This window comes from Mustelus asterias, chromosome 25 (genome assembly GCF_964213995.1).
Source record: "Mustelus asterias chromosome 25, sMusAst1.hap1.1, whole genome shotgun sequence".
Classification (NCBI taxonomy): domain Eukaryota; kingdom Metazoa; phylum Chordata; class Chondrichthyes; order Carcharhiniformes; family Triakidae; genus Mustelus; species Mustelus asterias.
The window spans coordinates 15791202-15935380 of NC_135825.1; the positions used below are offsets into that span (position 1 = coordinate 15791202).

At 43.3% G+C, this 144179-nt stretch overlaps 3 protein-coding genes across 11 annotated transcripts in view; 2 read left to right on the forward strand and 1 right to left on the reverse strand.

Annotated features, from left to right (window-relative positions):
- Positions 1-53102: 53102 nt before the first annotated feature.
- taf8 (TAF8 RNA polymerase II, TATA box binding protein (TBP)-associated factor) lies at positions 53103-73190 on the forward strand. Its single transcript, XM_078242192.1, has 9 exons — positions 53103-53258; positions 57924-58021; positions 59508-59667; positions 62456-62554; positions 64065-64127; positions 66254-66378; positions 68459-68606; positions 70271-70413; positions 72031-73190. Exons 2-9 carry the CDS (start codon positions 57944-57946, stop codon positions 72169-72171), a joined length of 957 nt encoding a protein of 318 aa, XP_078098318.1. The 5' UTR covers positions 53103-53258; positions 57924-57943; the 3' UTR covers positions 72172-73190.
- A 9018-nt stretch (positions 73191-82208) lies between these two features.
- mdm4 (MDM4 regulator of p53) lies at positions 82209-115373 on the forward strand. The gene is made up of 11 exons (XM_078242179.1): positions 82209-82375; positions 94356-94454; positions 96063-96137; positions 97627-97760; positions 99342-99391; positions 104908-104975; positions 106136-106226; positions 107522-107676; positions 109641-109811; positions 111128-111232; positions 113115-115373. Exons 2-11 carry the CDS (start codon positions 94356-94358, stop codon positions 113682-113684), a joined length of 1518 nt encoding a protein of 505 aa, XP_078098305.1. The 5' UTR covers positions 82209-82375; the 3' UTR covers positions 113685-115373.
- Positions 115374-138507: 23134 nt separating this feature from the next.
- The window catches only part of LOC144511825 (plasma membrane calcium-transporting ATPase 1-like), a 269405-nt gene continuing 263733 nt past the window's right edge, over positions 138508-144179 (reverse strand). For 4 of the 9 annotated variants that reach the window (XM_078242182.1, XM_078242180.1, XM_078242181.1 and 1 more), the window contains 2 exons: positions 142351-142440; positions 140604-141054 (listed from right to left, as the gene is read on the reverse strand). In XM_078242182.1, coding sequence (XP_078098308.1) covers positions 140749-141054; positions 142351-142440 — 396 coding nt within the window. In that variant the 3' untranslated portion in view covers positions 140604-140748. Of the gene's footprint in view, positions 141055-142350; positions 142441-144179 lie in introns of all 9 variants that reach the window. The other 5 variants (XM_078242189.1, XM_078242188.1, XM_078242187.1 and 2 more) reach the window with 3 other exon arrangements.

Sequence of the window (144179 nt, forward strand, 5' to 3'; positions counted from 1 at the left end):
TGCAGAAGGAGGCCATTCGGCCCATCGAGTCTGCACCGACCACAATCCCACCCAGGTCCTACCCCCACATATTTACCCGCTAATCCCTCTAACCTACGTATCTCAGGACTCTAAGGGGCAATTTTTAACCTGGCCAATCAACCTAACCCGCACATCTTTGGACCCTCTGAAAGTGCATCTAACCCAGGCCTTATTCCCGTAATCCCACGTATTTACCCCACTAATCCCCCTAACCTACACATCTTAAGAAGTCTCACACACCGGGTCTGCACTGTCGGGTTTTATGATTCTAAAGTCCAACAGGTTTATTTGGAATCACGAGCTTTCGGAGCGCTGCTCCTTCATCAGGTGAGTGGAGCAGCGCTCCAAAAGCTTGTGATTCCAAATAAACCCCTGTTGGACTTTAACCTGGTGTTGTGAGACTTCTTACTGTGCCTACCCCTGTCCAACGCCGGCATCTCCACATCATGGCTACACATCTTGGGACGCTAAAAGGCAATTTAGCATGGCCAATCCACCTAACCTGCACATCTTTGGACTGTGGGAGGAAACCGGAGCACCCGGAGGAAACCCATGCAGACACGGTGGGAATGTGCAAACTCCACACAGACAGTGACCCAAGGCTGGAATCGAACCCGGGTCCCTGGCGCTGTGAGGCAGTAGATCCTTGCCACAAGGAAAACTAAATATTAGTCAGTATCACATTTAGAACATGATTGCCACCAGTCAGAGTCCAACGCACTACTTTTAGCGACACACATATAGTAGACTCACTGCTGTCATGTCCACAAATTGTAAATGAATAAAACTTGTTTAATTTTCATAACAAATTTGTTAGGGATTGCAAAGACCTAATGGAACATGGGCTCCATCTGCTGGCCAGCCTAGTGCACTCCAAGCTGGGTCATCATGATTAGAATTTCTGCACACACCGTTGAAGTGAGATGTATTGGTTTTCCTTAAGCTGTAGATGTGTTTTACTTGCAATTAACTAACTGCTGGACCACAGCAATCGAAAAAGAAATAAAACAAAACATAAGCATGTAGAAAAGTCTAAGAAAAGCTTGTTACTGACTCAGGCAAAACATCCAGCTGCATTTTCAACTGTTGTTCCACTCAAACATTTTATCAGCTATATTATTCTAAACAATCTATCATGATTTTATGCAAGATGGGTTTTATGCATTTATTTTTCATTCATTTGGGTGGCATAGTGGCACAGTGGTTAGCCCTACTGCCTCACAGCACCCAGGACCCAGGTTTGATTCCAACCCTGGGTGACTGTCTGTGCGGAGTTTACACGTTCTCCCCGTGTCTGTGGGGATTTCCTCCGGGTGCTCTGGTTTCCTCCCACACTCCAGGTGGATTGGCCATGATAAATTGCTCCTTAGTGTCCTAAGATGCGTAGGTTAGGGGGATTAGTGGGATAAATGTGTGGGGTTACAGGGAGAGGGCGGGAGAGTGAGTCTGGGTAAGATACTCTGTCAGAGAATCAGTGCAGACCCAATGGACCGAATGGCATCTTCTGCACTGCAGGGATTCTATGATTCTATGATTCTAAATCTATGACTTGTGAGAGTGGCTTGACTTTTCCTGACCTTTTCTAAAGCAAGCCTTGTATTTATTTACACGACACTTTTCATGACCACAGTATGTCCCAAAGCTCTCTGCAGCCAATGAAGTACTTTTAAAATATAATTGCTGTTGAAGGAAATACAGTAACAATTTGCACAGAGTCAGGTCCCACACGCACTGATGGCCAAGTACACTGGGGTTGACTCTCTTGCTCTTCTTCTCTAATACTGCTCTGTAAACCTGAGTGGGCAGATAGGGGGAAGAATGAACATCAGTTGCTCTTCCAGTGTGCTCTTGCAGGAAGTCTGGAAATTAGATTGGATCACGGATACCCCAGGGCTTTCAATCACCCCACCAATTTCCACAGTGCCACATTGCAAATGACCAGGGAAGGGACCCCCTGACCAGGAATTTACTCTCCATTGGCCTGTTGTATTTGGATCAGTGAGCTGGTACATTGAGTCAGAGCGGGCATCTTGCCTGGCATCTGGTAGGAGTTTATTTATTACTCACAAGTAGGCTCCCATTAACACTGCAATGAAGTTACGGTGAAAATCCTCTCGTCGCCACAGTCTGGCGCTTGTACACTGAGGGAGAATTTAGCCTGGCCAATCCACCTAACCAGCCCACCTTTTGGACTGTGGGAGGAAACTGGAGCACCCGGAGGAAACCCACGCAGACACGGGGAGAACGTGCAAACTCCACACAGACAGTCACGCAAGGCTGAAATCGAACCCGGGTCCCTGGCACTGTGAGGCAGCAGTGCTAACCATTGTGCCACCGTGCCCCCCCCATAAGCATATGTGGAGTTCCAGGCCTGCGTTGTGACCTGTAGTCAAAAGAAATTTTGGATATTTTCCGTCCCCACCCCTTCCTTTACAAAGTGACCTGTTTCCACCTTTTCCCAAGGTGCTGGTAAACTCTGCTACACTACTGCTGTCTTCCTCTGTCATGTACTCCGGATGCTCCAGTTTCTTCTCGCAGTCCAAAGATGTGCAGGTTAGGTGGATTGGCCATGCTAAATTGCCCCTTAGTGTCGAAAGATGTGTAGGTTAGGAGGATTAGCAGGATAAATGTACGGGGTTAAGAATATAGTGTAAGATGCTCTGTCGGACTGTCGATGTAGACTGGATGGGCTGAATGGCCTGCTTCTGCACTGTAGGGATTCTATGATGTCAAACTAATCGAATCTCTGACTTTGCAGCTGAATGCCATAGGGTTCAGTGTTTTAAGTCTTGGACGTCTCGCAGAATATATGTGTCTCAAAGCCAGTGCCACTGTTTGAGACACATGATAAATAAAGGGACTTCATAGGAGCTTTAACATTGAATTGCATGAGGAAATATTAGGATGGATCAAAGAGGAAGGTTTTAAGGAGCATCTTAAAGTCCAAAAAAAACTAAAAGAAACCATGTAAAATATCATTATCGTCATTGTGAGTTATTGGGTGGGATTTTATGGCCTCACTTGTCCTGAAACTGTTAAATCCTGCCTGAGGTCAATGGACCTTTCCATCGCCCGGTCCAATTCCCGTGGCAGGCGGAAGAGCAAAATTATGTATGCACCTATCAACATACTGTGTCTGAAGAACTAGGAGGTAGGCTTGGTAACTTGAACAGTGGGAGCTCTTTATTATAGGTGTGCACTGTTCTACACTCAGATCTCAGACTGTACAATCAGGTCCCACACTAGGAGGAGCTAATCCACCAGGGATCACCTGACCCACACTCTTAAAGGGGCGGTATGCACCCCAAAACCCCAACATACATTGTATACATATATCACAGCCCAACATATAATATGTACATACATCACACCAACCCTTAAAAGGACTTTTGTCAATCACATCTGTTTACTGGAAGGTCTTAAAGGAAATGTGTGGGACTATTTTATTCTAAGACATGGGATATTATGTTTATTGTGCAAATACTCCTAATATATATTTACAAAGGGAGTGGGAGAATCTTACTCTGGCTGGTATTTTACACAGTAAGAAGTCTCACAACACCAGGTTAAAGTCCAACAGGTTTATTTGGCAGCACTAGCTTTCGGAGCCCCAAGCTCTTTCTCCGAGTGGAAACCTGCACTCCCTTCCAGATCAGATCAACAGATTTGTGGGGACAGATGGCAGAGGAAAGTTTATGCTTGCTAAGGCAGAGGAATCTAACAAAGTCTCAGTACAAGTGGAGATAGTTAGAGGCAATGGATAGGGTGAAAATTAAGAGGGAGGAGGTACTGGAAAAGTCGGGTCTGCTTCAAGTAGATATAAGTCATTCCGTTTGGATCGTTTGCATCCCAGATTGCTAATGGGAGTGGGGGGGTGGAAATATTGGAAAGGCTTGCCATAATCTTCCAATTTTTTTTAGTTTATTTGTTAGCGTCACAAGTAGGCTTACACTAACACTGCAATGAAGCTACTGTGAAAATCCCCTAGTCGCCCCACACCCCAGCGCCTGAGGGAGAATTTAGCATGGCCAATGCACCTAACCAGCACGTCTTTCAGACTGTGGGAGGAAACCAGAGCACCCGGAGGAAACCCACGCAGACACGGGGAGAACGCGCAGACTCTGCACAGATGGTGACCCAAGCCGGGAATCGAACCCGGGTCCCTGGCGCAGTGAGGCATCAGTGCTAACCATTGTGCCACCCTCGATCTTCCATTGATATGGGAAAACGGGAATATACTAAGATGAAGCGAGAGATTTTGGTGTACAAATGCACAGGTCCCTAAAGGCAGCAGTTCAAGTAGACAAAGTTATAAAGAAGGCATATGGAATGCTCTCCTTCATTGGCAGAGGTATGGAATATAAAAATAAGGATCTAATGTTGGAATTGTATAAAACACTGGTGAGGCAACAAGTGGAGTATTGTGTGCAGTTCTGGTCACCATATTACAGGAAGGACATATATGTTGTGGAAAGAGTGCAGAGGAGGTTTGCAAGAATGTTTCCAGGGCTAGAAAAGTGTGACTATGAGGAGAGATCGGATTATTTTGGGATTATTTTCCTTGGAACGAATAAGGCTGAGTGTGACTTGATAAAGGTGTGCAAAATTATGAGAGGAAGAGATAGAGTAGACAGGATAAAAATGTTTCCCTTGTTGGAGAATTCTAGAACCAGGGGACATAGATTTAAGACAACTGACAGTAGGTGTAGTGGGGACATGAAAAAGAATCTTTTTACACAGAGGGTGGTGGGTGTCCGTAATTCGCTGCCCGAGTTGGTGATGGAGGCAGAGACCTTAAATTCTTTTAAAATGTACCTGGATCTTAAGTGCTGTAAGCTACAGGCCAGGGGTGCAGGAAGCTGGGATTAGGAGGAGCACCTGGGTGTCCTCGGGCAGGCATGGACAAAATGGGCTAAACAGCTTCTTTCTGTGCTGTAACTTTCCTATGGTTCTATATGGGGGAAAGTGCCAGAGGACTTGAGGGTTGTAAATCTGACACTTGTATTGAAGAAAGAGTGTACCGACAGTCTTAGCAACCATAAGCCAGTTAGTTTAACATCCACAACGGATAAGGTTTTAGAAATACGAACTGGGGGGAAAAAAAATCAACAAGCACTTGCAGAGGGTTGTGGTAATTAAGGACATGATGTGGAGATGCCGGTGTTGGACTGGGGTAAATACAGTAAGAAGTCTAACAACACCAGGTTAAAGTCCAACAGGTTTATTTGGTAGCAAAGGTCACTAGCTTTCGGAACAGGCTGTTCCTTCGTCACCCCCACCCACTCCCACCCACCTGACGAAGGAACAGCCTGTTCCGAAAGCTAGTGGCTTTTGCTACCAAATAAATCTGTTGGACTTTAACCTGGTGTTGTTAGACTTCTTACTGTAATTAAGGACAGCTAGCATGGATTTGTCAAAAGCAGATCAAGCTTTACCAATCTAACTGAATTGGTTTGATGAAGTTGCAGAGAAATTTGATGAAGGGAATGGAGTGGCTGTTGTCTCTATGTATTTTAAGAAAATGGTTGACAAGGTACCACATAGAAGCTTGGTTAACAAAACTGAAGCTCAAGTAATAGGAGGGTCAATGTCCAGTTGAATAAAGCATGTTTATTATTTCCATTAAATTTAAGGTTATTTCTTTCTCACTGTCTCTCAGAGGCATGCACCTCCTCCACCTGTAAAGCATTGCAGATGATTTGCTGAGGGTTACCTGAGAATGGGTATCTCTGAGATAGGTTGATGTTTCTTCCCTTTGATGGTGTAAATACATGTTCCACCCCCACAACCTAAAGTGTATTTATTAGTCACAAGTGCTAACCACTGGGGAGCTCTGAGGCGTGAGGAGTTTAACTTAAATTCTATCTCTGGTGTTACAGTGCAATATCTACATTACTTCCTTCCCCACCTACACCCCACCGAATTTCATCCTCTGCTCACCCATTAGCCTGGATTCCACCGCTCCCACGCCGCCCCCCCCCCCCCCCCCCCCCCGCCTCCCCACGCCCGCCCGCCCACCCGCCCCCCAAGGATGACACAGTGGTTAGCACTGCTGCCTCACAACACCAGGGACCCGGGTTCCATTCCCCCTTGAGTCACTGTCTGTGCGGAGTCTGCGCATTCTTCCCATGTCTACGTGGGTTTTCTCCGGGTGCTCCAGTTTCCTCCTACAGTCCGAAAGACATGCTGGTTAGATGCATTGGCCATTCATCAATGTACCCGTACAGGCGCCGGAGTGCGGTGACGAAGGGATTTTCACAGTAAATTCATTGCAGTGTCAATGTAAGCCTATTTGTGATATTAATAAATAAACTTAAATAAACTTAACATTGGCTTCAGAACAGATATCAGTGAGTCATGGCAGGTGGTTATCTTTTGGACTGAAAGAAGGTAGACAGTGATGTTCCCCAGGAGTCAGTACCAGGACCACTGCTTTTTCTACTATGTTTAAATGATTTAGATCTTAATGTCCAAAGTAAAATTTCAAAATTTGCCAATGCGACCAAACTTGGAGGTGGATGCGGTTCAATCTTTGACGGTGGCAGGATATATTGAGAGAGTGGTTAGAAAAGCGTATGGACTTCATAAATAGAGGCATTGGACACAAACAGAGGGAAGGCAATGGGTGGGATTTTCCAGTCCCTCCCACCCCAGAATTGAAAACTCTCTCCCAGGTCAGCAAGCACTTCAATTGTCCATCAAATTGTCCATCCGCCCATGACGAGCGGCGGACAGAACCAGAAAATTTATCCCTATAACTCCATACATTCCAAAATAACTTCCCATTTCACAACAGAGATTGAATAGCAATTTTTATCTTTTTGTTTAATTCACTCATGGGATAGCCATTGCTGGCAAAGCATTTGTTGCCTATTCCTAATTAGCATAGAATCATAGAATCCTACAGTGCATAAGGAGACCATTCGGCCCATTGAGTCTGCACCGACCACAATCCCACCCAGGCCCAATCCCATGTATTTACCCTAGCTAGTCCCCTTTACACTAAGGGGCAATTTAACATGGCCAATCCATCTAACCCGCACATCTTTGGAGCGTGGGAGGAAACCTGAGCACCCGGAGGAAACCCATGCAGATATGGGGAGAACGTGCAGACTCCACACAGACAGTGACCCAAGCCGGGAATCGAACCTGGATCCTCGGCGCTGTGAGGCAGCAGGGCTAACCACTGTGCCACCATGCTGCCCAAAGAAAGGTGGTAGGGAGCCACCTTCTTGAACCACTGTAATCTTTGTGGTGTAATTACACCCACAGTGCCATTGGAGAGGGCGTTCAAAGGTTTTAACCCAACGATGATGAAGGTGTGCGACTTGAAGGGGAACTTGGAATAGGTAGAATCATAGAAACCCGACAGTGCAGAAAGAGGCCATTCGGCCCATCGAGTCTGCACCGACCGCAATCCCACCCAGGCCCTACTCCCATATCCCTATACATTTATACACTAATCCCTCTAACCTACGCATCTCAGGACACTAAGGGGCAATTTTAGCATGGCCAATCAACCTTTGAGCCTGCTGTCCTTGTCCTTCTAGGCAGCAAATGGTATGGGTTTGAGTAGCGGTGGCAGAGTGGTTAGCACTGCTGCCTCACAGTGCCAGGGACCCAGGTTCAATTCCAACCTCGGGTCACTGTCTGTGTGGAGTTTGCATGTTCTCCCTGTGTCTGCATGGGTTTCCTCTAGGTGCTCCGGTTTCCTCTCACAGTCCAAAGATGTAATGGTTAGGTTGGTTGGCCATGCTAAATTGCCCCTTAGTGTCAGGGGGATTAGCAGGATAAATATGTGGGGTTACGGGGATAAGACCTGGGTGGGATTGTGGTCGGTGCAGACTCAATAGGCCGAATGGCCTCCTTCTGCACTGTAGGGATTTTATGATTCTATTAGTGAAACTACCATAAGAGCCTTGGCGAGTTGCTGAAGTCCATCTTCTGGATTGTATACACTGTTGCCACTATACACCAATGGTGTAGGGCGTGAATGTTTAAGGTGGTGGATGGGCTGCTATGTCTTGGATGGTGTCAAGCTTCTTGGCTGTTCTTGGACCCACACTCATCCTGGCAAGTGGAAAGAATTCAATCATACTCCTGACTTGTGCCTTGCAGATGATACAAAAGTTCTGGGGAGACAGGAGGTGAGTCACTCGCAACAGAATAGCCAGTCCCTGACCTGATCCTGTAGCCACAGTTTTTATGCTGCTGGTCCAGTTAAGTTTCTGGTCAATGGTGACCTGCAGAATGTTGATGATGGGGAATTTAGGGAGATGGTTAGGTTCTCTCTTGTTGAGATAGTCATTGCCTGTGTGATGCAAATATTAGTTATGAATGTGGCACCAGAAATTAAACGGAGCAATGTTACAGCCATGCTGGTCTATCTACTAAAACTCCTCTATTTGACCACCCTATCTTATTTCCAATTGTAACTCTACAACCAGTTCACAGAAACCTGGTGAGCTCCTGCTGGCCAAGGTATCTAAGTGGAAGATTATTATATTGCTACAATAACACTGCTCCAAGTTAGATCCAGTGGAAAAGTTGAGCACAATGAGTGGGGTGAGCTGGGAAGATGGCGTGAGTGGCCAAAAATCCAGTTTGCACCAGGCCTGAATCGGATTGCCATCTTCCTGGCCCCTTTCTATTGTTGAGAACAGCTTCACGCCAATACGGGACATGATGCCTATTAAAATAGGATTGCCAACCTTACCATCCACTTACCCGGTTTGGCAATCCTATTTTAATCCACTATTATGGATGCTTCTTCCCTCACCGGTGTGACATCACACCGGCGAGAATCACTACTGCTCTGCAGTAGCGACAGAGACCAGGTGCCATGGCCACGCTGGGAGGATTGGAGGCCATTATAGCCCCTGGGTGGTCGGGGGCATGGCTGGGCAGTGCCCGTTAGACAGTGCCAGCCTGTCAGTGCCCACCTGGCACCTTAAGTGTGCCAGGAGCATTGTCAAGGGGTGGAGCCTAAGTGAGGGTGGGGCCATGTTGTGGGGGACTAGGTGCAACGATAAGGAGATATGCAGCCTACTGGGGCCTATGTAAGGACTGGTAATGCAAGGGGGGATCTGTGCAAAGCTGGGGGGGGGGGGGGGGGGGGGGAGTTTTGCAAAGGGGGGGTGGTCATACAAGAGAGGGTGCTCTGTAAGGAGGGGTAATGGTCGTACAAGTTAGGGTGGGCATTAAAAGGGGGGGCTGTGCAGGGGTGGGTCGCGGAGGGGGTCCTGATGGGGAGGTATGTCAGTGCTCTGCCCTGATGTCGGCGACCCGTGTTGGTGTGGGGGGGGGGGGGGGAGGAGGTCATTCGGTTCGCTGTCAGATTGGGGCATACTCTGTCTTAGTGCTCTGCAGCCGGCTTCACTGGTGTACCTAGACTCCGCTCCCCTCCCCACTCCCCACCCCCAGACCGGCGCAAAAGCTCCCCGCTGTAAAAGAAATTGACAGTGCAGTGCTGAGCTCACCTAAAAGACGGTGCGGAAGACTCCTGTTTTTACGCTGTTATGACACTCGGAAACCTTTCGGGAAAATTCCACCTGTAACATTTCATTTCTCAGAATTTCCTTTTTCATAGGAAGATTAATATTTTAATATAAGTAAACAAGCCTTTTGATTGCAAGAACCATTTGTGAAATGCATGATATGGGCTATTATCCTCCGACCTCATCCGCTCCCGAGGATTCTCCAGTCCCGCTGCTGTGAATGGAGATTTGGCTGAGCGGTACAACATCGGAGAATTCTGGCCCTGATCTTTCAGTATTGGTAAAGACTTGGAGTGAATATGCAGGGTTAGTTTGCCATTTAAGCTTTTTATTTAGCTTAAGTGGTGTCGGGCTTCTTGACTGTTGTTGGAGCCACTTGGAGAGAGTCTGACAGGTGAAGCTGAGATCAGAATTTTAAGAATGCAGTGTACAAACCATAATGGCAGCATTTATTACCCATGTTGCTTAGCCCAAAGGTAACTACTCAATGAGTAAGTAACATAGGTATTGGCAGATGCTCAAAACCTGAAGGCTATCTTCCTTCCCAAATCTAAAGGAGAAGAAATGGATGTAACTTCACCGTAATCACTCGATCATTAAGGACTGGCGGCACGTTAGCATAGTGGTTAGCACTGCTGCCTCACAGCACCAGGGATCCAGGTTTGATTGCCGGCTTGGGTCGCTGTCTGTGTGGAGTTTGCACGCTCTCCCTGTGTCTGCGTGGGTTTCCTCAAGGTGCTCTGGTTTCCTCCCACAGTCCAAAGATGTGCTGGTTAGATGCATTGGCCATGCTAAATTCTCCCTCAGTGTACCCAAACAAGCGCCAGAGTGTGGCGACGAGGGGATTTTCACAGTAACTTCATTGCAGTGTGAATGTAAGCCTACTTGTGACTAATAAATAAACTTTAACTTTTAACTCTAGACTTATCATCACCAATGGAAACACACACAAGCATATACACTATGGCCTGAATTTTCAGGATGGCAAGCACTTGGAAGAGTCGGTGGGGAACCCATCCCAGCTGACCCCAATAGGTCCATTGCCATTTTAAGCTCAGTTAAGCATTGATTGGCAGCAGGCGGGACTTCAGTCCACCATTGGATGGAAATCCTGCCTTGACAAGTTGCCAACCAATCAGACTGGCAGAGCTGTCCAGCCCCTCCAGGCAGAGGGTTGCAATGGCCACGAGAGTTCCAGGACCACAGTTAAGGTAAACACTGGAGGTCTGGGGACAGATGGGTAGGAGATGCCCATGGATGGGATGGTAGGAGGGGAGGCAATCTCAGTGTCAGGGGGTGTGGCTGGTCCCAGAGACGGTGCCCCAAATCTGAAGGAGACTTTAGTGGCCTTTAGAGGCCATTAAATGGCTACTTAAGGATCTTAATAGGGGCAGGGGTGGGCTTTCTGCCCAAGGCCATGCCCGCCCACTGTGGAATGGCATCTGGGTCAGGCAGATGGGATGCAAATCCCATCCATGCAATTTTACACTAACCCATCCCACTTCAGATCCCGTTGCGGGGAGGGTAAAATTCTCACCTATATATACCTTGCTTCCCACTCAGCTACTTTTGACCCAATTTGTGCATATTCGGCAAGAGGCACAATCTCCCACAGGAAAAAGATTATTTATTATGTTAAGTTTCTGATTTGGATCTTCTATTGCTAGAACATAAGAAATGAGAGCAGGGGTAGCAGGGATAGACTAACTGAACACACGAACCTGCTCCACAAGTTAATATCATGGCTGAACTTCTCCATCAATTCTGCTTTCCTGCCTGGTCCCCATTTCCCCACATTCCTGGATTTTCTTAATGCCAATAAACCCAATCCACAGCCTTCCAGACGTAGAGAATTCCAAAAATTCGCAACCCACTGAGTGAAGAAGTTTCTCATCATTTCAGTTCCATATATCCATAATCTTGAGATCATGACCCCGGTTCAAGACTCTTCAGCCGGGGGAAATAGTCTCTCAGCATCTACTTGACCAAGACTCCATGAGGTCACCTCTCATTAATCCTAAAACCATAAAATATAGGATTAGAAATAGGCCATTCAGCCCATTGAGTCTGCTCCATCATTCAGTGAGATCATGACCGATCTGATGTGATAATCCTCCTCAATTCCACTTTCCTGCTTTATCCTTATAAGTCTTGATTTCCTTACTGATTATAAATCAGGCGGCACGGTAGCACAGTGGTTAGCACTGCTGCTTCACAGCTCCAGGGACCAGGGTTCGATTCCCGGCTTGGGTCACTGTCTGTGTGGAGTTTGCACATTCTCCTCGTGTCTGCGTGGGTTTCCTCCGGGTGCTCCGGTTTCCTCCCACAGTCCAAAGATGTGTGGGTTAGGTTGATTGGCCATGCTAAAAATTACCCTTAGTGTCCTGAGATGTGTAGGTTAGAGGCATTAGTGGGTAAAATGTGTAGGGATATGGGGCTAGGGCCTGGGTGGGATTGTGGTCGGTGCAGACTCGATGGGCCGAATGGCCTCTTTCTGTACTGTAGGTTTCTATGTTTCTAAATGGCCTATTTTAACCTTGAACTTACGTAATGACCCGGCCTCTACTGCCCTCTACGGTAAAGAATTCCACAGTTTCACTACCCTCTGAGAGAAGAAATTCCTCCTCATCTCTGTCTGAAATAGTCGACCCCTTGCTCTGAGATTATGCCCCCTGGTCTTAGACACTCCCACAAGAGGAAACATCCTCTCAGCATCTAGCCTGTCAAGGCCCCTGAGAATCCTTTATGTCTCAATAAGGTCACCTCTCATCTTCTAAACTTCAATGAGTACAGGCCCAACCTACTCAACCTCTCCTAAGGAAATTTCCCCATACCCGGGATCAGCCTATGAAACTTTGCTGGACTGCCGCCAATGCCATTATATCTTTCAGTATATCTCTCATTCTTCTAAACTCCACAGAATAGAGGCCCACGCCAGTCACTCTGTCCTCATACGATAGCCCTCTCTTCCCAGGAATCAATCTACTGCACATTTGCTGCACCACTTAAAACCTTTCCTTCAGTAAGGAGACCAAATCGGCACAGGGTAATCCTGATTTGATCACACCAAGACCCTACAATTGCAGCAAGATTTCCTGCATTTTACACTCCTAACCCCTTGCAATAAAACCTCGGCTAATGTTTGTAATATAGGAGGGTTAATGCAGGTCACGGACAGTTGAGATCAGTCATGGCTAGCCACTTTGGCAATTTACATCACAATCTAGCATGTAAAAAGTGTCACTTTAGATGCTCATTCCTAGGAAGCACGTAATGACGCTTTGAATCTTGTGTGGGTTTCTATTCACTTTGCTCATTGTGCCACTTCAGTTATCGTCAGGCACTGAGATAGCAACAAACTTTATTGGAAGTGGCAGTTGTAAAGGGTGGACAAACATCCAAAGCATTGGATCACTTGTGAATAGCTGTTGATCTAATGACAAACAATATTGCCTATTGTCTTTCTGTTCTTGTATATCTTCGACGGGTGTTAAGTGATAAATCAGGGCTGCCGTTATGGCAGTAAGCATTCCGTTTCAGTTTCCCAGCCACCGTTCTGTATTTAAGGTTGGGCTAGTTAAAAGGCGACTGGACTTGTTTGAAACTGCAGCATATTTCAGAGCCTAAGCACTGGAGGGGGTGCAGAGGAGATTCACTAGGTTGGCTTATGAGGAGAAACTGAGTAGATTGGGACTATACTCATTGGAATTCAGAAGAATGAGGGGAGATCTTATAGAAACATGTAAGATTATGAAGGGAATAGATAAGATAGAAGCAGGGAGGTTGGTGAAACTAGAACTAGGGGGATTGGGGGAGCAGATTTAGGACTGAGTTGAGGAGGAACTTCTTCACCCAAAGGATTGTGAATCTGTGAAATTCCCTGCCCAGTGAAGCAGTTGAGGCTACCTCATTGAATGTTTTTAAGGCAAGGATAGATACATTTTTGAACAGTAAAGGAATTAAGGGTTATGGTGAGTGGGTGGATAAGTGGAGCTGAGTCCACGAAAAGATCAGCCATGATCTTATTGAATGGCGGAGCAGGCTCGAGGGGCCAGATGGCCTACTCCTGCTCCTAGTTCTTATGTTCTTATGTTTCTTATGTTTTCCGTTACAGACTCTTTTAGGTCCATTCCTGCAATGCCGATAAACCTTTCTGCTCTGTGGTAGCAATTTTCTCAATTTTAGCTATTACCTGAGAAAATCAGAATCTTGAATGACCTTGTTGAGATAGAATTTGAGACATTTTGAGTGGGAATGGGAGAGTAGCAGCAACTGTTGGACTTGGCTCTGAAAGAGAGTAGGGCAAATTGAAATTGAAGTGTCTGAGCAGGGCAAATCAAGCACTGTCAATGGTCCAGATCTTTTGGTCTCTGGATCATTAGAGATTGGATCTACCCCACAAGATGCACTTTGGGACAATGAGGATGTATCGACTCAAGAAACACCATGGGAATTGTCCAGAAAGTTTGAATTTCTGATGGACTGTTTTTCCCTGGCCCCTTTGAAAAAATGTCTGACTCTTGAGTTAGAGTATGAAACTTTGGACAATTTTGATTTACATATCTGGATAGTTACCCAGGAACTGTTAGACAGAAAAATTGTAATCTAACTCTTGGGTAACTATACAGCCGACACCCCCAACTCCCCATTTGATTTCCCCCGTCTACCCCATCTGACCCACCCCGAGCCCCTCCATTCCCCCCCAACCTGACCTGTTTAGCCCCCACCACTCGACACTCCCCTTTGACCCTCCTGACTTGACTAGCCTCTACAATCTGATTTCCCTCCCCCAACTTCCCCCCGAACCGATCTGACTGGGTCTAACCTGACAACCTCTCCTGATCCAACCCAATGACTTCCTGACCCACTCACCCACCCTACCCACCTCACTCGACACTCAGCTGCTGCCCCTGCCCACCTGCCACCCTACTCACCGAACACACTACCCACCTGCCATTGTACCCACCTGCCACCTTATCCATCTATCACCCTACCCAGTTGCCACCCTACCCACTTACCACAATACCCAGCTGCCACTCTACTCACAGAACCTTACCCAAATGCCACCTTACCCATTTGCTACCCTAACCACCTACCACACCACCCAGTAGGCACCCTACCTCCTAACCCAGTCACCAGCCTACCCACTTATCCGATTATCTCACCCACTTTTCCACTTACACACTTAGACACTCTTCCACTCAAATAAGTAAGACAAAATGAGTGGATCAAATGCAGCAAAATGGGATGGGCAAAGGCAAAAAGGTCTCAATCAGTGTTTTTACAACGTAAATTACTTACCAGCCAGTCCTCCAAAAGCTGTAGTTACCAATATTTCGTGAGGTTTTTCACAAAAATTAAGTTACCCCAAAAGCACAAATTCAAACTGAAGTCAGGGTCAATTTCACAATAATCTCAAAGGCCAATCACCATTCAAGCTGGAGCCAGTTCATTTTGATCACTCCAAATATTAAACCTCAGATGTAAAAAGCAAGAGATTTGGAATCTGTCTGAAAAAAGCTGTTGACATTCTATTTGACCCTGAGATACGACTGCCTCCTTTTTCTATAAAGTGGCCCATTTAAACCCAGGCAGTGTGTTACCATCGAAAGCCTGAAAGTCTAAATAAACCGCATCCACTGGTTCTCCTCGGTCAACTCTACTGACTACATCCTCAAAGTATTCCAATAGATTCGTCAATGATTTATCTTTTGTAAATCCATGCTGACTTTGTCTGATTATACCACTGCCTTCCAAATACTGAGTTATGAAATCCTTGATAATGGACTCTAGCAACGTCCCCAGTACCGACGTTCGGCTCATGGTCTATAGTTCCCTGGTTTCTCTCTACCTCCCTTTTTCAATAGCGGGCTTATATTAGCTACCCTCCAATCTGTAGGAACCCGTCCAGAGTTCAAAGAATTTTGGAGAATAACCACCAATGGATCTATTATTTTCCAGGGCCACTTCCTTAAGTACTCTGGGATGAAGATTACCAGGACCTGGAGATTTATCCACCTTCAATCCTATCAATTTCCCCAAAATCATTTCTCTACTAATGCTGATTTCCTTCAGCTCCTCACTAAAACTTGTTCCTCTCAGAACTTCTGGCACATTATTCATAACTTCCTTATGAAGACTGAAGCAAAGTACAAATTTAATTCCTCGGCCATTTCTTTATTCCCCGTTGTGAATTCTCCCGTTTCTGATTGTAAGGGGCCTACATTCATTTTTGTCAATTTTTTTCTCTTTACATACTTATTGAAACTTTTACAGTCAGTTTTTATGTTCCCCACTAGCTTCCTTTCATAATTCATTTTCCCTTCTTAATCAATCCCTTTGTCCTCCTTTGCTGAATTTTAAACTGCTCCCAATCCTCAGGCCTATTGCTTTTTCTTGTCAATTTGTATGCTTCTTCTTTGAATCTGATACTATCTCTAATTTCCCTTGTCAGCCATGGTTTGACCACAGCTCCCTTACTACTCTTGCGCCAAATAAAAATAAACAACTTCTGGAGTTCACCTATTCATTCTTTAAATGCCTGCCATTGCCTGTCCACTGTCTTTCCTTTCAGTAACTTCTCCCAGTCCATCATGGCCAGTTCGTGCCTCATACCATCATCGTTACCTTCATTGAGATTCAGGACCCTGGTCTCAGAATGAACTACATCATTATCCACCTTGACAAAGAATTCTACCATATTATGGTCACTCATCCCCAAGGGTTCTCTCACAACTAGATTGCCAACTAATCATTTCTCATTGAACACCCAATCCAAGATGGCCTGTTCCCTTGTTGGTTCTCAACGTATTGCTCCAGAAAACTATCCCGCATGCACTCCAGAAATTCCTCCTCTATTGTACTGTGACTAATTTGACTCTCCCAATCTATATGAAGATTAAATTCACCCATAATCACAGATGTTCCTTTAACACACTATGAAGGGTATGCTTTGTCTCTACAGCGCACAAGAAACAATACTTTTCACCGTATCCCAACACATGCAACAAAATAAAATCCAATCAAATCAAAAAATGCCTTCAATCGGGGTGGCACAGTGGCACAGTGATTAGCACTGCTGCCTCACAGCGCCAGGGATCCGGGTTCGATTCCCGGCTTGGGTCACTGTCTGTGTGGAGTTTGCACATTCTCCCTGTGTCTGCGTGGGTTTCCTCCGGGTGCTCCGGTTTCCTCCCACAGTCCAAAGATGTGCGGGTTAGGTGGATTGGCCATGCTAAATTGCCCCTTAGCATCGGAGGACTAACGGAAGTGTGGGGTTATAGGGATCGGGCCTGGCTGGGATTGTAGTTGGTGCAGACTCGATGGGACGAATGGCCTTCTTCTGCACTGTAGGATTCTATGATCTGTGATCTAACTGCATAAGCTGCAGAATCCCCTTCCTAAACTGCTCCACCTCTCTATCTCTCCTCCTTGTAGACCCTGTGTAATTCCTATCTCTTTGACCAAATTTTTGGTCACCTGTCCTAAATCTTTATTTTTATGATCATAGAATCCCTGCAGAAGGAGGCCATTTGGTCCATCGAGTCTGCACCGACCACAATCCCACCCAGGCCCTATCCCCATAACCCCATGCATTTACCCTAGCCAGTCCCCCTGACACTAAGGGGCAATTTAGCATGGCCAATCCACCTAACCCGCACATCTTTGGACTGTGGGAGGAAACTGGAGCACCCGGAGGAAACACACACGCAGACACGAGGAGAATGTGCGAACTGCACACAGACAGTGACCCAAGCCGGGAATCAAACCCGGGTCCCTGGCGCTGTGAGGCAGCAGTTGCTAACCACAACAGCCACCGTGCCACCCAGATACTGCAATTTACATACTGCAATTTCTCCTTGTGTGGCTTGGTGTCAAACTTTGTGCAATGCTGCTCTTGTGAGCACACGTTGGGGAGGGGGTGATAGACGCTGGGCCAGCCAGCAACGCTCACATCCCGTCAGTGAATTTTAAAATGAACTTTACTTTGTTCCATGAGGATAAAAGTGCAAGATGTTGTCGTACAGTGTGAAGGAACATATGCACAGCCGGCGAACACAGTGACCAAGGCCTGCCAGGTCAACTTGATACCACACGGAGCGAGTTGTAATTGGCGCTCTCAGCCTTGCTTCTTCAGAAAACCATTTTGAAATATCGACAGCGTTTGTGTTGTTCAGCATATTTGTTTTACACCCGCCTACGTGATTTAAATGCCTTCCTGTGTACAGCTGAAATGCCAGCCTGACACATGCATCCTGTTTTCACAGGTACAGTGCGACACACTTTACAACAAACATCTGACAATGTGTGGTTTTTTTTTTGGTTGCAATAAATGACTCAAATCTGCAAATGATATTTCACAAGGGAGATGCAATTTGATGATCAGATAAAGCAGACTTGGCGTGTTTCTAATTCTTGAAGTTAGCTCTTTATAAAAACGCTCCTTTTAAAAAGAAATTGCGTTTCAATCTTCACCGGTGCAAGTTGAAACCTACCCGGATTCCCTACCCGATGCAAGGTGTCAAATCGGGAATTCAGATTAAACATCTGTACCCAGGGAGTGGTGAGAATGCGGAACGTGCTGCCAAAGGGAGTGGCTGAGTTGAATGGTGCAGATACATCTAAGGGGAGGCTAGGTAAACTAGAGGGCAACACGGTGGCACAGTGGTTAGCACTGCTGCCTCACAGTACCAGGGACCCCTGGTTTAATTCCAACCTTGGAAACTGTCTGCGTGGAGTTTGCATGTTTTCCCCGTGGGGTTTCCTCCGGGTGCTCTGGTTTCCTCCCACATTCCAAAGATGTGTGGGTTAGGTTGATTGGCCGTGCTAAGTTGTCCCTTAATGTCAGGGGGATTGGCAGGGTAAATACATGGGGTTACAGGGATAGGGGCCTGAGTGGGATTATTGTCGGTGCAAGCTTGATGGGCCAATGGCCTCCTTCTGCACTGTAGCAATTTGATGATTCTACAAACATAGAAGGGGGTTATGATGGCAAAGTTATGGAAGGAAAGACAGGAATGGAGCATAAAAAGTATGGGTTGAATGGCCTCTTCCTGTGCTATATATTCTAAGAAGTCTCACAACACCAGGTTAAAGTCCAACAGGTTTATTTGGTAGCAAATACCATAAGCTTTCGGAGCACTGCTCCTTCGTCAGATGGAGTGGAAATCTCCACTCCATCTGACGAAGGAGCAGTGCTCCGAAAGCTTATGGTATTTGCTACCAAATAAACCTGTTGGACTTTAACCTGGTATTGTGAGACTTCTTACTGTGTTCACCCCAGTCCAACGCCGGCATCTCCACATCATTATATATTCTACATAGTCCGATGTAACTCTATGAAGAGAGTGGCCCTAAACCCATGTTGCGATTTAGAGGCTAAAGCATCAGGATAGATCAAACATTAGGTTGAATTTTGCCAGTTCAAAAAGTAGGAGTGACCCGGCTTCAGCACACAGCAGAACAATGGGCAGCATTTTGTTGGCTGCAGCTAATGAAAAGGCCACCACTGGGGACTTTGTCCAATTAAGGACAGCAGCCCACTCCCAAGAACTGCTGCTCCAATCAGAAGACCGACAGCCCGGCAGCCTCAACAGCGCCACCAGTAGCAGTGGCCAGTGCTGAGGTTGCAGCCCCAGGGACAGGAGTCTCAGTGGCAAGGTGCCCTTGAGAGGCAAGCAAAGTTGGGGTAAGATTGGCAGCCACGGTGTGGCGATTAGAGGGTGGGAGGTGGAGGGGGCAGAGGAGGGGTCATGGACTACCAGCTGTGCCATTAAGGGTGGGCATTGTCACTCACTCTTCTGTGAGTGACAGAGCATCGACTGAGGAGCCCTAACCCCGAAGTGGGTCCTCTTACTGTAAAAAGCCCATGGAGGTGGGAGGCAGCCCTTAATTAGCCACTTTAGTGGCTCAATCAGTCGTCCAGTGGGCAATAAAACTACCAAGTTTCCCGTGGCTGGCAGTGGTAAGATGTCAGGCTTCACACCCACTGACCATCCCCCTTCACCCCCATCCCCTGCACACCCCAACAACCTGCCATTTTGGCAGCCCTCCTGTCTCCTAGTCCATCGCCAATAGACCAGAAAAATTCAGCCGATTGTGATAGATCTCATTCTATGTCATTGTAACAGCACACAAAGCCATGAAATAAGGATTGCTTTAATTTGATGGGCACTGTTCGGCACAAAAATAGAAGTGTGACAGTTTCTGCATATCCTGCATCATGCTTATAGTATAGTATTGCCAGTACAAAAGCAAAGCTGAGGAGGGTCTAGTAAATGCAGAATGGAAATTGCAGCCACCGAGACTTATGTTACATTGTCAGCCTACATTGAATCCATAGAATCCCCACATTGCAGAAGGAGGCCATTCGGCCCATCAAGTCTGCACCGACCACAATCCCACCCAGTCCCTATTCCCGTAGCCCCACATATTTACCCTGTTAATCCCCCTGACATTAGGGTCAATTTAGAATGGCCAATCAACAATGGACTGTGGGAGGAAACCGGAGCACCCGAAGGAAACTCACGCAGACACGGGGAGAATGTGCAAACTCCACACAAACAGTGACCCGAGACCAGAATTGAACCCAGGTCCCTGGTGCTGTGAGGCAGCAGTGCTAACCACTATGCCACTGTGCGGCCAGTTTGAACATCGCACTGTGGCTGACAGCTGAGCACTCTGCATCACTCTTGCAATCACTATTTTTGAGCACTTAAAAATGGTGAGGCTTAGAATTAATTAGGAGCATGCTTGTTTTATGCCTGTAAGTGTCCAGTGAGTGACAAACACATTCCCCGCTGCTTGCAATATTATTAAAGGTTTAATTAAAGGCATTCAGGGCCCATGTCTGAAACAAGTGTTTTCCCCTTTACACATGCAAATCGGGCTCCCAACATCTGTTTCAGCACTGTGCAGCCCTGACACAGACAACTCTGTTCTGTGGTTCATCTCCATGATGAATTGCAGCAACTCACCAAGGCTCCTTCAATAGCACCTTCCAAACCCACGACCTCTACCACCTAAAAGGAAAAAGGCAGCAGATACGTGGCAACACCACCACCTGCAAGTTCCCCTCCAAGCCACTCACCATCCTGACTTGGAAATATATCGTTGTTCCTTCAAGGTTGCTAGTTCAAAATCCTGGAACTCCCTTCCCAACAGCACCCTGGATGTACCTGCACCACATGGTCTCCAGTGGTTCCAGAAGGTAGGTCACCAAGGGAAATTCTCAAGGGCAATTAGGGATGGGGGAATATGTTGGCCTAACCAGCGACGCCCATACCCCATGAAAGAATGGAAAGAAAATTCTCTAATGTTCCATTATAGCCTGCAGAAAGATTGTTGTGAACCAGACAACACTGTTGAGGCCAATGAATCTGTCCCTTATAGTTTGATAGATTTTTGGATAGTCAATGAGTTAAAGAATATTAGGATTGTGCGGAAAGACGAAGTTGGTAGAAGATAAGCCATGATTGTACCTTTTGGCAGAGCAGGTTCAAAGGCCCATGTGGTTTACTCCTGCTCCTATTTCTTGCATTCTTAACTCTAACTTGTCCCCTTTCTCACCACCTCTCTTGATTCCTTTTTCCTCCAGATATATATCCGCTCCACCAGAACCTACTTATGTTATTTGCCTCAATGGTCATCCCTGGCTAAACTGTTAAATAATCCCACCTGAATAAACATTTGGATCTCCACATTATTTTTATAGTTAAATGCATGGAGCACATAGCCAAGCATTAAAGACTCAACCCTCTGTTATTATACTGCACGGTGTTTAACAAACCACTTCTAAAACTGTCCGTTGTCAGAGAAACATAGAAACTTTAAGGCACAGAAGGAGGCCATTCAGTCCATCAGGGAGGATTTTACAGCTCTCCTTTGGGTGTATTTGACCATGGGGCACGTAAAATAGGATGGGTGCCTCGCCAACTACCTACTCGCCCATCCCTGAACTGCCCCCCATAATAGAGTGAGTGGGTAAGATAACCTGCCCTTAGGCCTGTTGAGGCCCTTAACTGGCCAATTAATGGTGACAGTGGAAGGTGAAAGGAAAGTGGTTCGCCATCTGAGGTGGAAATATAGGAAGTAAGAGGAATTGGGGGGGGGGGTGCCTCCTTTGGAGGGTAGGTATCCTGTGTACATTCGGGCCACCACACCAAAGGTGGAGCCCCCATTGTGCATCCCCTCAACCTCCAAAACCCAAATCCCAACCCCCCCCCCGTCCAAAGTTCCTGGGCCTCATCTTTGAGATTGGTCACCACGTTCTCCCTCTTGGGACTGTGTATAGTCCCAGCAATGTCTACGACTGAGTTCTGGTGTTGCTGGGAGGTGTGGCTTCCCTGTGCCTGACGGATAGAAGTCCCACTATCAGAGGGTAGGCAATGGCTAAGTGGTATTATCGCTAAACTATTAATCCAGGAAACTCAGCTAATGTCCTGGCGATCCAGGTTCGAAACCCACCACGGCAGATGGTGGAATTTGAATTCAACCAAACAAAATATTTGGGATTGAATATCTACTGATGACCATGAAAGCATTGTCAATTGTCAGGAAAAAAACAATGGTCACTAATGTCCTTTAGGGAAGGAAATCTGCTGTCCTTACCTGGTCTGGCCTCCAGAGCCATAGCACTGCCCTCAGCAAGTAGGGATGGGCAATAAATGCTGGCCAGCCAGTGGTATCTATGCCCCATGAATGAATATTAAAAACCTCATTAAGGCCGCCCCCCAGTGTAGTATCACAGCGGTGCAGCCTTTTTAAGAGTCTGTCAGGATATGACCGACATTTTTACTGGGGGACATGAACAATACGACTCCCTGTAAAATCCCATCCCTCGAGCCTGTGTCAGTCTAAAGAGCTGTGCAGTCTAATGTGTGTTAGCTTTTATTAACAGGGGGTTGGAGTTTAAGAGCCGTGGGGTTATGCTGCAACTGTACAGGACCTTGGTGAGACCACATTTGGAATATTGTGTGCAGTTCTGGTCACCTCACTATAAGAAGGATGTGGAAGCGCTGGAAAGAGTGCAGAGGAGATTTACCAGGATGCTGCCTGGTTTGGAGGGTAGGTCTTATGAGGAAAGGTTGAGGGAGCTAGGGCTGTTCTCTCTGGAGCGGAGGAGGCTGAGGGGAGATTTAATAGAGGTTTATAAAATGATGAAGGGGATAGATAGAGTGAACGTTCAAAGACTATTTCCTTGGGTGGATGGAGCTATTACAAGGGGGCATAACTAAAGGGTTCATGGTGGGAGATATAGGAAGGATATCAGAGGTAGGTTCTTTACGCAGAGAGTGGTTGGGGTGTGGGATGGACTGCCTGCAGTGATAGTGGAGTCAGACACTTTAGGAACATTTAAGCGGTTATTGGATAGGCACATGGCGCACACCAGGATGATAGGGAATGGGATAGCTTGATCTTGGGTTCAGATAAAGCTCGGCACAACATTGTGGGCCGAAGGGCCTGTTCTGTGCTGTACTGTTCTATGTTCTATGTTCTAATCCCACCTGCCACGTCTGTAGCTGTCTAGGTTACGCCAATACAAATGCACACCCAAGTGTTTGTTTCAAACATAATGAGGATTTCCGTCTCTGCTGCCCTTTCAGACAGAGAGTTCCAGATCTTTAAATTTATGGTCCCTGATTATTGACCTCTCTGCTGGAAGAAATGGATCCAAGCCCCTCACAATTCAGCACATCTCAATTAAGGGCAGGATTCTCCGATCTTGTTCGCCCCATCACTGCTGCCAGGGAGAACGGAGAATTTGGCGTGATTTTATAGAGGTCTATAAAATAATGAGGGGCATAGATCAATATTTTATCTTTTCCCAAAGGTAGGGGAGTGTAAAACTAGAGGGCATAGGTTTAAGGTGAGAGGGGAGAGATACAAAAGGGTCCAGAGAGGCAATTTTTTCACACAGAAGGTGCTGAGTGTCTGGAACGAGCTGCCAGAGGTAGTAATAGAGGCGGGTACAATTTTGTCTTTTAAAAAGCATTTAGACAGTTACATGGGTAAGATGGGTATAGAGGGATGTGGGCCAAATGCGGGCAATTGGGACTAGCTCAGTGGTTAAAAAAAAGGTGGGCAGCATGCCCTGTTTCCATGCTGTAAAACCCTATGACTCTGTGACATTGATAACGGAGAATGAGGTCAGAGAATTCCAGCATAAATCCCCCACCCTTACCCTCTGTTCCAAGGAAATTATCGATTATATTATTTATTTTTATTTATTATTATTAGTCACAAGTAAGGCTTACATTAACACTGCAATGAAGTTACTGTGAAATTCCCCCAGTCGCCACAGCCCGGTGCCTGTTCGGGTCAATGCACCTAACCAGCACGTCTTTCAGAATGTGGGAGGACACCGGAGCACCCAGAGGAAACCCACGCAGACACGGGGCGAACGTGCAGACTCCACACAGACAGTGACCCAAGCCGGGAAACGAACCCGGGTCCCTGTCGCTGTGAAGCAGCAGTGCTAACCACTGTGCTACCGTGCTGCCCCCAATCCAGCCTACCAATCTATCCACATAGATTGTTTTATAAAATCTCCTTTCCTGGGGATAGGGGTTATATCAAAATAAACTGAATTTTAAAAACTGAAAGCAGAAGGGTGCAATACATCCCACAGTTATGGACAAAGTTTTGTATTATGCTGCTGCTGATGGCTCTAACACTATAGTAAAATAAATCAATGTGTGGTCAGATTGATAGTGAATTCACTCAGTTTGTTTGAAGGCTCTGAAGAAGAACCATACAGATTTGAAATCTTAACTCTGTTTTCCTCTCTCCCCAGACGCAGCCAGAACCAGTCTTTTCCAGCATTTTCTGTTTTTATTTCAGTTTATTTGTTGCACTGTTGGCCTTTGAAAACATTTCACTTCTGTTGAGCAGAATTGTCCTGGACATCAATACTCAAAAGGACCAGTCCACTAGCAGGGTTTAAAATAAGTTTATTTTATTTATTAATGTCACAAGTAGGCTGACATTAATACTGCAATGAAGTTACTGTGAAAATCCCCTTGTCGCTACACTCTGGTCCCTGTTTGGGTACACTGAGGGAGAATTTAGCAAGGCCAATGTACCTAACCAGCATGTCTTTCTGACTGTGGGAAGAAACCGGTGCACCCGGAGGAAGCCCACGCAGACACGGGGAGAACGTGCAGACTCCGCACAGACAGTGACCCAAGCCAGGAATGGAACCCGGGTCCCTGGCGCTATGAAGCAGCAGTGCTAACCACTGTGCCACCGTGCCGCCCCACCGCTGTGGCTCTGGAGTCACATGTAGGCCAGACCAGGTAAGGATGGCAGATTTCCTTCCCCAGAGGACATTAGCGAACCAGATGGGTTTTTCCGACAATCGACAATGATTTCATGGTCATCAGTAGATTCTTAATTCCAGATTCTTTATTGAATTCAAATTCCACCATCTGCCGTAGCGGGATTCGAACCCAGGTCCCCAGAACATTAACTGAGTTTTTGATTAATAGACTCGTGATAATACGACTAGGCCATCTGGGAAAAAGTTAAGCCACGTGACAGTGGTATCAGGGTGAATGGTGACATTGTGCGATAATGTAAAACGAATGTTCATGAATCAGGATTCTCCTCTCATGATTCCATTTCCAACGACTCGGGAGCGATGTAATAGGGAATTCTCGTTCACTATCGCCCACATGTTTCACATTAGTGTGTAATGTCAACATGTACCTCAGTGAGCAAAAATAAGGTTTTTCCACATGGCAGAGAAGAAGTTCCACCATCTACTTCAAGGTCAAAGAGCCTCCGGCTCTGCCCAAGACCGCAGGAAACTACAAAAGGTTGTGAATGTAGCCCAGTCCATCACTCAAAACAGCCTCCCATCCATTGACTCTGTCGACACTTCCCGCTGCCTCGGAAAAGCAGCCAGCATAATTAAGGACCCCATGCACCCCGGACATACTCTCTTCCACCTTCTTACATCGAGAAAAAAATACACAAGTCTGAGATCATGCTCCAACTGACTCAAGGACAGCTTCTTCCCTGCTGCTATCAGATTTTTGAATGGACCTACCTCGCACTAAGTTGATCTTTCTCGACCCTAGTTATGACTGTATCACTATATTCTGCACTCTCTTCTTTCCATCTCTATGAACGGTATGCTTTGTCTGTATAACATGCAAGAAACAATACTTCTCATGTGACAATAATAAATCAATTCAAATCAAAAATCAAAGTGGGAATCATTGTTTGGTGACTCATACACACCTCCCTATTTAGCATTGGTGGATGGGGGATATACGTGGCTTGCAGGTTTTCAAAGGGAGCTTCATAGAAAGACGGAAATATTTACATTAAGCCTTTTTTAGGACATTTTATTAGTTCATAGGCATCATATAAATGCAAATTGCTATTGTTATTTATATAGTCCTATATCTTGTTTAAGCCTCTAAACTTCTAAAAGCCATTCACCCAATAAATTGCATTGGAAGTGCAGTGTTTTCTAGTTATGTGCGCTAAGTATGGAATAATATCAAAAAATGCAAGCAAATGATAAACTACTTCTAGGGTAGAAAATGGTCACAATCACAGCGCTGTTCCTTCCAAAGTATTGGGACAACATTTGACCTTGAAGCATTACAGAATCACAGAATTATAGAATTCCTACAGTGCAGAGCGAGGCCATTAGTCCCATCAAGTCTGCACCAACTCTCCAACAGAGCATCTTACACAGGCCCATTCTCCCATCCTATCCCCATAGCCCCATGCTTTCACCCCGCTAATCCCTTCTTGCACTTCTTGGGACACTTCTGGCCAATTCAGCTAACCTGCACACATTTGGATTGTGGGAGGAAACCGGAGCACCCAGAGGAAACCCACGCAGACATGGGAACAATGGGCAAACTCCGCATAAACAGTCACCCAAAGCTGGAATCGAACCCGGGTCTCTGATGCTGCGAGGCAGCAGTGTTAACCATTGTGCCACCGTACCACCCAAACAAGGAAAGTTTGTAATTTTGTATGTGGAATCTATAATTCTTTTAAGGAAGTTTGTAAAGTACTTTTCAGAACTTTCATCAATTGTAAAGGGATCATTGTAATTTTCTGGGAGAATAAGAAATACTGGTCCATGTGACCTGCTGACCTCCGACCTTGAAGCACTACCGACAGGAATTTAATATAGAAGCCATGTGGACAAACACAAGAGAGAACTGGAGACAAAAGGCTCACAGCACACAGATAGATGCAGGAGTTCTTGGAGGCATTATGCAAGTGGGTTAAAAAATGTCTAAAACCTGGAACTGTGAGAATAGCTCAGAGAGTCGAGTGTTTTGCCAGAAGTGGCCAAACAGTAAACTTGGGTGTTATTTGGTTGGTTTAAAAGGAATTCTGGAGAACTACACCATCAGTACTGTCATGACCTGAGGGAGAGAGGGTTCAAAAAGTGCACCTTGTTGATGACAATCGTAGCTGTGAAACTTGGGGGTGAAAACTGTTATTGGAAAGGACGCCTAATCTATCCTGCATGAATAAAGGACAGCATTTTATGGAACTATGTAGTTACATAATGTCATACATGCTGAAGGAGGATGCTTGTAGTTGTGTAAGACATAGTTACGATGACCCAAAAACAGCTTATTCCCTGCTGCCATCAGACTTTTGAATGGACCTACCTCGCATTAAGTTGATCTTTCTCTACATCCAAGCTATGACTGTAACACAACACTCTGCACTCTCTTTTCCTTCCCTATGTATGGTATGGTTTGTCTGTACAGCACTGCTGCCTCACAGCACGAGGGACCCGGATTCGAGTGACTGGGTGACTGCCTGTGTGACATTTGCCCGTTCTCCCCATATCTGCGTGGGTTTCCTCCGGGTGCTCCGGTTTCCTCCCACGGTCCAAATATGTGCAGGTTAGGTGAATTGGCCATGCTAAATTGCCCCTTAAGAGGTGCAAGTTAGGGGGATTAGCGGGGTGAATGCATAGGGCTACAGGGATAGGATAGGTGGATGGGCCTGAACAAGATATTCTGTCGGGGAGTTGGTGCAGACTTGATGGGCCGAATGGCCTCCCTCTGCACTGTAGGAATTCTATGATTCTGTAATGCTTCAAGGTCAAATGTTGTCACATTACGTTGAGAGGAACAGCATGCGACCATTTTCTATTCACTGTATACTAATACATGTGACAATAATAAATCAAATATTTTGCTGCATTGACAATTTAAAATTAAATTTATCTTGTCATTTGAAGTATTATTTGAACTTTTGTTTTCTTTATCTTTTCATCGGATTTGGGTGTTGGTGGCAATTAGAAATGTTGCCCATTTCTAATTGGCCTTGAATTGAGTGGCTTGCTTAGCCATTTCAGAGGGCAGTTAAGAGTCAAACATGTTGTTGTGAGTCTGGAGTCACATGCAGGCCAGACCTGGTAAGGACGGCAGATTTCCTTCCCTCAAGGGCATTATTTAGGATCACCAATGTTAGTTTCATGGGCACCCTTACTGAGACTAGATTTCAATTCCAGATTTTATTAATTGATATTGAAATTTCACCAGCTGCTGTGGAGAGATTTAAACCCATGTCCCTTGGGCATTAGTCTGGGCTGCTGGATTACTAGTCCAGTGACATTACTACTGTGCACCATCTTCCCCTAGCTTGTCAAATAGCGAAACAAAAATTGGTACTGTGAGGAATGACGTGCCATGAGACATGATGGTTTGGTGCCCATGCCAATACATTATCTTATTGAAACTTGTTTTTTGTTTTTGTGGGAGATGTACAGAGCTCAATGGTGTCCTAGGGACTTCATAAAATGTCATACTGAACCATCAGTGATCAACATTCAACTACAATAATGGGGGTGGGAACAACACACATTTCTGAGAATCTTGTTAAAATGCTGAGTAATATATTTCCGGTTAAAATGCAGCACTGTGTCAGTATTAGATCATTTGACCATTATAAACAGCACAGTAAGAATATTGCGTCATCATGTAGATTAAGATCAATGATTTGTTTTTGGCTCACAACTCACCTTACAAACGTGATACAAAATACTGCTTGGGAAGGAATTCATGATAGCCTAAAGTAATGGTTCCCAACCTTTTATATGTCATGGCAAACCTCTATATTATAAAACAAATTTGAGGCACCCCTCCCATTTTCTCTGTCCTCTTCTCTTACTGGGAATTTCATTTTTAGCTTCTGTTTTGTTTAAGCTCTCCCTCTCTCTCGCTTCTCCCAGGGTATTTGCGTCCTTTTTGAGTTTTCACTTTTTGTGTGGGCGCATGGGACTTCATGGGGTCTTCACCCCCAGAGTCCCATTGGTCATACGCATGGGCCTGACTAACATAAAATATCTAAACTGCGCAAGTGTGGCTCTTTCCCATCCGGCACACACAAGGGAGGCCCAAGATTCCTTGGGTCTTGAAGATGTCAACCACAGAGCTAAAGACAAAGGTTAGTTTTAGTTTAATTACATGAATTTTGAATCAATTTGAATCTTTTTTCATGGCACATTTGGGAGGTCTTCACGGCAGACCAGTGTGCCATGGTGCACCAGTTGGAACCACTGGCCCAAAGATTTCCTTTGTTGTTGTGATAGAAACTTGGTCAGACCCCATCTGGATTCAGTTCTGAGCGCGACACTTCAGGAGGGATCTATTGGCCTTGTAGGAGTGCAGTGCAGTGTAGGTTCACTAGAATGACACTTTAAATCAAAGGACTAAATTAGGAGGACAGGTTGCATAAATTTAGCTTGATATTCCCTTGAGTATATAGAGTGAGGCATGATTCAATTGAGTGTTTGAATTGATTAAAAGGATTAGACAGCATAGATCAAGCGAAACTATTTCCTCTGACGAGGAAATCTAGAACAAAGGGATGTTAATTTAGAATTAAAGTCAGGCTATTCAGGTGCAAAAAGAGGAAAGGCCTCTTCACACAAAGGGTAGTAAAAATATGCAATTCACTCCCTGCCCCCACCCCTCTCCCCACCACCCCCGGCTACTGCCCCCAAATGGTGGCGAATTTTTGATCTATTAAAATTTTCAAGATTGAGGTCAACAGATTTTTGTTAGGTAACGATATCATGAGGGTTGTGGGTCAAAGATGTGTTAACCGGGTTGAAGCACATTGATCCAGTTGAATCACCTAAGTTCCGACTTCAGCAGGCTGCAAATTGCAACTATTGTCTTACTGTGTGCTATTGGCATGTTACATTCTGTGCAACCAATATCTTGATGCAGATGTTGATCTGCTTAATGTAAGTGAGTTAATTTTTATTTATGAGTTATGCTGAGTGCTTCCATGCTAATGTCACACAATGCCTCAATAACCTCACACCTTTTCATTTTTAAATGATATAATGGAAGTGAATGTTGTATCTGATTGGGAAATATAAGTTTGAATCCACAGTGCTAAGGCTTACTAATGTCTACAACCAGGCATCTGCTCCTGGGCTAGCTAATTGGTGCTGCTAGTTATTTTCCCTTTCTGGGCATGGAACAAAAGGACTTGTGCTTAGTCCCTTGTTTCCCTTTCAGCAGGAAGATGTTTAAGGAAAGCAGTGACTGTGTCCATGGCGAGCTTTTCGATCTGCATGATGCCAACAGCAGCCCGAATGTAGGAAGATAATATGGATGTAGGAGCTCTGAGAATAACATAAAACCAGCATGGATTCAACAGGCCGAATTACCTCTTTCATAATGACGATGTTACACAGGAGGCCATCAGCATAAGACGGAGATCAGATAAGGGCAGAAAGTTAACTTGATCGTGAGACTTGAAGGATAACATGGAGGTAGGAGAGGTGAAGGGTAATAAAGTCATAGAAGATTTGAAGGATAACATAGATGTACAAAGTGGAGGCAAAATTCTGTGGATTCTGGAATCCGAAACAAAAACAGAAAGTGCTGGAAAATCTCAGCAGGTCTGACAGCATCTGTGGAGAGAGAATAGAGCCAACATTTCCAGTCAGGAAGATCCTTCGTCAAAGGGTTATCCTGACTCGAAACATTGGCTCTATTCTCTCTCCACAGATCTGACAGACCTGCTGAGATTTTCCCGCATTTTCTATAGATGTACAAGGGTTAATTTGTGGACAGGATTTAAAAAAAAATTAATTTGTATTTTTTAAGGAGTTATAAATGTAATGGTCAGTGTTATGTCGACCTAAAAATTGAAGATTCAGTTCCTGACCTGCGCTGAATTAGCTGATCCCGGGAGGGGCAGCAGTTTGGCAGGAGTTGACCTTGATTAGCATTCTCTGGGCTGGGAGAGAGGGATGGGTCAGAGTACCATGGATTGACTTATCCAGTGTATTATGCCAGAAACTGCATGTAAATGGGCACCCGGTGAGGTTAGGATCTGCCTCACCCGTGATGCTTGCCAAGGTGAGATTAAGGGGGTAATTTCATCCAAACTTGGGGCGAATGGGATCAAAGGTTATGGGGAGAAAGCAGGATTAGACAGGATTAGACGATCAGCCATGATCGTGATGAATGGCGGAGCAGGCTCAAAGGGCCAAATGGCCTACTCCTGCTCCAATCTTCTAAGTTTCTATGTAAACTCAGCGGGCAGGAGACACATAGAATTGGGCAGAGCGGCAGTTCTGAACTCACCATGTATTACCTCGTCATAAGTTCACCAATGAAAAATGACCACTGAGGCAAGAGTCTCAAAAACAGAAAATGCTGGAAAAACCCAGCAGGTCTGACAGCATCTGTGGAGAAGGTCATCCAGACTCAAAACGTTAGCTCTATTCTCTCTTCACAGATGTTGTCAGACCTGCTGAGTTTCTCCAGCATTTTCTGTTTTTGTTTCAGATTTCAGCATCCACAATATTTTGCCTTTAACCGAGGCAACAGTGTTGGAAGTGATTAGCACTGCTGTCTCACAATGCCACAGGGACCTGGTTTCAATTCCAGCCTCAGGTAACTGTCTGTGTGGAGCTTGCACGTTGTTCCCGCGTCTGCGTGGGTTTCCTCCGGGTGCTCCGGTTTCGTCGCACAGTCCTAAAATGTGCAAGTTTGGTGGATTGGCCATGCTAAATTGTCCCTTAGTGACATGATGATTCGTAGGGTAACTTCTTGGGATTAAGGGGATAGGCCTGGGTGGGATTGTCATCGGTGCAGGTTCGATGGGCTGAATGGCTTCCTTCTGCACTGTAGGGATTCTATTCTATTCTAAGATGCCAAAAGCCTGGGAATCTGAAGACTCCGCACCTTCAAGAGAACAGGTGAGAAAACTGGGAGGAAAAGAGTTGAGATTAAATTGTGAAAAAAATTGGATACCGGGATGTTAATCACTGTCAGCTCCTGCTATTGAGCATGAATACAAACATGCACTTGGAGTCACTGCACATTTGACTTAATAAGTCCAGGTCAGTTAGAGTGAGTCGGCACAGAGTAGTTACGAGATACCTCTACCCCAAAAGAAGGGAAAATAGAAGAGATAATGATTCCTAACACAAACAGAAAAATGCTGGAAAATCTCAGCAGGTCTGACAGCATCTTTGGAGAGAGAGCAGAGCCAACGTGAGTCTAGATGACTCTTCGTCAGAGCCGTAATAATGATAATGATTAATGATATATAACGATAATGATTCCTAAGCTTGTTTCACATAGTTTCTCTGATTGGTTTCAGAGGAGAATTGCCAACGGCCACCTGGGTGATTTGAGAGTTGCAGGGAGGTTGAATTGAGTGACAGTAAACAAGAGGGAAAGCATGTTCAGCACGCAAGAAAAAAAAACCACAGCAAAAATGCGTTTCAAGAAAATGTAAGCAATTTCACCTCGATTTCACATGTTGGGACAGGCTGAAAAATCATAAACTTTAATCACAACAGTTCATTGTATGTGTGGCAATTGTAGGTTTTTCAGTGCCTATGTTGTGCCTGATTCTGAGTTAGAGAATTTAACGTTTTTTTTAATCATACAGTCAGCATTATTTTGACGTTGTTCCATAATTATGTCACTCAGAAAGGTGGGGCTCCTATGAGAGAGAATCAAAAAACTAAACTGCTTAATTGCGTTTCTGTGCACATCAAAGCACCTACCCAACTTTTAACGCCGAGTCGATTAGAACAGGAAAAGTGCACACCAGAGTGGGAAGTTGATGTTAAACTTTTCAAGCTCTCCTGTGACTAGTGTGGGAGCACAATTTATAGGAGCATAAACTTTTTTTAAAAAACCCTGTGTGTTAATTTTCGCACAAACAGCAGATCACACAGGCTATATTTTGTTTTAAATAGCTACAACTGTAAAAACTTACCTTGCTTTGTTTCCCAGTAGAGCAACTTCCGTTCTTCCAAAGATGTTTTTTTTGTTTCCACAAAAAGATTTTCTGTAGACTTCACCCATTGTAGATTTATGGCAGGAACAGGCAGGCATGGCAGCACAATGTTTCCCCTTTGCTGAGCAAAATGAGGACCTTTCTACTGAATAAATCATTTTCTTTCCAATTTTGGCGAATAGTTACATCAAGTCTGCCCTGCACAACAGTTGTGCCTTTTTTTTTAATTCCTTGAACTTCATCTGCACCGAAACCTTTAAAACGTCAACGTGCTGATTGTTTACCCTTTTCGCCCTCTATTCTGATTTGTAGTTCTTGAGCCCGGAAGGGGGGGATTTCCTTTCACGCCTTCTGGCAGTTTTGTGTCGGAACATGGCAGAGTAAACTGACAGAAGTGGCTTTGACAGCTCATCGTGGTTGTAACTGAACGGCTCAGCTGTCCACCCAGTTACCCTGACTGTATGCAGAGGAAGTCATTAATTTTCCCTATAAATCATTATACCAGAGTTTGCAAACTTTCTTTCATTTCCTCCCTCCCAAAGCAAAGTTTGCTTTTTAATGACAATAGTCCCTTATCCATGGATAATTTTGAAAAAAAAGTGAACGCTGACATGTTTTCTTCTTTCTCTTGTAGTTCATGCTAAAAGTTCACAAGATCATACTTCGAGAAGGAAAGCTACTCAGTCTTACCTAATTTGTTCATCCATAGCAACACCAACTCGTCCATTGCTCACAACACCAGGTTAGAGTCCAACAGGTTTATTTGGAATCACGAGTTTTCGGAGAGCTGCTCCTTCGTCATTCACTGCATCCATTTGCTTCTTAAATGATTTCAAGACATTTTCCTTTACATTTTAGCTAGAAAGATTTTTGCAATGCAAGTTGTTGGGAGTGTGAGGAAAAACCTTTTTACCCAGAGGGTGGTGATGGTCTGGAATGCGCTGCCTGGGAGGGTGGTAGAGGCGGGTTGCCTCGCATCCTTTAAAAAGTACCTGGATGAGCACTTGGCACATCATAACATTCAAGGTCAAGAGCTGGTAGATGGGATTCAGTGGGAGTTCAGGTATTTCTCACGCGTCGGTGCAGGTTCAATGGGCTGAAGGGCCTCTTCTACACTCTATGATTCTATAATGATGTAGTGAGAGCAATGGGACATCAGAGACCAATAGTCTATCTCCTTAACCAAAGGGATTTAAGAATTGAGCAAGAAACCAAGGAACAATAAATTGGGTAAATTAGAGTCAAATCAGGGAAAGGAAAGGAATTAAAGAGGGGAAAACAAAGATTGAATTCAGAGAGAAAAGAGAGGATAACAAAACCCTTATACTCAAAAGTAATAAAATACCACCAGATGGTTCACTGAAACATTAAAAACAATTTTGGCACTTGACCATGTATGGTGCAATAACCTTAGATCACCAAAAGTTTGGTTAAGTACATAAGAACATAAGAACATAAGAAATAGGAGCAGGAGTAGGCCATCTAGCCCCTCGAGCCTGCCCCGCCATTCAATAAGATCATGGCTGATCTGACGTGGATCAGTACCACTTACCCGCCTGATCCCCATAACCCTTAATTCCCTTACCGATCAGGAATCCATCCATCCGCGCTTTAAACATATTCAGCGAGGTAGCCTCCACCACCTCAGTGGGCAGAGAATTCCAGAGATTCACCACCCTCTGGGAGAAGAAGTTCCTCCTCAACTCTGTCTTAAACCGACCCCCCTTTATTTTGAGGCTGTGTCCTCTAGTTTTAACTTCCTTACTAAGTGGAAAGAATCTCTCCGCCTCCACCCTATCCAGCCCCCGCATTATCTTATAAGTCTCCATAAGATCCCCCCTCATCCTTCTAAACTCCAACGAGTACAAACCCAATCTCCTCAGCCTCTCCTCATAATCCAAACCCCTCATCTCCGGTATCAACCTGGTGAACCTTCTCTGCACTCCCTCCAATGCCAATATATCCTTCCTCATATAAGGGGACCAATACTGCACACAGTATTCCAGCTGCGGCCTCACCAATGCCCTGTACAGGTGCATCAAGACATCCCTGCTTTTATATTCTATCCCCCTCGCGATATAGGCCAACATCCCATTTGCCTTCTTGATCACCTGTTGTACCTGCAGACTGGGCTTTTGCGTCTCATGCACAAGGACCCCCAGGCCCCTTTGCACGGTAGCATGTTTTAATTTGTTTCCATTGAGATAGTAATCCCATTTGTTATTATTTCCTCCAAAGTGTATAACCTCACATTTATCAACGTTATACTCCATTTGCCATATCCTCGCCCACTCACTCAGCCTGTCCAAATCTCTCTGCAGATCTTCTCCGTCCTCCACACGATTCACTTTTCCACTTATCTTTGTGTCGTCTGCAAACTTCGTTACCCTACACTCCGTCCCCTCCTCCAGATCATCTATATAAATGGTAAATAGTTGCGGCCCGAGTACCGAGTAGGTTTGAAATAGTGTCTTATTGGAAGAAAGAGTGGTGTGGAGTGGTTTAGTGAGGGGATTCCAGAGCTTAAGGGCTGGATTTTATGTGCCCCCACCAGGCATTTTATTATGGGGGGAGAGAAACATGTAAAATAGGGCAGATGCCCACCTCACCACTTTCCTACCCACCCTCAGCTCATGAGATCAGCGGCCCACCACCCTATTTAAATAGGTAATCAAGGGTCAATTGTTAACAAATCAGTTGACCCCGATAATATGCTGCCCACGCCATAGTACAGTTGGCATGGGCAGTCGGATGGGAGTGGGCAGGCTGTTTTTTGAAAAGAATCTTTAAAAGGTGGGAAGGACGTGGAGAGTACTTTCTGCGGGAGAGCCCTATGTGAATTGGAGAGCAGTCGCCTAAGATAGTATCCCGCTTTCTTTTTACATGGCTGCTCTGTAAAAACCGCCACGCCACCCCCTCCCTAGATTGCTCAAACTCTCCCTGCCCAATACCCCAGATTTACTTTGTTCTGGAATCCATGGGCCTTTTCTTTGGATCTGCTGGCAGTCCTGGCAAGACCCATTGATGAGCTCTTGGTGCTGCCGGGACTGTTGACCAATCTGATTGGCCAACACCCCCCAAGGATGTGACTTCTTTCCCAGTCAGGGCTGGAAGTCAAGCCCTGCACAAACCTAGCTCGCCCACAGCATGTTATGGCAGCAGGGCAGGCTGACGTGGAGAGTACTGGCTCCATATTGCCTTTATTTCCAGGAGGGGTTGTTTTTGATGGGGGGGAGGGGTGGTGGGTGCAAGCTGTCCACCTCCTCATAAAATGTAGCCCAAAATCCTGGGTAGTGGAAGACCTGGCCACCAATGGTGGAGCAATTAAAATGGGGCTGCCCAAGAGGCTAGATAACCACAGAACATCGTGGGGCTGGAGAAGATTAGAGACAGGGAGGCGTGAGGCCATGGAAGGATTTAAAGACAGACTTGAACATTTTAAAATTGAAGAGTTGATTGACTGGGAGAGATGTAGCTCAGCAATTACAGGAGTGATGGGTGAATGGGACTTGATGTGAGTAAGGATGTTGGCAGTAGAGGTTTGGATGACCTCAGGTTAAAAGAGAGTGGGAAGCCCACCGTGCGTGTGTTGGAATATTCAAATCTGGAGGTAACTAAAGCTGAATGAGAGCTGAAACAGCAGAGGGCAGAAGTAGATGTGAAGTTGAGTGATGCTATGAAGTTGGATATAGGTGGACTTAGTGGTGTGTAAATATATGATTGAAAGCTAAACTTGGAGTATAATATGACGTTACGATTGTGAACCTTCTGGTTTAGTTTGCTTTGGTTCGGCCTGTCAACATTGCAAGAGATGGAGTCAATTGCTAGGGTACAGAGTTTGCAGTGGAGATTGAAGACAATGACTTCAGTCTTCCCAACACTTAAATAAAAACAATTTCTGCTCACTCAGTATTGAGTGTCAGACAAATAGTCCGATTGATTCGCAACAGTTGGGGAGCCACGAAAGGAAAAGTGAGAATTTGTAAAAGATCTTACAATAAAAAAACTCACAGCAACTTACTACCTCCAGTAATGAGACTCAAAGGGCAGGATTTTCTGGGTCCCCATGGCATGTTTTCCAGTACTGGAGGTGACTCACCATTGGCTGCCAGCTCGATCTTCCAGTCCTGTCATGTCTATGGGCATTTTGCATTGCTTGCCTGTCCTATGGCCGTGGCATTTGCTGCAGGGGATCACCTTCAACAGGAATGGAAGATCCTACTGGCGAGAAGTGATGGAAAATCCTGCCCAAAGTTTCAATTGTTTCTCTTTCTGGGCCAAAGAAATTAAGTGGCCGTGCAGAAACATTGCTGCTTTGTTGTTTCTCTTCCCACGCCTAGTGGTGCGCAAGGCACACTTTCATTTCCCTAGCTAGTTATTCCTGGAACAGGTTACTAGTCTGTCACCAGGGGCTTATAGCTTGAGGTGCGCTGCTCCACATCAAGCATGGTGACCAGGAGTCTCTCCCACTCTTAACCACCAACCATTGGCATGTTGGAAGGATTTTGTAGGTTGATACTCACACTGTTGGCCCTGTAACGAACACAACTTCCTGAGCCATCAAGCCCTGGGATGGGACTCAAAAAGAAGTTTAACAACACCAGGTTAAAGTCCAACAGGTTTATTTGGTAGCAAAAGCCACACAAGCTTTCGAGGCTCTAAGCCCCTTCTTCAGGTGAGTGGGAATTCTGTTCACAAACAGAACTTATAAAGACACAGACTCAATTTACATGAATAATGGTTGGAATGCGAATACTTACAACTAATCCAGTCTTTAAGAAACAAAACAATGGGAGTGGAGAGAGCATCAAGACAGGCTAAAAAGATGTGTATTGTCTCCAGACAAGACAGCCAGTGAAACTCTGCAGGTCACGGGCATTCGGCCTCTGATATTCGGGTAAGCGTTCTCCAAGGCGGCCTTCGCGACACACGACAGCGCAGAGTCGCTGAGCAGAAACTGATAGCCAAGTTCCGCACACACAAGGACGGCCTCAACCGGGATATTGGGTTTATGTCACACTATTTGTAACTCCCACAGTTGCGTGGACCTGCAGAGTTTCACTGGCTGTCTTGTCTGGAGACAATACACATCTTTTTAGCCTGTCTTGATGCTCTCTCCACTCCCATTGTTTTGTTTCTTAAAGACTGGATTAGTTGTAAGTATTCGCATTCCAACCATTATTCATGTAAATTGAGTCTGTGTCTTTATAAGTTCTGTTTGTGAACAGAATTCCCACTCACCTGAAGAAGGGGCTTAGAGCCTCGAAAGCTTGTGTGGCTTTTGCTACCAAATAAACCTGTTGGACTTTAACCTGGTGTTGTTAAACTTCTTACTGTGTTTACCCCAGTCCAACGCCGGCATCTCCACATCATGGGACTCAAACCCACTGGCTCAGGGGCAGGGATGTTACCCACTACACCGCAAGACGTCCACTGCAGAAACATAAATCTCATCATTAAAAAGGTACTAAGTAGCAGCCCTGGCTTTCTGTGCGAGTTTAATTGGGTAAATGCAGTAAATTCTTGAAATGCACAGGGAGATTTAGGATATCAGAATTTTTAAATTTTGAAAGTTTATTTATTAATGTCACAAGCAGGCTTACATTAACGCTGCAATGAAGTTACTGTGAAAATCCCCTGGTCGCCACACTCCGGCACCTGTTCGGGTACACTGAGGGAGAATCTAGCATGGCCAATGCACCTAACCAGCATGTCTTTCAGACTGTGGGAGGAAACCGGAGCACCCGGAGGAAACTCACACAGACACGGGGAGAACATGCAAACTCCGCACAGAGAGAGTGACCCAAGCAGGGAATGGAACCCAAGTCCCTGGCACTGTGAGGCATCAGTGCTAACCACTGTGCCACCGTGCCGCCCAAATCAAATCAAATATATATTTTTCTGGTTTATGCCCCTGCAGTAAAATGGGGTATCAGCATGAATTAACCCTTTAAACCCTTATTCTCTAGTTCCAAAATGATTCAGCGATAACCCTTATTGTTGACAGTGGTTATCTTTTATTCAGTAGATGCAAGACTTGACACACGCTAATGGCCGAGCAGTAATATCAAAGCATGGTAGCATTATCATTCGGCATTGGGTTGAAGCATTTTCTCCCTGGTCTTGTCAGTCAATGTGGCATGTCCACATGTGGTCCCTCTGCCAGCCTCATTCTCCTGTGAGGGCTATCTGCAAGATGATCACTAAACAAATATATCTCTGAGGGTTCTTTTCACAGCAAACCTATGGAGATCAATTTAACCCAATTGTAACTGAACCAATTCAGGTCAAACTCTCAAAGTTTGGCTTCCCATGTTCCAACACCCATCTCTTTGTAAACATTCCAATGCCCACTAATGTTGGGTTAAAGCAAGGTAAACATTAGAAATATAGAATTCCTACAGTGCAAAAGGAGGCTCTTCAGCCCATTGAGTCTACACCGACTCCCTGACTGAGTATCTTACCCAGGTCGTTTCTCCCGCCCTATCCCCGTAACCTCACCCTTACCCTGTGAATCCTCCTAACCAACATAACTTGGAGCACCGAGGGGCAACTTAGCATGGCCAATCCACCTAACCTGCACATCTTTGGTCTGTGGGAGGAAACCTGAGTACCCCGGAGGAAACCCATTCACCATTAGACTCATCATTATTTTGACAGCAAAATCTGGGCCACAGTGAAAATTTACAACATATTCAAGTTACCCACAATTAATATGCTTCATTATCACTTAACATGCTCTCTCATTTCACCAAAGAGGAAAGGATCTCCACGTTGCACTGCACTGTGTAACACCATTTCCTCTCTGAAGCACTCTATAACTTAAACACATAAGCTCACCAGAAATAGATTGTAATCGTAGCAAACAGTTGGTGAAGTGTTCTTGTCTGATAAAGTTACCCATAGTTACAAAATAGATCATGATGAATATTTATTATTTAGAATATTTTGAACTTTGGACCACAGAAAGCTACAAATTTGTGCTGGGTGGTAACTCCCCTGAGACAGTTAGGCAGCCAACACAGCACTGCTTATTCGTGCATGCCTGTTTGGGAAGGAGGGATGTGGAAAATGAGGCATCACTGGCATTCCTACCATGGAAATGGGTGGGGGGTGGGGGGGGGGGGGGGGGGGATGGGTGGGGGGTGGATGGGGGGGGTGGGTGGGGGGGTAGGGATGGGTGGGGGGGTGGATGGGGGGGTGGGTGGGGGGGTAGGGATGGGTGGGGGGATGGGGTGGTTAAAAGACAGCAGAAGAGCCAGCACCAAAGGCTGGCACAAGTATAATTATCAATTCTCCAAGTTGGTCGTTTCAAATTGTGAAGTGAGTTCTTGAAGTAAACCTTTATTTCTGATAATGGTGTTAATATATGTCATCAAGTGAGGGTGGCACCTATCAGGCTGGACTGAAAGAAGACAAACAGATGTTCTGAGGACAGGGGTGATAAAGATGGTAGGACTTTTGGTGTGTTAGGAAGTGGAGAGATGGTTCAGCTGAAGTGATCTGTGAGCTGTTCTCTGAGAATTATGTAGGCGAGGGGGCCTCTCAGGTGAATGAAGGGGCAGTGCTCCGAAAGCTCGCGCTACCAAATAAACCTGTTGGACTTTAACCTGGTGTTGTGAGACTTCTTACTGTGCCTACCCCAGTCCAACGCTGGCATCTCCACATCATGGTTCCCAGCTGGTGACAAGGGCCGTACTCTGTAATGGTGGGGGAGTCCAGAACTAGGGGTCATAGTTTGAGGATAAGGGGTAAACCTTTTAGAACTGAGGTGAGGAGAAATTTCTTCACCCAGAGGGTGGTGAATGTGTGGAATTCACTGCCACAGAGTGTAATTGAGGTCAAAACGTTGTGTGATTTCAAGAAGAAATTAGATATAGCTCTAGGGACTAAAGGGATCAAGGGATATGGGAGAAAGGGGAATCAGGATATTGAATTTGATGATCAAAATGAATGGCGGAGCAGGTTTGAAGGGCCGATTGGCCTGATCCTGATTCTAATTTCTATGTCGTCACTCGTGATATCAGGTCCATAATACTGATGCATGCAGCAAGTGACAAGGGTGGATAGCTCTGGCTGCATGACCATTTAGAACAGCAGGTAGCACAAATTTATCATGCTGCCTGCAACATAATGAACGGCTGTGGGTTAATCACACACTGCAATCCTCATGCCTATTTTCGGGAGTCAGCCAATTTAATCCCCATTGAGTTTAGTGCCTTTTCGCAGAGCAAATAGAGTCGATTGTAAATTAAACAACAATGATTGCACATCTAAGCATGGTACACAATGTGAATATTTGCTATTTTATCTTGTGACCAGTGCATTTTATAAAGTGATTGAGATAAAATATTGAGTTGGAACTATGAAGGCTAATAGTCTGAATCTTCCTTTTTTAATTATGTAAGGATTTTTCTTTGTATGTTTCCAGCTGTGGTATTGCCGTTGTTGCAGAGAAAAATTACTTGGGTCCAGAAACTTAGAAAATAAAATAAGGAGAGGCAGTAGATATGTTTTGGGCACATCTCATTGATAGTTTATTAATAGGCGGTAATGATTCTAAGTATATGTTGTGCAAAACAGGGCATAAGATATGTGAAAGACTGATGCACATATAACCAGTATCACCAAACTAGAATCATAGAATCCCTACAGTCCAGAAGGAGGCCATTCGGCCCATCGAGTCTGCATCAACCACAATCCCACCCAGGCCCTATTCCCGTAACCCTCATTTACCCTGCGAAACCCTTCTGACACTAGGGTCTATTTAGCATGTCTAATCAACCTTACCCGCACCTCTTTGGACTGTGGGAGGAAACTGGAGCATCTGGAGGAAACCCACGCAGACACAGGGAGAAAGAGCAAACTCCACACAAACAGTGACCTGAGGATGGAATTGAGCCCGGGTCCCTGGCGCTGTGAGTCAGCAGTGTGAACCACTGTGCCACTAGTAATGTTCTATGCAGAGGCTCATAATGAAAGGGTTAATATCATATAATAGTCCCTGTCACTTGTGTATTTTACTTCTTACGTCAGGAAACCATCATGCGTGTTATTTCTACCTTTATCTTTGTGCAAACGGAGGGCTGTGTGTACTAACCCTATTCAGGAAATACAGAAACTGTATATTCACAGGAAGCATCTGAACATCTCAGAGTACTAGCCCACAGTTTATTGTCACCGTGTTAATGCATTTTTTTTTGTACATTCTGGTTTCAGTATCAATTTCTTCTTCTGCTTCTTGCATTTATGTTGTTATAGCTCTTGAGGCATTTGTGGTCTTGATGCTTCTGGTTATCTCTGCCGCTCTTAGGTTGTACCTCCTGTAACATTGCTGAAATTACAAGCAGGCAGAATTTTCAGCAGTTTAAGGTTTTCAAGTAGCTAAAGGTGAACTCTGTGTTTCGCTTTGCTTAACATTCTTCAGTACTTGGACCTGAACTGTAGCTCTTATATTTTTGGCTTTCTGTCTTATGGCAAGGTAGTTGTTGCTTGGTTTCTATTTGCAGTACCCTTTGCAGTATTTCTTTGTAAAGCCCTCTTCCAGTTAAATAGATGGTTCCAGTGGGTTTTTGTGATGTCATTTCTGTTCGTATGATTTCTTAGTGATAGCGTTTTGTAGAATGTGGTTGCATTGTGGTCCATTGGTTGCATGTGTGAATTTTGCAACAAAATTTCCATGAGTTTAATGACACGCTACAGACCTAAGTCAGTTAAGAATATGGTGTGACTGCAAAAAAGGTCACCTGGGATATAGGCATGCAGAGTCCCAGTTCAGCCTGACAAAGTCCCGCATAAAAGATTATCACGCAAGATTAAAGCGCATGGGATTGGGGGAAGTGTATTGAGATGGATAGAAAACTGGTTGGCAGAGAGGAGACACAGAGTAGGAATCAATGGGTGCTTTTCAAATTCAGTAAGGAGTCTAACAACACCAGGTTAAAGTCCAACAGGTTTATTTGGTAGCAAACGCCACTAGCTTTCGGAGCGCTGCTCCTTCGTCAGGTGAGTGGGAGATCTGCTCATAAACAGCAATCAGGGCATATAAAGACACAAACTCAATTTACAGAATAATGAATAATGATTGGAATGCGAGTCTTTACAGCTAATCAAGTCTTAAAGGTACAGACAATGTGAGTGGAGAGAGCATTAGCACAGGTTAAAGAGATGTGTATTGTCTCCAGACAGGAGACATTTGCTTTTCAAATTGGCAGGCAGTAACTTAGTGCAGTGCCACAGGGATCGGGACCCCAGCTAGTCACAATATATCTTAATGATTTGGATGAGGGAACAAAATGTAACATCTCAAAGTTTGCAGATGATACCAAGTTGGATGGGATGGTGAACTGTGACGAGGATGCAGAGATCCTTCAGAATGATCTGGATAGGTTGGGTGAGTGGGCAAATCAATGGCAGATGCAGTATAATTTGGATAAATGTGAGGTTATTCACTTTGGAAGCAAAAACAAGAAGGCAGATTACTATCTGAATGGCTGTAAATTGGGAGCTGGGAGTGTGCAGCAGGACCTGGGAGTACTTGTGCACCAGTCACTGAAGGTAAGCATGCAGGTGCAGCAGGTGACAAAGAAGGCAAATGGTATGTTGGCCTTCATTGCGAGAGGCTTTGAGTACAGGAGCAGGGATGTGTTGTTGCAATTATACAGGGCCTTGGGGAGGCCATACCTAGAGTATTGTGTGCAGTTTTGTTCTGCATTTCTCAGGAAGGATGTTCTTGCTCTCGAGGGAGTGGAGCGAGGGTTTACCAGATTGATTCCGGGGATGGTATGAGGAGAGATTGACTAGGTTAGGATTGTTTTTGCTGGAGTTCAGGCAAATGAGGGGGGATCTCATAGAGACTTATAAAATTCTAACAGGACTAGATAGGGTGGATGCAGGGAGGATGTTCCCGATGGTGGGGGAGTCCAGAACCAGGGGCCACAGTCTGAGGATTCAAGGTAGACTATTTAGGACAGAGGTGAGCAGACATTTCTTCACCCAAAGAGTGGTGAGCCTGTGTAATTCATTACCTCAGGAAGTAGTTGATGCCAAAACATTGAATAAATTCAAGAGGTGGCTCGATATAGCACTTGGGACGAATGGGATCAAATGTCATGGGGAGAAAGCAGGATTAGACTATTGAGTTGGATGATCAGCCATGATCGTAATGAATGGCGGAGCAGACTCAAACAGCCAAATGGCCTCCTCCTGCTCCTATCCTCTATGTTTCCATGTTTCTATGTTTTCATTGTGCCTGGTTCAAAATTGACCCTCCATCCATCATGGCCCACGAAGCTTAGGTAGAGAGGAAGGAAGAGAATTCTAAGTGAGGAATTTCATTGATTGCATTAATGTCTGGACTGAGTCAGGGGTTGTTTTAACTCTGTTAGCTGGACAACTGGTTACTGACAGCCAACAGTGTGGGTTCAATTCTTCTTAAACATGCCCCTTGCCTGAGGTGTGGTGATCCTCAGGTTAAGTCACCACCAGTCACAGCCTATGGTCATCTGTGACTGTGGAGACTTTACCTTTACCTGTATCGTATTTCTGTCAGTATACTAGGGAAGTTTGTGGTGGGGAAGTTACTGGAGTCAGTCATTAAGGAGGACATTTGGAAAGACAAAGCTCAATCCACCATTGTCAGCATGGTTTTGTGAAGGGTAAAGTCATGCTTGATAACTTGCTTGAGTTCTTTGAGGACATAACCAGCGAGTTGGATAATGGGGAACCTATGGATGCGGTATATCTCGACTTCCAGAAGCCATTTGACAAGGTTCCGCATAAAAGACTGATCATGAAGGTGAGTTGGCAGGGGATTGGGGACAGAGAACTTGATTGGACTGAGGATTGGCTGACTGACAAAAAGCAGAGTGTCAGGATAAATGGGTCCTTCTCTGGCTGGCGAAATGTAACTAGTGGGGTGCCGCAGGGGTCAGTCCTTGGACCTCAATTGTTTACAACGTATATAAATGATCTACAAGCAGGAACAGATTGTAACATAGCGGATGATACTAAAATAGGTGGGAAAGCAGGCAGTGAAGAGGACATAAAGATTTTACAGATGGACATGGATAGGCTCGGAGAATGGGCCAAAATTTGGCAGATAGAGTTTAATGTGGATAAGAGTGGGGTTATCCATTTTGGCCGATAAAATAGAAAGGCAAATTATTATCTAAATGGAAAGCAGATTCAAAATGCATCCAGGCAGAGGGATTTGGGTGTCAATGTTCATGAATCGCAGAAAGTCGGTATGCAGGTACAGCATGTAATAAAAAAGACAAATAGAATGTTAGTATTTATTGCAAAAGGGCTGGAGTATAAAAGGTAGAGAAGTGTTGTTGCAATTGTATAGGGTGTTGGTGAGACCACATCTGGAGTTTTGTGTCCAGTTTTGGTCTCCTTATTTGACAAAAAATGTGGTGGCATTGGAGGCACTTAAGAGGAAGTTCACCAGATTGATTCCAGGGATGAAAGAGTTGACGTATGAGGAGAGATTAAACAGTTTGGGCTTATGCACACTGGAGTTCAGAAGGATGAGAGGGGATCTGATTGAGGTACATAAAATATTATAAGGGATTGATAAAATAAATGTAGACCAAATGTTTCCCCTTGTGGGGCAAACTGGAACAAGAGGTCACAGGTATAGGTTGAGAGGCAATAGATTTAAAACTGAGATGAGAAGGAACTACTTCTCGCAGAGGATGGTGAATTTGTGGAACTCGCTGCCCCATAGCACGGTGGAGTCTGAATCATTAAATGGTTTCAAGAAGGTGATAGAATTATTTCTGATTTTAAAAAAGGGCTAAAGAGATTTGGGGAACAGGTAAGGAGACAGGTTTGAGAGCAGGGAGGGATCAGCCATGACCTGACTGAATGGCAGAGCAGGCTCGAAGAGCTGACTTGTCTACTTCTGCTCCTAATTCCTATGTTCCTATAAATAGTTTATAGCTTCTACTAATGCCAGTGCTTCAGCAGCTAAGGTGCTTTTCACTACCCTTTGCATTTTCTTGGCTTCTCAAGCCAATGGACAACATTTATCACTCATTCACACCAAGAATATCATAAAGCCTGCTGTGCTCGAGAATCCATTCATTGATAATAATTAATTAAGGGCGGCAAGGTGGCACAGTGGTTAGCACTGCTGCCTCACAGCGCCAGGGACCCGGGTTTGATTCTCGGCTTGGGTCACTGTGTGGAATTTGCACGTTCTCCCCATGTCCGCGTGAATTTCCTCCAGGTGCTCTGGTTTCCTCCGACAGTCCAAAAGACGTGCTGGTTAGGTGGATTGGCCATCCTAAATTCTCCCTCAGTGTACCCAAACAGGCGCTGGAGTGTGGCGACTAGGGGATTTTCACAGTAACTTCATTACAGTGTTAATGTAAGCCTACTTGTGACTAATAAATAAACTTTAATTTTTAAAAATTCCTGCTAGTTTCTCCAATCGAGCATCGCAGGGTCTGCCTTTAACGGGAAGCAACTTGTGTTCAACAGGACCAATCCCACAAAAAATACCATATTCTGGGGGGAGGTTTTCCCAAAAAGAAACTAAGTGCCCAATGGGCAGGAAAACAGGAGATTTTCCCACCTTTTTTGGGGATTTCCAGCACTCTGTGCTTCACAGAGTCCACTGGGTGATTCATGTCAGTAGAGATGGGGGTGGGGGGAGGAATCCCACCCGAGTGGCTGGCATCAGCACAATGGGTGGGCCACTGCGCATATGCTGATCTGTCAGTAGGCAGACCTGCCCATGCAGACTGCCCGCCCCCCCCTCCCCCCCCGCCCCCCCCTCCTATCGCCGGCCTTTCAATCGCTGGCCACCCAATGTCTTCCCCACCCTGCCACCACCACCTCCCCCCGCCCCCCCCTCAACGATCGCCGGCCCTGACACCCCCCATTTCCAGCCCGACCCGACCTTCCACCATGATTGTCGGCCTGCCAATGTTTTCGCTAACTCCTCCCCCCGATCGCCGTGCTCCCCAACATCCCCCTCATGCACTGCGCCAACCCCCTCCCCAAGGCCAGCCCTGATCACCCCTTTCCTTCCTCCCCCACTGATCCCTAATATAGAGTGCACAGCCGTTCCCTGCCCCACACCACCACCACCAATCGGCCTGCCCTCTCAGGCTCCATCTTGACACTGCACAGTGCCCGGTGGGAAGTGCCAGGGTGCCAGGCTGGCACTGCCAGGCTGGCACTGCTTCAGGGACATTGCCCCTGCCCCTGACCTCCCAGGGAGGCCTCAATGGCTTCTGCCCAGCAAAGTCATCACGCCTGATCCCCATTGATGGCTTTAATCCAGCTTTAATCCTCATTGGTGGGATCTCTCCATTTTAATATTTTAATAATAATAACCTCCATACTAATGATTTTAAAATTGATCCCAGTGCATCGCCGATTACGCCATAAACATTGAGAGGATGTTTCCCCTCATGGGGGAGTATAGGACCAGAGGGCATAATCTCAGAATAAAAGAACACCAATTTAATGCTGAGATTAGGAGGGCTATAAATCTTTGGAACTCCTTGTCGCAGAGAGCTGTGGGGGCAGAGTCCTTGTGTATATTTAAGGCTGAGATAGATAGATTTTTGATCAGTAAGGGAATGAAGGGTTATGGGGAAAGGGCAGGAAAGTGGACGTGAGGAATGTTGGATCAGCCATAATCCTATTAAATGGTGGAGCGGGCTCAAGGGGCTGAATGTCCTACTCCTGTTCCTATTTTTTATGGTCTTAAATGTGAGAGTCGCTGGGCATGAACTAGATGGGGGCAGCACGATGACACAGTGGTTAACACTGCTGCCTCACAGCGCCAGGGATCTAGGTTTGATTCCTGATTTGGATCACTATTTGTGTGGAGTTTGCATGTTCTCCCCTATCTGCGCAGGACTCCTCCGGGTACTCTGGTTTTCTCCCACAGCCTGAAAGACATGCTGGTTCAGTGTATTGATCTAAACGGGTGCTGGAGTGTGGCAACTCAGGGAATTACACAGTAACTTCATTGCAGTGTTAATGTCAGCCTTACTTGTGACAAATAAATAAACTTTTACTTTAGATGCCAGGAGAACAGATATCGTCAGATATGTAGAGATCGGGCAGGTGAACCTGGGAGATGAATGGCAATTGGAATCATAGCTAACACTTTCTCAAGATTAGAGAGTAAGGAGGGGCAGCTATACAGTTGCCAATCTAATAGAAGTAGCAGTTAGGGAGGTTCCTGAATAGAACTGGAACAATATCTTTCAAAGAGATAGGCCTACTTCGGACCAATGTGGATCGCACAGTGACATATTTTCTCCAGATAAAATTAACAGAGAAATGAGTCAAGATGAGAAAAAAGCTTAGTGAAGTGAAGGAGGGTGGTGGTGGATGGGTCTTCTCTCTGTTCAAGGAATAAAGCCTTCGCAGCATCCAGACGAGGAATGTAAGATTGATGGCATACAATCTGAAATAGTTAATGCAGCAGAGAGCATCAGAGGAGTGGATTGGGTGGCTAAAGAGTGGCAAAGGAGATAAGCGAGGCATCAGGATCAGAGGGACTATCGTGTACTGAACCGATCAAAGAACAAAGAACAAAGAACAGTACAGCACAGGAAACAGGCCCTTCGGCCCTCCAAGCCTGTGCCACTCATTGGTCCAACTAGACCATTCGTTTGTATCCCTCCATTCCCAGACTGCTCATGTGACTATCCAGGTAAGTCTTAAATGATGCCAGCGTGTCTGCCTCCACCACCCTACTTGGCAGCGCATTTCAGGCCCCCACCACTCTCTGTGTAAAAAATGTCCCCCTGATATCCAAGTTATACCTCGCCCCTCTCACCTTGAGCCCATGACCCCTCGTGATCGTCACCTCCGACCTGGGAAAAAGCTTCCCACTGTTCACCCTACTATACCCTTCATAATTTTGTACACCTCTATTAGGTCTCCCCTCATTCTCCGTCTTTCCAGGGAGAACAAGCCCAGTTTACCCAATCTCTCCTCATAGCTAAGACCCTCCATACCAGGCAACATCCTGGTAAACCTTCACTGCACTCTCTCTAAAGCCTCCACGTCCTTCTGGTAGTGCGGCGACCAGAACTGGACGCAGTACTCCAAATGCGGCCTAACCAGCATTCAATACAGCTGCAACATCAGACTCCAGCTTTTATACTCTATACCCTGTCCTATAAAGGCAAGCATACCATATGCCTTCTTCACAACCTTCTCCACCTGTGCTGCCACCTTCAAGGATTTGTGGACTTGCACACCTAGGTCCCTCTGTGTTTCTATACTCTTGCTGGCTCTGCCATTTATTGTATAACTCCCCCCTACATTAGTTCTTCCAAAATGCATCACTTCGCATTTATCTGGATTAAATTCCATCTGCCATTTCTCCGCCCAATTTCCCAGCCTATCTATATCCTGCTGTATTGTCCGACAATGTTCATCTCTATCCGCAAGTCCAGCTATCTTCGTGTCATCCGCAAACTTGCAGATAACACCAGTTACACCTTCTTCCAAATCATTTATATATATATCACAAATAGCAGAGGTCCCAGTACAGAGCCCTGCGGAACACCACTGGTCACAGACCTCCAGCCGGAAAAAGACCCTTCGAGTGTTACCCTCTGTCTCCTGTGGCCAAGCCAGTTTTCTACCCATCTAGCCACCTCTCCTTGTATCCCATGAGCCTTAACCTTCTTAACCAACCTGCCATGAGGGACTTTGTCAAATGCCTTACTGAAATCCATATAGACGACATCCACGGCCCTTCCTTCGTCAACCGTTTTTGTCACTTCCTCAAAAAACTCCACCAAATTCGTACGGCACGACCTCCCTCTTACAAAGCCATGCTGTCTGTCACTAATGAGATTGTTCCATTCTAAATGTGCATACATCCTGTCTCTAAGAATCCTCTCCAACAACTTCCCTACCACGGACGTCAAGCTCACTGGCCTACAATTACCTGGGTTATCCCTGCTACCCTTCTTAAATAACGGTACCACATTCGCTATCCTCCAATCCTCAGGGACCTCACCTGTGTCCAACGATGAGACAAAGATTTCCGTCAGAGGCCCAGCAATTACATCTCTTGTCTCCCTGAGCAGTCTAGGATAGACTCAGAGTCTGTTTTAAAATCTATTCAAAAACACAAACAGACTTGCACCAAGCTTTCTCAGCTACAATTTCAGAAACAGAAAGGGATATATATGCTGCACTTCTCTCATTTTATGACTATTTTCCTAAACAGTATAGAACTGCATCCCCTCCACTCTACATTCTCCAATCACCAATGCAGGTATATTGATTCTGAGCAGGATATTTGCCCACGTGGTTTCATGGTCATCATTAGACTTTTAATTACAGATTTTTAAAAGTTGAATTCAAATGTCACCATCTGCCGTTGTGGGATTCAAACCTGGGCCCCCAGAGTATTACCAGGTCCCTGAATTACAAGCCCAGTGACAATACCACTATGCCATTGCCTCCCCACAGTTTCCTGTGGGACTCTGTTGCGTGAAAATTGCCTGCTATTTTTTCCCACATTAAAGTAGCGAAAGCATTGCAAACGTACTCCGCTGGCTGTAGATTGCTTTGATATGTGTGAGGACAGAAGAGGCACTGTACAAATTCCTAATGTAGAATCATAGAATGATAGAATCCCTACAGTACAGAAGGAGGCCATTCAGCCCATCAAGTCTGCACTAACAACATTTCCACCCAATCCCTATCCCTGTAACCCCATGTATTTACCCTGCTGGTTCCCCTGACACTAAGGGGCAATTTGGCATGGCCAATTAAGCTAACCTAATCTGTACATCTTTTGTGTTGAGGGAATAAGAGCTTCTTTTCTTCTAAGTGGCAGATTGTTCACAAAAAAAGTTGAAATATTTGCAATTGCCATATTAAGCTGCAATGATATTTTAAAACGGGCGGCATGATGGCACAGTGGTTAGCACTGCTGCCTCAGAGCGCCAGGGACTCAGATTCAATCCCAGCCTTAAGTGACTGTCTGTGTGGAGTTTTTCTTTACATTTGTGTGAGTTTCCTCCGGGTGTTCCAGTTTCCTCCCACAGTCCAAAGACGTGCAGGTTAGGTTGATTGGTCATGCTAAATTGTCCCTTAGTGTCCCAAGACTTTTGGGCTAGGGGAATTAACGGGGCAAATATGTGGGATTACAGGGACAGGGCCTGGGTAAGATGCTCTGTCGGAGAGTCAGTGCAGACTCAATGGGCTGAATATCCTCCCTCTGCACTGTAGGGATTCAGTGATTCTAAAGTAGAGTAATGGGAATAAATTATGTTCAAACAAAATTGCCAGCTTTTTTCCTGAGAATTATTTTAGCATCCTCCCTTTTAAAAGATTGGGATTCCTGAATTCACAGCTATTGGGGTGGCAGAATTACTAAAATTATAGGAACGAAATTCAAATTTAGTGATATACCCTGGCCAAATCAGACAGGGTGTACAATGGACAGCAGATCTGCTTTTGCCAGTTTTGTCCCCCCGCTGAAACTGAATTTAACCTCTATTATGATTTTTAACCACCAACAATTGCCAAATGACACAGAATTGTGTTGATTCTATAAAACTCAGTGGAATTGCAAGATTTTCTCTCTTTCTGCACAGATACATCCTTAAGCAGTTGTGTGCCGGAGTTTTACTGCCTCGCCCGCCCGAGGCTCATAAGATCCTGTCTGAGGCTAACAGAGAATGCCGTTCTGCGAGCCTCGCTCACCCTGATTTCGGAGCGGGCATGGCGATAAAATTCCAGCAGTGAAGTCTGAAAATTCTTTGCCCTGGATTTAAAACCATAAACTTTGGCAGATATTACCATTGGAATTCTACCGCCCCACCAACTGCGGGAATTGAAGGGGACAAGGGGCAGACAAACGGGAAGGTCCATTGATCTCGGGTAGGATTTTCTGGTCTCGGGTCGAACGAAGCTGTAACATCCCACCCTATGTGTCAGCTGTGACTCAGTTGGTAGAACTCTCACCGGTCAAGTCCCACTCCTGGACTTGAGCACAAGAAAATCAAGGCCAACAGTGAGTGCTGCACTGTTGGCTTGTGGGTGAAATGTTACACAGTTGATGGCTGTAGAATTTCATGTCCTGTCTTTGAAACCTTAAACTTTCTGCCCTCTCAGATGGGTATAAAAGATCCCATGGTGCTTTTTCAAGGAAGGACATTGCCCCCCTCCAGTGCTGGGCCAATAATCATCCCCCCAGCAACATCACAAAATACAAATGATCAGGTCTTGTTTATGTGTTGTTTGTGGGAGCTTGCCTTGTGCAAATTGGCTGCCGTGTTTCCTATATTACAACTGTGAGGACAAAAAGAAAGACTTGCACTTCTACAATAGCTTCATAACCCCCAGATGTCTCAAAACACTTTAAAGCCAATGCGAGTTGTGTGTCAACCTTGGCTCAGTCAGTAGCACTTTTGCTTTGGCTCTCAGTCAGAAGGTTATGAGTTCAAGTCCTGTTCCAGAACTTAGGAACAAAAATTTAGGTTGACACTCCAGCATTGCACTGAGGGGGCACTGCATTTGTTGAAGGTGCCTCTTTCAGATGAGGTATATGCTCTCTCAAATTTGTTCCCTACATTAAGACGGTGACTACACTTCACTGGTTGTAAAGTGCTTGGTACGACCTGTGATTGTGAAAAGCATTCTATAAACATAAGCGTTAAAGCAAAATATTGCCAATGCTGGAAGCCCGAAATAAAAACAGGAAGTCCTGGAAAAAGTCAGCAGGTCTGACAGCATCTGTGGAGAGAGAATAGAGCCAACGTTTCGAGTCTGGATGACCCTTCTAAAGTAAAGTTTACTTATTAGTCACATTAATACTGCAATGAAGTTCCTGTGAAGTTCCCCAAGTCACCACATTCTGGCGCCTGTTCGGGTCAATGCGCCTAACCAGCACACCTTTCAGACTGTGGGAAGAAACCAGAGCACCCAGAGGAAATCCATGCGGACAACGTGCAAACTCCACACAGTGACCCAAGCCAGGAATTGAACCCAGATCCCTAGCGCTGTGAAGCAGCAGTGCTAACCACTGTGCCACCTAGAGAGTAAGGAGTCTCACAACACCAGGTTAAAGTCCCAACAAGTTTATTTGGTAGCTAGTGGCTTTTGCTACCAAATAAACCTGTTGGACTTTAACCCGGTGTTGTGAGACTTATTGCTGCGTTTACCCCAGTCCAGCGCCGGCTTCTCCACATCACCACCTAATGAGGCCTTAGGCGCCCAGGTAAATGCAACAACTTCCCCTCAGGCAAGCCTTTGGTGTGCGAGTGTGGGAGGACTGGGCTGCGTGCAGTTCCGGCTGGGCGGCTCAGCCAGCGCAGGGGGCAGCAGAGGGTGAGAGAGAGAGAGAGGCAGCGACAGAGAGAGGAAGCTGAGCTGAGGATTTGGGGCTGTTGAATTCTGCCTTTCAATTCATCCTTTTCGCATCAGGAGCCGGCTCCCACCTACCACCGCCCTGAAATAAGTGTAAGTGTGAGGCCTGCTGGCGTTTGAAGGCCGGAGGGGTTCTGAATTGTCGGTTTTATTCACTTTAAACGTGTGCGAGGCTGCCCTGAGTCAGGAGTTCCAGGAGTCCACAGGCCTCAGTCAAGTCATCCTGACCCCCCCCCCCCCCCCCCGTGATAAATGTCCCAGCTTCACAAAGTTACACACAGCTTAATTGCTCAAATGTTACTGCTACATTGTGGCTGCCTCCTTTTTAAAGCAGCAAAGCCATTAGAAAAAAAAATCTTCCAGGCAATCTTAATTTACAAATTAAATGGTTTTTTTTTGTGTTAAAAACAGGTATGTTTTTTAAATGCCAGAAGCAGACCTGCTGTATATATGGAGCAGGTAGTTGGGGGACCAGATGCAGTAGATTTCCATAAGGCTGTTTGGATATTTCTAATACTTCATTTTTTTTTGCATGATAATTTTACTGCAGAACATTTAGCAGTTTTGAAATTGTTAATATGTTGCTATACTGTGTCAGTGGCCCTGTAATTAACTAATTAATTAATTAGAGTGATTAGTCCCCCTTGAAAACATTGTGTCTTGTATAAACGTGGGGTTGTGGTCCTCCAGGCCGGAGACGTAAAAAGGTTAGTGGTCTTTGGCCTTAGGTTTCACCCGCCTGCCCCTGTAAATTGTGGCGCAGACAATGGCTGCCTCAAGAGTCAGAAGCAGCGGGTTTGAGGCCCCACCTCGGGACTTGGGATGGACAGGGAAGGTGCGTTCGTAACCTGACCACGCTCATTGAGGATCACCCTGCAAATTTGCACAACACACGCAAAGCTGCCCAGAGTCAAGAGTTCCTGGAGTCCACAGGCCTCAGTCAAGTCATCCTGACTCCCAGTGATAAATGTCCCAGCTTCACAAAGTTACACACAATGTTTACAGCTACGTTCAACACACGTTTGCACATTCCCTTCGTGTCTGCGTGTACAGGTTAGGTGCATTAGCCATGCCAAGTTGCCCCTTAGTGTCCCAAGATGTGTAGGTTATAGGTGGATTCGCCATCGTAAATGTGTAGGGTTATGGGGATAGGGCGGGGGAGAGGGCCTGGGTAAGATGCTCTGTCAGAGAACCAGTGCAGACTTGATGGGCCCAATGGACTTCTGCATTCCAGGGATTCTATGATAAAGGTTGGAGTCTCTCCCATCGCTATCTATAGATCTGGACTACAATGTGCACGTTTGCCACGCTAACTCTAATCCCCAAATGATCTGTTACAGATCTGGTAAAAAGCGATTGACTTTAATTATTTGTTCTTTGTTGCGTGTTTGACTCCTATGTTTAGTAATAATCCCGTCGACTATTTGTAAACAAAATGGTGTTTGAGAGATTGTCCAATAAAACACGACAAGGCATTGAAGGTGAAAAGGCAATCAGTAGATAATGTGACTGTCAGTGTGGTAAGTTTTGACCAGTATTACAAAAATATGTTTTTTTCCACTTTAATTGGAGTAAGAGGTTACATGAACTATGTTTGGAAAAGTGAAAACTTGCATCAGTGTTTGTAGAGAATGATAATGAGTTATTGAGAATTCTCAAAGAAGATACTTGAAGAGTTTACCGAAGCTCTCAGCTGGTACTAAACTTCATTGTACTTATGTCAGCAGCTCAAAATAGGATCTTGACAGATGTGGATGCACTGCTCAGGCCATTAGCACCTGGCCAGAGACAGACCTACTATATATATGGAGCAAGTAGTTGGGTGACTAGATACGGTAGACTTCCATAAAGCTGTTTGGATATTTCTACTATTTCAAATATTTCAACATTTTTTTGAATGATAATTTTACTGCATGACATTTAGCAGTTTTGAAATTGTTGGTATATTTTTGTGTTGTGTCAGTGGCCCTGTAATTAATTTGAGTGATTAGTTCTCTTGAAAACAGTGTCTTGGCTGGGATAGAGTGCCAGTCAGTTTCCAGTCAGTTGCCCTCTTTGGGAGTTGGGTTGTGCGGAGGGAGAGGGAGGGAGAAATGAATGAACATTTAATTCTTCATGTCAATATTGTTAGAAATTCTCTGCCCTTTGAATACTGCCAAGGACTGTCTTGTCTGCACTAGAACAGGAGTCCTAATTTAATAGGTCCTAATTTCTGGCTGGCAAGATGGCAACTCTGATAGTTGAGCACTCTGTCTTCACTGCACTCAAAATGTCATCCTAGATTATGTCTTATTATGCTGAGGTTCTGCAGTGGGGCTTTGAACAGCAGTCTGCCTCACCTATAAGTGTGTAACCACTGAGTAAAGAAATCAAAAGGACAATTAGGGATGGGTAAGAAAAGCTGGCCTCACCAGCGATGTTCACATTCTCAAAAGAATTTTTAAAATGGGATAGAACCAAAGGGGAAAAGAAATTACAGCTTTTCTTCTTTGGCTTCCTGTCACATTGCTAATAGACAATTAATAATTGTTTAAATTTATTGAACAAAAGGAGAGCTAAGAGGCAACATTAAGCCTGTATTGTAGGTTTTTGGACTGCATTTAGGACTATGTAGCACATCCATACATTCACATAATAATTGGTCAATTAATTGTGTTAATTCTTTCAAGAGATGTAGATGTCAAGGCTAGACCAGCATTTATTGCTGATCCCTTATTTCCCTTTAGAAGGTGGTGGTGAGCAGCCTTCATGACTGCTGTAGTCCACATGGTGTAGGTGCACCCACCGTGCTGTAAGGGAGTTCCAAGATTTTGACCCAGCAATAATGAAAGAATGGCAATATAGTTCCAAGTCAAGAAGGTATGTGGTTTGGAGGGGAATTTGCAGTTGATGGTGTTCTCATGTATCTGCTGCCCTTGTCCTTCTAGATGGTGGAGGTTGCGTGTTTGAAAGGTTCTGTTGAAGAAGCCTTGCTGAGTTGCTGCAGTCCATCTTGTAGTCATTCCACACTGCTGTCACTCTGCAGGGGGGAAGGGGATCAGGATATTGAATTTGACGATCAGCCATGATCATAATGGATGGTGGAGCAGGATCAAATGGCCGGCTCCTGCTTCTCTTTTCTAAGTTTCTTCATCGGTGGTGGTGGATAGGGTGCCAATCAGATAGGCTGCTTTGTTATGGATGTTGTCAAGCTTCTTAAGTGTTGGAGCTCCACTCAGCTAGGTAAGTGGAGAGTGTTCCTTCACACTCCTGACTTGCGCCATGTGAATAGCGGACTAGCTTTGGGGAGTCAGGAGGTGAATTATTCTCCACAGAATTCCCAGCCTCTGACCTGCTGCTGCTGGTTCAGTTCAGTTTCTGGTCAATGATAACCCCCAGGATGTTGATCGAGGTGGTAGATGGTAATACCATTGAATGCCAAAGGGAGGTGGTTAGATTCTCTTTTGTTGGAGATGGCCATTGCCAAGTATTTGTGTAACATGATTATTAGTTGCTATTTATCAACCCAAACCTAAGTGAAGTCCAGGTGTAGCTGCATTAGAACGCGGACTGCAGGGATTCAGGTAGCGCTCTCTACATCTACCAGCTCCTGATGATATGTGCTGCTTCAGCAGAGTTATAATAGCTAGGGACTACTTCTTCAACATTCAATTCCAATCAAACACTGGAGAATGGTGCCAGGCAAGAGGAAATCCCTTTTGGTATTTTGGTGGCTCCGTAGAAAGATTAATTTTCTTTTGTGTCATTTGTTTTGCTTATTTTATTTGAATTTCAATGTTTAATCGTGTATCTTTTAGAAGAAATATTTTCCTGTGGTGTTTATGTGTTATAAGTGTCTGATGACAGTTAGACCTGTCCTCAGCTCTCTCTGCTTTTGGTTTTGGTTGGGTGTGTGATCCTGGGAGAATTCCACTGCTTTTTCATCCCCGAGTCCCTGTTTGTAAAAGTTTCTTCCACTCCCCGAGCTGTCACTGGATAAAGTCCTGATGCTATACGCTGGATGGCATGGTGGCACAGTGGTTAGCATTGCTGTCTCACAGTGCCAGGGACCCGGGTCCAATTCCAGCCTTGGGTGACTGTGTGGAGTTTGCACATTCTTCCCCCTCTGTCTGCATGGGATTCCTCCGGGTGCTCCGGTTTCCTCCCACAGTCTAAAGATGTGCAGGTTAGGTGGATTGATCATGCAAAATTGCCCCTTAGTGTCCAAAGATGTGTAGGTTAGCGGGATTACCCGAGTAAATATGTGGGGTTACAGGGATAGGGCCTGGGTATGATTTTTGTCGGTGAGTTGGTGCAGACTTGATAGGCCGAATAGGCTCCTTCTGTAGAGATTTTATGATAATGGCCATGTTTTCCTTTAGCCTTTGCACCACCATGTGCATATATGGGGTGACACGTGGTTAGCATTGCTGCCTCACAGCGCCAGGGACCCAGGTTTAATTCCCAGCTTGGGTCACTGTCTGTGCGGAGTTTGCACATTCTCCCCGTGTCTGCGTGGGTTTCCTCCGGATGCTCCGGTTTCCTCCCACAGATCGAAAGACGTGCAGGTTAGGTGCATTGGCCATGCTAAATTCTCCCTCAGTGTATCCAAACAGGCACCAGAGTGTGGCGACTAGGGGATTTTCACAGTAACTTCATTGTAAGCGTACTTGTGACTAATAAATAAACTTTATGTGAAGTAAATCACTTAAGCTAATGCTATGGTTTATTCAAATATTAGCTTGTTGATTGTTTACGTTAGCTTGTCTTTTATTTCAGATAACCAGTTAATTGTCAAAATGACTACAGCTTCTGTCTCCGACACGTATACACCAGCTGATGCGACGTGCAAAGTCTCAGTGGAGAATGTTGCCCAGGTAATGTGCTAGATGAGAAACTTCTTTGAGCATCAAACACTGCTGCAGATCCAAAAACATTGATCATTTATACATTGTTGAAGTTAACATTGCAAGGCAAATGTCCATGTTTTGCTCCACCTAGTGGCTGGCTGAAGCTGCTTGGGAAAGACATGTCTTGTGCACCCTGACTGTTTGCCCCTCCAAGGGAATAAAGCAGCTCTAGGGCAGGGAAAAATAGGTCGAATAAAGGAATCCTGACTTTTTTACAATTTCAACTATAAATTATATATTCAGTTTTATATCAATTTACCTCTGCAGATTTCACAATCTTGTGATTATGATTTATTATTGTCACATGTATTAGTATACAGTGAAAAGTATTTTTTCTTTCATGCTATACAGACAAAACATACCGTACATAGGGAAGGGAAGGAGAGAGTGCCGAATGTAGTGTTACAGTCATAGCTAGGGTGAGAAAAAGATCAACTTAATGCGAGGTAGGTCCATTCAAAAGTCTGACGGCAGCAGGGGAGAAGCTGTTCTTGAGTCGGTTGGTACGTGTCCTCAGACTTTTGTTTCTTTTTCCTGATGGAAGAAGGTGGAAGAGAGAATGTCCGGAGTGTGTGGGGTCCTTAATTATGCTGGCTGCTTTTCCGAGGCAGTGGGAAGCGTAGACATTGTCAATGGATGGGAGGCTGGTTTGAGTGATGGACTTGGCTTCGTTCACGACCCTTTGTAGTTTCTTGCGGTCTTGGACAGAGCAGGAGCCACACCAAGCTGTGATACAACCAGAAAGAATGCTTTCTATGGTGTATCTGTAGAAGTTGGTGAGAGTTGTAGTGGACATGCCAAATTTCCTTAGTCTCCTGAGGAAGTAGAGGCGTAGGTGGGCTTTCTTAACTATAGCATCCTCGTGGGGGGGGGGGGACCAGGACAGGTTGTTGGTGATTTGGACACCTAAAAACCTGAAGCTCTCGACCATTTGTACTTCGTCCCCATTGATGTAGACAGGGGCATGCCCTCCACAACACTTTCTGAAGTCGATGACTATTTCCTTCGTTTTGTTGACATTGAGGGGGAGATTATTGTCACACCAATTCACCAGATTCTCTATCTCTTTCCTGTACAATCTATTCAATGATGGAAATATATTTCAGAAACCTGTCGAGGTGTGTGATTTGTTTATATATTTAAATGTAGATGCTCTTTAATTTTTTAAATATTGAATACATTTGCGTCTCGTTGAATTCATGTAATGAACCTGCAACTAAATATTTTGGTACCTACTGCTTGCCTCAAAGGTTTATATAATTGCATTCATGCAATCAAAAGTGAAAACTGTAAGAGAAACTGTCGAGAAATGTAACTATGTAAGTCTTTGAGTGAATTGAATAAGCCCTTTGGCTGCATTAAATGGGGGGGGGGGGGGTGCGGGGGTAATAGGTTCTGAATTTGGGGTCTACCTCTGTATTGTCTGTTCAGCTTTGTGGATTTTATTTATTAGAAATCATCGAGTTCGAAAGCATCAACGTCCCCTTCAGACAACTATTACTTGGCGCGAAGGCGAACACTGCAGGTGGTGGTTAGCTCCCTATTAACTGAAGCAGGTTTTGACGCGGCAGAAAAGGCGGCTGTTGAAACATTGACTGAAATGCTGCAGAGCTGTGAGTAGAAAATAGTTGGCTTTGTTTAGTATTGTTCAGTTTTTTTTCTGGAAAGATACAGATCGTTCCATCAGTGCAAAGGTTACAGGATCACTCAGCGGATTTGATTTAAAATGCAAGAATAGAACATAGAACAGTACAGCACAGAGAACAGGCCCTTCGGCCCAGGATGTTGTGCCGAGCTTTATCTGAAACCAAGATCAAGCTATCCCACTCCCTATCATCCTGTGTGCTCCATGTGCCTATCCAATAACCGCTTAAATGTTCCTAAAGTGTCTGACTCCACTATCACTGCAGGCAGTCCATTCCACACCCCAACCACTCTCTGCGTAAAGAACCTACCTCTGATATCCTTCCTATATCTCCCACCATGAACCCTATAGTTATGCCCCCTTGTAATAGCTCCATCCACCCGAGGAAATAGTCTTTGATCGTTCACTCTATCTATCCCCTTCATCATTTTATAAACCTCTATTAAGTCTCCCCTCAGCCTCCTCCGCTCCAGAGAGAACAGCCCTAGCTCCCTCAACCTTTCCTCATAAGACCTACCCTCCAAACCAGGCAGCATCCTGGTAAATCTCCTCTTCACTCTTTCCAGCGCTTCCACATTCTTCTTATACTGAGGTGACCTCACTATAAGCATCAAGAATGCTTGATTCTTTCCCCAGCTGAGGGAATCCAGCTGAGAGACTTTATCATATAGGCACCAACCGATATTTTTGGGATGCATTTTTATGCTTTTAGCCTTTTCGTAAGTTGCTTCCGTTTTTTTTTTGCCAGCTTGGTTGGCGAGAATTGTGACAGAAAACTTATCTTTTCCTGCAGAGCGCAATGCATTGTTAAGTTTTCAAAATGCTCTTTTATTAAAAAAAGTCGTTTTTTTCCAACCTGAGGCTAACATTAGTAATTAAAGTAAAATATTTGACTGAGAATTATTTTCCAAATGTCTTTTATTCAGTTATCCTTTCGTCCGTGCCCTTCCCTGATACTCATGCTGGTACTATTCAAAATTCCTTTAAATAAAAATAGAATCTCTATGGTACAGTCCATCGAGCCTGCACCAACAAAGATCCCATCTAGGCCCTATCCCCCTGACACTAAGGGACAATTTGGCATGACCAATCCACCTAATCCGCACATCTTTGGAGTATGGGCAGAAGCCGGAACACCCGGAGGAAACCCATGCAGACACGGGGAGAATGTGCAAACTCCACACACAGTTACCCAAGGCCTGAATTGAGCCTGCGTCCCTGGCGCTGTGAGCCAGCAGTGCTAACCACTGTGCCACGCACTTACTTTGAAGTAGATTGGTACAAATTCAGGGTTGCTTTAAATATCTTCAGTCACGTTTCTAAGCAACTTTCGTGCATGCATTTGTGAGATATGACTCACACTGTCTTATCTAGTGGCCTGATGACATAAGCTGAGCGTGTAGCAGCTGGACCATTTTGTGACCCAAATCAGATATTCGTATCTCTGTTACGCGTATATCTGCAACCTCTTCTATTGGGTGGCACGGTAGCACAGTGGTTAGCACTGCTGTCTCACAGCGCCAGGGACCTGGGTTTGATTCCCGGCTCGGGTCACTGTCTGTGTGAAAACTGCACGTTCTCCCTGTGTCTGCGCAGGTTTGCTCCAGGTGCTCCAGTTTCCACCCACAGTCTGAAAGACGTGCTGGTTAGGTGCATTGGCCGTGCTAAATCCTCCCTCGGTGTACCTGAACAGGCGCTGGAGTGTGGCGACTCGGGGATTTTCACAATAAGTTCATTGCAGTGTTAATGTAAGCCAACTTGTGACACCAATAAGTAAAAAAGGTTACCCAGATAAGGTAGAAGCATTAAAACCACTTCTAGTTTCTGGGTAACTGTTGTACAATCTACACACCCCTACCCCCCCGCCCCATTTTAAAAGGTGGCCAGAGTTAACCAGGAACCTCCCCAGTACATGTATCCGACCCCCCCCCCCCCCCTTAAGGCCTGACTGCCAACACCCTCCCTTGGCCCTCCCTCCAGCAGGCATTACTGCAAAATCCTACCCACTTACCTTCTCTCTGGCTTGTGCGAGACCTTTAAATTGACGTGGTTTACAGCAGCTACTGCTGTTAGAAAAGGGGGGCCTGGCTTAACTGTTGGCCCCAGCAGCAAGCTGCATGCTCAGATCTTGCCTGGCCAATTGAATGACCAACTCAATTTAAAGCTTAAAGTTTATTTGTTAGTCGCAAGTAAGGCTTACATTAACGCTGCAATGAAGTTACTGTGAAATTTCCCTTTGCCGCTCCACCGGAAGCCAGAGCCGGCACAGTGGTTACCACTGCTGCCTCTCAGTGCCAGGGACCCGGGTTCTATTCTGGCATCGGATAACTGTGTGGACTTTGCATGTCCTCCCCTTGTCTGCGTGGGTTTCCTCCGGGTGCTCTGGTTTCCTCCCACACTCCAAAGATGTGCGGGTTAGGTTGATTGGTCATGCTCAATTGCCCCTTAGTGTTAGGGAGATTAGCAGGGTAAATATGTGGAGTTACGTAGAAAGGGCTGGTTGGGATTGTTGTCGGTGCAGGCTCAATGGGCTGAATGGCCTCTTTCTGCACTGTAGGGATTTTGTTGGAACATTGCATAATAGAGGATTAGTTTCCATTTCAACAAAAGTTTTTTTGGGCAGTGCTTTCTGCACAATTTGGTACTTATCATAGAATTCCTACAGTGCAGAATGTTGCGCAATAGAGGATGTGCAGTGTATCTTAATCTGTAAGAGTCACTTCATTCAAATAGGAACTATTTTTCTCCCCACCTAGATCTTTCTGAAATAGGGCGAAGTGCGAAAGTATATTGTGAACATTCAGCACGAACTCAACCAACCCTGTCAGATGTTGTGGTTACTTTAGCAGAAATGGGTATGTGCTGAATTATTGATCTACTTTGTTAAATTTACTGCTTTCATGCAGCTATCTACAACCACTAATACGCAAAGCAGCAGGATCAGAAGCTGACAAGTTCCCAATCTACAGTTTTTGTTTAAATAAAGTAATTTATGCGCACTTTTAAAAAAATGCTTAGCAAGAGAAAGATGCTTTGTGTGATAGCTTGGTGCAGTAAATGTATATCGAGGTTGCATCATCGTGGTTATTTGATTATTTTTTTAAAAACGGAATAGCCAAAATGCAACTGTTTCCTCTGGAATGATTCTACAGCCACTGTGCTCCCTGGTCTCAGTTTAATGAACCAGTGGTAACATTTGTACACAAAACTAGAAAGTGGGGTGGCGGGGCTTGTCTTGTGTGTGGCGCAATGGTGGTGTCCCTACCTCTGGGCCAGAAGCTCCAGGTTCAAGTCCCACTTTAGAACTTGATGGCCATTCGTAATGTAGTAAGAAGTCTCACAACACCAGGTTAAACTTTAACCTGGTGTTGTGAGACTTCTCACTGTGTTTACCCCAGTCCAACGCCGGCATCTCCACATCATTCGTAATGTGGCCAGTTAGGCTGCCTATTACTCTATAAATCCTTCCAATATGCCCGATGGCAGGCGGTAAGAGCGGGAGAGTTTTGGGGTGAGCCAGACCATGGTTGCCAACACCCTCTTAGGGCCTTGGTCCTGAAGGAGGAAGAAACTGGAAAGAGAGCTGCATTTATATAGCAACATTTTGTATTTCTTCAGGATGTTGCGGAATGCTTCATAGCCAATGGACGACTTATTGTTGCCTGGCAAACTCTCACCTGCAGCAGAACATGAGGCAAATGAACAATTAAACAGTTTTGTGCACTGTCCTTTAATTGCTTCCTACTTGAGACATTCTAAAACTGATCTCGATGTACTCAAGGATAATAATCGATTGGAAACAGATTTATTGCGTTCATGGTGCTGGAGTAGCAATCAGGAAGAAATTAGTTCAAATCCCATCATGGGAAATGGAGAAATTGAATTCAATAAATCTGTTCAAGCACTGGAAAATGAATGATCAAATGTGCTGAATTGTAAAAACCCAATTAGTTTACTGATGTGCTCCGGGGCCATCTGTACTTGGTTTGACCTACATATGTGACATGAATAATTCATAATGCCCTCAGAGATAGGTGACAAATACCGCCATGCCCACATCCCAGGAACACCTTTTTAACAATTTTTCAGTGCTTAGTTCTAGATCGCAGTCCTAGCTTTTGTCACCAAGGGTTAGATTACAGCCAGATGCGGAGTAAAGTTTGTACTCTTTCACCCTAGAAATTTGTTGCAACTCCAAATTCAGTATGAAACCTCTGCTATGATCGTGTGGCAGTTTCAATTGTGGTCTATCAGCGAAACTGGTGAATAGTGTTGAATTGCAGCTCTGCGCCTGCTGGTTTGAGTTAGTGAAGAATTTCTGTGAGTACAACCAAATGTTTTACCTTGTGTCCTCTTATTCTTCAGGTTTTAATGTAGATAATATTCAGGCTTACGCCAAACGTTCCCAAAGGATGGTCATTACTGCTCGTAAGTATGCTTTCGCCAAATGTTAATTGCGGAATATTTATGGTCTAGTTTCTGCACTAGGGTTTCGCTTGGTTTTGCTCAGACTAAAAGCTAAGTGTATGGAAGTGGAGAAGAAATGCAGCTCGAGTGTAGTGGAACATGATGCCTTGTTAGTGCCGGGTGGTACATGTTGCTGTTGTGAAGAGAGAGTGAGACCCACCAGATTAGGTGCTTTAACCCTAACAATGCCAGCTTGTCACTGAGAAGGTTCAACTGCAGAAAGACTCAGTTCTGAGTAAAAGAACCTGTAATAAGAACAGCTGATTTACAAAAGAAAATTATCCACGTTAGGAGCAGAAATTCATATTTCCTTTTTTTGTTTGTTCTGCTGGCATTTGTTATTTTGCATTTTGTTCCTATTAATCAGAACCCATCTCACTTTATTTCTTCGGTTACTTTTTACCCGGTCCTCCACACGCCTTGAGCTGATTGTATGTTTTTGTTGTTTTTATGTGTGATTCCATTCGTTTTCTGATTTTCTTAGAAAGTGAGGGCGGCACGGTGGCACAGTGGTTGGCACTGCTGCCTCACAACGCCAGGAACCCAGGTTCAACTCCGGTCTCGGGTCACTGTCTGTGTGAAGTTTGCACATTCTCCCTGTGTCTGCACCTGTGGGTTTCCTCCGGGTGCTTCAGTTTCCTCCCATATTCCAAAGTTGTGCGGGTTACGCTGATTGGCCATGCTAAATTAACCCTAGTGTCAGGGCGATTAGCAGGGCAAATATGAGGATCTACGGGAATAGGGCCTGTGTGGAATTGTGGTCGGTGCAGACTCGATGGGCCGAATGGCCTCCTTCTGCACTGTAGGGATTCTATGGTAAGTACCAAAGGTTTATTCAGCCTGTTAATTGTGGTGACCTCTGGTTTTCTCTCACTGTCACCACCATTATCTTTGGTCCCCTTCCGCTGTTTCTGTACCTGTTGCCCTTCTGCAGCATCTTCTGCAAACAAGGGATCACTTTCAGCATCTGTAAGGATGATAACGAATTTCACTTCGTCGCAATTTCAACTGACGTCACGGCTGGTGTTGTACTATCTGCCAATCTAACATTAAGCCCATGATAAAGTTTTAAAATTCTACAGCCCAGTTAACATTTTATGTTCTATCCACTTTTGTCTGGGTACACTCAGTAATATAATTATAATTTTTTTTCTGACACTCTTGAGTTATACCTGCAGAAAGCATTTTAAAATAACTATAATACTGTTAGTTACAATCTGGCGTTGGTGCAGGTAGCAATTTGAGGGGACTAAGAATATTGTACAAAAAGCATGATTCCATAAATGCATTTTTCTTGAAGTTTAAAAGGTTAAAGTTTATTTTACTAGCTTCACAAGTAGGCTTACATTAACACTGCAGTGAAGTCACTGTGAAAACCCCCTAGTTGCCACACTCCGGCACCTGTTCGGGTGCACTGAGGGAGAATTTAGCATGGCCAATTCACCTAACCAGTCTTTTGGACTGTGGGAGGAAACTGAAGCACCCGGAGAGTACCCCCACGGACACAGGGAGAACGTGCAAACTCCCCACAGACAGTCACTAAGGCTGGAATTGAACCCAGGTCCCTTGGCGCTATTAGGCAGCAGTGCTAACCACTGTGCCACCGTGCTGCAAAACAAATCCATTTACTTTAAGTGTTGATCTGCTGGGAACCTTGAGCAGCCGTTGAATATGGCAAACTGGTGTTCCTCACTCCACAAGTTTGTGCCCCCCTTTTCCTAAAAGGAGATTACATTATCAATCTGATTACTTCCCTCAATAAGTCAGTAGGGTAATATTTCTTTGTAGGTAAGTATGGGGGATATTTGACTCCAAGAGGATATCACAATGATCCCGATCCACGTCTTACCAAGTTTCTGTGCATGGATACTGGTTTGTGATACGCTACAGGACCCTGGCTGCTGATTTTCTTCTTGGTTTGTATTGTCACTTTACTCCTGGGACCTGATACTAAATGTACTTTTCAAATGGGTGGGGAAGTGAAGAGGATTAAAGAATTTGGGAATGCTAAGGTCAATTGGAATGGCCTAGCTTCTACCCTTGCTGATGCGTTGATAAATTTCTGATAGTTTTATTTTTCCTTCTAGCTCCTGTTACTAATACCCCAGCAACCCCCAGAGCACTTTCTACTGGACAGAAGAGAACACACCCCTCATATATACCAGGGCATTTTCCAGAGTTCCCTGATCCTCACACCTATATAAAGACACCTGTAAGTGTGAAAACTATATGTTTGGCCTCATTGTGTCTTATCTCACACTTGGAACTTAATTTAGTGAGCGATGATACAAATCACAAATTTGTGAATTAATTTGACCTCTTTCAAAGTTGTGAGTTGGTCTGTGAAAGGTTTGTGTGCGCCATTGTGTTAATGTAGGCACACTATCCAGAATGCAGCAAATAAATGAATTGAAAAAGGGGCAACTCAAATCTCATTTTGACTGAACGAAAAAGTAATGAAATTTAATGTAATGAGAGCACAGTTAATGAAGGTGGTTTAAGAAAAATGCTGTCGTATGCTCGAAAACTAAAATTAAAAAAAATTCTGATTATGCTGCAATGGTGGAACAAGGAACCAAACTAATGGACTAGATTTTGTAGTAGCAAGTAGTTAGTTTTACGTTTAGATTTTTGAAAAAGTTGCCGACAGTGTGTGCATAGCAAGGGCATCTGGGACCCGCGTGAACGGGGTAAACAACTGTGTAACTCTTCACCTAATCAAATTAAAGGATTTAGAAACTAAAGTATAAGGACTCAGAAAGAAGAGTGAATGAAAGTGGGTGAATGCAATGTTACAGAAAGGGAAGGAAAGTTAGATTATAAGGGAGAGGGAAAAAAAGAGACAAAGGAAAAGTTTTCCTCGACAAAATAATTTAAATTTGACATTGTTAAAAGCTCTCTTACCTGGCAGGGGTGAAACCATGACCAGGCAGGGGATGAGGCTAGCCCATTGCACTTGGGGTGTGCTGACGCCTGCGACCATGGTTTGCCTAAACTAGGGTAGAGTAAAGGATTAGGATGGTCAATGAGGTAAAACCGAGGCTTTGCCTGATGCAATTTTTAAAAAGCCATCTCGGCCTTTTGGCTAAGATGAAATATTAGATCAAGCCCGCGAGGGGGTGCAATGCCTTATCCTGTCAGCTTGGATCTTGTTTGTCCGAGCCCAAGATGGGATGCAATGTCTTGTCTTGTTAGTTTGGATCTGGATTCTCCCTCAGAACCATGATTGGACCTAATTTGAATAGGCTTTTTTGATTAGAAATAAAGTACCAAAAATTAATTAATACCTGAAGGAATGAGGCTCCACACTTGCAATAGTTAATGTGAAGTGACAGAGAGATTGATTGGCAGTAATTAAGACTTATTATGTCCTTAAAAGGATCAATACATTTGAAATGATCAGACTTGACTTTATGTGAGTTAATTTGTATCTATCACTCAAATGCAGCAACTTCACACTATTTAATACGTTTCGACGGTGAGACAGACCACAGAATACCATTTTTGTGAAGCTAATGTTGGTGTGGTGCAAACTGGCCATCAGCATTTGGATATTCACGTTTAACCTTGCAGCTTTTAAAAATATTCTTGGGGTCTGGTCGTCGATACCTAAGGTAGCATTTATTGCCCATCTCTGTCCCTTGCCTAAAGTTGCTGTACCATTTACATAGAATTTATCGAAACAGGCCATTCGGTACAACTGATCTTGCGTGTGTTTATGATCCACACAAGACTTCCCCCAACTCTACTTTATCCAGCCCCATCATCTTGTCCTCCTTTTCTCACTCATCCACTTATCTAACTTTCCCTTAAATCCATCTATACTAATCACACCAACTACTCCATTTGGTTGTACCACTGTTAACTACACAAGTGAGAAATAATTAATGGTGAGCACCATTTTTCGACTGTTGCTTTGACAACAAAATCTAGCCCACTGCTTCAGATCAATTACTTTTCATCAAAACATTGTTAAGATAGTGTTTTAATTAATTGGATAAACAATTCAGTGTTACCCCAATGTTACCAGGTATTTGCTAGGGCCAGGTGGATGAATAGAGGGGTAATGTAAAGGAATTCCAGATAAATTAATCAAACTCTGAGAAGTGTAATAGTTAAATATGCTGATGGGGAGAAGATTAGATAAGGAGATTGCTCTTTAAGTTTTTAACCTTTGACAGTATTCTGAGAGAGATTATTTGCCAATGATACCAACTGACTTTAGCTTGAACATAATTTGCTTCACAACATCTTGTGTGGATATTCAAGTACATTTTATTCCCCACTGTTAGACAATCAGAGAGCCAGTTTCTGATTACCAAGTGCTGAGGGAGAAAGCAGCATCCCAGAGGAGAGATGTGGAGCGAGCTCTGACCAGATTTATGGCCAAGACAGGAGAGACAGAGAGTCTGTTTAAAGATGATGTCTCAACATTCCCATGTAAGCATGTAGTTTTTCTTTTGTACAAAAATAGCTTGGCAGAAGAGGGCAAGTTTGTGTGAAGCTTTTTTTTTAGTGGGTGCAGGGAGTAGGCAGAAGTGAATGGACGGAGTTTGCACTGTTGTGACCTCGGAGTGCAGAAAGCCAATCCAGCGATTGGCTCACACTAAATTGATTGTTATATTTCCACAACTGATGCAAAACTGATTTTAATTTTTCAAAGGTGGGTAATTATTGAGTGCTGAAGCTGCTTCAATATGCTCAATATCCTGAGACTAGCTCTCCATTTTAAAAAAGTTTTAAAATTTGAAGTTTATTTATTAGTCACAAGTAAGGCTTACTGCAATGAAGTTATTGTGAAATTCCCCTAGTCGCCACACTCCGGCACCTGTTCGGGTGCATGCACCTAACCAGCAGGTCTTTCAGAATGTGGGTGGAAACCCAGGAGAACATGCAAACTCCACACAGACATGCCGGGAATCGAACCCAGGTCCCTGGCACTGTGAAGCAGTGGTGCTAACCACTATGCTACCGTGCCGCCCCAAGATTTCCATATTAAACCTCTACTAACCCTAGAAATCAATTGTGTAGGAACAGTAACATAGTGGTTATGTATTTGCATTAGTAATCCAGAGAATAAGAACAAATTCAACTATGACGGCTTAAGAATTGAAATTCGATTTGCAAAATCTGGAAATTAAAAAAAAATGGTTATCAGTAAGGGTGATCATGAAGCTGATTCACTTGAGGGACCTTAGTTCTGCTGTATATCAAAGTCGGGTTCCACACCGTTTTTAACTGGCCTGGTAAGCCATTCAGTTGTGTCAAACTGGTACAAGCATGGACTGCATAGAATCCTTACAGTGCAGAAGGAGGCCATTCGGCCCATCGAATCTGCACCAACCACAATTCCACCCAGGCCCTATCCCCATGCATTTACCCTAGCTAGTCCCCCTAACACTAAGGGGCAATTTAGCATGGCCAATCCACCGAACCCGCACATCTTTGGACTGTGGGAGAAAACCGGAGCACCCAGGGGGAAACCCATGCAGACACGGGGAGAACGTGCAGATTCCGCACGGGCAGTGACCCAAGCTGGGAATCGAACCTGGAGCTGTGAGGCAGCAGTGCTAATCAGTGGTTTAGCAGTAATTTAAGAAGATGCAACACTAGGGCAATTAGGGATGGGAATTAAACATCAGCTTCCCAGTGCCCACATCCTAAAAAATAATGTTTAAAAGAAAGATTCTATCATGGGACTCCAACTGCAGATGATAGAAGTGAATTATGGACTCCTAATGCAAGGCAAAATAATGCATTTGTTGGTATAACCGTTGATGGTTGAAAGAGATGTCTTGTTGATTCATTTTTGGGAATATGGTGTTACTGCGAACACAACATTAACTCATGCAGTAGAAAGTCCTCACTGTGATGTTATGACAGTGACACATTTAGCATGTTATTTTTATTCAATTATTCAAATATCTATTATGTTAGAAAGTAATTGAAATGCTACTTGCCAAGTTTAAATTCAGTTCTTTAGAATTCAGCTAATGTACCAATGTTTTATTAAGAAATGTAATTGTGATCATTGGAAATCAAAGTGAGGTACATAACATCTACTAAGCTTTTATTAAAACATTCTTTTAAAAATTATTTTAAAGTGATCGCTGCACGAACTACCACAATTCCTTACCTAAATGCCTTGCTACCATCCGAGCTTGAGCTGCAGCAGATGGAGGAGACAGATTCCTCAGAACAAGATGATCAGACTGATACAGAGAATGCTGCACTAAATATGAACGCCGTATGTTTCCAGTACCCTTTCATTGCAAAATGTTGTCGTCTTTAATGTTGGCAAGTTTAATGGGTGGCACAGTGGTTAGCACTGCTGCCTCACAGCGCCAGGGACCCAGGTTCAATTCCAGCCTCGGGTGACTGTGTGGAATTTGCACATTCTCCCCGTGTCTGCATGGATTTCCTCTGGGTGGTCCGGTTTCTTCCCACAGTCTAAAGATGTGCAGGTTAGCTGGATTGACCATGCTAAATTGCCCCTTAGTGTCTCAAGATGTGTAGGTTAGGGGGATTAGCGGGGTAAATATTTGGGGTTACGGGGAATAGATCTGGGGTTGCAAGGATAGGGCCTCAGTGGGGTTGTTGTTGGTGTAGACTCGATGGGCCAAATGGACTCCTTCTGCACTGTAAGGATTCTGCGATTCTAAGTGACAGTATATTGTAATAGAGTCCCAGTGTTTACCTCCTACGAGAAAACATTTTTGACTTGCTGTCTTCCCGTTTTGCTGGGAAAATAGGTTATCCCTAAGACCTGCACAAAAAATGCTTTTTTTGTTGCCTCCAGTACTTCCTGTTTGCCAAATTGCAGCAAGCAGTGCTTTGCAGTGCGAGTTCAGTGATTCCTGGGCTTTTGAGGTATGTTGTATTGCATAGAATCATTTGAAGTTAATTGCATATCTTTGGACAACCTTAATAGATACCTTTAAGATACTCCTTAAAGCCTATCTATTCAGCCAAACTTTTAGTCACTTGTCCTGATCCTAATGTGGCTTGGTATCAAATTTTGTTTGGTAACACTCCAAGTGTTGTGGGACATGTTATTACATTAAAGGCACGATGTAAATGCAAAGTGAACATCTGAAGTTCCTATTGAATACCAAGTCAGTGTATATGAAAATTGTGAAGAGCAGATGGCTACTGGACAATAAAATTAGCCAAAATGCAAAATAATCCTACTAACAGATATGTTGGTATTAGGGATGAGTAACTTTGCCTCTTAGTCCGGGTTGAGGACATTTGAAGCATCAGTAATTGTGGGCTCAATCGGTGCAGGATCAGAATTGATTATTTTTTATGGCTGTGCTTTTTTTTTTCAAAACGACCCCCACCCCAATATTTGGTGAATTTGCTTCCTGATAACAGCCATTTTCTGGTTTGAAGTCATTTTAGGCTCCAATACTGTCTGCCGCAGTTACTGGGGGAGAGTGATACATTTGGCCTGTTCCTTTACCGTAAGATGAAACAGAATTGTCTCTTTGGACAACCTTACATGAGTAAATTTGAAATGTCAATAATATTTTTGTATGCAAGTCTGTCTTTATTTGATCAAGGATTGTTTTGAGTAATAGCAAAATAATTAAGTTGAAGGCTCGAATGATGTTGTCCTATCTGTTTGTCCTTGAAATAGAATTATTGCATTGTAATCTTTCCTAGGTAGCATTTTTGCCTTTTGTGGCTCTCTTAGTTCAAATGACATCCAAAACTACTAAACTCCAGCTTTGTTTTATAGAGACAGGGAAGGGGAAATGTTCTTAACAATGCAGACTGTATTGTAAATATTGAGATGTTTTTTTCTTAGTGTTGGCAGTGTTGCAGATGTCATGTAACCAAGCAAATGTCTCTCTTCTAGGACGAAATGTCCGCTGAAAAGGAAAACAACATGTTACAACAGAACTCGGGTTTATCTAACAGTAAGAGTAACGAAGAGTCAATGATTGACAATCCATATCTAAGACCAGTCAAAAAGCCCAAGATCCGTAGGAAGAAATGAACCCCGGAGGAAATACAAGGATGATTTCAGTAAAATACCATTCATTGTAATAACACAACTGTTTGAACTGAAATTGTTATTTTAATTGAGAACTGTCTTCATTCTTGGAAATTGTGAAAAAGGGATCACGGGCCTATTGGAGTCAGAGGGTTTTGCTCCCAGGAAATAAGTTAAGAGAGACTACAGTGTAAAACCTGGGTAACCAATATGTGAAGCCAGAATCTTTTGCCCCTCTGTTCTGATGGAGCAAACATATTTTGTTGTAAGTTTAAAAACTTCTTGAAGTACATTGCAGTGCAGCTCACGGACATCTTCTGGTCTTTGTCTTTACGAGAAGGTCATATGGACTAAAACACATTCCAGTGAGGTAAAAATGACTTATCTGTTCAATATCACCTCTTGCAATGACAGTTATGTATTGGTGTCCTTTCCTGTTCATTCACCACTTTGCAATTCAGCTTTGATCTTTTGATAGTACTTTCCACACAGCTTGACTTGGCAGCTGGTCACAGAATGTTTAGACATGACTGCTGCCCAGCAAACATGTATAGTGCAGCAGTTGTATGGTTTAATGTAAATAAATATTTCTTCTGGTTTGAAAAAAAACAAATCTTGCTGTTGAACTGAACAAACTGCTCTGCGCTACAGGAAGATGCATTGTGTCCCTTCACTGGTGGCTCTCACCAGTGGAAAACTTTATTTGCTTACAGCAACAGATGCAGCCACTGGAGCAGAGATCATACATGCTTCATTTTGAACCATGGGCTTTTAACAAATTAAACCAGTTGACAGCATGTAACTGATAGAAATGGTCATGTGCCTAGTTGCATGAACTTGAGTAAGTCCACCAGTAACATGTTCCTTGGTTGGTAGGAGAGAGGGTGACATTGAAAAACAGCAGCAAACGGTAATGGTAGACCACTCGGAGAAAACAAAAGCTTACATTTGAAGAGATGTCATTAAGAATTGAAATTAAGTTATTTGAAACAAAATAAAACAAAGTCATTCAAACGAACCTCAAGAATTGATTTCTTCCAACATAATGAAAATCTAAAAATAGAAGTTGTTTTTCAGTCATAAAATTAGTACAACAACGAGTAACTTTGTAATCGAAGACACAACGTACAACATATAAAATAGCGGCAGAGATAAGCCATTCATCCATCCAGCCTGCTCCACCATTCAATGTGATCCTGACTGATCGGTTTGTATTTTGAATTCCACATTCCCATCTACCCCCAATAACCTTAGATTCAAATGTGTAGAAGGGTCATATGGACTCAAAATGATGTGGAAGTGCCGGCGTTGGACTGGGGTAGGCACAGTAAGTAGTCGCACAACACCAGGTTAAAGTCCAACAGGTTTATTTGGTAGCACGAGCCTTCGGAGCGCTGCTCCTGATGAAGGCACTCACCTGATGAAGGAGCAGCGCTCCGAAAGCTCGTGCTACCAAAGAAACAGGCCCAGGACAGGGTGGTTTGGTCGCTCGCCCTGTCTTGTCAGCCTGGATCTGAAATGTCTCAACTTGTTGAGACTCTGAATTGGATCTGATTTGATTGAATTGGAAAAGTATAAAAAAAAAGAAACCTGTTGGACTTTAACCTGGTGTTGTGAGACTACTTACTGTGCCGACCCCAGTCCAACGCCGGCATCTCCACATCATTAACCTCACAGATGCTGCCAAACCTGCTGAGTTTTTCCAGCATTTTCTGTTCTTATAACCTTAGATTCTTGTTAGGCAAGCAAATCAATCTACCTCCAGCAACAGGACTAAGTTCTGCACTGATAGCCACACAAGTAGTGAAGCATCACACAGCTACCCAAGCTTGTCATTGCCATTTTCCCAAAGGTACAGTTCCACATGGGGGTGGTTGTCTTTGGTGCCTGCCTGAAATGGCCATTTCTAATGTACAAGTTTAGACCTATCAAGTGAATTAATTTCTCATGGAATGGATCAGTGACGCACCTAATCGTGATGACAGCTCAGATCCAACTGAAATCTTAAGATAAATGCGCAATAAGATGAACATTCTTAATTCCTCCCAACAGTAAGATTCTGAAGTCCTTCCACAACAGCATCTGATTTCTTAAATACTGTCAAGAGTTTTGCCTCTATTTGAAATATATCCCCTGCATTGATTACTTTTTTCTGAAGTAGAATTATCAGTCCTAAAATTGCCATTCGGTGGTTTGAACCCTTATTATTTATTAGTGTCACAAGTAAGTAGGCTTATATTAACACTGCAATGAAGTTACTGTGAAAATCCCCTAGTCGCCACGCTCTGGTGCCTGATCGAGTGCACTGAGGGAGAATTTAGCATAGCCAATGCACCTAACCAGCACATCTTTTGGACTGTGGGAGGAAACCGGAGCACCCGGAGGAAACCCACGCAGACACGGGGAGAACGTGCAGACTCAGCACAGACAGCGATCCAAGCCAGGAATTGAACCCAGTTCCCTGGCGCTGTGAGGCATTAATGCTAATCACTGTGCCACCGTGCTGCCCCTGCATCCTGGTCCTACTCTGGCAATTTAATTTGAAGTAATTTGATTTTCCACTTCCTTACCTCCAAAGGGTAACTTCTCAGATGCCACTTCTCCATTCTGAAAAGTCCCAAGTTCATTTTGAAAAAAAGACCGGTAACACATTTCAGAACCAAAGAGAGAAGCAGCTATTTTAAGATTGTTGCCTACAGCTTGTTCAGCTCCTTTGTCCTTAAGCTGCATCAGGTCATTTTAATTGGTAATGTTTCCATGTCTGAATCAAAAGATTGCACGTTCAAATCCCAGATCAAGAGTTGGATGCTGTTGCAGGCTTTGATGTCAGCCTTTACATTGATCATAACTTTACCCTTCAAGTAACTAAACCAAGTCACGGACTTGGCTTAAACAGTGTTTTAATGCAAGCTGTGTAGCAAGGTCCCTGGAAACGGGATGTCACAGTGGTTAGCGTTGCTGCCTCACGGTGTCAGGGACCCAGGTTTGATTCCCGGTTTGGGTCACAGTGTGGAGTTTGCACATTCTCTCCGTGTCTGCGTGGGTTTCTTCCCACAGTCCAAAGATGTGCGGGTTAGGTGGATTGGCTATGCTAAAAATTGCCCCTTAGTGTCGGGGGACTAGCTAGGGTAAATGCATGGGATTTTGGGGAGAGGGCCTCAGTGGGATTGTGATCATTGCAGACTCAATGGCCAGAATGGCCTCCCTCTGCATTGTAGGGATTCTATGAAAGTCATAGGTCAGTGCTGGTAACCAGTCAGAGCCCAGAATTCAGGAATACACAAGCAGTTATAGTTTCAAATTTGATCACGAGTAATTAGCATATACCAGTCAAGATATAGGGGGGTTATCTCTATCCACTCACAGCTGTTGATTAAGGTTACATCATTCATAAGGTACAGATATTAAAACCAATGACAATCACCTCACGCTTGATAATTATTCAGCGTGAAGACTTATTCACGTTGGCTGACCTAATCCATCATTGTTACAAGTTATCAGTGATGTACCAGTTTGTGCCTGTGGATATCAATCCCCTCTTCCAGTTCTAGATGTCTGATTGAATGAATTCTCTCAGACAAAAGGCCTTGGTGCTTATCTGTGAAGATTTTTTATTTTCTCATTGTGATTTTTAAACTTGTGTAATTATTAACCCTTTCAGATGCCATGCTTTGGGATACCAGAAACAGTTCAGTAATTTAGAATCTGGACTTTAGAGATCAATGGCACAATTTAAAGAACTGTTCTTATACCCTGGTCAACATTGATTCCTCAACCACCACAATTAAAAATCAACCAACTGGTCTTTCATCTCATTACAACCACAGCTGATGTTACTGCTGAGTAAACCAAAAGTCTAGTTCGCTGATCATAAATCCTTTTTATTGTGGAAATGATGAAGAAGGGGTACTGACCTCAAGGAGTACATAACTCCAGTGACACTTTTAGAATGTTTAAAATGTCAAAAATTACTAAAAAAAAACTTAAGCACACATTAGGGCGGCGCGTTAGCACTGCTGCTTCACAGCTCCAGGGTCCCGGGTTCGATTCCCGGCTCGGGTCACTGTCTGTGTGGAGTTTGCACATTCTCCTCGTGTCTGCGTGGGTTTCCTCCGGGTGCTCCGGTTTCGTCCCACAGTCCAAAGATGTGTGGGTTAGGTTGATTGGCCAGGTTAAAAATTGCCCCTTAGAGTCCTGGGATGCGTAGGTTAGAGGGATTAGCGGATAAATATGGGGGGGTAGGGCCTGGGTGGGATTGTGGTCGGTGCAGACTCGATGGGCCGAATGGCCTCCTTCTGCACTGTAGGGTTTCTATGATGATTTCTATGATTAAAAATTGCACAGTTATATCAGTCTTACAGAACAATCCCCAAAAAAACAAGTTTGGTCAAAAGTGCACTATTAAGCTACCTTTTTAGTAACAACCCCTTTATAGATTGCTAATCTTGAAAATCCAGTTAATATTATCCAAGTCAAGGCATTGTTGTCACTTTAATAAAGGTGCCCCTCATGATTTATTAGGCACTTCCACTCTGATGTGAAATTCCAAAAGAAGGTTCAGTCACAACCTGCTTCCTAAAAAGAAGATTCCCATGGCTTAACACTGGGCCTCCCATTCAAAACTTTCACAAGCGACCATTTCAACACACCACCCTGCTCTCCCATCCACATGTCCGTCCTTGGCCTTTTGCAATGTGCCAGTGCATCCCAACGTAAGCTGGAGAAGCAGCACCTCATCTTGCGATTGGGCATTTTACAGCCTTCCAGACTGAACGTTGGGCTCAATAACTTCAGAACATGAACGCTCTCTTCCACCTCCGCTCCATTTCCATTTATTTTATTTCATTATTTCTCTTCATCTTATCAATCCATTTTTATTACTTTATATTATTTTTTTCCACTTCTAAAATCGTGCTTTCCATCTTGTTTCACGCCCCTCTCCACTCCACCCCCCCACCCCCACTTCCCCAGTCCACTTGGGCCATCTACCATACTCCTACACTCAGCACTCTGTTCTGCAATTTACACATTCCAATCTCTTAATAGATGCTATCAGCACCATTGCTAACCTTTATCGTCACTGTTAACATTCCCTTTGTTTTTCTGTCTATGCCATTCCTGTCCAACGCCGGCATCTCCACATCATCCCTATCAACTACAGCTCCCACCTCTTTCCCCCCTCCCCCCCGCTCCTCCCCTCCCACCCTCACAGTATAAATCTTGTCTTTTTTTCCCCCTTGAATTCAACTCTGATGATATCATATCATAGAAATCATCATATCATAGAAACCCTACAGCACAGAAAGAGGCCATTCGGCCCATCGAGTCTGCACCGACCACAATCCCACCCATGCCCTACCCCCATATCCCTACATATTTTACCCACTAATCCCTCTAATCTATGCATCCCAGGACACTAAGGGTTATCCTGTCCTGAAACATTGGCTCTATTCTCTCTCCGTAGATTATGTCAGACCTGCTGAGATTTTCTAGCATTTTTTGTTTTTGTTTCAGATTCCAGCATCCACAGTCTTTTGCCTTTATCATTTTAATATCCCTTTCCTTAAATATCCTTTTCACCTTTCATGCCCGGCTCCATTGTCATTAAACATCTCTTTGAACCGGACATCTCCAAATATAAAGATCTTTCATGTTTTCTAATTTGCTTCTACCTTTGGGTCAGTAAAATGTAATGCACCATCCGCTGTTTACTCATTGCACACCTGAAAGTAAGATGCAAATTTTTCTTGCCACATCTGAACTCCCTTTTGAAATTCAACAGCTGAAAAACAAATTTCCCCACTTAAGTCACAATGCAAATTTCTGATCCTACTTATTTACTGGTAACTCAAACCCATAACCTCCTATTACAAATGAACAAACCTAAAATGTTTAACCTTTTATCCCTTAGACCTCACAGACAACCTACCTCTAGTAAGCTCCCCATGTTCAATTAAACTTGGTTTCGCTTTCTCTCTCTCTCTGACATACACACACATTCAGTTTTATTTAACTACGCAGAAAACATAATCACAAAATAAACATCTCTCATCACAGTGTGAACATGCAAAACAGCTTCAGTATTTGCATTGATAACAGTTGCTGTACTTCAAAAAGTATTAAATATTGAAATAGAAGCAAAATACTGCAAAAACCAGCCTCCCATGCATTGACTCTGTCTACGCTTCCCGCTGCCTCGGCAAAGCAACCAGCATAATTAAGGGCTCCCACGTACCCTGGACATTCTCTCTTCCACCTTCTTCCTTCGGGAAAAAGACACAAAAGCCTGAGGTCACGTACCAACCGACTCAAGAACAGCTTCTTCCCTGCTGCTGTCAGACGTTTGATTGGATTTACCTTGTATTAAGTTGATCTTTCTCTACACCCTAGCTATGACTGTAATACTACATTCTGCACTCTATGAACGGTATGTTTTGTCTGTATAGCGCGCAAGAAACAATACTTTCCACGTGACAATAGTAAATTAAATCAAATCAGGTGCTGGAAATCTGAAATAAAAACAAAATGCTGAAAAAGAATCAGCAGGTTTGGCAGTGCTTATGCAAGAACATGATGCATTACTTTGCCATGTCCTGGACAAAGTCAGGGATTTCCAATTGAAGCTTAACCCTGCCAAATGCAAATTCAGGGTAAATCAGGTGGCATATGTAGGCCATCTACTCATGGCTGATGGCATCAAGCAAGGTGGTGTAATATTGTGTGGTCAACGCTTTTATCATCCTGTCTGTCCTCAAGCTGTACTATACCCAACAGCAACCTTGGTTAAAAGCAAATTACTGCGGATGCTGGAATCTGAAACCAAAAGAGACAAAGGGTCGTCTGGACTTGAAAAATCAGCTCTTTTCTCTCCTTACAGGTGCTGCCAGACCTGCTGAGATTTTCCAGCATTTTCTCTTTTGGTTTCAGCAACCTAGGTTGGAAGTGTAAGAGGGAATAAACGAGGAGTCTTTAGAGTCCGTGTCAGGCTTTAGTAAAACAGTTTTATTTCCACATGCATGAGGGAGAATCAGCCCGGACCCAGTGAAATCCAGTCTGTATCTAGGCTGATTCTGAAGATATAAAGGCTGTACACATTACTTATACTGTTCTGTGGGGTTGAGAGTATTGTAATACAGGATATCATTGATACGAATAGCTTCAATTGATTATAGTTGATTACATTAGTCAGGTCTATTGTTCTGGGTACTTCACGTCAGTCGGTTGTGTCCGGCTATCCTTGTCTATCTGTTTTGTGATACAAAAGCAATGTGTGTGATAAATAGGTTTCGATGGTGTGATAACCGTCTCATCTCCCCAATTTCTAGGCTTCTCTAGACTCAGTGGAGCCTTGCTAATCAGTATCGACCCTGCATTGTTTGCCAAAGCCTTGAAATGATCTCACCTGTAAAGTAACTATGTTGGCAGTCTGAGATGTTAATTGGGTATCTCTGCCTACAGTTATGGTGGACCCTGTTTTTTTAACCCTTCCTTAGACATTCCTTTTCCTGCTGTTACATGCACACCCTGGATTCGCCCCAATACTGGATTCTGCCCGACTACAAAAGCCAGGGCCAAGCAATCACTGTAAGGGCTGTCTATGTCCGCTGAAAGGAGTCTAACAACACCAGGTTAACGTCCAACAGGTTTATTTGGTAGCAAACGCCACTAGCTTTCGGAACGCTGCTCCTTCGTCAGATGGAGTGGAAATGGAGTGGAGTGGAATGTCCGCTGATATACAGGGAAGTATCAAGGTGTGCACCTTGTAATGCACTAAAGCTGCGCCAATCACCATCACTTCTTGCAAGTGGCAGAGCTGACACCTGCAGCTGATGCTGCAACTTAACCGTCTTGCCATGACCACAGGCCCTCCATTTTCACGCAGACTTCACTGGAGTCTCATGAGCCCAGTGACATGGACACGGGCCATAGAACAGTTTCCCCTCCACCTGTTGGTTATACTATACGTTCTGGGTGTCTGAGCAGGCCCAACACATGATATCAGAGTTTTGTCACCACATCGACTGGACTGGTGAACGTTGTTTTCTTTGGTTTTGTCTTTGTGTTGTTCCCTCATACCACGTGCTAAAGAAGGGGGAGATGTACACATAATGGACCATGCACCAAGTTGTAAGAGCACAATCTGTGTTTCATTGTTTACACAAACCATTGTACACTGTTGGACAGCTAATTGCTTCTGTACGCACATATTTGTATATATTTTGCATTGCATACACCGTTACACCACACTGAGCAGGGGAGGATGTAGACTGGGTCGTCACTTGACTACATACTGATGTGGTCATGTTGGGCATAACGTGGTCACATGATGGGAGTGTGTCCGAATTCCCCAGGACCTCGGGCAGTAGTATTTCTTACAACTGCAAAGTTAGTTAAATGAACTTACTGTTACCACAGTCCTTGCAGTCAGCGTTTCAGTGAACCACAGAAAACCACAGTTCCTGCTACTTCAACTTATATGATCAACATTAAACTTTTAAAACATGTTGGCAGGTATGAAAATTATAACAGGGTGTTTTGTTACCATTTAGTTATGTTATTCAGTCACTATGGAAATAGTTAACCAACAGAGAACATGCTGGAAAATCTCAGCAGGTTTGACAGCAGAGAACTGCTGAGATTTTCCCAGTATTTAGCATGTCAGCTACGACTCTACGACTCTCACCAACTTTTACAAATGCGCCTAGGAAAGCATTCTTTCTGGTTGTATCACAGCCTGGTAAGGCTCCTGCTCTGCCCAAGACCGCAAGGAACTACAAAAGGTCGTGAATGTAGCTCAATCCATCATGCAAACCAGCCTCCTATCCATTGACTCTGTCTACACTTCCCGCTGCCTCAGCAAAGCAGTCAGCATAATTAAGGACCCCACACACCGCGGACATTCTCTCTTCCACCTTCTCCCTTCAGGAAAAAGATACAAAAGTCTGAGGTCATGTACCAACTGACTCAAGAACAGCTGCTGTCAGACTTTTGAATGGACTTACCTTGCATTAAGCTGATCTTTCTCTACACCCTAGCAATGACTGTAACACTACATTTTGCACTCTCTCATTTTTTTCTTTATGAACGGTATGCTTTGTCTGCATAGCGCGCAAGAAACAATACTTTTCACTGTATGTTAATATGTGACAAAAATAAATCAACTCAAATCAAAAGATTCTCGCAGCTGCAGTATTTTACCTTGACTACAGTGGGAGCACTTATGTATACATGACACAAACTTCGCATGGTGGCACAGTGGTTAGCACTGCTGCCTCACAGGGACCCGGGTTCAATTCCCGGCTTGGGTCACTGTCTGTGTGGAGTTTGCACGTTCTCCCCCGTGTCGGCACGGGTTTCCTCCGGCTGCTCCGATTTCCTCCCACAGTCCAAAAGATGTGCTAGGGAAATTTCACGATAACTTTATTGCAGTGTTAATGTAAGCCTTACTTGTGACTAATAAATATACTTTACTGGTTAGGTGCATTGGCCATGCTAAATTTTCCCTCAGCGTACCCGAACAGGCGCCGGAGTGTGGCGACTAGGGGATTTTCACAGTAACTTCATTGAAGTGTTAATGTAAGCCTTACTTGTGACTAAAAATTAAATAAATGTTTTTTTCAGATTTTCTCCCTGCGCTCTCAAATATATAATTTGCCTTTTACATGCTGAGAAAGTTCCAATTCTCCACTGTATGAAACCACCAAAAGGAGAGATTTTTTAAAAAATCCTCAAATATATGTTCCTTTTTTATTAAATGCTTTTGGAGTTTTGGAATTTAGAAACTTCCAAAGTTGCAAGTGTGGGGAGGAGGCGGGATCTCAGGCTGGCACTGGGATTGGTTGGAGAGTCTGGCGGTGCTGATTGGCTACCGCCCACGTCAATCAGGAGGAAGGCGGAGGGTCGCTCACGTCACTCAGGAGCAAGGGGCGGGACCGCTCACGTCAATCAGGAGGAGGGGGTGGGGCCTCAGACGTCAATCAGGAGGAGGGGGCGGGGCGGGGGCGTCCCTGTCAATCAAGCCGCGTGGCCGGAAGTAGTTCGCCGGCGGAGGGATCTGCGGGCTGCGCGAGCGGCGGGGGGCGGGTGAGAAGGTGCCCGGATTGTCCTTTCACTCCCTCAGGCCGTGGTCCTCCCGGGTGTCCTCTCCCGGTCAGCCAGCCAGCCAGTCCGGGGGACACAGGCTTCGACGACATGGACAGACACTAGTGTAAGTGTGGGGGCCGCCGCGGTTCCAGTCAAAGCTAGGAGAGAGGGAGGGAGTTCAAACCGTGTCCCCGGGCCACGTCAGGCTCGGTGGGGTGAGTGGAGCCTGTAGGCCTCCCTGCAAAAAAAAACATGGGAGGCATTTTGCTGCAGCAAATCTTCCCCATCTTGTAAATAAACTGCTGAAAATAAGCTGCTGATAGGGAACATGAAGGGGTGCAATCTTCAAATTTGTTCTCGAGTGGTTAGAGTCTGAAATGCAAATGTACCGGGGACAGCTTCAATCAAGGCTTTCAATAGGACATTGGGTGCTTATTTGAATAGAAAGATCTGGAATACTGCCAGCAGTTTTGGCCCCCTTATCCAAGGACAGATATACTGGTAGCCCAGCTAAGGTTCATTTTTAAAGTTTAAAGTTTATTTATTAGTGTTACAAGTAGGCTTACATTAACACTGCAATGAAGTTACTGTGAAAAATCCCCCAGTTGCCACACTCCGGCGCCTGTTCGGGTACACAGGGAGAATTTAGCATAGCCAATGCATCTAACCAGCACGTCTTTTGGACTGTGGGAGGAAACCCGGAGCACCCGGAGGAAACCCACACAGACACTGGGAGAACGTGCAAATTCCACACAGACAGTGATCCGTGAAGGGAATCGAACCCTGGTCCCTGGCGGTGAGGCCGCAGTGCTAATCTCGGTGGGGAATTTTTTCTGAGGGTAGTGAATCTGTGGGATTCTTTACTGCTGAGTGCAGTAGAGGCTGGGTCATTCAAGGTTGAGATGGACAGATTTTTAATCTGTAAGGAAATCAAGGGATAAGGTGGGAAAGTGGAGTTGAGGATTTATCATATGGGATCAGTCATGCTCTCATTAAATGATGGAGCAGACTCGATGGGCCAAATTGTCTACTTTTGCTTCTATGTTTTATGGTCTAATGTGCAGCAGCATGGGGGAATGGCACTAAGTCAGATTGCTTGTTTGGAGCTCTGGTGCAGACATGGGGCAAATGGCTGCCTTCTGTGCTGTAGCAATGTTTGATTTGACTTATTGTCACATGTATTAGCATACAGTGAAAAGTATTGTTTCTTGCATGCTATACAGACAAAGCACACCATTCATAAAAAAGGAAAGGATAGACTGCAGAAGGTAGTGTTACAGTCATAGCTAAGGTTTAGAGAAAGATCAATTTAATGTAAGGTAGGTCCCTTCAAAAGTCTGATGGCAGCAGAGAAGAAGCCGTTCTTGAGTTGGTTGGTACATGTCCTAAGACTTTTGTATCTTTTTCCTGATGGAAGGAGGTGGAAGAGAGTGTGATCGGGTGCGGTCCTTGATTATGCTGGCTACTTTTCCAAGGCAACGGGAAATGTGGACGGAGTCAGTGCATGGGAGGCTGGTTTGAGAGATGGACTGGGCTTCGTTCATGCAGTCTTTTGCATTTTCTTTCAGATTTTCCACTCATCAAATCTGCACCGTGTCCTCCATTTGAATTTTATCCTAATTCATAAAGATCATTCAGTGACTATTGGACTTGTAACTTGCTGCCTATAGGAACATGGGAATTATGCACAGAAGTAGGCAAGTTCAGCCCTTCGAGCCTGCTCCGCCATTCAATCAGATCATGGCTGATCTCTCCCTGGTCTCAAATCCACCTCCCCACCTGTTCCCCATAACCCTCTTTCCCTTTTTTTTAGAAATATGCCTATCTCCTCTTGAAACCATTCAACGATTCTGACTCCACCATGCTATGGAGCAGAGTTCCACAAATTCATCACCCTCTGTGAGTAGTTCCTCCTCATCTCAGTTTTAATCTATCGCCTTGCAACCTAAGACCTCTTGTTCTAGATTGCCCCATAAGCGGAAACAATTGGTCTACATTTATTTCATCAATCCCTTTTAAAATTTTATATACCTCAATCAGATCCCCCCTCATCCTTCTAAACTCCAGCGAGTACAAGCCCAAACTGTTTAATCTCTCCTCATACGTCAACCCCTTCATCCCTGGAATCAACCTGTGAGGGTGATGTTGGTGGAGAGGGTGACTAATTTCCAAAGGAGTGAAAGCAAAATAGTGTGGATGCTGGAAATTTGAAATTAAAACCAGAAAATGCTGGAAAATCTCAAGCCTAACAGCACGTGTGGAGAGAGAAACGGGGTTAGTGTTTTGCGTCCATATGACCTCTTCAGAACTGCCAAACCTGCTGAGGTTTTCCAGCATTTTCTGATTTCAAAAATAAATTGGCTTGAGCAAAATAATCTTGCAGGGCTACACAGTGATAGAGCGTTGGAGTGGGACTAATTGGGTTCCTCTACAGAGAAATGGTATGAAGTTGATGGGCTGAATTGACTCATTCAGTGTTGTAATGTGGTGGAGAAGTTTGTGGTCACTGTTAAAATAACCATTTCATTCGACCTTATTAGGAATAGGAAGTGAGAGTCTTTAGTGCCAGCTCCATGGATTGTAAATCCTGCAGTATTCTCATTGTACATTTGCAAAATGTTGGTTTGATTTCATAATTACAGTAAGATATCTCTAACCCTGCAGATTTTGATCCTATTGTAGAAGTCACAATTATGCAGCTACTCAACGAAATTGGTAAACAGAAAAGTTAGGATTGAGTCTTGGCATCTGAAATGACACTCCCTGTAAAAGCAATTTAATACAATGAGCTATGCTGTTTGCTGAAGCGAGTGCCAAAATAGATTATGTTTTTAAGGCAAAAAAGTTAAAATGGTGGATGCAATCCTCATGCTTGTTTTATGCTGAGTTAGCAGGTCTCAACTGGGGTAATAGCAAAATACTGCGGATGCTGGAATCTGATGCAAAGATGGGGAATTCTGGAAAGTCTCAGCGGGTCTGACAGCATCTGTGGAGAGAGAATGGAGCCCACATTGAGAGTCTGGATGACCTGGGCAGCACGGTGGCTCAGTGGTTAGCACTGCTGCCTCACAGCGCCAGGGACCCGGCCTCGGATGACTGTGTGGAGTTTGCGCATTTTCCCTGTGTCTGCGTGGGTTTCCTCCGGGTGCTCCAACTTCCTCCCACAGTCCAAAGATGTGCGGGTTAGGTTGATTGGCCATGCTAAATTGCCTCTTAGTGTCAGGTGGATGAGGAGGGTAAATATATATGGGGTTGCGGGGATGGCATCTGGGTGGGATTGTTGTCGGTGCAGGCTCGATGGGCCAAATGGCCTCCTTCCGCACTGTAGATTCTATGACCCTTTGTCAGAGCTCTGACGAAGGGTCATCCAGATTCTAAATGTTGGCTCTACTCTCTCTCCACAAATGCTGTCCGATATGCTGAGATTTTCCAGCATTTTCTGTTTTTATTTGTTTCAATTGGGGTAATGTTGAGAATGGCAAGAATGGCCTTAGTCCTCCTGGGCTAGGAAGGAGGTGGCTGGAGAAGAGGAGCGGGTGGGATCAGCTGATTACTGATCACCGGTCTGTGCCTCCTACAGCAAAGGTTGTGTGACTTGTTGAGGAACACTGCAATGAAGTTACTGTGAAACAGGTATTGTTTCTTGCGCGCTATACCAAACCAAGCATACCGTTCATTGAGAAGGAGAGAGTGCAGAATGTAGTGTTACAGTCATAGCTGGGGTGTCGAGAAAGATCAGCTTAATGCGTGGTAGGCAGCATTGTTAGAGAGTTTCAAAGAGTTAGAATAAAGATTTAGAAGCATAGAACGAGAGTAAAAAATAGAATTAGAAGGTATGTTGGGCACAGCTTGCAAGAAGTCACGTTGCTCCGGTGCCATCTTGGTCATGCAGGGTGCTTAATCTAAAATGAACTTGCTAACTTATTTACATTTATACTGCACTGTATTAGTAGTTAAAACCTAATTGATTTGAGAACTTGCCCTGTTCAAAAGTCTAAGTAGCTGAAGAGAGAATTTATAGGGCTACATAGAAAGGGTGAGGGGATGTGTTGAGACCAGCTTGGTTGCTCTTATTTAAATCCTGCATGACCACAAACGGGTCACCTGTGCTGTCACCATTCTGTGATTCTATGCACATGAAAAATACTGTTCCACAATGGAAGGTAATAAAATGCAACATCTCTCTCTGGCTGATGTAGATGTGGAGCAATAACTATAATTTTACACTGAGAGATGGTTAACCTGATAATTGTCAGGGATAACACAGTGTATCCGCGATGTCTTCATGTTTGTCAGTTTTAAAGTTAAAGTTTATCAGTTGCAAGTAAGGCTTGCATTAACACTGCAAAGAAGTTACTGTGAAATTCCCCTAGTCGCCACAGTTCGGCACCTGTTCGGGTCAATGCCCCTTAGCAGCACGTCTTTCAGACTGTGGGAGGAAAGCGGAGCCCCCGGGAGAAAACCCACGCAGACACGGGGAAACTCCACACAGACATTGACCCAAGCCGAGAATTGAACTCTGGTCCCTGGCCCTGTGAGGCAGCAGTGCTAACCACTGTGCCACCCCTGTAGGGCATCCTGCCATCATAGATTCTCCATGACGTGTTCTGGGTGACCACCATCTTGTTATGTATTTGCATCTGCCATGGTTTGTGCTGCTGTGGTTTAGGGTTTTGCTTCCCCAAAGATCAATAGCAGGGTTCTTCCACAAGATATTTGTTTGTAACCCCTTGTGAGCTGACGTAGGTTTGATGCTTTGTTATCATTGTTGAGCATGTGGGTCCAAATGAGCTTGCGTGACTCTGTATGTGTGTTCAGTCATGTTCAGATGTGGAAATGCCCAGGAAGAACTAGGCTCTATTCCTGAAGTTTACTTTGAACTTAGTTGGATCTGTGGACTTTCAGAGGAAATCGGAGGGATGGGCGAAATCACTTAGGATGCATGGAAGGAAATGGTTATAGTGGAATAATGGACAGTGGTATCTGCCCATCTCATCATCTGTCATGGCTGTCAGGGCCATTTTTAAGTGGTAGTCCGTTCCACAGCTGGCATTTTTCTTTCCGTGCTCTTTCTCCCGCCATATTGTCATTTATTTTGTCCTCTGCTTTTTCACACCCTTCCTTGTATCCAGGTACTCCAATCATTAGTGAGGACTTCCATGCATTGCTTCTGATCCTAGTCAACTTGAAGTTTAACTTGCAGATCCTTGTATCACAGATATAGATGACCAGGCTCGCCATTGAGCATGTCTTTGGGGATATGGCCATCATCCATTTGGCTCATGTGACCCAGCAAGTGGTATATAGCGAGAGTAATGACTGCAGTATACCTAGTTAGGTGAGTTAAATGTCTTAGGAAAACTTCCCCCCCCCAAGAAAAATTTTAATGTAAAATTGACTGAAACCCATTGCTTAATGATTTAAGAAACTTCTGTTGTACTTTTAATAGTGACTTTTGAACGTATTTTGAGGTAGGTAGCTCAGATTAAGTTTATATATAAGTTTACAGAACTGTGCCAACCGTTTCCTCAGCTGTGGTTAGTTTTACGGAAGTAAATACACCTGTCATGAAGCTCCGTAAAAACAACATGACCATGGTACATCTTGCAGTTCTTTGTAAACACAGAGGGTGGTGAGTATCTGGAGCAAGCTGCCAGAGGTAGTAGTAGAGGTGGGTAGAATTTTGTCTTTTGAAAAGCGTTTAGACAGTTACATGGCTAAGATGGCTATAGAGGGATATGGGCCAAATGCAGGCAATTGGGACTAGCTTAGCAGTTTAAAAAAAAAAGGGGTGACATGACAAGTTGGGCCGAAGGGCCTGTTTCCATGCTGTAAACCTCTATGACCCATAGCACGTTTTCTGTGCTCTAAAACGTAGACTGGCTCATAAGTGATTTGCATCCATGTTTTTTGAATCATAGAATCCTTACAGTGCAGAAGGAGATCATTCATGGGTGGCACAGTGGTTAGCACTGCTGTCTCTCAGCGCTAGGGACTCGGGTTCGATTCCTGGCTTGGGTCACTGTGGAGTTTGCACGTTCTCCCCATGTCTGTGTGAGTTTCCTCCGTGTGCTCCGGTTTCCTCCCACAGTCCAAAAATGTGCGGTTTAAGTGGATTGGCAATGCTAAAATTGCCCCTTAGTATCAGGGAGAGTAGCTCGGGTAAATGCATGGGTTTATGGGGATAGGGCCTGGATGGGATTGAGGTCGGTGCAGACTTGATGGGCCGAATGGCCTCCCCCTGCACTGTAGGATTGTTGGTACATGTTCGATGGGCTGAATCATAGAATCCTACAGTGTAGAAGGAGGCCATTCGGTTCATCAAGTCTGCTCCGACCACAGTCCCACCCAGTCCCTATCCCCGTAACCCTATGTAATTATCCTGTTAATCCCCCTGTCACTAAGGGGAAATTTACCATAGCCAATTAACCTAACCCGCACAATATGGAGCAATATTGACTATACAAATGAACTTTGATTAAAATTGATTTGGCAAGTATTATTTTGTTCAACTGATCAATCCTGTAATAGCTGATCAATGGACAGCATTGTGCAATGTTACTGTGCATTCAGCTGCATTCTTGATGCATTAGATTTCTGGTTAAAATGTTCTAGTTTTGTATCTCTGTGCACTGAGAGCACATTTCCACTCCATCTGACGAAGGAGCAGCGCTCTGAAAGCTTATGGTATTTGCAACCAAATAAACCTGTTGGACTTTAACCTGGTGTTGTGAGACTTCTTACTGTGTTCACCCCAGTCCAACGCCGGCATCTCCACATCAGAAAATGTTCTAAGCACTGATGAATAAAGTATCTGTTGAACATCCAGCAGTGTTGAATTCAACATATTTTATTGACACTAGCCAGATTAAAGTGACTGAGGAGGGTAGGGTGCATTGTTGAATTTACCAGCTGGTTGTTGCATATTGTAAAGTCTGCACACTTGCTGCATAACTTGCAATCTTTCAGCACTTCCTCCACAGACAAAGTGGGAGAGTCTGAATAATTCAGAGCTTCAGAGTTTGTCTCAAAGGAACAGAGAACGGGCTGTGAAATTCTTTCTTGTTGCTGAAACAATAGATTGAATACTAACTAATCTAATCAATATGCCTGAATCTCATTCATTAAAAGGCAAATTCAGCCACATAATTTGTAGATTTTGAGGAGGGTATTCACAAGTAGTATTTGCTTAAACTGAATTCCATCGTAATTGGATTCCATTTTGCTGACAGTGTTTACTTTTAAATCACCTGTGAAGTATGGTATTGAAATGGGAGTTCAGTGTCAGATGTGTGCAGATTTAACTTGGGGAGTTCTCATTGAGGCCTGTTTGTGCAGTCCATTCTTGCATCCTCAGGTTTCTGGTATGTTGCAACTACCACCAGACCTGAAGTTCCAAAAGCTTGTTACTGTTAATAACTAGTTCATTCTGATTAACTTGCTCTACAAAATCTCGATTTAAAAAAAATAGACTGGATGGATTAAGGGATGATGTGGAGATGCCGGTGTTGGACTGGGGTAAACACAGTAAGAAGTCTCACAACACCAGGTTAAAGTCCAACAGGTTTATTTGGTAGCACAAGCCACTAGCTTTCGGAGCGCTACCCCTTCATCCGCTCCGAAAGTTAATGGCTTGTGCTACCAAATAAACCTGTTGGACTTTAACCTGGTGTTGTGAGACTTCTTACTGGATAGAGGGAACAGGCTCTAAGGGTACGTAAAGTACTTTGCACCCAATTAATTGTTTTTTTAACATGTTGTCACTGTTGCCCTGTACCTTTTTTATTTGGTTGTAGTGCAGGGAAGCAGAAGGGTTGTTGACCACAGTAAGATCCCACAAGTAACACCACATAATCTGCTTTAGTAATGTTGCTTTAATACTATGGGATCTTTTGCAGCCAGCTCATATTTGATTTGATTTTTTGATTTGACTTATTATTGACGCATGTATTAGTATACAGTGAAAAGTATTGTTTCTTGCGTGCTATACAGACAGAGCATACTGTTCATAGAGAAGGAAACGAGAGAGTGCAGAATGTAGTGTTGCAGTCATAGCTAAGGTGTAGAAAAAGATCAACTTAATGCGAGGTAGGTCCATTCAAAAGTCTGATGGCAGCAGGGAAGAAACTGTTCTTGAGTCGGTTGGTACGTGACCGCAGACTTTTGTATTTTTTTCCTGACGGAAGAAGGTGGAAGAGAGAATGTCCGGGGTGCATGGGATCCTTAATTATGCTGGCTGCTTTGTCGAGGCAGCGGGGAGTGTAGACAGTCAATGGATGGGAGGTCTAAGGGTATGTAAAGTACTTTGCACCCAATTAATTGCCACTGTTGTACTGTACCTTTTTAAATTTTGTTGTAGTGGAGGAAAGCACAGCAGAAGTGTTGTTGACCACTAAGATCCAGCAAGTATCACCACATAATTTTCATTAGTAATTTGCTTTAATACTGTGGAATCTTTTGCAGCCAGCTCATAGGGTCTCTGTTTAATGTCTCATCTGAAAGACAGCACCTTTGCACTCCCTCGGCCCTGCACTAGGGTCAATCTCATACTTGACTCTGGCCTGGAGCTTACACCCGTGAACTTCCAGCTCCGGGAGGAGTGCCAACAGCAAGCTGAACACTGACTCCTAATTAAGTTTTGAAATGCAAGTGGGCTCTTCATTGCCATATCTGGGTGGCACGGTGGCAGAATGGTTAGCACTGCTGCCGCTCAGTGCACGGGACAGGATTCTATTCCAGTATTGGGTGACTGTGTGGAGTTTGCACATTCTCCTCATGTCTGCGTGTGTTTCCTCTGGGTGCTCTGGTTTCCTTCTACACTTGAAAGACGGTGCAGATTAGGTGGATTTGCCATGCTAAATTGCCCTTTTGTGTCCAAAGATGTGTAGGTTAGGGCAATTAGCAGAGTAAATGGAGGCATGGTGGGCCTGGCTAAGATGCTCTCTCGGAGAGTTGGTGCAGATTTCATGGGCTGACTGGCCTCCTGCACTGTAGGGATTCTATGATTTCTCTGATTTGGAGCTAGTAAGACCTAGTAGGTCCCACATGGAAGACCTGTGGAAGGTAAATTCACATGGGATACAGGGTAATTTGATAAAAGTGGATTCCAAATTGGCTCAGTTGTAGGAGACAGAGGTAATAACAAAAGGCTGCTTTAGTGACTGGAAGCCAGTGTCCAGTGGCGTACCACCGTGATCTGGTCTCCCTATTATTCCTATCTGTTCCTATCTTCTATATAACCCCATATATTTACCCTGCTGTTCCTCCTGACACTGATGGCCAATCCATCTAATTTGCATATTATTGGACTGTGGGAGGAAACCAGAGCACCTGGAGGAAACTCAGACAGACACGGAGAACGTGCAGATTCCACACAGTGACGCAAGCTGGGAATCAAACCCCGGTCCCTGGCATTGTGAGGCAGCAGTGCTAAGCACTGTGCCACCGTGCCACCCCAATGACATTGGTGACTGGGGGCTAAGCTTAGTAATTTTGCGGATGACACTAAGATTAGACGGGTGGTTAACAGTGAGACAGAGTGTCTTGGGTTACAGAGCTCTGACAAAGAGTCATCCAGATTCGAAACGTTGGCCCTATTCTCTCCCCACAGATGCTGTCAGACCTGACTTTTTTCCAGTACTTTCTCTTTTATGAAAGAAAACTGTGTTCATTACTGGGGTGTGACCATTCGGAATGGTTTTGGTGAGGTTTTGATGCCTGAAGAGGATTGAGAATATTGGGCTGCAGCGTATCTTTAAGAATGGTTACCTACAGTTACTACAGGTGATTCAGCAAAACTGGCTGATCAAGATGAGTGAGACATCAGTTTGTAGGGACATAGAACATAGAACAGTACAGCACAGTACAGGCCCTTCGGCCCATGATGTTGTGCCGAGCTTTGTCCGAAACCAAGATCAAGCTATCCCACTCCCTATCATCCTGGTGTGCTCCATGTGCCTATCCAATAACTGCTTGAAAGTTCAACGTACTATATTATTGAATAATTTTGGTGCATAGTAGAGAGAGAGCGCACGTGTGAGCATGAATCAGCAAAGGACATTGCCACATTGTCTCCCCGTGTCTGTGTGTGTTTCCTCTGGGTGCTCTGGTTTCCTCCTACACTTGAAAGGTGGTGCAGATGAGGTGGATTCGCCATGCTAAATTGCCCCTTAGTGCCCAAAGATGTGTAGCTTAGGGCGATTAGCGGAGTAAATGTGTGTGGTGGAGGGTGGGCTTGGCTAAGATGCTCTTTCATTGCGGCAATGTAGGTACTAAGTTAATTTAAAATGCTTTTGGTCGAGGACAGAATAGATCTGCCTGTGACAATCTAATGCTGTGAATACCTGATTAAAATTTACTGTAAAAACTGATGAAAAGCTGTTTAGTTAAAACTCTGATCACTTTCTGGTCATTATTAATGCGCAAGATTTTAAGATTGTGCTCAAATTCCTCCTGTTGGGAGTTAAAGTGCAATACAGCTAGATTTATTAGACTAGTCCTATTACAGATTTTGCGCTGACGTAAAGAACCTTTAACTCTTAACGGGCACAAAACGTATGGGTCAGTTCCACTGAAGTTGCCCGACTTGAATGTTGACAGTAATAACCTTTCTTCTTTTGCCTTGTCATTTCAACGTGAAAATGGAATTGCCATTCTGAATCATAGAGTAAAGTAGGAGCAAATGCATAACTGACTCAAGTTATAAATGCAGTCAAATGTGGTAGTCTGCAATATTCTTTGCACACGAGTCATCTACATTTTGCTTAAAAACCGATTATTGCAAGTCATTTAGTTGTACTAATGCCCCCTTTTGCTCTGAAATAGTTAATGTTGGTTCAAGGATCACTCAATACAGAGATGAGGTGGAATTTCTTCTCCTGACGGTAGTGAATCTGTGGAATTCTTTGCCGTGGAGGCAGGGTCGTTAAGTTCAAGGCTGAGCCAGATGGACTTTTAATCAGTAAGGGAATCCAGGGTTCTGGGATAAGGTGGGAAACTGGAGTTGAGGATTATATCAGATCAGTCACGATCTTATTGAATGGCAGAGCAAATTCGATAAACCAGATAATCTACTCCCCCTCCTATAGGTCTAATGTGCAGCGGTGTGGGGTAAAGGCAGGGGGATGGCACTATGTCACAATGCTTGTTTGGAGAGCTGGTTGGTGCAGACATGATGGGCCAAATGGCTTCCTTCTGTACTATAACAGTCTCGTAGTTATGCAGCTTACTTCTGTTCCTACGTCTTAAGAATTTTGCACTGAAGCTGCCGGTGCAGTTATCATGTGATACACAAGCCAATAATGCCAGCTATGACACTCTGAGATTTTAAAGATATAGAAATCTACCCTTGTTAGCCATTCCTGATGTTGGATCTACCTGTCTAAATTGTGAAAACACTGGTGAATTACTGGATATGTTGTATAATTAAATCTCTGATCGGGCAAACCTTCTGGTTGTTTGGAATGCAGAACTGCACTCATATTCTTGAATTACAAGGAATCTTTCAAGCTCTTTCACTGGTGCCAATTATTCCATTTGCTGAAGCAACAGAGGGCAGATGTCATTTTGTCTAAATTGTAACTCCAGGTTTTTATACACTCCGTTGACTCAATGAAAAATGTGTGCTGTTACGTTAGATATATTATATGTGGGGGAGTCCAGAACTAGGGGTCATCGTTTGAGGATAAGGGGTAAACTTTTAGAAGTGAGATGAGGAGAAATTTCTTCACCCAGAGGGTGGTGAATGTGTGGAATTCGCTACCGAATGTAGTTGAGGCCAAAACGTTGCCTGATTTCAAGAAAACATTAAATATATCTCTCGGGGCTAAAGAGATCAAGGGATATGGGAGGAAGGGGGGACCAGGATATTGAATTCGATGGTCAGCCATGATCAAGATGAATGGCGGAGCCGGCTCGAAGGGCCGAATGGCCTACTCCTGCTTCTAGTTTCTATATATTGCTCGTTAACTTTGTGGATCTGGCAGGAAGATTTTGCCACCAGTACAACTCTTACTGTTGTCCCTTTTGTGTACTCTAGCCCTTGTTGTACCGGATGTTCCTTGACAGCCAATATTATAAATTGTCTTTCTATTCCCCTCCTCCAGATGCACAGACTCCCTGTCAACATGACAACGGCTTCCACGTCTAAACCCTATACGTCATCTGAAAACCCATGCGGGGTCTCAGCAGAAAAGGTTGGCCAGGTAACTATCTGAGTTTCAGTGCAAAGAATCTGTTTTTTAATAAGAAATCCATCATAGAGTAAGTGAAGGCTTCAAACTGTAATACACCTGTTATTTGATTGCTGTTTCAAAATGTTAAGAACTGTTGGGGCAAGTGGTTGTCTGAAGTGGATATCCCCCTTTTGCCAAGCTGGGATGGGCTTGGAGGAATAATGAGTTCATCTCTGCTGCTGCTCAGAAGATTTGCGCCAATGTCTGTAGCTTCTCAGATTGGATAGTTTGGATTTGAGTGGCCCCAGATCAATTTATTGCCCTGAAAACCAAGCTATGACCATTAGATATAGGAGCAGAATTAGACCTCTCGGCCCATCGAGTCTACTCCTCCATTCAATCATGGCTGATATTTGTCTCATCCCCATTCTCCTGCCTTTTCCCCTGACCCCTGATCCCCTTATTAATCAAGAACCTATCTATCCCTGTCTTAAAGACAGTTTGTTCACTAAGCTATGCTAAAAGCTCTTTTTAAGAATCGGGGCCAATCGTTAGCACTGTTGCATCCAGTCAATTCCAGCCTTGGGTTACTGTCTGTGTATGGTACGGTACAGTAGCACAGTGGTTAGCACTGCTGATTCACAGCTCCAGGGACATGGGTTCGATTCCTGGCTTGGGGCACTGTCTGTGTGGAGTTTGCACATTCTCCACGTGTCTGCGTGGGTTTCCTCCGGGTGCTCCGGTTTCCTCCCACAGTCCAAAGATGTGCGGGTTAGGTGGATTGGCCATGCTAAAATTGCCTCTTAGTGTCCTGAGATGCGTAGGTTAGAGGAATTAGCGGGTAAATGTGTAGGGATATGGGGGTAGGGCCTGGGTGGGATTGTGGTTGGTGCAGACTCGATGGGCCAAATGGCCTCTTTCTGCACTGTAGGGTTTCTATGGTTATAGTTTGCATGTGCTCCCTGTGTCTGCTTGGCTTTCTTCCAGGTGCTCTGATTTCCTCTCTCAGTCTAAAGATGTGCAGGTTAGGTGGATCGACCATGCTAAATTGCCCCTTAATGTCCCAAGAATGTGTAGGTGAGATGGATTAGCCATGGTAAATGTGTGTGGTTACAACGATAGGGCAGGGGAGAGGGGCTGGGTAAGATTCTTGTCAGAGAGTTGGTGCAGACTCAATGGGCGAAATGGCCTCTTCTGCACTGTAGGGATTATATGATTCTAATTTTGGAAAAAAATGAAACTAATAAACATATGTAAAGGTGTTAGTGATGGAATCAGATCAGTTGTGACTTACAAAAGGGACTTGGATGATAGAAAGGAAATTGCAGGTTTGTGGGGAAAAGGCAGCAGGTTGGGACGAGCTGTATAGCTCTTGCAGAGAATAGCATTGACACGATAGACCGAATAGCCTCTTGCTCCAACAATTCTCATGATCTCTCTTCAAGTGAATTATTCACAACCTTGGATTTTCATTGTACTTTGCATTAAAGCCAGAAAGGCCTCTAAATCTGCTGGTGTGTTTTCAACAAAAAAAAAATGACAAATGGGAATAAATGTATAAGTGCCTAACAAATGTGAATTAAAATTTTTGATATGGTTTTTAAAATTGCTGCCTGCTTCTGTTTGGTTTTTCTCTAGATAAGGCCGAAGACACCTCTGCTGAACATCCTGCATGAAGCGGGTGCATCAGGAGAACACTTCACATTGAAGGAGGTAAATAAAGCAATGGGAGTTCCTGTAATACAAATTTCTGCATCCAAACAACAAAAACGTTGTAGCCGGTTACAACCCTTTTGAATATTGGTTAGTTATGGATTCACCCACATGATCTTTTTGGGGAAAAAAAGATGTAACTCTCAGTTGGTTAAGGAAATTTGGGTGAAAATTCCTGTAGTCTAGTGCATTTTTCAGTGACTTTAGTTGAGTTAGGATGGAAGAGTCAATTACTAGGGGGCATAGGTTTAAGGTGCAAGGTTTAAAGGAGATGTACGAGGCAGGTTTTTTACACAGAGGGTGGTGGGTGCCTGGAACTCGTAGTGGAAGCGGATACAATAGTGACTTTTAAGGGGCGTCTTGACAAATACATGAATAGAATGGAAATGGGGGATACGGTCCCCGGAAGGGTAGGGGGTTTTAATTAAGTCGGGCAGCATGGTCGGTGCAGGCTTGGAGGGCCGAAGGGCCTGTTCCTGTGCTGTAATTTTCTTTGTTCTTTGGATATCAAACCTATCTTTTTAACATTTGACCACACCTAAAGGACTGTAGTGCTGTGATGGGTCCTCAACACACCACGCCTTTACGAATGGTCTACTGACTTAAGGGATAGGAGCATAGATTTATCAGAAGGAATCCTGGAATCGTTGAATCCCTACAGTGCAGAAGGAGGGCATTCGGCCCATCAAGCCTGCATTGACATATTTGCAAGTGCGACTGGTTATTAAACTGTGGGCTGGACATTGCTACAATGCTGCAGTACCCAGTTTACGACACTAGAGGTACTCAGTAAACAATGTAAATAGCCATTTAGTGACAGAGTTTTATTTGAATGATAGCGCTGCATTACATTATATAAGTTAGTCTAGTTAATATGTGACAAAAATAGTGCAATTTAATAATTTGTCAATAGTCAAATGGAAGTTGTTTGTTTTCGGGTGAAACCCAAATTGCCCATTGCAATTACCTGAGGGAGGATTCAAAAGTTTCAGCACTTTGACCCAAAGTGAGTGCTGATGACGGCAGACTTAAAGTTCAACGATCAGTCGCACTTGCAAATATGACGGTGGCACTGTCTGGCATTTCGATAAGATCATTAAAAAAAATGGGAGAAGACCTTTTGGCACATTTTGCCTGCTACCCCATTCAGTAAGATCATGGCTGACCTGACCGTGGCTGTTATTCCACTTCACTGCCGTGCAGCCTCCAGTCCCACCCCCCCTCCCAGTATCCCTTTACTTCCTCGTAGAATAATAAATTCAGTGACCAAACCTCCATTGCTCTCTGTTTAAGAGCATTCTAAAGACTTGCAACCCTCTGACAGAAGAAATTTCCCTGCATCTCTCTCTTAAATGAGAGACCATTTTTGATGTTAATGCTTGCCCATGTGACCCTTAAGTTTTGAGCACATGTGACTTCTGGTATTTTAAGAAAAAAACTTTAGTTAGTGTGTGTGTTTTTTTTTGATGAGAGCTGTTTTCTCTTGTAGGTAATGCATTATCTTGGTCAGTATATAATGTTGAAACAACTCTATGACCAACAACAACAACATATTGTACATTGTGGAAATGATGCTCTGGGTAAAGTGTTTGGAGTCCAGAGCTTCTCCGTTAAAGATCCAAGGTAAAACTCTTTGGGTTTTAAAGCCTTTTCATTATTGTTCTCTGGAAATTGGCTATTTTTGAAAGATAATCCAGTGCAACATTTTAGCCTGTCCGTACAACTACAAACCTTACTGTGATGTGGAGATGCCCGGTGTTGGACTGGGGTGAGCAAGATGAGAGGTCACACGACACCAGGGTTATAGTCCAACAGGTTTATTTGAAATCACAAAGCGTTTGGAGAGCTGCTCCTTTGTCAGGTGAAAAGACAAAGGAGCAGCGCTCCAAAAGCTTGTGATTTCACAATAAACCTGTTGGACTGTAACCTGGTGCCGTGTGACGTTAAACCTTACTGTAGTATTTGTACTAGCAATGGTGCCAACTGGTGACTTGCTTCTGAAGTGTGGCCCTTTTTAAATCCAGTCCAATTCTTTAGGTAGCCTGAGTCTGCATTGATTGGCATATGTATTCTGTTGTATTACGATTAGAAAATCTATTTGCTTATGCTGTTGACTCTCCATTTAGAAATTCTCGTGTCCCTAGAAGCTGTTTTTATGAACTGCTCGCTCTGTAATTATGGTCTGGCAAGCTTGCTAATGCAGTCTCCGTCATAAATAGGGACTGAATTAAATTTATCCACCTTCTAAACTTTCCTCATCAAAGGCCACTCTTGGCTTTCACTCCCTATACCTAAAAGTGCAATATAAATGTGGCTGTTGGTAAACAACTAATGCTGTGTATGAACGAATTGAAAGTGCTGGAAATGTTCAACCGGTTAGGTAACAACATAAATAGCAGGAGTAGGCCATTCAGTCCTTGAAGCTTGTGCTGCCTTTCATTTAAGTTCATGGCTGATCGTCTACCCTCCATTCCACTTTTCGATCACATCTTTACATCTCTCCATTCCTTTAGCATTCAAAAATCTATTAATCTCTGTTGTATAAACTCAGCTACTGAGCATCCGCAGCACTCTGAGATTCCAAAAATTCACAACCTTTTTGAGTGAAGAAATTCCTCTTCATTCCAGTACTAAATGACCATGCCCTTATTTTGAGAGTCTGACTGACAAATTTTCTTGGGACGTGAGTTTGGTTGGACTTGGTTTTTGCCCGAGTGGTCCGGGTTGTGTTGTGAATTCAAGTCAAAATGAAAATAAGCTTTTATTTTTGTTCCAAGTGAAATACACACTGTGGCAAGTCATTGCATTTTAGTTTTTTGGAAACCTCTTTTTAAAATGCTATCCAAGACTGAATAAGATAACATAACTCATGAGTAATCCCCATATATTGTTAGCAGTCTGGTAGATTGTTGATTTGCGAGGTGATCCTGTAAGCTCAACGTAAAGGAGCTGCATTTAAGGGAGATGAGGTCAAATGAAGAAGTGTCCATGGCACAAGTTGCAAACCATTTTGTAACACTGAATTGATAAACTCAAATGTACACAATGGTTCTTTACCTAAAGCAATAACCAAACATTTTGTTCGGACATGAATGACCAGGGGCTGCCTATCATGGAGGTTTGTCCTAATGTCGTCATAATGCATTGCATGCTGTATGAAGTAATATGTCTTGTAGCATTTAAACATACCTATCTTTTTTGCAGCCACTTGTATGAAATGCTTTCAAGGAATCTAAGAGCTGCCAACTTTCAAGGTGTGTATATTGTTTTGGGTTTTTGTTCGTTCGTGAAGCACTTGTTTGAAATATATTGCAAAGTGAGGGAGTAAACTAATGGGGGAAAGAAATACATTTCTAGTGAAGGTAACCTGAGGTAGGTATTGGTGGAAGTTACATTGTAGATACATCCATTAAATGTATAGTGATTTGACTGCTTCAAATGAATGTTGATCAAAGACTGTTATCAGTTGAAAAGGAAGGAAGAGGGATTACAGCATCTTGTAAGAATGATTTGTAGATGGTCTCCAACAATTTTTTCAGCTTGTGGCAGATTGCAAAAATGTGAAATTTAAACATGGGATTTTGTCATGTTACCTTGGTTTGTGTTGAGTTTTTAAAACCATGACCTAACTTCAATCTTGTTGAGCTGCAATTTGCTTTTAAAAATAAATATACAAATGACGCACGCTTTAAATATATAGCAAGGAAGAAATGCCCTGTAATTATACCTCATGTTACTTGGAAGAATGACTTCAGTTACCAAACACAGCAAGAAGTTCAACAACACCAGGTTAAAGTCCAACAGGTTTATTTGGTAGCAAAAGCCACACAAGCTTTCGGAGCTCTAAGCCCCTTCTTCAGGTGAGTGGGAACCAAAAAAAGTTCAGTTACCAAAGACAGAGAATGTATTCTTAAGTGGGGAAACTTCAATGTCTACCACTAAGAGTGGCTCGGTAGCACTATATTGACTGAGCTGGCTGAGTCCTGAAGGACATAACTGTTAGACTGGGCTTGTGACGGCTGGTGAGAGAACCAACATCAGCTTCAACAATCAATTGATCTCATCAATCTACCGGTTACAGACGGGTCTGTCCATACCACAGTGCAGTCGTTGTGGAAACAAAGGTCCATCTTCATACTGAGGATTGTATTGTATTGACTATTGTATTGACTGTATAGTATGGTGCCATCACTGTACTAAATGGGATGGATTGAGAACAGAATAAGCAGTTCAAACCTGGGCAGCCATGAGGTACTGTGGACTATCGGTAGCAGAGTTTCATTTAATCACAATCTGTACCCTTGTGACCTGGCATATTCTTATCATTATCCTTGAATCTTAAATTCAATGAGAAACCAAACAAGAAATGGCAGCAGGCAACCTAAAAAGAGGTGCCGATCTGATGAAATTACGACACAGGGCTGTAAATATGCTGAAAAATAGAAGCAGCATGTTCTAGATAGTGAAGCGATCCCACAATCAACAGGTCTTATCAAAGTTCGTCAGCCAACAACTAACAGGAGGAGGAAGCTTCATGAACATCCTCATCATCAATTATGGAGGAGTCCAGCACCTGAATGCAAAAGAATATTGAGTGGATGATTAATCTCTGCCACCCTCCTGCATTTCCTGCCATTGCTGAAGGCAGTGTTCAGCCAGTTAGAATCACTCCGTGATATCAAGTGGCTGAGCTTACTGAATACAGCAAAGGTATGGACCCCAAGAAGAATAGATTGCAATGCTGAGAACTGGTGTTCTGGACCTAACTGTGCTGCTATCCAAGTTGTTCCATTACAGCAACAACACTGACATCTACCTGACTAGAATGCTCAGCTGTGTCCTCCACAGAAAGCAGGACAAATCCAATCCAACCTCATCAACCTACTCTCAACCAGCAGCGGTTCATCAATAATGCCATTGTGCAGATTTACTCACAATAACTTGCTCACTGATGCTCAGTTTGTGTCCACCAGGCCACTCAACTCCAGATCTCATGATAGCCTCAGACCAAACATAAACACAAGCTGAGTTTCAGGTGAGATGAGAGTAACTGCCCCTAATGGTACAAATCATAGCGAGCACAAAGGAAGGTGATTGTGCTTGTCTGATGCTAATCATCGCTGCAGGACTTCCTCAGTATAATGTCCGAGTCCCAACTATCTTCAGCTGCTTCATAAATGATCCTCCCTCCACCATAATATCAAAAATTTGCATTGTCCAGTTCCACTTGCAATTCCTAAGATAATGAAGCAGTCAGGGCCTGCATGCAGAAAGGACAGAATGGGCTTAGGCCAGTAACGTTCATGCCAGGCAATGACAATGTCCAACTAGAGTCACGCGACTTCCCCATGACATTCAGTGTGATTACAATCAAGTCTCCTACCATCACCATCTAGAGATTCGCTTTTGCCCAGAAACTTAACTGATCACCCTGTAAATACCATGGCTATACATGGCAGAGACATGGTATTCAGGATGAGTGACTCACCTCTTGAACCCCCAAAGCCTGACCACGATCGAAATGCACAAGTTAGGAATGTGATGGTGTGCACTCCTCGTGCATGCTTGAGTACAGTTCCAACAGCACTTGAAGCTGTCTTTTGGTGCACCATCAACCACCTTAACCATTTGCACTCCTTCACCCGTGCACCAGATCTGCAGCGTATATAATACGCAGCAGCAAATTGTCAAGGATTTTTTGACACTGCCTCCCAAATCTGAGACCCCTACCACCTAGAAGCATAAGCACCGCAGCTGCATGGGAATACCACAATCTGGATGTTTCACACCGTCCTTGCCCACCCAGTCCTCCATTGCTGGATCGAAATGCTGGAGCCCCACCTAACAGCATTGTCGGAATTCCTCCAGCATGCAGGCTGTAGTGCCTCAAGAAAGCTGCTCGCCAGTACCTCACAAGCATTAATTGCAGTAAATGCTGGCTTGGCCCGCATTGAATGCATAAGAATTATTGCAGATCACCATGAGTTGCTTTATCCCACTTCGCTTTTCTGAAAATGGCATCTTATCCTTAACCTCCTCAGAGTATCATCATGTTGCTGGATTTGCATATTAATTGCTTAATAAACTCACTAGTGAAATTAATCTATCTGACCCAGAAAGGGAACAGTTTTGTTGTGAAGTCTTATTCTTTTGAAATTTTAAATTGTTACATTTTTGCTTTTCTTTTTTGCCTTACCCATTCAAATCTTCTTTCTCTCCCCATTTCTCTAAACCTGAATTGACGTTGAATTTACCCACTCTCAACTTTTTATGGCCAGCAGATGCACCATTGACCTCTACTACATTATTAGTTTGCACTTTCAGCAAGTACTAGGAAAATAATTTTTGAACTGAAAGAAGTGGGATAACGTCTGCTTGACTGAGCGAGATTCCCTTCTCCAGCAAATTCTGGCCCAGTATATTTAGCTTGGAAAAGGCATTAAGTGATATTTTTTAATGCCATAAACTAATGAATGGGATGAGTCCTTGTTCCTGATCAAAAAATAAAATAATTTAAAGTTGGATGAATGTGTTAATCAGTAAATCTGTACCTTGGTCTTGGTCAGACTATTAAAAGAGAGATCAGTTAATCTGCATTTGCACATTTGGTAACTGGAGTGCCCATTGCCACTGTGAACCTGTGGAAATGACAGCTAGAATAGAATTGTAGAAGAATCATAGAATCCCTACAATGCAGAAGGAGGACATTTAGTCCATCGAGCCTGCCCCAACAATAATCCCACCCAGGCCATATTTACCCTGCTAGTCCCCCTGACACTAAGGGTCAATTTACCATTGCTAATCAACCTAACTTGCACATCTTTGGACTGTGGGAGGAAAGCAGAGCACACGGAGGAGTGCAGGGGAAGAACTCTACACAGTCACCCAAGACTGGAATCGAATCCGGGTCCCTGATGCTGTGAGGCAGCAGTGCTAATCACTGTGCCACCGTCTGTAAAAGAATAGTGTATGGCCTAGAAATAGACTTGAGATTGAAAATTTTCTATTGGAGAGGCCTCCTGATATCATGGAATTGAAATTGAAATCGATGCACATATGAGTGAAATATATCAATGTAATTGCTGCTCCACCCTATTTATCTGATCACTTGTAATTTAATCTCTGGACATGAACAAGTCTATTATGTAAGTAGTCTACTTGCTGTCAAGAGGTTGGTGTCTGTCGTTCCAGTTTATTATCTTTGGTTATGCACAAGTTATCAGATATTGGATGGGTCCCTACCTGCAATACCATTAGAGAGCAAATTATTCGATCCTGAAAATTGGACAATCCCTGCTGGGATGATGAGATATACAATTCGGCTATATGAATGGCAACCATAATGAAGATCACTCCATCTTCATACAGATGGACGCCTGGCTTTTTTTTTCATGGTGGTGGGAAGGTGACCAGTAGGATGGGAAATGCAAAGTTTGCATTAAATTTATGCATCTTTCAAAACCATGTGTTCATTTTGGTTTTCATTCCCTGGCTTGGTATTTTTAAAGTGAGTATTTAAGCTGATGGAAATAATAAATACAATAATAATTATACCTACATTTCACCTCCCCTCATCCCTGCCCACCCCGCTGTTTTTCTTGTCCTTATAGGTCCTTGCTGCCACTGTGCTTCCTTCTCCAGCTGGCAAATGTCTGGATGCAGACTTCAATTATTGCTTTCAGTTTTACTCCGTGATCAGCTGATTTTAAAAAGCTGCACTTCTGCAGTGTGGAGTTGGTCCTGTCAGTTGACACGCCCCACTCGACAGAGCATTCCACTACAGTGTGCTCCATCTGGCACTGTGGCCAAGAACTGATGAAGCTCCCCCGAGTGGGGGCAGGTGAGTTGGAATGTCAGCCAATGTCTGAATATGAACTCCAACTTCCTGGTATGGGATGTGTGATATGTGGCTTCTTGCTGAATTGCCCTTTTTTTTTCAGTTTACATCTGTAGATTTGCAAATTCTCATCTCCAAACCCAAAAGCAGATTTTTTTAATATAGCGCAGAATACTTTGGTAGGGAAATGACTCTGAACAGACTTAAGGAATTAAAGTAGATGCCTATATGCTGGCTTCACATTCAGGGCACTTTAGTTTTTCATGCTTTCTGAACTGCAAGTCCTAGTAGATTCCAGTGCTTCGTGTTAAAGACACACAAAGATATATGACCATTGGTTTGCAACTGAACATTGAGATGGACAATTATACCAAGACAGCATGGCTGCTTGATTTAAATCTTGCAATGAAAGCCATGTGTTATACAAAAGACATGTAGTTATAACCAAGTTATACATTGAAGTGTATGAATGTGCATTCATAAAATGAATATTTTTTTCAAATAACTAGGTACGTTGTAATCAGCATGCAATTAGTTAGACCGAGAAATTCATTTATTTGGTGTGATGAAATGTTGAGCCTTGTTGTTGTAATTGAAGCATTAGTTACAAATATTAGGCGATGAAGCAATCTTCCTGAAATTCGCTACGTTATTCAGGTGCAAGAAGGTTTCCCCTTGTACAGCTGTACTAAAAAAATCCTCTTTAATCCTTACATTAACTGTAGATCTGCACTCTGATTTCTTCTGCTGGGAGGAAGTTGTGTAACTGAGCACTGGAATGAGAGGAGAATACTAATCAGGGAAACTAATCCTTCTTCCTCGTATTCAATCAGTGACCCGAGGTTGAGTGGTAACACGCAATGAATTCCAAATGATTGTTGTGAGATGGTTAATATTGGGGAAGGTGTTCTTTTTTTTTTACCTGCAATGCAGATGCTGCACAGACTCGCACACTTGTAAAGGATACGAAATGCCTGCCTATGAGGGAAGATCGTCTGAAGGTAAACCACTGTGTGATTTGTTTTGTACAGAGTGGCCCCGTCTCTGTACTTCCTGTCTGCGTGCTCTCTCATCGGAGCTCAAAGACGGGTAGGACAGAGTCTTCTTCTCTGTTTTTCCAGAGTTCTCTTCTCTGTTTGTTGAAGGATGTAGCACCTTTTTCTCTGCTCACTTGGATCAATTTGTGGACGATGGCGGAAATGAACAGGCTCCTTTTACGCTTAAAAATGTAATTTAAAAAAAATACCACTTAGTTTCCTAAACATTCCATTTTGTGGGTGGAAAGGAGGAAATAATTTAATTTGTAAATGTGGTGACACTGTGAATGCAAATCTTCTCTTCTGTTTACTGGACTTGGTATATTTTGTTTTATTTAACAACACTACATCTGCAAGTTTCCATTCTTGTCCATTGCATCAGGGACATGTTATTGAGTTTGAGTATGTAATAACCAGAGTATTATATGTCATTGTCTGGCACTGATTGTTTGGAAAGTTTGTTGTGATGGCATAAGGAATCTTGGTGATTTGGCTACTTTTTTTGAATTTTCTAATTCTATTCCTGTGTGTATTGGCCACTTCCTTTAAAACAAAAACAAAATCTGGAATTTTGCATGTGTTTAAATCTTTATCTGGCAGTGCAAGCTAAAATCTTAAAATCTGGAAAAGAAAAATTATGTAAATGTGTTTTTTAAAAAAAAAACAAGATGTTATTTCACCAGGATCTGCATTTTCTTCAGTGCAGACAAGCTGCTTTACAACTACTTATAATTGTGGCTACTTGTTTTTCTTCCCTATTAATGTAAATGGCCTCCTTACTTTTTCCCACCCCCGGTTCAGCCCTGATCCATTTGACATGAATACAGCAGCAACTTGCATTTGTTTGGACCTTTAACATAAAGCATTACTGGTGCAATTTGACTTGATAAATACCGGTAGGGATGATGAATTTATTGCACACCTAAATGGCTTCAAAATTTATGTAAGTTCTATAAGTAACTTTTCTTCTGTTTCCAAGGGGTTTGGAAACGTCCAGCCTGGGTTCTGCCTTTTTTTTGGTTATAGACACAAAGAACGGTGACTGAGTGGAACTGCTACATCCTATTCACAATCAAAAGATAATGACATAAACATTTGCTCCTTACTCTGTCTTCCCCATGCAGCGTCCTGCATCAGGTGAACTTAGTGATGAAGAATCAACTGCCTGGAGCATACCAACTACCTCACGTTTAAAAAGAAAGAATTCTGAATCGGGTTAGTGCCAGATTGTTTATGATGGTTGAAGATTTAAAGTAAGGTTTGTATTTTACCTGGTGATTGCATATCTCAAATGTTTCAAATGAAATGAACTACTTTTGAAGTACAAAAGTGGCAAGCATTCTATGCAAGGCGAAGTCCTAGAATGAAGCTTGGAACACAACCTTCTGATTCAAAGGCAAGTGCAATACCAATTGAGCCAAGTTGACAAGAAAACTGATCACAACTTTAAGTTTGCATTATAGAAATGATAGGGTTCAGGATGATCCCATTATCATTTAGGTGGTTTGGCTCTTGGTCCATGTAGTAGAAAGGGTCAATGCTCTGTATGTAACTAGACATCTACATCATCGGTGATGTAAGATTACATGCTGAGAGATGGTTCTTTGTGGAGCCTTGTGCTAAACATGTATTGTACATTTTTATAAGGTAAAGTTTTCCAACAACCTTGCCTGCAGTTTTTGTAAATTCTGACCAAGGACAGCCCCATCCAAGGTCCATAACTAGACTGTACCTTGTGTTTGTATAGAAGTCTAGCCAGAAGCCTCTACTGTTCGTTACACTTGTGTGTTGGTTATGAATACCAGCAGTTATCTTTTCTAAATCTCAGTCCTTCTGTAAACATAACAGTTTACTGATTTTAATATCTGCTTTTCTTAGTTACACTTCAGCGGGTATCTGATTCAGTCGCGAGCACCTGCACTCAAAGGTCTGAAGGTGATCAGCTAATTTACTGAAGTATCCCAGGACTGTATGGTCTTGATTAAGCATCTTGTATCATCTGGCATTGCTTCCAGAATTCACCCCATCAGTCCTGTGATTCCCAGTAACTATCAAGGTTTTCAGTTTATTACCTTTTGTGTGCCTTTAAGGAGTCTGATATTGGAATCCTTTCCATTGCTCGGACTGAGTGAAGGTATCAAGCACTCCTGTGTCAGATGCAGCACGGCCAGAAACTGAATACAATTATTTCCACTCTGCCCCAGAATTTGTCTAGGTTAAGACCTGAGAAAACACTTTCAAAAATAACTTATTCCCCCATTTTTCATAATTGCTAGCTCTGAGGGAGATAGTTGGGAACTGCTGTGACCTCGATGCTGATGAGAAGCAGTATCAAGATTCTTCAATTTCAGTCTTGCTGCTTAAAATTAATTTGTATAAGATGATATACTTCTGAACCCCGGTGTTTTCCTTCAGAATTCTCTTGCCTATTTTCAGTACTGTGCTTGGGAATGTTCAAAACTGAACGAGCAGAGTGTTGGGGGGAAAAATGAATGTGTTTAATTTTGTAGATGAGTCTGTGACAGATGATCAATGTGAACGTCAAGCCAAAAATAGTATTTCTGATCTCTGGGATGCTGCTGGACTGCCATGGTGGTTTATTAAAAGCTTGCGCACTAATTATGGAAGTAGAAGGAGTGGGTCCACGGATATTCACAGCAACCAGGTGAAGTGATCTTTAAATATTTCATGACTTTTTAAAAAACCTTAAATACCATGCCGCCCTCTTTTTGAAAAGTTCTGAGTGTCAAACAACGTTCCCCGAGGGGATAGGTAGACAAACTGGTGCCATTAATCAAACAAAATTCAATGAACTGGGAGCAAGATACAAAACTGAAATGTGCAGACAGCACATCTTCTGCTACCCTGTTCGCTATGCTTGATGTACCTCACTCCCACCCCTAGCACTGACTCTACAATTACTAACTCATAGAAACAAGCTAAGTGCAGTTGATTGCTCTTATCCCAAAACTTTAAATACTGTGTAGTAAACTCTTATACATGATTATTGATGGTCATTAGCAATGCATTAAATGCTTGTTTTGAAGTGTGATGAAGCTGCCTGCAATAATTCCCTTGGATTCTCGGTATTTACCGATAGAGAGAGTTTGTCATTGAGACCAAAATCTCAAAAATACAAAAAACATGATGAAAGATTATTAATCTAAGTATTGCTCAAAAAAAAATTCTTGTCGGAGCTTTCCATTTTGCATTCATCAGGACAATTCGCAAGAATACCAAATGTAAGGGGAGCAACAGTTTATACTGTATGAGAAAATAGTGCTGATTGATAGAGGTGTTGCCATGGGGAATGGACCAGTTGATGGTGACTAACAGTTAACTGCCAAGCATTGTTTTGAGTGTTGGTTATGAATACCAGCAGTTATCTTTTCCAAATTTCAGTTCTTTTGTAAACATAACAGTTTACTGATTTTAATATTTGATTTTAATGTTTGCTTTTCTTAGTTATGCTTCAGCTGGTATCTGATTCAGTCGTACACAAAGGTCTCGACTGAAGTGAAGTATCCCAGGACTGTATAGTCTTGATTAAGCATCTTGTATTGTCTGGCATTGCTTCCAGAATTCACTGCATCAGTCCTGTTATTCACAGTAACTATCAAGGTTTTTCCAGTACCCTTTGTGTTCCTTTAAGGAGTCTGATATTGGAATCCATCCCGTTGCTCGGACTGAGTGATGGTATCAAGCACTCCTGTGTCAGATGCAGCACGGTCAGAAACTGAATGCAATTATTTCCACTCTGCCCCAGAATTTGAGAAAACCAATTGAGCTATTGCTCGATAGGTCCTGAAATTTAAAATGCTGCTGAGGCATTGAATAAGATAAGAATCAGATAAAGGTTCGATGTAATGCATCTTTGACGGCCTTTAGAATTAGCTTCAACAACCTAACATTGTTTTTATTTTAAATTGTGGAAGACATTGAGCTCATCAGTCCTCATCCCGGCATTGAAAGCTAAACACAGAGAGCAAAATTGGCCATTCACCATGTTTTTATCAGAAGAAGCAATGGATTGAAAAATTCAAATGAAATAACTACTGGTTTTTGAGTTGTGTGTTGGTATTAGCTCTTGTATTGTCAGTTTTTTTTAACCAATGATTTCATAAATGTCTGCAAATTTAGTTTTAATTGAATATTCACAAAGTGGCATTTTGGTTAATAATTTGATTATTATTGTATATTAATTGTTAAACCAGGCAGCTTAACTTTGGTCAAGGCATTGTCCTGAGGAATGTATCAGTGAATGGCTGTCACTTATTTAACTGAAACAAACGCAATCTTCCTGTCTGCAAAGAACAGGGTCCTGTGTAATAATATATGTAGCTTCCAGTACATACACATCCTCAGTGCATTAGGAATTACGCTGGCAACCAATTTAAGATTGTCATTCGGGCTCCCAGTATGGTGCATTTGCTTGTGTTGCAGAACCATACCAGAGGACAAGTTTAACCAGCGAGTAGATGTAATGGAGACCATTGACTGATGGAGATTAGAACACTCTCTTGTATGGAAGAAAGTAATTACAATGTGCAAAAAAAAATGGCACGCTAGATTAATTTATTTTGAGGCTGAATAAAATTACAACATTTACGCACCATTTTTATTCCTCAGGATATAGACACTGCCATTGTTTCTGACTCGACTGATGATCTGTGGTTTCTGAATGAACCTGCCAGTGACCAAATAAATGTGGAAATCAAATTGGAAACTATTGAGCCAAAAGAAAAAGGTGCATGTGAGGACCAGAAAGTGGAGGAAGGAAGAAACGCAGACTGCAAGGAGGTAGGCAAAATATTGAAGCAGGCAAAAGTTAGTTCTGGACACATCGGTCATACATGACGTTTCTCTGTGCTCTCCTCCCCATTGCCACCACTTGAGCTATTGCTTGATAGGTCCTCAAATTTAAAATGCTGCTGAGGCATTGAATAAGATAAGAATCAGATAAAGGTTCGATGTAATGCATCTTTGACAGCCTTTAGAATTAGTTTCAACAACTTAACATTTTTTTTAAATTGTGGAAGACATTGAGCTCATCAGCCCTCATCCCGCCATTGAAAGCTAAACACAGAGAGCTAAATTGGCCATTCACCATGTTTTTATCAGAAGAAGCAATGGATTGAAAAATTCAAATGAAATAACAACTGGTTATTGAGTTCTGTGTTGGTATTAGCTCTTGTTTTGTCATATATTCATAATATATTAATATTTGGAGTGGGCACCTTCCATCTATGGGTGGGTGCTTCCTGCAAAATATGACCAATCACTTCTTGTGGACCAAGTTTAAACTGTTCTCAGTTAGTGAGAAACAGAGCTCGCCGGTGAACTAGCAACCTAGAAAGTTCAGAAGGTTGTTGTAATCTTTGTGTACTGTTTTGTGCAGTTTCGTTTCCAGAAAGTACAATATTTATTTAAAAACTGACAAGCTCATTTACATTTTGAAAATCTTTTTGTGAAGTTTGGTAATAATGGCGATAGCTAGTTAAAAGATTTTTTTTTACCCTGGTCGTTGTCTCTCAGGTTAAAAAGTGCTCACTTTCCTGACTGGAGAAGAACCTTCAATGCACTCTTTGGGGTTTGGAGTCGAAACTAGTCCAAATAGATGCCATAAAAGTCTCTTCTCTGAAGGCTGTTAACTTCACAAGAGAAATTTTGAGCTTGTGGGCAATTGACTTAAGTTAAATGCCCTGAATGTAGCACGAGTTGCTTCTAATTCAACAAGCTCAGTCATAGAAAACGCAAGAGTGAAATGTGTGGGGTGATTTTTGCTCTGGTGTAGTATGGCGGTGCTTCATTGAAGTCGATATACATCATCAGGTGCACGTAGACAGTGCTACAGTGCATCTAACCTGTTATATGTGACTCGGAAGTACTCGATACTGTCACTGGGTACAAATATAAATACCCAACATCATATCATTCTCCACCGTGAATGTGAACAGTTGGTAATCCTAACCTGCAAGTAGCCAAGGTAAGAATCACAGCGCACTTAATAATTTAGTGACTTGCAGTTTAGCAGTAGCTGTCTTGCTATCTTCTCCGTTATGATTTTTTTCCCACCACTCCTCCTGCCCCCGACCCCGGCCTTTTCCTCCCTTTAGGTTATTGAAGTTACAATATATGAAGCTGATGATGATCTGCCAAGCTCGGGGGATGCTACTGACACAGAAATCTCTGAAGTGGTTGAGAATTCCAGTGATATAAAGGTAAAGGCCTGATGTTCTGGGGTTTATTTGTTTCAGACATGCACTAAGATGGTGTATAATGCAATTTTGATACAGTAAAAGGTTTATAATATTACATCAATTTTTGTACATTTGTTTTCCACTTTCCAGGAGTGAGAACTCTAGTTCAATTTTAATAAATTAATCTTTACTTTAAAATTTAGGCTTAATTAAAATTGCTTTAATTATTAATAAATAGTTGAATGCATATATCATTGCAATTTAAAAACTAATCCTGGGAGTTGACCAGAAACTGAAGTGGACCAGAGGCTGGGAATCCTGCGGTGAGTAACTCGCCTTCTGACTACCCAAAGCCTGCCCGCTATCTACAAGGAAGGAGTGTCTATTTGCCTGCATAAGTGCAACTCCAACAACACTGCAGAAGCTCGACACCATCCAAGACAAAGTAGCCCACTTGATTGGCACCCCATTCACAAACATTCATTCCCTCCACCACCGCACAGTAGTAGCAGTGTGCACCATCTACAAGATGCACTGCAGCAACTCACCAAGGCTCCTTCGACAGCACCTTTCCACTATGGCTACCACCTCCAAGGACAAGTGCAGCAGATATATGGGAATACCACCACCTGCAAGTTCCCCTCCAAGCCACTCACCATCCTGACTTGTAAATATATCACCATTCATTGTCACTGGGTAAAAGTCCTGAAACTCCCTCCATTACAGCACTATGGATGTACCTGCACCATATGGACTGTAGCATCCAAGAATGCGTCACACTGCCTCCTTCTCGAAGGCAGTTGGGGATTGGCAATAAATGCTGACTAGTCAGCAATGCCCATCTTTTCCATTCTTGACAAAATTATATGAATCCCAGCATTGAAATATTAAATTGACCTAGCCTCAACAGCTTTTTGGGGAAAATTCCAGATTTGCACAACCCTTCTGGCAGCAACCCTGAACCATCCCATACGGAATCTTGTTCGAAACTCTCCACCAGAAAGATTTACTCTTATCTACCCCATCAGTTGCTTTAATCCTATGTACGTCCATTTAATTATCTAATCTTCTGTATTCAAGGAAATATCCTAGTATATGCAATAGTGGGACGGTGGTTAGCACTGCTGCCTCACAGCGCCAGATACCCGGGTTTGATTCCGGCCTTGGTCATTGTGTGTGTGGAGTTTGCACGTTCTCCCCCTCTGTCTCCCCACAGTCCAGAGATATGCAGGTTAGGTGAATTTGCCATGCTAAATTGCCCATTACTGTCCAAAGATGTGTACATTAGGTGGATCAGTTGGATGGGATGCTCTTTCAGAGAGTCAGTGCAAATTCGATGGGTTGCGTGGCCTCTTTCTACACTGTTGGGCTTCAATGATTCTGTGAAACTTTCAGTGTAATTAGTCATTCTAGCCTGGTATCATTCTTGTCTTGTGCCACTTTCAGCATAAATTTATTCTCCTGAACTCTAGATGGTGACTAGCTAGAGCTCTGTATAATTGTAATATAACTTGACCCCAAGTACTCCGTCATAAGAACCCAAGAGCCATTCACATTCCACTAACCCTTTAACTTGTGTACCTATGAAAAATTCAGAAATGTTGACAGGATAGACTGCACTATAAATGCATTTTTTCCAAGTCTAATTCATATTATATATGATGAACTTCTGTCATAAAATTTTATTTCAAACAACACAATTTATGCACCTGGAACTTCGTAAATTAAATAACAGAAACAGAATAGATACTGATCACTATTAAATAAAAATATTGATCAAATTCACATCTTGGTAGCTAGAGATGTTGATGGAAACAGCATTTGCAAAGTGGTCCTCCAACATGTATTTCCTGTTTCCAGCACTGAGAGCCACAGTGACTTTCATTCCTGCTTTTCCTTTTAGGATTCCTGGAAATGCACCAAATGTGGAAAGTGTAATCCTTCTCAGAAACAATACTGCCTGCGATGCTGGGCGCTTCGCAAAGGCTGGCACCTTAACCCTAAGTTTGTACATTCCGCATCTGACCCGTTCATTGCCGGGTTTGAGGAGATGGAGCACGAGAATATAGACGTTCCTGATTGTAGGAAGTCTGTTTCTGAGCCTCTAATTCAAAACTCTCAACTTAAATACAAGGACAAAGGGAAACATGCCCAGTGTGGTACTTCTGAATCCTTAGAAAGCCTTTTGCAGCCGTCCACATCAAGTATCAGCTTGTCTGGAAGTAAAGAGGACCTTGAGTTTGTGGGTCAAGAAACAAAAACACAGTGTGAAGGATCCTTGCATTTTCAGAGGAACCGCTTGGGGCCCTGTCTTGTCTGTGGTGTGCGACCCAGGACTGGGAATATCATCCATGGAAAAACGGGACATCTTGTAGCATGCTATGCATGTGCTAAAATGTTACATAAGCGCAAAATGCCTTGTCCTGTGTGTGCGCAGCCAATTAATACAGTTATAAGAACTTTTATAGGGTAGCTACATGATATGCTGTAAATGTGATTTACATTGAATGTAATGTGTAAAACATCTCTCCTTATGACCCTTGATCCATCTGGGATTTTCTTTGTAATGGAAAAGAACAAAAATACCTGAAAAGGCAGAACTTTGGTATATCTGGATGTGTACTGCCATGATGTCATCCTGGATTTTTGACAATTCTCCATCAAGAAAAAACCTACATTAGCTTCATAGTTAATTTAATTAACACTGCACTGTGAGCTAACGGGTGAATTGAAGTACTGTGGACATAACTTCATTAGATTTCCAGTTTTTGGAAATTACTTAATATAATTATTTTGTAAAGGCCAACACAAGCTCCACGCGCACTAGTGCAGCCAATATACTGGATTCTACTCCATATATCCAACAGCTCAGAATTGGGTTCGACCGCAATATTTATTTTTGTTTTATTTTTGGGCAATTTTGAACAGTTCTAGTGGTGGTACAGAAATTTGTTTGTTCCTTTTAAAAAAAAGTTTAAATATATGTGATATTTTGACTATTCATGTCTCCATTGCAAGTTGTATCACTGAATTTATTTTGCTGAGGAAATAGTTTTTCAATTGGTAGCACTCTTGCCTCTGAGTCGCAAAGTTCAAATTTCTGTATTTTATAGGCCGGAAAGTGCTTTGAGATGTCCCGTCCTGATAGGCGCCACCTATATACAAGTCTCTCTTATTTTGTTACTGCTCTTTTTCTCCTTGGAGACAAAGTTATTGCTTATCATGTTTAGTTTGCTGCTACATTGCCTGCCTTAAGCAAAACGTTTGACAATTAGGATCTAGAATTTGAAACTCTGATATTACTATTTGATTATAAACACTAATCCTGAACCTTGTACTTTGATTGCCATTGGTTTACTAGATATACTTCAAAATTTCACAGGCATCGTGATGTACCACCCAATATGCTTTGTTTAATGTTATGGTTCTCTGTGCTCAGTGCATAATTTCTCTTTGATTCCACTATTGCCTTTATCCATGATGAGTCCATAGTTATTCGTAGTGTTGTGTAAAGGAAAATGCTTTTTCCACATGCAACTCCCATTTGGAAAGACACAATCTGACTTTCTACTGGATGTTCATTTTATTTGGACAGAAGCGTCACAGAAGAACCAGTGACACCATTGGCTATCTGAGATTACTATTGACGGTGTTAAAATGAATGTTTCTAGGCAGTCCTGCAAAATATGACACCAGTCCAGATAGCTTAGTCTTCAATTTTAAAATCAAACTCAGACAAAAGTCACGGAGCAGAATTATTTTCTCTAACTTGAAACCAGTCACTGCCATGCACTGATCCAGTCAGATGTAATATTCTAATAAGCTACTACTGCCTTCCCTTGGCTGATGAGTGAGGAACGATATTCCATTTAAAGCTTACTTGTACTCTTGTGAAAAGTTCCGTGTTAACAAGTTAATTGAGCAGTTTGCAATTTGCAATTTACTGTAATGCTACTCTTGTTTTCAAACCCCTGGTTGAAGTAGATACTATTTTTGTTATTTTTGAGTGTTTGTGTGAAAGTCACTTCAATACATTAAGCCGTCTTGTGCTGTCACTTGCTTCAGTACTGCCAGAAAACGGACATTTGCTCCAATAAACTATACCGAGACTACCAGTTTGATGTTTCAGTGAGTTGCTCTAATGTGCATTTTCTTTGGCCTAAAAAACATTTCTGTTCTTAACAGCTCTTTTAAGCAGGAAAAGAAAAACTTTACAAGATCAGATTGCTTGGTTTTTATTGCTATTCTGAGGGACAATTTAGCATTTTTAGTTCTGGTATAGTTACATGCGGTGTCTCGTCAGAAGCCTTTTCTGGTTTTGGTTACTTGGCACCATGAAGTATAGTTACTTCTGGGTGTGTTAGAGGGTTGGAGGATGCACAGAAAGGTAATTGGCATCTATGTAGTGCAAACCCGCCAGAGTTGAAAAAAAAATCTATTTTAATGGGTGGTATGTGAACAGGGCGACTGGCCAAATCCTGGAGCCAAGCAGAACTAGAGTTTCAGGAGAGAGAAAAAGGGAAGTTCAAGAGAATTGGAAATGGAGTTACAGCTCAGAAATCAGACAGATGGAAGCCATTAGGGGGAAACCTTACCTGGTAACCATCCAAATCTTCCCACCTCAGAATCGAGTTTTGAAGCCCCTAAGTACGCTAGCTTCATTTCCAAATGGAATCCTTTTTTGCAACTTTTGGGAAGGTAGCAAGACAGCTGCAATGGCCGGACCCAATGTCAGTTGATGAGGTCTATCTGTGCTAACTCTGGTATGTCCACTAGTTATGAACAGGCTGAGGCTGCCATCCATGGTGCTAATGAGATAGTTGCAGAGACCATTCCGGCACCATTCTGGAATACTCGTAAGAAACCCACACAAGCCTAGCAAGAGTTTGAAAGGCTAAAACAAATAGTGTTCGACTGATGGGTCTGCTCTCTCAAAAATGCAGTTTACCTCAGACTGCCTGCTCGGAGGCAGACACTACCTAGGTCCATAAGTGCTGCTACTTGTGTGCAAATGAGTGGACAGTGCTCCATTGGATTGTTGTATCCCAGAATACTGTTGGACATATGAAAAGTTGCCTATGCTATCCTGATGGTGGACATATAGACACCTGCAAATGATTAGCCTGCATAAGCTACCACTTTTTTACACACCTTATCTTAGGGCAGAACAGTGCTTAGAACTGCTGCATTACAACACCAGGGACATCGGTTCAATTCTTGCCACAGGTGACTGGCTGGAGTTTGTACGTTCCCCTTGTGTCTGCGTGGGTTTCCTTTGGGTGCTCCAGTTTCCTCCCACACTAAGATGTGTGGGTTAGGTGGATTGGCTATGCTAAATTGACCCTTCGTGTCGAGGGATTAGCAGGATAAATATGTGGAGTTACAGGGATAGGCATGGGTGGGATTGTTGTTGGTGCAGGCTCAATGGGCTGAATGGCAGCCTCCTGCACTGTAGGGATTCTATGTTTATCTCCAGTCCGCTATGGCTGAGTGGCACAAAGCACACCATATACATCAGATCAACTCAGTCACTGATTGAAACCAGAGATGAACAAAAATCTAATGAAGAATGTGCTCAGGTCAGACAGTGCAGCATCAAAGGATGGCCAGCATACGCTACACAATCCCAATCTCAGACAGTACTATGATCAGAGAGGACTCTTCCAGTGTAGTTGATGATTTATTTATCTGGCATGAGATAGGTCTATCTGAGACTTGATATACAACAACAGTTGCACCAGGATATTTGGGCATCACAAAACATCAAGCCAGAGCAAGATATTCTGTTTGGTGGCCATGCGTCCCAAAAGCTTTGGAAGAAATTATATCAAACTATATTACTTGTGCGACTCACCATCAGGAGACATGGGAACATCTTGGGATGGACCTCTTAGAACTTGGAGGTAAGATGTTCTTGATCAGAATAGACGGTTACGCAGGAAGTCAAACAACTGCAGGGTCACACTTTAAAAGCAGCGATAATATTTTTGAAGTGGATGTTTGCAACACATGGAATCCGAGACTCTGTAATCTGGATCACCGTTCACCAATGAATACTTTCAAGAGTTCAGAATGTCATATGGAGTTGTCCATACTACTAGTTCACCAATGGTGAAGCTGAAAGATGACTGTGTATAGTGAAAGCATTGCTCAAGAACATTCAGCCAGACATCATTCAAACCCATTCCAGCATTTAGTGAACCCTTTGACCAAATACTGATTGTCTCTGTGGACCCAAAACGAAGGTTGGCTCCCAAATACCTCCTTACCATGATGGATTTAGCCACCCAATTCCCCAAGGCCCTTCCCCTCAGAAAAATCACAGCCAATTATTAAAGGGCTAATCCAGTTCTCTATTTGGTGCGAGCTGTCACGAGAGATCTAATTGGTTCTGGGAACCAACCATGTCCTAACTGTTTCAGGAGGTTGAACAACCAAGCAAAAACATGGCTGAGTTGGCACCATCTTTAGCTGGAAAAACTGTACTGACTTGCACTGGAAAGTGGAGTAGATCAGTCTAAAAATGTCAGAACTGAATTTCCACAGCTGTTGACAGGACTAGGAAAACTGAAGGCAGCATACTACATCATTCTACATCCTGAAAAAGCTAGCATGTTTGTTAACTCCAGAAAAGTTCCTTATTCACTTTTGACAGAAGTAAAGAAGGAAGTTGACTCTGTTGAAACAAGGGGTTATTTCACATGACAGAATCAGGATGGTCCCAGTGCCAAAACCCAATGGATCTATCAGAACTTTTGTAGACCGTACCCAGCTGAACAAAGTAGTTAAATGCAGAGTTCACCCTATGTTGTCTGTGGATGAGAGTTTAGTTACATTGGGAAAGAGTTCAATTTACAAAGTTAGACACTTCAAGACAAAAAACGAGATTTGTATCTAAGTTGCTCACAACCTTCACTACACCGATTGAGAGGCTTTCAATAGATCACCCTTTGGCATTACATCAGTGCCAGAAATCTTCTAGGATATTTGACATTGTCCTCTGGAATAGAGTTGTATGTCACCTGAATGACATCCGATCCACGGGTGCACCCAGATGAAACATGGCACTAGAATGTGAGCTGTGCTACAACACTTGCTTGACAAAAGGTGTTATGCTTAATTATGCTGGCTGTTTTGCCAAGCATAATTAAGCACATTCTCTCTTTCAGCTTCTTCCATCAGGAAAAGGATACAAAAGTCTGAGGTCACATACCAACTGACTCAAGAACAGCTTCTTCCCTGCTGCCATCAGACCTACCTTGCATTAAGTTGATCTTTCTCTACACCCGAGCTATAACTAACACTACATTCTGCACTCTCCTCTTTGAACGTTATGCTTTCTCTGTATAGCGTGCAAGAAACAATACTTATTTCTCACTGTATGCTAATGCATGTGACAATAATAACTCAAAGCTGGACTTACACAACACGTGAATTGTTGTAGCCAACTGTCAAGTTCCTTGGGTATATTGTGGATCCATCAGGTAGGTTTTTTCTGTGCATTAAGAGCTATCAATGAATTTCTAGATCCTCACAATGTGATTGCCCTCCACAGACTCGTAGGTACGGTAAACCAACTCGGAAAGTTCTTCACCAGTCTAATTTTTAACCAATGAGCCACTGCATCAGCTATTGCGACAGGACAGTACCTGGTGCTGGGAGGAAGCACAACAGAGGCATTTTGAGAAAATCAAAGAGATGCTGATATGAGCTGATATTTAGTTCTTTATGACTCTATAACTATCTACCATCATGCATCTTCTACAGGATTGGGAGCTGCACTCCATCAGATGCAGATAGAAGGAAAGCATAGACTGATTTACTATGCATCCCGTACACTGACTGAGAAGTGATACGCAGTGACAGAGAAAGAAGCACTAGCTGCTACACTGGCTTGTGAAATGTTTGAAGATTATGCGCTTGGTCTGCACTTCAAGTTAGAGGTAGACCACAAATGCTGACTGATGCTCTTAAATTCTAATGAGTTAGCAAAAGATACCTCCACAACTGCACCGATTCAGACCGAGAATGATGAGCTTTGTTGCAAAGACAATGTGTTCTGGGAAAGCAGCAGATGATTTGTTCTGTATCCCAGTACCAAGACCTGAACAAGGTGATGTAGTCCTTGTTGAAGGGGAGAAAGCTTAACATCGCCAATAACCAAAATTCCTTTGATTTAATTTATTATTGTCACATGTATTAGCATACAGTGAAAAGTTTTTTTTCTTGCTCGCTATACAGACAAGACATACCGTTCCGCTGGAAGGAAAGGAGAGAGTGCAGAATGTAGTGTTAGTTATAGCTAAGGTGTAGAGAAAGATCAATTTAGTGCGAGGTAGGTCCATCCAAAGCTGTAAGAGATTGAATTAGAGCATTGTTAGAAAATGTAAAAGAGTTTGAATTAAGTTTTAGAAGCATAGAATGAGAGTAAAAGATAGAATTAGAAGGTATGCTGGACACAGCTTGCAAGAAGTCGCCTTGCACCGGCGCCATCTTGAGAGAAATAAATTCCGCCAGCAACAACTCAGTCAGTGATTGAAACCAGAGATGCACAAAAATCTGATGAAGAATGTGCTCAGGTCAGAGAGTGCTGCATCAAAGGATGGCCAGCATACATGCTACACAATCCCAATCTCAGATAGTACCATGATCAGAGAGGACACCACAAGTATAGTGGATTATTTATTTATCTATGGCATGAGATAGGTCTATCTGAGAGTTCTGAAACTTAATATACAATAACGATTGCACCCAGGACATTTGGGCATCACAAAACATAAAGCTAGAGCAATATATTTTGTTTGGTGGCCACACATCCCAAAAGCTTTGGAAGAAATTATATCAAACTATATTTCTTGTGCGACTCAGGAGACATGGGAACATCTTGGGATGGACCTCTTAGAACTTGGAGGTAAGATAGAAACATAGAAACCCTACAGTGCAGAAGGAGGCCATTCGGCCCATCGAGTCTGCACCGACCACAATCCCACCCAGGCCCTACCCCCACATATTTACCCGCTAATCCCTCTAACCTACACAACCCAGGACTCTAAGGGGCAATTTTTAACCTGGCCAATCAACCTAACCCGCACATCTTTGGACTGTGGGAGGAAACCAGAGCACCCGGAGGAAACCCACGCAGACACGAGGAGAACGTGCAAACTCCACACAGTGACCCGAGCCGGGAATCGAACCCGGGACCCTGGAGCTGTGAAGCAGCAGTGCTAACCACTGTGCTACCATGCCGCCCAGATGATCAAGATGTTCTGATCAAGATGTTCTTGATCAGAGTAGACGATTACTCAAGAAGTCAAACAAATGCAGGGTCACACTTCTAAAGCAGCGATAATATTTTTGAAGGGGATTTTTGCAACACATGAAATCCGAGACTCTAATCTGGATCACCGTTCACCAATGAATACTTTCAAGAGTTCAGAATGTCATACGGAGTTGTCCATACTACTAGTTCACCAAGATACCCTCAAACAAATGGTGAAGCCGAAAGATGACCGTGTACAGTGAAACCATTGCTAGAGAAGAACATTGACATCCAGCTTCAACTTCTGAGGCATCGTTCAATTTTATTCCAAAAGAGTTGAGCACCATGTGAACTATTGGTAAGAAGACTGAACGCAACTCTCTGCTTTCCCACACACACACTTGTGCTGTGTTCAAGCTGAAAACTTGGACACGGTGAGGGAGAAAGTGGGTACTGTTCCAGCAGATGATACAAAAATTGAGTAAAGCACCCAACCTGCTGGATCTCCAACCAGGACGACCAGCTTGGATCAGAGACCAAGCTCATTATTACTGATAGGTGGCTGAAAGAACATCACATCCACAGCCTTACCTCAAAACAGAAAATGGTATTGCGAGACGGAACATAAGAAATAGGAGCAGGAGTAGGCCATCTCGCCCCTCGAGCCTGCCCCGCCATTCAATAAGATCATGGCTGATCTGAAGTGGATCAGTTCCACTTACCCGCCTGATCCCTATAACCCCTAATTCCCTTACCTATCAGGAATCCATCTATCCGTGATTTAAACATATTCAACGAGGTAGCCTCCACCACTTCAGTGGGCAGAGAATTCCAGAGATTCACCACCCTCTGAGAGAAGAAGTTCCTCCTCAACTCTGTCCTAAACTGACCCCCCTTTATTTTGACATACACGAGATGCCACATAGAAGCAGCAACCTTCCATTTGATGCAGTCAGCGCCCAACTGAACAGGGCAGAGATGCTGTGTTCATTGAGAGATCTCGATGACAACCAGATTGGTGAACTGGAACAACTTACAAATTCTCCTTCTGTCCAGCATAGTTGGAGGAATCACATGCAGAAATCAAATCCCCAATCTCCTTCAGGGGGTCTTTTAGGACAAACCAGTGAAATCACCATGTCCGTTATCTCTAAAAGAAATGAAAATCGGAGACTTGGGGCGGGATTGGTGGAGATGTAATATAATGGGTTAATTCTAACTGATATGAGACAGTATACATCATCTTGATTTTGCTCTCTCTTGTTAAACCCAGTGGTAAGATGTAGACACAGGAAGTGATGTTCCAAGAAAGTTGTTTTACTTACTTCAACAGACTCTGAAACCACGAATATTATATCCACTACATGATTTAGATTATTTGTTACATCATTCCACTTACGATTCTGTTCTGTGTTTGCACATATTGGGTATAATAGGTTATGATGGAATGCAGCAGGATATATAGATGGAAGTTACAAAGTGGCATAGCCACAAAATGAATAGGTATAACCGTCAGATTTGATTTGTCACATGTATTAGTATACAGTGCAAAGTATTGTTTTTTGCATGCTATACAAAGCATATCGTTCATAGAGAAGGAAAGTAGAGAGTGCAGAATGTAGTGTTACAGTCATAACTAGGGTGTAGAGAAAGACCAACTTAGTGCGAGGTAGATCCATTCAAAAGTCTGATGGCAGCAGGGAAGAAGCTGTTCTTGAGTCGATTGGTACGTGACCTCAGACTTTTGTATCTTTTTCCCCGATGGAAGGAGGTGAAAGAGAGACTATCCGGGGTGCGTGGGGTCCTTGATTATACTGGCTGCTTTTCCGAGGCAGTGAGAAGTGTAGACAGAATCAATGGATGGGAGGCTGGTTTGCGTGATGGACTTATGGTATTCAAAGTGAAGAGTGTGAAGTTATCGGCTTTGGATCTAGAGGAGGTGTGGCAGAGATTCAAAATAGTACAGGAGTTTAAAGGGTTAAATTATGAGGCCAGGTTGGACAAATGTGGTCCATATTCCGCCAAGTGCAGAAGGTTGAGGAGAGACCTGCTCCATGTACATTTGGTGGTGACAAATCTGGAGAAATGTTAATCAAGCCCAGTAGCTAAATACTTCATCTTTCCCCAGTCCCAAAGAAAATCCTTCAATGGAATTGTTAATCAAGCAACATTTCCAACAACGCCTACAAACCCATGGGCTGCATATATCATCAGTCAATCAAAAAAGCAAAGAAAGAAATGCCTCACCTATTAAATATGTATTGAATAAAGGAGTTAAAATGGAATGACCATGGGATCTCAAGACCAATTGGAACATCTTTTTCTTGGATCTTTCTTGAAGTGTCTGTCCTGAGGAGATGTAGAGCACTGTGTGCTAATTCGACTATTCAAACCTGAAATATACTTTCCTCTTTCCTGGGGGGATTTTGGGGGAGGGGGAAGATATAATCACCAGAACTTGGCTTCTCTGGTAAAAGTTTTATTTTAAAGAAAGTTGATTTTTAATTTCCACATTTATAATTTTAATTTTCCATCCAAAAATGAATAAGGGGGAAGCTGGAGAGTCCAAAAGCAATTTAAATAGTCAACTATTCAAAACTAAAGCTTCACATTCAGTTATTAATTAACTGTCCAACTCATACAAAGAAAAAAATTAATAGGTTGAGATGTGTCATTGAATTGAAGGGAGAAGAGCAACTTCTTCCCTGCTGCCATCAGATTTTTGAATGGATCTACCTCGCACGAATTTGATCTTTCGCTACACCCTAGCTATGACTATAACACTAACACTTTCACCTTTCCTTCTCTATGAATGGCATGCTTTGTCTGTATAGCATGCAAGAAATAATACTTTTCACTAATACATGTAACAATAATAAATCAAATCAAATCAAATTTGGACTGTGGGTGGAAACCAGAGCATCTGAAGGAAACCGATGCAGACACAGGGAGAAAGTGCAAACTCCACACAGGCAGTCACCCAAGACTAGATTTGAACCCGGGTCCCTGGTGCTATGAGGCACTAGTGCTAACCACTGTGTCATGCCATCCACAGTATGGTGTTTTTCAATTGCTTTTTCCTGTGCAAAAAAGACAAAAGTATAGGTTTAACCAGAGATTTATTTGAATAACAAATAAATATTTGCTGTTTAAAAGATATTCATCGTGACTTATTTACTTCAGAACAGATTCAAAAATGCTGGATACACAATTTCTCATGTGCAGTGGCCAATGAATTCAGTTATGCTTCTTTGGGCATTTATTGGCTTACTAAGCTGCGTAATATTGAGAAGAGAGTGCGCAAATTTCTGAACCGGATTGGTAAATGAGAAAAAAAACATCCAAGGCCAATATCCAAAACAGGCATTAGTCCCAACCAGAGTTTTAACACCAACACTAAAGCAAATATAGAAAATGCTGGAAATACTCAACAGATCAGTCAGCAGCTATGAAGAGTAACAGTGACCGTTACAAGTCAATGACTCTTCATCAGAACAGTCTTAACACAGGTTTGATTGCAAGAGTGAAACCAGTGACAGCTGCACTGACTTAAATTTGATCTGAACCACTTGACACAACGTTGCATGTTTTTGAAACCTCCATACCTTTAATCCAAAGGGCAGAATTGCTTCTTCTGAATCTAAGAATCCAGTACCTCGCACTGTCCTCAACCTGGGTGCCAGTTCCTGCCTCCCAGTTTCACTTACCTGTGGGTGGCTACAATGTTGGCAGATCTTGGTCTATTGTCATCTGGCTGCTCACATCACACTGACCTCCCGAGAATGAGGCCCAAGACTCAATATTGGGATTGCCAAAAGGGTCTCAGTTCAGGTGCAGCGAATGTATCCTGCCCTTAATATGCCACATATTAAGACAATGGCCACGTAGCAGCAAGAGGTGGCCACTGTGACAGAAAAGGACCTGGATTTTTTTAATTTTTGCAAGTTAAGGCCAGAAAGGATAAACTTACCCAAGAACATGGTTTGAAATCTTAATAGTTGTCTTTAAAATTTCAAGGAGGGAATTCCATATCTTCTTATACAAGACCAATTTCCTTTTCTGAGGAATGATGTGGAAATGCCGGCGTTGGACTGGGGGAAGCACAGTAAGTAGTCTCACAACACCAGGTTAAAGTCCAACAGGTTTATTTGGTAGCACGAGCTTTCAGAGTGCTGCTCCTTCATCAAATGAGTGGAGAGGTACCTCTCCACTCACCTGATGGAGCAGCAGCGCTCCGAAAGCTCATGATTCCAAATAAACCTGTTGACTTTAACCTGGTGTTGTGAGACTTCTTACTGTGCTTTCCTGAGGAAAGTATAAAATCTGTAAAATTCTGACAAGTTTAACTTTAGTCCTATTCAAGTTACCTGTGTAGACTCTTCATTCTATTTGTTCTGTCAGGTTCAGAATCCCCGCAGCAGAATACATTCAGAAATTATGTTTAAATTGCCAGGGAAACATTCCTCAGCTTTGACAGAATGACCACATTGACTATCTTGGAGTGCCGTAGGCCTTGTTGGCTACAGGGGTTTCATAGAAACCCTACAGTGCAGAAGGAGGCCATTCGGCCCATCGAGTCTGCACCGACCACAATCCCACCCAGGCCCTACCCCCACATATTTTACCCGCTATTCCCTCTAACCTACGCATCCCAGGACTCTAAGGGGCAATTTATAACCTGGCCAATCAACCTAACCTGCACATCTTTGGACTGTGGGAGGAAACCGGAGCACCCGGAGGAAACCCACGCAGACACGTGGAGAATGTGCAAACTCCACACAGTGACCCAAGCCGGGAATCGAACCCGGGACCCTGGAGCTGTGAAGCAGCAGTGCTAACCACTGTGCTACCGTGCCGCCGGTTTATCGCCATTCTAATGGCAAAAAGCAGCCAATCACAAGGCAGGCCAGCAGCTACTTATCTCACTGAAGTGTATAAAATTCTGTCAGGGCTGGACAGATTGGACCCAGGAATGATGTTTCCCATGGCTGGGGGCGGGGGCGGTTCTAGAACAAGGAGTCACAGTCTCAGGATACTGGGTAGGCCATTTAGGACTGAGATGAGGAGAAACCTCTTCACTCAGGAGGGTGGTGAATCTGTGGAATTCTCAACCACAGACAGCTTTGGAGGCTAAGCCATTGAATATACTTCAGAAGGAAATAAGTAGATTTCTCGACTCTAAAGGCATCAAAGAGTATGGGGAGAGCGTAGGAGAATGGCATCAGGGTTGAGGATCATCCATGATCATACTGAAGTGCAGAGCAGGCTTGAAGGCTCGAACGACCTATTCCTGCTCCTATTTTCTTTGTTTCTATTGCTCTCATTAGCTCTCGCATTGGCACTGAACCTGTAGCAGCCGGTGACTTAGGTGGGAGGTTTCCTAATCAATGAGGAAACATTTTAAGTTTATTAGTGTCACAACAAGGCTTATATTAACACTGCAATAATGTTAATGTGAAAATCCCTGTGTCATCACTCTCTGGCACCTGTTCGGGTACACTGAGGGAGAATTTAGTCAATGCACTTAACCAGCACTCTTTTGGACTGTGGGAGGAAACCCACATGGACATGGGGAGAACGTGCAGACTCCGCACAGACAGTAACCCAAGTTGGGAATCAAACACGGGTCTCTGGCACTGAGAGACAGTAGTTCTAACCACTGTGCCACTGGGAAGGCAGTATTAATCATTTCAGCACTGATCAATGTGGTGCTGGATAAACAGCAGACCACCTTCTGCCTGTTGCACTGTACAAGACCCTTCAAATTTATGCCTGGGAGATGGCCAGAGAATTTATATGTTGTCCCAACCTGTCGGGCGGTAGATACGCATCATAAAGTAATTAGAATGCACTGTACAGTTGGTCATGTCGCGACTACAATGGTGTGTCATGAGGAAGACAAAGCTGTAACCTTGCTGGGCTTGCTTATTAAAAAGTATCTTGGAATGGAGAATTAATGAGCTAGGAGATGTTAGAAACCAAGTACGTCATAGAAACAGAGAAGATAGTAGGAGGAAGAGGCCATTTGGCCCTTTGAGCCTGCTCCGCATTTCATCACGATCTTGTCAAAAGTCATGAGGCTGGACTAAATGGCATACCTACACGAGAGGGGCAGCCGCCTTTATATTTAAAATACGCAGTTCTTGCCCACACTTGAAATTTGGAAGTTTGGGAGATCAAGAAACATATCCTATTGAGCCACTGTGGAAATTACTTATTCAGAATAAGTAATAGGGGCGGCCCGGTGGCTAGCACTACTGCCTCGCAGCACCAAGGACCCGGTATGATTCCCGGCCTTGGGTCACTGTGCGGAGTCGGCACATTCTTCTGCATGGGTTTTCTCCGGGTGCTCTGGTTTCCCTCCAAAGATGTGCAGGTTGGGTTGATTGGCTAAATTGCCCCTTAGTGTCCCAGGATGCGTAGGTTAGACGGATTAGCAGGGTAAATGTGTGGGGTTGTGGGGAAAGGATCTGGGCTGGGATTGTTGTCAGTGCAAACTCGATGGGCCAAATGGTCTCCTTCTGCACGGTAGAGTTTCTATGATTCTATAATCTGGGTGGAAGAGTATTTTCTTACTAGTTTACCGCTAAATTCATAATGCAACCTTTGAGCAAATGGATTGTTAAAATGGTGCAGGTGACAAGTAGGAAAGCAATAAAACAATGGGGAATATTACATACCCATTATTGAAATATAAATTAAGTGTAGTTTTGAATAAATACCTTAACTGCAGAAGGGTGGAATTCTCAGCTCAATCGTATAAGATTGGAATCCCTTCCAACTTAACTTTTAGTTAATATTTTATGGGCGGCACGGTGGTTAGCACTGCTGCCTCACTGCACCAGGGGCTTGAGTTCAATTCTGGTCTCAGGTGACTGTGTGGAGTTTGCATGTTCCTCCCATGTCTCCGTGGGTTCAGGGATTCTTCCTCTACAGTATTGTTACCAATTTGATTTGCCCAATCTATATGCAGATTGAAGTCACCCATAATTACAGATGTTCCTTTTGTTGCATGCATCTCTAATTTCCTGTTTAATACTATCCCCAACATCACCACTATAGCTTGGGGGGGTCTATATACAACTCCACTAACATTTTTTGCCTCTTAGTTTTTCTCACCTCTGTGGTTTGGGCAGAAACATGAGGTTTTACCTGTCATTTCTCAATGAAGGCTTTTATTGACAAGTCTGATTTTGAGTATTGGATAGTTCATTACACCAGCTTAGAGTTCTTGTATTGGGGCATTAGGACTGTTTTGTTAATAAACACATTTGTGTTTGAGCCTAAAACCCTGTGTCCATGTAACATTCAAGATTGAAGCAAGTATGTGGTGTAGGAAAGGAGAAAAATTTAAACGGAGAATGTCTTTATAACAAAGCATAGAAGTGACAACAAAATGTACCAGTCAATGTTGGCATTTAAACTCCATACAATTAGTTCCAATTCCAAAGTGCTCCTCCAGTTTCTATGTCCTCTTACACTCTCTCCCTTCAACTATCTAAAATCATGGAATCCCTAAAGTGCAGAGACAGGACATTCGGCCCATCAAGTCTGCACGGATGAGGATCTTACCCAGGCCCACTCCATGTTCATTTTACCACAGCCAAGCCACCTAACCTGCACTTCTTTGCTCTGTGGGAGGAAACTGGAGCACCCAGAGAAAACCCAAACAGGCACAGGAAAAATGTGCAAACTCCAGACAGTTACCCAAGGCCAGAATTGAACCCAGATCCCTGGCACTGTGAGGCAGCAGTGCTAACCACTATGCCACCCCTAATCTAACATTCTTGATAACAATGGATAACAACTTCAATCACCAACTCAAAAATACATTTCACTGCCTCACAATGCTGTGGAAAAAAATAGTTTCACCTTTTCAAATCCTTTGAAATCTCTGGAAGGGCATAAATAGGATTTAATGCAAGTTCAAGGCCACTCATCTAGCTGAATATGTGGAGCGTAGGGGGCGTGGGATGATCAGCAAGTGATGGGAGGAGGATTCAGAATAATAGTCATTTGAGCAAATTCCATTTCCCTCCGGAGTAACCAAGATGTAGAAGGAAGATTTCCATTTATAAAAGCATCATTTCACAACACTTGGCCCACAGCAAGTTACTTTCAAACACCAACCATTCTGTGGCCATTGATCCCATGAATAACAATGAGATGACGAGAGCGTTGGTATCAGTGAGGTCAGAATATTGATCAAGAGGCTGGGATAGATCCCTGTTTTAAATAGAGCCAAAAGATTTCTAATGGAACAAGCCTCAGTTTTAACATTTCATCTCTAACAGTGTAGCAAGCCAAAATGACAGTATCAACCCAGGTTATGCTCAAGATTTGGGGCTTAAATTTACAAAATTCTGACTCGGGACAAATTCTTGGCATCAATTTGAACCAATTTGAGTTGGTCTTTAATGACTCATTAAATGAGGTACTGTTCCTCAAGCTGTCAAGAGCCAAGTGAGGTATTCTGCTGGAGGTGCTCACTTTGTGGACAATCTCAGTTCAATATACATACATGGCCTTTGAGCACCCATGAATAACAATGAGATGGCGAGAGCGTTGGTATCAGTGAGGTCAGAATATTGTCAGAATATTCACCTGTCATTTTCTATCTTGCTCCCATGTTAACCTCTCTGTCCTGTCGTGCTCTAACGGAGCTCGATGCAAGTACTGGGAACAGCATCTCATCTTTCAAATCGGGCACTTTTACAATCTTCTGGATTCAGCACAGAGGCCGGAATTCTCCGGCTGTTCACGCTGGCGGGATTCTTGGGTCCCACCAGCAGCACGCCCCAGCTCGCAGGTTTCCTGACGGCATGGGGTGCCCTCAATGTGTAATCCCATTGACAGCGGCGGGTGGGACCAGCGAATCCCGCTGTCGGCAAACGGCATGCCGCCTTCCACTGCTGAGGAACACGTGGCTGAGAGGCCGGAGAATTTTACCCGGAGTTTTAACGATTTCAGATTGTAATCTCTGCCCTCATTCAATTCCCTCTACATGTTTTGGTCTGGCACTTGGTATTTCTCATTTCCTCTTTCAGATGGCAGCTTTTCATCATTCTGCCATTCACACCTCCTCTAAATGGCCTCCTTCTGCGCTGGAACTATTGTGTGATTCTAGGCACAGCCTTTGCTTCATTGCTTACCCCATTACCACTTCCTTTGGCTCGGCACAACAAGTATTTTTGTCATTTAATTTCTCCTGTCTTCTGCTCTATCAGACTTTCTTTTTGATTCTTCTTCTCCCCCAACTTCACCTTCTTAAAACATTTTCCAGTTCTGGTGCAAAGTCACAGGCCTGAAACATTAACTCTCGCTTCGCTCAGGATGCTACTCTGACACTGCTAGAGTACAGCCAGCGCTTTATCATTTATTTTCACAGAAACCTTTTCCCATTGCACAATGTTTATATTAACCAACAAATTACTCAAGACATATTGCTTCTAATTAAACAGTGAATGCTGGAAAAAAGCTCCGCAAGCCTGGCAGCATCCACGAGGGAGAGAAAACAGAGTCAACATTAAGCTGTTGAACTCAAGGTTTGAGTCCAAAGGGCTGTAATGTGCCGAATCAGATGGGATACTGCTCATCCAGCTTACGTTGGGCTTCACTGGAGCATTGTAACAGGCCAAGGACGGACACATGGGCATGAGTGCAAGGTGATGAGTTAAAAAGACGTTCTTCCTAGCCTGTTGCAATGCTCGAGTGAAGCCTACCACAAGCTGCAGTGCAGCTAGTAGAGCAAAATTTGCTGTGCTAAATACAGCAAGTAACATCCACGTCACACAAATGCCAGGCAATGACCATCACCAATAAGAGACACTCTAACCACCGTCTCTTGACATTCAATGGTGTTACCATCACTGAATCCACCACTGTCAACATCCATTGACAAGAAACTTAACTGGACTCACCACATTAACACAGTGGCTAAAAGAGGTTAGAGGCTAGGAATACTGCAGCGAGTAACTCACCTCCTCACTCCCCAAAACCTATCCACCATCTACAAGGCACACGTCAGGAGTGTGGTGGAATACTTCCCACTTGCCTGGATAGGTGCAGCTTCAACAACCCTCAAGAAGCTTGACATCATCAAGGACAAAGCAGCCCACTTGATTGGCACCACATCTACAAACATCCACTCCCTCCACCACCGACACTCAGTAGCAACTGTGTGTACTACCTACAAGATGCACTGCAGCAATTCAAAGATCCTTAGACAGTATCTTCCAAACCCAGGACCACTTCCATCTAGAAGGACAAGGGCAGCATGGGAATACACCTCCTACAAGTTCCCCTCTAAGCCACTCACCATCCTGACTTGGAAATGTATCGCCATTCCTTCGCAGTCGCTGGGTCAAAATCCTGGAATTCCCTCCCTAATAGCTTTGTGGGTCAACCCACAGCACATGGGCTGCAGCGATTCAAGGCGGCAGCTCACCACCACCTTCTCAATGGCAACTAGGGATGGGCAATAAATGCTGGCCAGCCAGCAATGCCAATGTCCCACGAATGAATCAAAAAATTGAGAATAAATGCCCAGATATAGCCTGATGCTCCATTATCAGCATTTATCACATATCTATTTCTTTAAAAACAGACACCCGAGAATAAGTATTTAATGGACATTTGTGTCCAAGTGATAAACGGAAACAGTGGAGTAAGTCATCCACTGTGACGAGTGCTTGTAAATACACTGTACACAAATGTAGACTGCATTGGGATACCTTTGTACTTGTATAATGTTTGAAATGATACTTGAAACTTGCACATCTGATGTGACAAGTGTAAATTTAGCAAGATGTAAATTTTAAATTTCTGATTAAGCACTTTACAGCTCTCAGGACTCACCACTTGAGTTCAAGAATTTTAGAGAGACATTTCTCCTCCATCTTAACCCTTTTGTAAAAAAACCCATACATTTTTGGAGGCAAAAACAACCCCCTCCCCCCCCACTGTTCTTACGTTTGTTCCCCTTTTTCTGCAATTTCTTCTAGCTACAGTATAGTAGCTAACAGATTTTCCCCTCTCTGTGCTGACAAAACCAAATGGACTCAAAACGTTGGGCAGGATTTTCTGGCTGCACTCGCCCCCAAGACCGGAAAATACCACCCGAGGTCAACGGACCTTTGCATGCCCCGTGTCCCGCCCGCCAGAATTCCTGTAGTGGGCGGGATGGTAAAATTCCGCTCGACATCTCTATGTTCTCCCTACAGATGCTGCCAGGTCTGCTGAGTTTTCCCAGCATTCTCAGTTTGGTTTCAGGTTCCAGCTTCCGCAGTATTTTGCTTATTTTAATCTGTGGAATTCCTTGCCCAGTGAAGCAGTTGAGGCTACCTCATTGGAATGTTTTTAAGGCAAGGATAGATTTTTGAACAGTAAAGGAATTAAGGGAGCGGGCGGTAAATGAGCCGAGTCCACGAAAAGATCAGCCATGATCTTATTGAATGGCGGAACAGCCTCGAGGGGCCAGATGGCCTACTCCTGCCCCCAGTTCTTATGTTTTTACTTCTAATTAACCTCTGTAGAAATGAGCTCGCAGTGGTGACTAACACAACAAAACGTGCAAATTGGATGATCGTCCAAATTTTGTTGCCATTCACGCTCTAGCAGTTAACATACAAAACAAGGCGGCACTGCTGCCTCACAGCGCCAGGGACCCGAGTTCGATTCCCGGTTTGGGTCACTGTGTGGAGTTTACACGTTCTCCCCGTGTCTACGTGGGTTTCCTCTGGGTGCTCCGGTTTCCTCCCACAGTCTGTAGGAGCTGAACAGGTGCCGGAGTGTGGCGAGTAGGGGAATTTCACAGTGACTTCATTGCAGTGTTAATGTAAGCCTTACTTGTGACTAATAAATTAACTTTAAACGTTCAATTTAGCCACACGGCAAAGTTAAAGCAGCCACTGGATCCAGGGCAGAATCTGCTAGTAACTGAGACACACAATATTTCGTTTTCCATTCCCCCAGATTCTTTATTTGTATTTACTCAATCGACATCTTTGTCTGAACTTCGCTCAACAGGAAAAGGAGAGACTGCATTCCACATGTTCATTTACTACAAAAATGGTTTACACATCGTCCAAAACAAGACACATTCCACCAAAACACAGATTTAACTGAAGAGAAAGTAAAAAGAAAACAGTTACGGACCCCATTTGCATAGTTCAAAATAAACAAAAAAAAGGTTTATTTACAACAGGATAAAAAAGTTATCCATAAACAACTGATGGAGAAATATTTATTCTTTTCTTTCAATACACAAAGATTGCAGGATACATTATTCTTCATGATTCACAAATGCAGGCTGCTTGTAAAAAAATACTCTGAAGCTTCTAGAATCACGCGTTTAAGGTTTGATAAATCATTGCCAATTTCTTTTTTTAAATTTGTGTTTTTGCTTCTCAATCGAATGTACTAGTCAGATTGTGGTGTGTTCTGGAAGAAGCTGTTTTGACTAATCATTCCATCACAAGAACCATATAAATACATGCAAAACATTTTACATAGAGGTTATGTCACTGGTAATAAGAGAAAAATATCAAAATGCAAGATAAAGCATCAGCACTCCAAGCTGAACTCTAATGTGGCAAACACACCAGGGTACATATTGTTCTGATCCACCACAGTAAGTCATGCATACCACATAATTATTCAGTCATTTTCTAAATTTTTAAATAAGTTTTTCTTTTTTTTTATTACAAAAATACCAGTGTGTATTACACTAGCTACTGGATATTTCATAATCTTGCTCTCTTCTGCTCCAAAAGAAATAGTTTAGCTTCACTAGTGTATTTATTGAAGGATGGAATTGTCCAGAACCAAAAAATACATTTGCTACATTCAACTTGCGCAATGGAATTGCATCACAAGACTTCCCTCCGAGTCTTATTTCATTTCTTTATACCGCAACGCCTTCTCAGCTGAGCAAGAACAAGTCCCATTGAATCAGATGAAAGTGGACTACATGAATGCTGCCGAGACTCAGAGATATTGATGCAACACCTTTTGCCTTTTTCGTTCAACATTTCACAGTTGAGAACATTTGGAACCATTTGCTTCTTGGAAAACGGTGAACTGTGGAGGCAGAAGAATTGGATGTATTCTAACAACAGGATTCCCTTAGCTCCTAAACAAAAAGGTGAGGAAGGGCAACCAAAGTATGACACAACTCCTTCATAATGTGCGTTTGAAATTGCACCCAGATCTGTGCTGTTTGCTTCATGAGGAAAGACACACAAAAACACACACACGCACACACACACACACACACACACACACACAAAGGGCACACACCAGAGTTAATAAGTATCCCATCTTTCAAGGCATAAGTTAGCGAAGCTGCACTATTTTTTTAAACTTATCATCGAACAGGATATATACCTTTTTAAGCTACAGCACCATACATTTTATTCAATAACTTAAGCCATAGTGTGTTTTTTTAAAAAACTTTTCTAGTATCGCTCACTTTTTAAATTAAGCCAAAAAGACCGAACATTTTATATAGAGAAACAGAATTGTACACAAAAGCAAAATTCTCAGACAAATTTTTAAGACCAACAAAATGTATATATATAAAAAAACTTCAGAAATGAGCACGATTTTATTATGATAGCATAGATGTCCCAAGTGACTGTCTATAGATAGGAAATAAAATTGTCTATCAATAATTATCAAATCAAGGACTTATCACCAAGGTGATGACTCTGCATTGTGACACAAACATGCATATATCCTGTTGCATAATCCGTTGCCTCAAATTTTTGTAAATTTCTTTCCCGCTTTAAAAAAAAGGCTTCAAAAAAATTAAACAAACTGCAAGGATATTGGTTGTAAAGATTAAAGAGGTTGAATAAAGGAAGTGTCGGTCATTATTATCAAATAGAATGGAGAGATGATGTTTAGTGTCCTACATTCTAGCTCATCAACTTTAGAATTGTTTAAATCATACAAGTGTTTCGGCTGTTAAGAGATCAAAGTTTGTTGGTAGATTTCTCCTTAAATCCCATAATCTTTTACTGTAAGCATGGCTTGACAAGGTTCGAGTGCTTGTTGCTGGTAAACAACATTAAGTGGCACACAGAAAAAAGCTTTAACTTTGTTTTTGGAAAAATTCTAACCCACACAGACAACATCCAGATGCATTTATATATATTTTTTTATATATATATGTATATATTTATACTTTAAACATCACAAAGAAAATTCTGGGCCAGGCGAGGGTGGATTGAAAAGTCCTCAAAAAGCTGTCAGGAAACTGGCAGTCTACAATCACAATTGTGCCACCACTTTAACTGGTTCTTCACATTTACCTACCATTTACTATTAGGAAGCAAGGTCAGTCCATACAATCACTTGCTCCACAAGATCAAACCTTTAGGAAACTATTAATTAAAATGTACACTCTTCAAGCAGCTTACCTGGCTAGATGATAAGGTGCTGGAGAAGATGGGGGACAGTGGATGCCTTTTATGCACAGTTGAGAGAATAGTTTTATAACACTTGTGGTCCCAAAAGCTGTGGAAATACATTGCTTTCCATGTTAAAGTAATAAATGAGGTGGATTCTTAGTGGAATCAAAACCTTTTTTCCCAACCTGCTTTTTGTTTAATATTGGTAGTTAGCACTCCAAACACATGTAGGCATATAACGGGTGTTAGAAACAGAATACTTCATGTAATACTGTTTTCATTTTGCTTTGGAAGGCAGCCCACAACTCATCAAGAAAATAAAGCTACATTATATATACCTACGAGCTCAGTTTTGCCTCTCCTCTCTTATCCAGTGATGACTGATGTACAGATACCCCTCATCAAGCAGCCAGCTACACCACCTTGGGTCTAAAGTGCAGTGGGAAGGGCGGTAGATATCCATTGATTCAAACTGATACATCAACAGTGAACATTTGTTTAACACCAGCAGTTTAGTTCATTATAGAAATTTCTGATTTAAAAGTAAAATTTCAGCCCGCTACATGACTTGTATTAACAAATCACAATTCTGAATTGCACACTTCCCAAACTACTTTCATCCATAAAGGTGTATGGTTTTAAATTGAGCATTAAGCACTTCCCTCTGAGCAGCTAACAGCTAGGATAGACAGAAAGCTTGTGGTGTTCCTTTATTCCAAAGTCACAATCAACGTACAGAATACCAATATATGCGAACATTGTTGCATTCTATAAAATTAGGATTAACTTATTGGTTGAAAGCTTTGCTATTGCTAGTCAACCTGCATCCTGAGGGGCAAGGGGGAACCAGCTCTTAAATTCAATTTAACACCACGGTTTGGGGTAGAGAGGAGATAGCTATTGAAAGTAGCTTCTAATGAGTATACAGTATTGTTTCACTGACAATTTTATAGCTCTATCAGAATCTGAAATTCTCTTTTATCAATAGTTTAGAGTCTTTGTGGTGGAAATTTGCCCGGATCCAGGGAAATATATTAGTGAAAAATGCAGCCGGAAAGGTCAGTGTCTCACTGCCTCAAATCTGTGCCAGAAAGATAGAAGGGAGGGAGATGAGAGAAGTCAGGTCAGATAACGAACAATGCTTTTCAACTTGAAGTGTTGTGTGTGCTGACTGAGACATTGACGCAGATATTTATAAACTCTGGAGGTGGCGGGGACAAGGGAAGGGGGTTAGAGATAAACCTAAGATTCTGTTCGAAACCTGCATCATGACACAGTCAGTTACAAATTCAAAGATTTGGCGGTTTAATCTTATTGGGCGGAAGCAGCAGCTGGGCTATCAAGCATCATCATCAGTTAATGTTAAAACACCTTCAACCCGTGGTGAAAAATAACAGTCAAGAAATGAGCCTGGAGTAATCACTAACAATCGCTCTTTGCCAATCAATGAAGCCTCAAGCTGTGGGTGCTGTTCGATAAAGGAAGACCCAGGTTATGCTGCAGAGGTACATGACTTCACTTGTCATTTTTTGAGACATTTCACGTGAAAGCAGCTTTTAAACCGAAAAATATCCTCACTTTGAACGGCTGAAAACAAAACTGCCAATTGTTTTCATTCTCACAGCCTCACTAAACAGAATCGACCCAGAGAAGGCCTTTTTGCAGTCATTTTGTAGCTTCCTGGCACATGAATACAGTAAATAAGAGAAAGAAAATTTACCATTCCTGGAAAAAATTCATTGTCCACAACTGCCTTATAGTGAGGTTCATTTGGAAGTGCAAATGCACACAAGAATAAATTGGGAATAAGCCTCATGTACATGAAAATAAACTTGCCAACAACACTAGATAACTGCAATCAATTATCCTAATGCTTCTACGGAGCCGTGGAAATACACAAATGCACAGGCATTAACTACAGAGGAAGATTAACGTCAACTCTTGACCCATGTTCCGTATTAAAACGATGGACTGAGGATGATGTACTTAAAAGTCAGGTGAATAATGACAGAGGGAAATTAGGCTTCAAACCTAAAAACTGCATTCAGCATCAGAAAACGTAGCTTTTACTTAAAAGACAGGACTCATTTGCTTCACATAGGCTACCGCTTGTACTTCATAGGGGTAGTAGACGACAGCCCCTGTGCTATTGCTTGCTTCAACAATTACCTAAAATCTATTTCCGTCAACAGCAACTAACAGGCACTAAACACCAATTCTCCCACAGCTCTGGAGTTATCAACGTTTCAATCCCAAGGCAGATTAACCATAATGATATCTTTGAACTTCCTGCATTCATTTTAATCTGAATAATAACCATACTTCTGATATGAACCATCGTGTTAGCCTATTGACTTTTGCTTCTCTCGCTTGGGAATCCCTCAGCACAGAACAGCTGCTCTCTTGAAGCATTTGATTATGAAAGTGCCTTAATGCTGGTGCAACTGCATCGATTCATCTGCAATATTAAACTTATGGCATTGACCTCACTGGATTTCACTCTGGCTTGGACCACTGAACATCCACATCTCTTCATGACTAGCGATTCTAATCGGATCTTTCAACAGACACCCAACTATTTCTCCAGCCTAGAATCCTACAGTAGAGGAGGAGGCAATTCGGCCCATCGGGTCTGCAATGACCACAATCCCACCCAGGCCCTATCCCCATAACCCCATGCATTTACCCTAGCTAGTCTCCCTGACACTAAGGGGCAATTTAGCATGGCCAATCCACCTAACCTATCGCCTCTCTGGGAATATAAGACCACAAACCCATTACAGCAGGGACAGCCATATAGATTTCTCTGCAAATGTTATCGGTCCAAATCTGCAATTAAAAAAAGGTGTAGGCGTCTTGTTAAAGAAGGAAATAAATATCCTGAGACTCAGAGTTCCACTGCAAGACTGAGAGAAGTAAATTTAAAGACTTTTCTTTAAAAAAGAAAATCTTAAGTGAACGTACACTGTAGCTCAGCAGTTGGTCGAATCAGTCACTGCACCTTTAACAGCCAGCTAAACCCAATAACCAAGCGAAGTTGTAGATCGAGTGGGGTGCTTAGGTGAAAAAGTCACTGTTTACAAGATGCCATTTGAAGTGAAATGTTTAGGCAAATAAATGGAAATGGTTTAATGCAAAAATGATTTCCAGCATCTACTTCCGAGGCTCTTCCAGTTGGACTCCGAATTCAATGCTCAGCCACACTGCTGTTAACTCACAAGATTAACTAAAGAGGGCTAAAGGTTTCAGTAGAGACCCATTTCAACATTCCTCCTATGCAAGTGTGGAATGACAATAAAATGGGGAAATGCATCTCATGAAGCTTTGTGACAAAGCAGAGTTGTCTAAACACTAGTGGATCTGTGTGTAGGATCTAGAATAATTCACGACAGCTACAGGTTCCATCTTTTCTACAAATGATGCAATGTAAATAATTCAACAACTTTGCCAGCAAGGAGTGGACAGAAGAGATCTTGGGTTGGGTACAAACACGTTAATGCAAAAGATACACTTTGTGAGTGCATAGTGATAAAAAGAAAAGATAGTTAAGTGAAAGCTGGACTCCTTTGTCACATTCCTTTACAACTCAACATTTTCTATTAATGCTGCAGTATCCCTTTTTTGGTTGGTCGATGGAATACAATTATATGATCAAAGACAAATGACAACCCATCTCTCTTGCTTACTCCTGTATTTAGTGTGAACTATAATTATTTCTGTTGTCTTTACACCCAAGGAATAGTACAACAGCCTTTAGAAATTCACTTTGGCAGCTCTTCTATACCCACTCCCATTATGGGGAAAAAAAAATCTAGCTTAGGGTAATAAAACATAAAAACCAAAGAAAATGAGATAACTCTGCATTTGCCAATGTCTCAAAAGATCTCAGATCGGAAAATGATGAGAAATATTGTCTGCATGTAGCAGTACATTTTATCTTTGCAGATGTGATCACGTCAAAGGGGGTGGAAGGGAGTAACTTTCGACAATTTCCCAGTGGACAAATACCTCAGAGAAGTGGGGGCTCAGCAAAGTTGCGGGAGCTGGCTAAGTACAAAACTTCGTGCCATCATCTCAAAAAATTCCACGGTCTCAACAAGCACTTGATCTGTCCCGAGGATATCTCCTCACTCAAATTTCTGTATCAGTGTTTGCATGATATTGCGAGTGTGAACCTGTTCAACAACCACTTAACATTACAAGTTGATGCTTGAGCAAAAAGGTCTGAATGCTTGGTCACTAATTAACTCCCCTTGCTGGAAACTTCACTTAACTCTTGTCGAGCCTTATCAAATTCCTTTTATCTTTACTCACAGAACGCTACATGTCATTGATTTCAGGGAATTCTGAAGGCATCAATGCATGGCCATTATTTGAGGAAGTATCATGTGCAAAGCCAGATACAGGCAAGCGAACAGGTTAAATGGTAATGTGCATGATGATACAGTGGGTTTGCTGATGTTCTTAAAAACAGCTCTTTGTGTGAACCTTTTGCACACATTCAAATGTTATACTTGTATGCCATTATGCTTACCTCATGCCGCCTACCAGTTAAGCCAATCTATTCTGGTTTGAGTGTATGCATCATTAGAAAGAATCCCAAATTACAATTTAACAGACAATACTGCCATTGTGGAATTGGAGCCCCATTGCAGCACAAAGTAGCAAATAAGCTGCCTGAAATGTACATTCCAAACCAAATTCCTACTAAATTGGTTATCCACTTTCATTGAAGAAAGGTCCAAATCCAAAAGAAAATTTAGAAGGTCACAGGTCTTCTGAGAAATTGAGGTCAAAGTAACTCTACCGCACGTCAGCTGTATTAATTGTAGGACTGAAAGAAATCGCTTCCAATTGCCTCATTTAGACTGTCAGTCTCAGACATCGGTCACCTTGTCAGAAGACAAAACACAGCTTCAGTGTGCACCTGATGTTCCCACACCACCAGCGTATCGACAATGGTTAGATTCTGCTTCCACTTGATTTTAAACGGGAAGTTACAACTCTGGCAGCCAACAGCAACCATTTAAAAGAAATTGGTCACCCTGCCGAACCAAAAAAAAAAATACAAGTACACAATCTCTCCCCTTTCCGCGCCCCCTCCCCACACCCAATTGTCTAAAGTTGCTGATTGAGCAGCTTTCCCATGGAGACTAGCATCTCTGCTGGCCACTTCATCGGGCGGCCTATGGTAGACATGCATCGCACCTTGCCAGGAGACAGAAAGACAGTTTTAGTGTACAAGTCAAGTCGAGCACACATCCAGCACATTAAAATTTAGGAGACTTTGACTCTTGCGTAATTCAATGAAATGTTGGAAGCCACCTAGCAGTTGGCTGCAAAAAAAAATGGACATGAAATTGGTCAAAGTCAAGCCACTTTTAACTAGCAATCGATACTTTAAATAAGTCTTTCCTCCCATTTATACAACCTGGACTATGGAATCAAATCCGGTTTGTCATAGTGGAAACTGCAGGCTCCAGGAAATATGTGAAAGCTCCCCCCCACCTATCACCTCAACATTATTGAAATTTGTGGCCTTTCCCAATTTAAACAAATTGAAACTGAAGTCTCGTAAGCTCCAAAGTGCTGATGACAGGAGTATTAAAAAGCCTTTATAAATTACTCTCAACTATTATCATTCTGTGTGTTCTTCTGGCATGGCAGGCTGGTCTGTTTTTAAAACATAGATGGCATTTCGCGTTTAAATGGCAGAATGCCAGAAACATTCCCTTCACCCGACACAAGATGCTTTAGGATCTGAGGATTTCCCATCAATTTGCCAACTAACGTACAATTTTTTTTTGCTTCCTGCAAGACAAGACAAAAATAGTGTGAAAGCTGCGAGTTCAAAAGGCTGGGGGTCAGACTGACGTCTCCAGACTGTGTAAGGGGCTCCCTGGAGCGGAAGAGGCAAACTTGCTAGCGTCTGTGAGAGGGAGATTAATTCCACTGTCAACAGCGTTGTTATTCTTATTGGGTGGGCTTGGGGCACCACAGTTGGCAAGTCCATTGATTTCTACGTCAGTCTCATCAATCAGTGGGATTCGAGGCTCGTCATCTTCCATTCCGAATTCTGGGTGGGTCATGAAATTGTGGATGGAGCTTCGAGATTCCGGTTTCTCTATCCCCTCGTACAAGGAACTACGGAACGCATTCACCACTTTGATCTGTAGGGGCAGAGGAGCCAAAAGGAAGTAGTTAGAAAGGCATTTGGTCTTGGTAATCAACAGTGGGGGGGGGGTTGTTTTTGGCGCACAAGTGTGCTGTGAGAATGGAGATTGTACAAGTTGCCCATGTTAAGTGGTCAGGACTGAGTGCAGTGGAAGCTGTAAATAAAACAAAAAATCACACACCGGAAATGTAACTTGTGACAAATGGAGAAAAATCAAAATTAGTTGTTCAACAAAAAAAGTTCCAACAAAGATATGGCTTTTCCATGCTTGTATGGAGACTATACTTAAAATAGGCAATGCCTGATTTTAGAGGACGACAAATTGGTTGTTAAGCGACATCCCGTTCTTTAAGCTAAATGGTTCAAAAATGTTCCTTTATCAGCAAAGCTAAATTCCTGATGTCAGCCGGGAGGTGAGAACATCTGAATAGGTCACTAACAAATTTAAAATAAAACGTGGAGGCGTCTCATTAAAAAACTCAATTTAACATCAAGGTTTAGGACGTGTAGGAGCTTTTATAAAACTAACACAATTGGAAAAACAAATGAAAACAAAAGTCAAAAACAAGGTTCAGGTGCACTACCACATGGGAGGACTGAAATAAGATGAAACAGATTTTAGAAATGATACGGGGTGTAACCTTGAAAAGACTGAGCTAGGCAAAGGTGAATCTCTTCCATGAAATGTTGTGGGCTTCTAGCCCTCCCTCCTCCCCACCCAAAAGCTGCAAATGTGGTGCAAAACCTCATAATGGAAAGGGTAACCAAGTGACCAGAATTAAAACCTCTACGGTGTTCAGGAGTTAGATGACCTTAGACTCTCTTCACCTTATGTGGGGGTGGGAAAGCAAGGATCCAAACTAGGCATTAGCCTGGATGGCAAACAAGGATTCAAACTGGGCATTAGCCTGGATGGCAATGTAAAGGTTGGATTCGCAACACTCCGCGATACAACGCAAGGGTATCAAAGCCCAGCTGTACCACTGATACAACCTTTGGGGTTAATCAACACTGTTAACTCATTCCACTGGTATAAGTGCATTCTCAGGCTAACACAGGGGATTAAAATGCTCGTCGCAGCGTTTGTCATTCACACACGCACACCACAAGTTTGTACAGAATGGCAGAAGGTAACCCAAGAAACGTGGGGCATTAAATGGGTGGTGTTAGGACATCAAACTGAATAAATGACACAGAAATTAACAGAAAACTAGGTGTTTTGGATTCTATAGTAAGCAGACAAAGAAACAAATGAGTATAAATGGGTTGCACTGTAGACACTAAGTTTTACTTTTCCATCTGGAGGGGGGTCCATCAACAGCTGCAAGTGCCATTCTAAAGATGGGAGCACTGGATTATTGTGAAGGTACCACTTACTGCACTGAAATAAAATGGACCAAAAATCACTTAAGTTGGACATTGCCTTTTAAAGCAAAGTGTAAGAAGAATGTATCACTTCAACAAAGACGACAGGGGGAAAAGAAGAAATTACCACAATCCAACTAAACTGCACAACACAATGGAACCATGATGCATAACAACCAGAACTCAAATTTTCCCCATGCTAGTCATCAAAATATCTTAGTGCATGGTCGATAACTTTTATTGGTAAAAACCAGCAGGACAAGCTGAACGTCACAACACACAAGCTCACAATCAGCAAGACGTAAGCATGCAGTGCAGCGACAGAAGGTGTAAACATTCGAGTATAGGCCCAATATTCAATCCTGCGGCACGCTTGGCGCACTCGCAAAAAAGGCTGCGGCTGCGAAGTTGTCGATCAAAGCAAATCTCTAAAAGATTGGCTTCACCTGGAGACGCCACATTGTGACAACAACCTGTGGCTTGGCCATTTGGCACCTGACGTAATCCCCCCCCTCCTTTAATACCTTCATTTGACACGAGGTACAGAAGAAGAAGATAAGAAAACTAGGTCAGTCTAACAAATTCTGCAAACTAAACACCATTAGAATGATTGGGGGAGTTGGGGGTGGGGGGAGGGGGGGTGGGATCGGATACACATTCTGAGAAGAGGAGATCAGTAACATACATAGAATTGGATAAAGATTGATTATTAAGAGAGTCAGATAAAATAGGTGTTAGTGAGCAACAGAAAAGCAGTGGAATCAGTAGCCTCAGCCCAAACCGGTCCATTTACTGGATTGTTCTTGGGGAGGATTTGTGCTATTGGAAAGATAGTTTGTGCATCTTTGCTTCCTGTGCTGCATTGAGTTGAAGAGTGAACTCCCCTGGGATTTAATGATCATTTATTACAACATTGTCACGGTGCATAACTCAAAATCTAAGGTGACGTTAGTACATCAGGAAGATGCGGAATTCTTTAAATCAGACTCACCACATTTTCCTACATTCTCCCTTCCCTCCCCACCTAAAGACATCAAATACATGCAATACAGACTTTAGCCCTTATCCTCCTGTTACGTGAGGAAAGTAAATACAATAACATAACCACATGTTCGAATTCATTCAATCTTCATTTGTGGCATAAAAACTGAAATGGAATGGAACTAATCTCTAATGTTACTTCAGCAAGTCCTTGTTTAACTTCAACTCATTCAACAAGATTAATGTAGTGTCAATATATCAATTCAATGTCGTCCGTTTCATTTTAACATTGCCACAGACTTCCTCTTCTATGGCCTGTCTACTCTTATAACGTTTCCCACAGTTCTTGCACTCTCGCCCCCTTCCTCCTATTCCCGCCTTGCCGACTCCCCCCACACCTCCTTTGCCTCCAGGCCTCTGCTCTTACCCAAGTCCTTGGGGTCTGCTCTTCAGTGGCTCCCAACTCCTGGTTCTGCTCCTGAACTCGCACCAAGTCCTTGGGCTCCATCTAGACGTTGGTCAGTGCTGGTGACTGCTAACTGCACCAGCCAACTTCTGTCACTAGATGGGGACTGGTCTATCTAAAAGTACCGCGTACTGAGGTGGTGACAGGTACTGTAATTTTTTTAAAAATAGTTTAATTTGTATATTGTATTTCTTTTATCTTTAGCGATGCATTTTATACAGTAGTTTACAGTGCCGTACATATACGGTACAGTATTTCAACTTTACATTGCTTTTATCTGGGCAAGAAATGCCTGAAGGAACCCAACC

What these genes read in the sequence shown, in the direction of transcription:
- taf8 (XM_078242192.1), top strand. Translation starts at nt 57,944, where the DNA reads ATGACTACAGCTTCTGTCTCCGACACGTATACACCAGCTGATGCGACG. An exon ending in CAGTGGAGAATGTTGCCCAG is followed by an intron (nt 58,022 to 59,507) that starts GTAATGTGCTAG and finishes TTTATTTATTAG; the next exon opens with AAATCATCGAGTTCGAAAGC. An exon ending in CTGCACTAAATATGAACGCC is followed by an intron (nt 70,414 to 72,030) that starts GTATGTTTCCAG and finishes TCTCTCTTCTAG; the next exon opens with GACGAAATGTCCGCTGAAAA.
- mdm4 (XM_078242179.1), top strand. Translation starts at nt 94,356, where the DNA reads ATGCACAGACTCCCTGTCAACATGACAACGGCTTCCACGTCTAAACCC. An exon ending in AACACTTCACATTGAAGGAG is followed by an intron (nt 96,138 to 97,626) that starts GTAAATAAAGCA and finishes TTTCTCTTGTAG; the next exon opens with GTAATGCATTATCTTGGTCA. An exon ending in AAGAGCTGCCAACTTTCAAG is followed by an intron (nt 99,392 to 104,907) that starts GTGTGTATATTG and finishes CCTGCAATGCAG; the next exon opens with ATGCTGCACAGACTCGCACA.